At 43.8% G+C, this 144,179-nt stretch overlaps 1 protein-coding gene across 6 annotated transcripts; it reads right to left on the bottom strand.

The window, feature by feature from the left end:
* Positions 1-28,088: 28,088 nt before the first annotated feature.
* On the bottom strand, positions 28,089-120,362 carry PDE9A (phosphodiesterase 9A). 6 transcript variants are annotated; one of them, XM_054004963.1, is made up of 19 exons: positions 120,111-120,362; positions 105,188-105,258; positions 103,313-103,390; positions 99,385-99,428; positions 81,072-81,126; positions 80,146-80,216; positions 68,548-68,632; positions 59,645-59,726; positions 57,255-57,329; positions 50,098-50,184; positions 46,194-46,298; positions 42,945-43,027; positions 41,766-41,922; positions 40,594-40,707; positions 39,368-39,472; positions 36,522-36,650; positions 36,258-36,353; positions 32,427-32,513; positions 28,089-31,992 (listed from the first exon to the last, which is right to left on the bottom strand). In XM_054004963.1, exons 1-18 carry the CDS (start codon positions 120,177-120,179, stop codon positions 32,463-32,465), a joined length of 1,557 nt encoding a protein of 518 aa, XP_053860938.1. In that variant the 5' UTR covers positions 120,180-120,362; the 3' UTR covers positions 28,089-31,992; positions 32,427-32,462. The 6 variants fall into 6 exon arrangements, with proteins under 6 accessions (XP_053860938.1, XP_053860947.1, XP_053860965.1 ...); XM_054004972.1 differs by having other exon boundaries at positions 28,089-31,987; XM_054004990.1 differs by lacking the exons at positions 99,385-99,428; positions 103,313-103,390; positions 105,188-105,258; positions 120,111-120,362 and adding an exon at positions 88,731-89,192.
* Positions 120,363-144,179: the final 23,817 nt, after the last annotated feature.

Genomic DNA, 144,179 nt, shown 5'->3' with positions numbered 1-144,179 from the left:
GAGCTTTTGAAAGTTTTACTCATCAAATCCATCTCTTAGTGTTAAAATCTGAGCTACGTTTTAAAGTTTTCCTGCTTCAAAGAATACAATTGGGCAGAAACAGATAGGACATTAATACACATGAATCATGGAGTAACTGGCCCGGTATTGTTAATATTGATAGTAAGTCTAAGATTTCCCAGGAAAAGACAAACTTATAAGGTTGACAGAGATTTGTCAGGAGATATACTTCAGCAAATAGGAGCTGCTGCCTATGTATATCAAATAGGTGTGTAATGAAGTCCTGCCCTATGCTATTTTATATTTTTCTCAATGATATGGAAGAAAACATAATTGTCACTGTTAAAGTTTGCAGATGACACAAAATTAGAGGACTGGTAAATAATGAAGGGGACAAGTCACTGATACAGAGCAATCTGGATCGCTTGGTAAGGTGGTTTCAGGCAGACAATAGGCATTTTAATGTGGCTAAGTGTAAATGTATACCTCTGGGGCCAAAGAAAGTAGGCCATACTCACAGGATGGGAGACTATCCTGGGAAGCAGTGGCTGTGAAAGACTGGGGGTGAATAATCAGCTGAACATGAGCTCCCAGTGCAACACTGTGGCCAAAAAGCCTAATGCGATCCTTGGCTGATTGAACAGGGGAATCTTGAGTAGGAGTAGAGAGGTTATTTTACCTCTGTATTTGGCATTGGTGTGCCTGGAATACGGTGTCCAGTCCTGGTGTCCAGAATTCAAAAAAGGGTGTTGATAAATTGGAGAGGGTTCAGAGAGCCACGAGAATGATTAAAGGATTAGAAACCTGCCTTATAATGACAGACTCAAGAAGCTCAATCTATTTAGCTTAACCAAAAGAGAAGGTTAAGGGGTGAGTTGATTACAGTCTATAAGTACCAACGTGGAGAACAAATGGACTCTTCACTCTAGCAGAGAAAGAATCCAATGGCTGGAAGTTGAAGCTAGACAAATTCAGATCGGAACTAAGATGTAAATTCTTAACAGTGAGAGTAATTAATAATTCAGAGTATCAGAGGGGTAGTCTGGATCTGTAAAAAGCGACAAAGAGTCCTGTGGCACCTTATAGACTAACAGACGTATTGGAGCATAAGCTTTTGTGGGTGAATACCCACTTCATCAGACGCGGAAAGCTCATGCTCCAATACGTCTGTTAGTCTATAAGGTGCCACAGGACTCTTTGTCGCTTTTAATCATTCGGACAAATTACCAACAGTCATGGTGGATTTTTCATCACTGACAATTTTTAAATCAAGATTGGAGGTTTTGCTGAAAGCTGTGCTCTAGAAATAATTTTGGGGAAATTCTATGGCCTATGTTACACAAGAGGTCAGACTAGATGATCAGAATGGTCCCTTCTGGGCTTGGAATCTATTAATCATATTATCATTAGAGACAGAGATGCACAGGGAATGTGGTTGTCCCTAGTGGCTGCTATTTCTTTGAAGTCAGGTAGGTTCAGACATAATGGGCTTGTTTCGAGAAGATGATGTAAATTTTGCATGTGTAGAAACTAAGAACTTTGTGCTAATGTGTATAGTGAAGGGATGTCTCCAAGGGTCTGACGATTACGGTACCTTGTATTTCTGCTGTCTGTTGTATGTGTGTATTGTCTCTACGTTAGCTTGTAACCCATTATAACCCAGCTCTTTGCTCTACAGTGCCCAGCACCACGGGGACCTGGCTTTTAGGTGCTACCACAGGATTAGCAATAATAATGAATACACAGGCTACCACAAATGGAACTATATACATACAACACTTTCCCAATCACACATACACATGGGTTCATACACTTGAATCATTGTCTTACCCACTCAAAAATGGGAGGAGTGTGCTGGAGTTACAAAGACAAATCGCAGGCAATGTTCCTTTAGTCAGATAATGTTAAATAAAAGCCTTAAATACATAAGTAAGCTTGGACTGAAATATGAAAATAAGCTCATTTTCCTCTATTGAGAGAATGAAAAGGATGGTTGAAAAGGAATTCCAGGTCCCATAACAGAAATGTGGCCCTATCTTGTTCCCATTGACCCCATTGGAAGGAGGATGGGGGACAGGGAACATAGCTCATTGACTGTATGTGGTTGGAGAGTGATTTCATGGCACTGAGTTGTTCAAAACCAGGCCTCTTCATTGGCAGCCATCAAAATAGTTTATAGAAGTGTGAATTTGTTGACAGTCTTATGTAGTCACTGATGTGCCCCTAATGTTACTGAACTTTTAGCACTGAATCACTCTTAACCCTGCAGAAGAAATTGGTCCCACATACCATAGCATTTCAGGGGCACTACTGTAATCATTATCTGGGCACAGATCTATAGTTCAGGTTAAGTGAAAAACAAACTAGAAATTTAGGCCCAGATCCTCAAAGGTATTTAGGAATCTTTGAGGAGCTGGACCTCCGCCTCTTGGTTATGTATGAAAAAAGCCGCATATCTTCCCTGCAAAATCACAGCAAGTACTCTGACTATAGAATTAATTTTCTGAGACTCCAAAATGGCTCCTTTAAGAAAGTCAGACCTTTTTTGTTGTTGTTATTCCATATGATCTTAACAGAATAATGCAAACTCTTCAAACTTTGCATTTAGGTAAAGGTCACTGAACACTTGTGTGTGTTGGCTGCATATAAAGAAGCTTTTTTTCAGGATTAATGGTCACTTTTTGCCATTATTTTTTCTAAATGAAAGTGTTTTCTTCAGCCACTGCTGAATAACATTCTACTTCAAGGGTGAATGGTTACATCATGAGGAGAAAAAGAGAAAAAAAATCTAATGTGTCTTTTAAAAAAAAATCAATCTAATCTGGCACCACAAATACTAATATGCCTTAATAAACATAAATCTAGATATTGTATGTTGTCACAACAGGGAGCTTTAACAACATTGGTTTTCCTGAGTTTGTTCCCAGGCTTATGTATTGGATAATCTCACCAGCTGTGTAATGTATTTTACCCTAAATTCCTATTACTTATTTTCAACCATAATTCCATTTTAATGTTCCCAGACCAAAATTACATCAACAATTTTCAAAACAGCATTGGCCTAGGAGATATATAGAAAGAGCTGTACGCTAGTTGGTTGAAAGATATCCAATATACATTTTCATTGCCAGAGATTTCTTGTGTCTTCGATTAAAAAGGCCAAAGGGGGGCTGTTATGTAAGAAATTCATAATTGCTAATAGTCTCTTCCAAAGTAGCACACTAAGCATATGCCTACATTGCAATTAGACAGCCAGAGTTGGCCTGTGCCAGCTGACCTGGGCTCGTTGGGCTAGGGCTGTGGGACTGTTTAATTGCAGTGTAGTTCTCCAGGCTCATGCTGCAGCCTGAGCTCTAGGATATGCCCACCTCACAGGGTCCTACAGCCCATGCTCCAGTCCAAGCTCAAATGTCTACACTGCAAATAAACAGCCCCTTAGCCCAAGCTCAGTGAGCCTGAGTCGGCTGGCACAGGCCAGCTGTGAGTTTTTAATTGCAGTGTAGACATACCCTAAGGGAAGGCAGGCATGAAACAGCAAAGCATCTAATCTGAGGTGTGCTTATTAATCCGTCCATTTCAGCATTACATTTCTGCAGATTTATTAGGAGCAGAGTATATGTTAAACTAACTCTTAGCATCAATGCTGAAACCCACTTGTTTTGTCAATGCATTGGAAACCTAATTTTTTGTCCTGCATTTAAATAGGAATTGCAGTCCCAGAATCTTACATCAGCACGTTATCAAGATAGCATCTCCCTATTTGAGGTTTAGATAATTTTTTTGTAATGTTTAGAGTCTCTATCTTCAGTACCCTAACTCTCCTTTATGACTCAAATCTTTTACATTAATGGGGAAAGGCTTTGTAATGGTCCACAACAGAAGAAAATTAAGACAAGGCATATGGACTTGCATATGGACTTCTTACATTTAAAAAATGTTGGACTGCTTTTAAAATGTCGTAATCTAGCCAGCAGTTCATGGTGTCTCCTGTGTATTATTTAGATTTACCTGCAACAATGATCCATACTGTGTCCAGGAACTACAAATCATTAAAAAAAATTTTTTAATTTTAAAAAGTAACCAAATATCCTTTAAAATATATCCTTTATTTTCTACAGTCCAGGAACAACATTCACACAATCAGTTTTCTGAATACTTTGCCAAGGAAATCCACTTCACTAAGCTAAGCCAAAAATGCTTTTGTTTGGTGCGACTTCTAACAGGAACAGTAGAAATTTCAGAGAGTTCTCTTGTCTCTCCCCAAATCTGTCAAGTTTCTAGAGACAGAGAAGGTATCTTTGTTTTAAATGCTACATTCTTATCCTAACACCAGATAAGCTTTAGTTGTTCGGCCACAAGATGAAATTATGAGACATTGTTTCTGTTCTGTCCTTTGCAACTGATTTCCTATGTTAAAGACTACACCATGGCCCTTCTCACTTAATTTAAAACCAGCCCTGCAAGATTTGTTGTTGCTGATCAAAAATTGTCTCCAATCATGCAAGGCACTCCGGTGCTCCATGAACCCCCAAACCTTCCTCCATTGGCTGGTTTCCAGGATCAGCCTTCTCCTTTTTGAATGATGTGTGCTAACACTGGAGGTTCTACAGTGCAAAGATGGAGATTAACCTGGGCCCTTCGGCTTTGGGATGATGAGGGAAAGTCATTTAGGTGAAAGGGTAACAGGTCAGAAACCTTAAGGAGCATGTTAGTCAGACTGTGCAGCTTTGGCAAACAGTTTGGGGTGGTAATTATAAGTGTACTTTCCTCAAGTGGCAGACTGATTTAGGAATGCAGTGAAAATGGATTTAGTGAATCAAAAACAAAGCTTTTTGCACCTACACTTCTTCCATATTTGAGAGGACAGCTACAATATGGCTTTATGTAGAAAATAAGAGGAAAAATACTTTTGAATAAAAACCTTGTTTCTTAATAAAGGATAAGTGGGGGGTAGGGCGGTGTGTGTGTGTGTGTGAAAGTGTAAAATGCAGGAGTGGCCCCAGGGATAGACGAGATTGGAGAAAATAGAGAGGAGATGGGGAAGATCCATTAGAGGTTCCTACCCCTTCAAAATGATCAGATGATCGTCTATCCCTAATGCTGAGATTTGAGGTCCCCTAGGTGGAAAATGTGCCTCCTTTGGATTACAAGTGTTCATGGGGAGAGTATGGGAGTTTGGGGACTGATTTATATGCTATGTTGGTATTTTATTTCTGGAGTTAAATAAGGGGAATGCCAGAAAGGGGAGAGACGCATGAGGGTTGGGGGAAATGACTACAAGATATGGATATGGAAGCTTATAAACAGAAACTAAACCATATTCAGGAACACAACGTAATTAGAAATAAGGTAGATATTGACCACTATGGGGTTCATGCCTTCACACAGCTAAAGAATCACAATAATTTTGAGTTTTTCAATAAGATAAGTAGTTATTCTCAGTGGCGCGTCCTTTTAAATAGGGTTGGAAGGATTCGATTTTTATCCGTAAATGTTGGTAAACACCAATTTCATACTCCTCTCCAAACCCATGAAAAATTATTTCCATTGTGATCATTGAAATTTACAGATAGGCAAAGTAAATATCTTTAAAATCAAACTCTAAGTTCTCAAGCAGCATTTGCTTACTTTGCCTATTTTAACATGTGATGTTGATAATTTGTGTTTTAGAGGTTATAAAACTTTAACGTTTTGAATCACAATGTCTATAATTAAATAATTATTGGCTGAGGCCCCCCCCCCAATTTCCTGTAACCATGAAAATTTAAATAGCTAAAAATTAAAAATGCCTAAAAATAATCAGTATCCACCAAAATTAGAAAAAAGTTGAATTCTGCCAAGTCTACTTCTAAAATGCCATCTTTGAATGTCAAAGGGCTAAATAATGTCATCCAAAGGGAAAAAAAGCCCTAGAAGAATTTATAAAACCCACTCTCAGTCTATTCCACTCTAAGAAACTGAGAAGCGTCAAATGATGGGCATGAAAATGATTGCTTTCAGTAGACTTTCACTGCTGAATCATGACAAAGATTTTAGCAAAAATACTAGGTAGCCAATTGCAGTTCATGCTCTCAGTTTATATAAATCTAGCTCAAACGAAAATTAATTAAGGATAGACAAATGTCAGACAGTCTTTGGGGAGTACTTGGTATCATCCATAATGCCAGATCAAAAAAACTATTTCTTTTATCACCATTTGACAAAGAGAAAGCTTTTGATACAATAGAGTTTGCTTGTGTCAAGTCCTGTACCGTATGAACTATGGTCCCCAGTTCCTTAAATGGATAACTGTTCTTTACACCAGCCTAAGAGCATTAATGGGGTTAAATCTCCTTTTGAATTACTCAGAGGGACTAAGAAGGGATGTCCATGGTCTCCTTTACAGTTTGCACTGGCCCTGGAGCCGTTCACGCAGGGTAAGAAACCATGAATCTTTCACAGAAATAAAACTTGAAGGAACACATCAGAAAATAGTATTATAAAGCAGATGTAATATTTTTATCTAAACCAAATATTTTCTTAAAATTAGTATCTAAAGACTTTGGAAAAGCATATGGATTTAGAGTAAATTATGCCAAAGCTGAAATGCTAGCTATACATTTGCCAGACTCTGAGAAGTCATCCCTCCAGAAAACACTGGGTACAGATGGCAACAAATTTTATAAGATACCCGGGCATTCAAATCTCAAACAACCTAGAAGAGCTCTAGGATTTAAATGTCAAACTATTACTTCAGCAAATGAAAAAAAAAAAGATCTTGAGTGCTGGAGGAAGTATGCAATTTCTTGGTTGGGAAGAATAGCTACAGTAAAAATGAACATGTTGCCAAGGATATTTTTCTTGTTACAAAATCTTTCCATGAATGTAGCAGGAATACAGAGGATGTTAGAATTTATATAGAAGAAGAAAAGAAAACCAAGAGTGAATATAGATACTATGGACACCCATTAAACAGGCAGACTGGCTGTTCCAAATATTCTATGGCGAGGGTGGGCAAACTTTTTGGCCTGAGGACCAAATCGGGGAATAGAAATTGTATGGCGGGTCATGAATGCTCACAAAATTGGGGTTGGGGTGCAGGAGAGGGTGAAGGCTCTGGTTGGGGGTGCAGGCTCTGGGGTGTAGGAGGGTGCTTTGGGCTGGGACCAAGGGGTTTGGAGGGTGGGAGGGGGGATCAGGGCTAGGGCAGGGGTGCAGGTTCTGGCTGGGGGTGCAGGCTCTGGGGTAGTGCTGAGGATGAGAGGTCCGGGCTGGGATTGAGGGGTTTGGAGAGCAGGAGGGGGATCAGGACTGGGGCAGAGGGTTGGGGAATGGGGAGAGGCTCAGGGGTGCAGGCTCTGAGCAGTGCTTATCTCAAGCATCTCCCAGAAGCAGTAGTATGTCCCTTCTCCAGTTCCTACGCGGAGGCGCAGCCAGGTGGCTCTGCACGCTGTCCCATCCATAGGCAACGCCCCTGCAGCTCCCATTGGAGCCCTGGAGGGGGACATTGGAGCACATAGGAGCCAGAGCGGAGCCATGCTACGGTTTCTGGGAGCAGTGTGGCGCGACCCCCGCCCCAGTGCCCCAGCTGGAGTGCCGGAGCAGCCCCCTGACCCAGCGCCCCGGCTGGAGCGCCAAAGTGGGGCAAGCTCCAGCCCCCGCTCTCAAGTGGGAACTCGGGGCTGCCTTAAAATGGCTTGTGGGCTGGATCTGGCCCGTGGGCTGTAGTTTGCCCACCCCTGTTTTATGGTATTATCAAGACAGCCAGCTCAAAGCAGTAGTGGACTGGGCGGTGCTCTAACCCAATCAAAATGGATTAGTAACAAAATTCACACCCTCCATAAACATTGTTTAGCAAAGGCTACTCTGTGGGATAGAACTAGATGCCTTATCTACACACACAGTTTAATCGACAAAACAGTGGAGGAGTACACACCGAAATGCTCCTCTTGCTGATGTAACTCCCCTGCTATGCAGACATAATAAAACCACTTCGATGAGCAGCATAGAGCTTTTTGCGACATAGTTAGAGTGATACAACAACAGTATAGACACCTCGTTTGGTTATATCACCCTAACTGGCCTCCAGGAGGTGTCCCACAATGCCCAACATGACCACTCTGGTCAGCAGTTTGAACTCTGCTGCCCTGAAGGGACACAGGTATGTGGCCCCTCCTGCCTTCAAAGGCCCAGGAATGTTTGAAATTCCTTTTCCTGTTAGCTGGGCCTACACGGTTCACATAGCACCTTCCCAGCTGACTGTGCCAGCTTTATGCAGCAGACGTGCTCACGTGTAGAGCACACTGGAGGTGTTGATCGCATGAGTATATGGGGAGAGGAGGCTGTGCAGTTGCAGCTTTGCACCAGCCATAGGAATTTTGGTATCTATAGGCTGATTGCTAGTGGCTTGCAGGAAAAGGGGCACGACAGGGACGCGCAGCAGTGTAGTGCTAAAATCAAGGAGGCGAGGCAGGTGTGCCAGAAGGCAAGGGAGGCCAACCATAGCTCTGGTGCAGCGCTGAAGACATGCCGCTTCTATAAAGAGCTGCACGCTATGATCGGAGGCAACCCCACCTCCACTGCCAAGAGCCACATGGATACTTTGGGGGGACTGGAGGCAGCGGCCAGTGGACTCAACCCCGATGAGGAAGTGGTGGCCATCAATTATTTCCTGCACATTACCGAGAGTCAGTCCTTTGTAGCAGGAAGTGATTAATGGCCCTGCACACTTACATCACCGAAACCCCCCTGGTGGACTTTCCAACTCTAAACTGATTTGCGACTGATTGGTAGCAGTCTGGAGTTGCCAGCTTCCACACAGCAATTGCCATTTGCTTTTCCACAATGAGGGCAGCTCTCACTCTGGTATCCTTGCAGAGCAGGGCTAGGGTGAGCTCCACACACAGTTCCAGGAAGGTGGATTTGCACATCTGAAAGTTCTACAGCCACTGCTCGTCATCTCATACGTGCATCACGATGTGATCCCACCCCTCAGTGCTTGTTTCCCAAGTCCAGTACCGACAGTCCACCCTGGCAAGTTGGTCTGTGAACACCAGCTCACTCACTCACTCACGCCCGTCACTCCAGTCGGGGTATGGGCCGCCAACCACAGATCTCCAGAGTCCTTTATCCTGGGCCATTTGCTCTAGCTGGTTCCAGGTATAGCCCATTTTTTTGACTCGTACATGGTCCTCACGTTCCATGTACCAATGGTAATCCTCCTGGTTGCAAGAAGGGTAATCAGCTTAGTGGCTTCCTCACGACTTTCACCACCCAGTGTCATGCGTCTTCGAGTCGAAGACCCTTCTTTTTCCAGGCTAAAAGTCTCTGTTATCTCTATTGTTGGCGTTTCTATAGCAGGTTGATTTTTTTACGGGGTGGAGTTGCTAGCCCCACGCCCAACCCTCCTCCTTTATCCTGACTTGGGACAGGCAGATGGCCTCAAAGGACCTCTCTGGTGGAGTTGTGAACACCAGCAGCAATCTTCAATTATTTGTTTCCATGGCAGACACCACGGCAGGCACCACCAATTCACTTTCTGTTTCGCAGCTCATGAAATACTGCAAGACCAGCTGTGTTGCGTTCATAACGCTCATCACCAGAATGGTCAGCAGCTCAGGATCCATGCTGTCAGGCAGAGATGGTGGGTGCACAGTTTACAAGGGCTGTTGAAAAACTGCACAAAACGAAGTAGGAAGCCCATGGAATGATGGGATGGAAAGAACTGCATCAGTCCCCATGATGCGCCACTATCAGTTCCCAGAGCTCTCAGAGGCACAGCATGACAAATTGCATAGTGGGATAGCTACCCACGATGCAACGCTCTGTCAATGCAAGCGCAACGACTGTGGACATGCTCAGCGGACACAAGGAGCATTATGTGGATGTGCTCCACTGATGTTATTAAAGAAACTTATGATCGTCGGCATAATTGAAATCGACTTAGTCTGTAGTGTAGACACGGCCTAAGAGGAGTTCTCTTCCCTTGCCAATGATACCCATTGCAAATAATCCAGATCTTAACTCAGATCACTAACGAAAGAGCTTTAAAGACTGGGAGTGCTATGGAATATACATGATTGGCCAGCTATTCAGTAAAGAAAGTTTCTAACTTATTTAGAGATCAAAACTGACTTTAACTAGTCCTATTTCCCATAGTATCCATACCTTCAAATTAGGCATTTCTCAGCTTTCTAGAAAAGCTGTTTTATACAGAATGCTAATTTTAATAGAAGTGATGGTATTTGCTCAGTTAAGAAACAAAGTAATTATAACTAATTTATATAAATCTTTTCAGACAACTATCCAAAAACAAAAAGCAAACACCCAAAACAAAAAAATCCATATATTAAAAAATAACCTCCATTATAAAACCCCCAATCATTTCTATTTGTAATTTAACCAATATTTTCTTTACTATTCCTTTACATCAAAACAATTATAAATTTACTTTCACTTTTCAAACACCAACTATGTTTTACAAAAATACCAATAAACCTAATACCGCTATTATTTATCACACCCAAAAAACAAAATATAAAATAAAATACCTAAAACAATATAATCTCCTACATAAACATTTTAATTTATACCCAAACCAAGCAAATTTAAAAGTTCTAAACAAAATTACAAAAAAATCCAAAAAAAAACCAAAAATTCAACAGCTCTTGTAAATTTAAAAACTTAAGCCCCTCAAAAAACCAATTATGGTCACAACAAATGATCTAATTTAAAATTAAAAAAAAAAAAAAAGATTTCCCTAACTCCCAGCTCCCACAAATATAACCACTCTCAAATCATTTCTAAAAATAATCTTTTCAAAATGTTATTAAAAACTTTTCAAAACCTCCTCAACCCCACTACACACACTTAAAAATAAATAAAACAACAAAGAGCCATAAGCCAATTAAAACAAGTTTTAGCTCAAGCCCCAGCCTTAACCTATCCAAAAATAAAACTGCCATTTATAAGAACATAAGAATGGCCACACTGGGTCAGACCAAAGGTCCATCTAGCCCAGTATCCTGTCTACTGACAGTGGCCAATGCCAGGTGCCCCAGAGGGAGTGAACCTAGCAGGTAATGATCAAGTGATCTCTCTCCTGCCATCCATCTCCATCCTCTGACAGACAGAGGGTAGGGACACCATTCCTTACCCGTCCTGGCTAATAGCCATTAATGGACTTAACCACCATGAATTTATCCAGTTCTTTTTAAACTCTGTTATAGTCCTAGCCTTCACAACCACCTCAGGTAAGGAGTTCCACAAGTTGACTGTGCAATTTATACTGCAATTAACTACAAAAAAACAAAACAAAGCTAAATCAAAACCATAATACAGAGCTCCAGTCCATAACTTATGCCTCTAAACTTTAAAATAAAAAGAAATAATTCCCTATTAAAAAAATCTTAGTGCTAATATAAACTCTGCAATGTTAAAAATATCTAATAAAATCATAATCAATATTGCTAAAACCCACCCCCACACCTATAAAATATATACTCACTAGCAAAATCAACAACAATAAATTTTTTTATATCATGACCAACCCCTCCCACCCAAATCCTCATTTCACAGAAAATGTCACTGATGAGACAGGTATATCATTTAGCTGGCAGTCATTCAAAACATGAATCAGCCCTCATAGCTGCCCTCCACTTTGAAAGGTCTGCATTGAGAGTCTTGAGATTATCTAAGTGAAGCTTTAAGCTATTTTAAATCATGCATCTGTGTTGTTTTCTAAGGGTACGTCTTCACTATCCGCCGTATTGGTGGGTAGCAATCGATTTATCCGGAATCGATATATCGCATCTCGTTAAGACGTGATATATCGATCCCCGAACGCGCTCACCGTCGACTCCGGAACTCCACCAAAGCGAGCGGCAGTAGCGCAGTCGACGGGGGAGCCACGGCCATCGATCCCACGCCGTGTGGACCCCAGGTAATTCGATCCAAGATACTTCGACTTCAGCTACACTATTCGCGTAGCTGAAGTTGCATATCTTAGATCGATCTCCCCCTCCCCCAGTGTAGACCAGCCCTAAGAAGAATATGGAGCAGCACTTCAGAGTATGCCAGGGTCTCACTCCAGAGATGATATTATTATATGACATAAGTAATTAGAAGCAAATTATGGAGCACATAGACAAGACAATGACTCGATGAAAGATGAGAAATGAAGAAATCCCCCATTTGTTGCAAGGAAAGAGGAATCAGCTCTACATGCCTCATTGATGAGTTTGTTCCTTCTCCACTGCAGGTGAAGTCAATAGGATTTACTTAAGTAAATATTACTTGCATGAGTAAAGGTTGTTGGCTTCAGCTCTAAATTTGTCACAGTGGAGCTCTCTGTTAAAAAGTTGTGCTCAGGAAAGCTGTGGGATATGAAATGGAAGCAGTAAATGAAGTTCTCTGCCTATAAGACAAACAGAATGCAATCAGCAACAGTGTAAGCGCCCACCTGCTCTCTCTCACTCCTGAGCTAGAGGGACCAGCCCTGAGCTGAGAAGGTATTTAATTCTCCATACCCATTCAATCCTTGAGCCTTCTCCAGAGACTGTCAGCCAGCCTGCCAATTACTCTGGGATATTTTTGTGACACAGCCACCTGTCTTATTCACTCTATATAACAGGATACTGATTGGAGAGTTAAAGTAACAAAGGCAAAAGGGAAGATTGCAGCCAGCCCCTGAGAAGGATTCAAAGTGATGGCTGTTACTGCAATTCTTGTGCTCTCCTGAGCAGAAAGGCTTGTGCTAGCTACTCAAAAGAGACAGGGAGAAGTCAGTGCTATGGCTGGATGAGGATGGGAGCATACACTACACCCCCTTAAGGGATGTTGTGATCACACAGTCATAGGCACCGACTTCCCCTCTTTTCCCTGGGTGCTCGACCCCACTCTCTGCCCCTGGCCCTGCCCCCAGTCCACCCCTTCCATGATGCCCCGCCACCACCCCACCTCTTCCCATCCCTTCCCCGCCCCCATTCCAACCCCTTCCCCAAAGTCCCTGCCCCAACTCCACTCCCTCCCCAAATCCCCGCCCTGGCCCCACCTCCTCCCCTGAGTGTGCCACATTCCCACTCCTCCCCCCTGCCTCCTGGAGCTTGCTACAGCTGTTTGGCAGGAAACACTGGGAGGTAGGGTGGAGGAGCAGGGATGTGGCGAGCTCAGGGGAGAGGAGGAGGTGGGGCAGAGGGGGAGGGGAGCTTGGCTGCCAATGGGTGCAGAGCACCCACTAATTTTTCCCGGGGTGCTGCAGCCCCGAAGCACACACGGAGTCAGCGTCTATGCACACAGTCTCTCTTGTGAGTCAGTGAGACACAGTGGGAAGTATGCGTCTCTGCACTGCAGCCTCTTTGTGCTAGCTAGAAAATCCCCCTGGGAAGATATTCCTGACAGTAGGATTCCTCATCTCTGCACCCTAGCTCCCAACCCTACCCTGAAGCCCTCAGTGCAGAACACATTCTAAGGCAGGTGGAAATGGGAATGATTTGTGTCTATGGCTGTTAACCAGCTGCAGAAGGCTCTTAAGGGCCATGGGCAGGGGGTGCTGGAACAATCTGTATAATTGAGAGCTGAGAGCCATTGACCGAACTGTAAACCCTGTATATAATGGAAACCACTTCCAGCCAGAGGGTGCTGCTGCATCCCCCGCACCCCTAGTTCTAGCACCTCTAGTCTTGGGCAGCCCCAGGCACAATTTCTAACCTGTGCTGGTGGCTAGTTTTGTCCCAGAACTGAGTAGGTATCAGCCATTTCCCATCAATCCCAGGACCAGTGCAGGGAAGGGAAGAATATGCCCCCAGCCTTCCTGGAACTCCTGCTGGAGCAGTGAATATCTACATCACCCACAACTGAGGGCTGTACATTAACGAGCCCTTAACTTCCAATTGAAGAGACCTGACAAAGAGCAAAGGTATGGCCCTGTTATAATACTGTTCTGTCTCTCGCCTCCTCCTCATTGCTATTTGTATAGTAACCACTGATTTCTAGGTCATCTGCTCATTGTCTAGTTAGTTACACCCACACTTACAGGCAAGCTACAGGAGGATCCTTTGTTGGGTGGAATAAAGGAACCACATTTTCACTTCACTGCACTTTGTTCTGTTTCATTATTAGTTCAGTGTTCTCTGTGCTGCTAATTGAACTGATCATGGCAATAAAAAGCTTAGAGGTTGCACTTGTAATGATCCTATAAAATTCAGTACAAAACATTATTAAAAGTGTTCTTGAAAATAGGTAAGTTCAAGGCACAAAATTGGTGGTGGATCCAGTGGGGATATTTGGATTAGAGTTTTGCTCCTTTGAGCAGCAAACAACCAATATATACCAAGATGTCTGCTAAATTATCTAGCAGAGCTCTACCAACCAGAAAACAGCTCTATCAGTTAGTTAATCCGATCAGTGCTGCAGACTGCCATGTTAGGCAGGCAACCCTCCTCCAGCCGCTGGAGATGGAACATGCTGTGACCATCGTTGCCAAAAAGTGAGCCAAACCCTAGTGGAAATTCCAGGTGAAAAATTTCAGTTGGTTCTAACTGGCAACTAAGTTTTGGAGCAATGCAATAGGTTCTGTAGTCTAGGGTTCGTTAAATGATCAGTTCCTATAACTATCACCACCTCTCTCCTTCATGTCAGTCACCAAATAAACAAAGACCACACAACCCCTTCTCTCCACATTCAAATGTAAATAGGCATAATTTGTAGTAAGAATGGACGAAGAAAAAAACAAATTTACTAATTCAGCATCAAGATGCTTGCCTTGTCAGGAAACCACATAATCTTTTACTGTAGCTCTTGTCCTCTCTCTCCTCCTATTGTTTGTTGAACTTATTTGCATGCCATGTCCAGCGAAGCTGCGAGCTCTTTGGGGTGGAGTCTGTTTTTCTTTATGTTTTCAGAGTGCCTAACAAAACAACCCCTCTCCCACTCATCTTTAGTCCTCATTGAGGACCTTAGGTGTTACCATAAATACATATAATAAGACTGTTCCTCCACTAGAAAGGTACAGAAACAAGTAGAAATCAAGATATCCGCTGAGGGTTTCTAATGAAGTCTATTGGAATTTTTGCTTGGAGTCCAAGACAAATCCATTTAGTATATACAGTCTAAGACAGTAACTTTTACTTTTACCTTCAGAGCCTCTGCCTTCCAGCTGAAGTGTAATTGTTCCTGGGCAAGGCTAGCTATATTCCAAAATACTGTAATAGGCTTCTAGTGAAATGCTACCATTCTATATGTTTATGTAGGTAAATACTGTAGGAGAGTTCGTATTAGAGATAGGCCAAAGAGACAGTGTTTAGCCTAAAATTATTCTAGATCCAGAGTTTGAGCCTGTGACATTTGAGTTCAAGATGGTTGTAATCTGCTACAATCAGCCATTTTAGTGAAATTGTCGCCATCTGCATCTGAATCTGAGTTGGATTCAGAAAATAGGCCTCATCTAGTTTGGGATTCATCCCATAACCAAAATGAATGTCAGGCTTGGATCCAAGGATTTAAAAACTGGGCCCACATGCAGTAGTTATGATTGTAATAGTGTTTAAATCTTGCATGTTTCTGAGGGGAGTTGTGACTGGAAAACCACTAATAATTGAATTCTAATGACTGATGACATGCATTATCTCTGAGAAAATATTCTTGGCAGAGGAGTATATGAGGTGATAAATAGCTTTTGTGATTGTCAAATGCCTGGAAAAGCTTTTTATGGTAAACATAATCCAGTCCCATGAAGGTCATTCCTATTTGGTGACAAAAAATTAAAAAACCCATAACTCAAGATATTTTGAACCAGGGACTATGAAAGTTTTGTGCTGCTTCTTTCTCTTGCTGTTCACTGAGAATTGTTGAACACAGTAGCTGTGTAGTAAGGGGAGTGAGGTAATTGGATGTAGATGATAGCCATTACGGATTTCAATGTCCTTTGTTAGATAATATAATAACCTAGTTAATGCACTGGACTTCTTATATAAGTCCCTTGTATTCATGAGAAGTAAGATACCTAAATATCACTTTTCCATGACATTTTAAACAGTGAGTAACAGACATAAAAAGAATTGCAGGGTCCTGTATTTTGCTTGCTAATAGGTGCTGCTTTTACATAAAATTGAATGCATTTATTCATGCCATTTAGTAAAAAGGATCCTCTGGTGTTATGTAACAGAGAATAAAAGAACCTTGAAAAGACAAAAAATTGTAGAAGATGAGAGGCTTTCAGATTTGTTGCAGTATTGCGGCTTCCTTTGGGAATGGATGGGGCCTACACAAGTAGGATGATCTATATATGAACAGAAAGGGATATTACCACCTCTGAAGATAGAAAAATTGCCTAAAACAGCATGTATTTCTATCAGGACTAAATATCTGCTGCCTTGTATACACTGAATATTTAATTGGAATCCTTTTGTAGCAAGCAACACTGGCAGAGGGAACAAGCAAGTTTGCCAGTTATATGTTTTCTTTTCCTTCTCTTCTGTTCCATGCTAATTGGCACATCTAATGTTCTTTAGACTTGGAGAATGAATTTTTAAAGGCAAAAAGTTTGGATACAAATTTAACAGCTAAGAGTATTTCTCAGATGCTATATTGTGACTTCAAAATAGCATTTAGCCAAGAGTTAGAGTGACCAAGTGTTCCTGGTTTTCTGAATTGTTTCCTTTCTATTAGCATCTGTTCCTTAATTAGGTGCAATATGTTCCTTACTTTTACTTGCTAGGTTTAAGATGCAATGCTCAGTGACTGACACCAATTTCCTTTCACTCCCTGTCTGCCATGGACTCAACTAATTCTGAACAGGGAGGGGCATGTATGGATGTACAAACTTCCCTTTGGATACACAGTAACACTTCACAAAGCTGATATCTGTTGCCACATTACTGCAAGCTACAGAGTGCATGGGCACTCATTCACACCGCCCTTTCCTGGGGCACAGCTGTGGAAAACAGTCCTCCACCATCTCCATGGCAGCTTGTAGAGGATGTAGGCTCTTTTGACCTTGCCCAGCAGGTCACCCTACTGTAACATGGTTATTCTAGAATTCCTAGAGCTTGGTTGTGACTGAGAGAACTTGGTTTAGTTCTGTAGGGCCTTTAGTATCCTAGGTGTGACAAATTGTAGGGCAGGGGCATCAGACACATTCTATGGGAGGTCCATATTTCATTTTGAAGAGGGGGCTGGCACCATGGCTATAAGTGTAGCATAAGATATGGGTCCTAGCACAGCAGAACTCACTGATGTCAATGGGAACTTTGCACAAGGACTGAGGTTAGAATGGGGCCTTTATATAGTTACTATAGTTGTTATACAATGGGATCTGAGTGGTGCTCAAGTGAGAGGGCGCAAGAAGCTTCTGGGTATAATCCCTCTGGGTACACCAGCATTACACTCTTCTATCACCCTGTGGGTGCTAACTACCCAAAAGGGGCCAAGGAAGAGTTCTCCTCCCCAATCTCACCTCAGTGCAGACTCCAATAGGAAATCTTCCACAGAGAGCTGCCCAGACTCTGTGGTGGCTCTACCATAATGAATACTGTTCTCCTCCACCACCTCTCTTAGAGCACTGGCAGGTGGAGCATTTAAAAGGGAGGTGATTCAGAGACAGCTGCTCCTCACCAGCTGCACCAGCAGACTTCAGTGATTCATAGATTCCAAGGCCAGAAGGGATAATCCAGTCTGACCTCCTGTGTAACACAAGCACAGAACTCCCCCAAAGTAATTAATTGAGAATAGCTTTTAGAAAAACAGCCAATCTTGATTTAAAAATGGCCAGTGATGAAGAAACACCCACAGCCCTTGGTAAAGTGTTCCAGTGGTTAATTATCCTCATTGTCAAAAATGTATGCCTTATATCCAGGCTGAATTTGTCTAGCTTCAACTTCTAGTCATTGGATCATGTTATACCTTTCTCGGCTAGATTGAAGAGCCCATTATTAAATATTTGTGTTCCATGTAGATATTTATCGAATGTGATCAAGTCTCCAGAGATTGGTTACAGATGACAGATCACCCGAGCTTAACCTACTCTTTGTTAAGCTAAATAGAGTGAGCTTCTTGAATCTATCACTGTAAGGCATGTTTCTAATCCTTTAACCATTCTCATGGCTCTTCTCTGAACCCTCTCCAATTTATCAATCTCCTTCTTGAATTGTGGGCTCCAGAACTGGACACAATATTCCAGCAGTGGTTGCACCAGTGCCAAATACAGAAGTAAAATAACCTCTCTATTCCTACTTGAGATTCCCCTGTTTATTCATCCCAGGATTGCATTAGCCCTTTTAGCCACAGAGTCACTGGGAACTCATGTTCAGCTGATTATCCACCAAAACCCCAAAATCTTTTTCAGAGTCACTGCTTCTCAGGATAGTGTCCCCGATTCTGTAAGTATGGCCTACAGTCCTTGTTCCTAGATGTATACATTTACATTTAGCAGTATTAAAGTGCATACTGTTTTCTTGTGCCCAGTTTACCAAGCAATCCAGATCGCTTTGTCTCAGTAACCTCTCATTTTCATTATTTACCACTACCCAATTTTTTGAGTCATCTGCAAACTTTATCAGTGATGATATTATGTTTCTTCCAGGTCACTGATAAGCATGTTAAAGAGCATAGGGCCAAGAACCAATCCTTGTGGACCCTACTGAAAATGCAGCCACTCAATGACAATTTCTCATTTACAATTACAATTTGACACTTGTGAGTGAACAAGTTTATAATCCATTTAACGTGTGCCATGGTAATTCTATATCATTATAATTTTTTAATCAAAGTATCAGGCAGTACCAAGTCAAATGCCATATAGAAGTCCAAGTATATTAACGCAATGCTATTAGCTTTATCAACCAAATTTGTAATCTCATCAAAAATATATCAAGTTAGTTTGACAGGAACTATTTTCTGTAAACCCATGTTGATTTGCATTAATTAAATTATCTTCCTTTAATTCTTTAGGAATTGAGTCCCATATCAGCTGCTCCGTGATCTTGCCTGGGAGCGATATCTGGCAGACAGGCCAATAATTACATGGATCATCCCATTTACCCCTTTTAAAAATTGGCATAACATTAGCTTTCTTCCAGTCTTCTGGAACTTTCCCAATGTTCCAATACTTATTGAACATCAACATTCATGGTCCAGCGAGCTCCTCAGCCAGCTGTTTTAAAGCTCTTAGATGCAAGTTATCTGGACCTTCTGATTTTAAAAAGTTCAACTTTAGTAGCTATTGTTTAACATCCACTAGTGATACTAATGGCAAGGAAAAAGCATTATCATCATCATATCATGCAACTATATCATCTGTTTCCCCCCCAAATACACAACACAAATATTTATTGAACTCTTCTGCCTTTTCTGCATTATTACTGATAATTCTATCATTTCCAACTAGTTATGGACCAATATCATTGTCAGGATTCTTTTTGTTCTATTTAAAAAAAACAAAAAACAAAAAAAAACCCCTTCTTATTGTCCTTAACTCTGCCAGCCATAGATTTGTCCTGATGTTCCTTTGCTTCCTTTGTCAATTTTCTACAATTTCTAACTTCTGATTTATATTCATTACTCTCAACTTCCCCTTTCTTCCATTTATTATATATTATTTTGTTATTTTTTAATAGCTGCCTTCACTTTCCTTCTAAACCAAGTTGTGTTTTTAACCAGCACAGCCTTCTTCCTCAGTTGTGGGATTGTGGATTTTTGGGCATCTAGTAAGGTGTTATTAAATGATTTCTAATTATGATTCACATTTTTCTAATTCAATTCTTCCTCTCAGCTGACTCGGCCCATAATTGTTTGCAGCTTTGTGAAACTGATCCTTTTAAAGTACCAAGTATAGGAATCAGTCATCCTGTTCCCTAGTGTTAGTTGGTGGTCTGTACCCCATCTTATGCTTTATCTGTCAGGACACTGATCTGTAAAAATTCAAGATCAATTTATTCTGAGTTATCAGTGACTCAGAAACAGATAACGACATTTCTGATGGGGCTGGGGTGGGGGCGCAGAAGTACAGGAAAAAAATGTTGTTATTTTTATTCTTCCCCTTCTTCTGAACAGGGAGTGGGGAAGTCCAGCAGTAGTTGATTTAGCTCTTGATGAGGACTGAGTCAGAAGGAAGGCGCAGGCACTAAGGATCAGATCCTCAATGTTTTTTAGGTGCTGAACTTCAGTGGGAGTTAGGTGCCTAAATACCTTTGAGGATCTTGGCCCGAGAGCCTGGGACAGAAAAGATGGTGCCACGGAGCTAAGCACATTAGCTGGGTGTTTCTGTTAAAATAATCACCAGTTAAACAGTTATCATTGTTGATGTTTATAACATTACCATTAGGCTTCAGAGCTAATGTAATGAACTGAAATGAATGGGGCCAAGTCATCCACTCTTTAGGGTGATCGGTTCAAGATGTCTGTCTGTTGTCTCAGGAAGTCTACATTGCATCACTTCATACTGCAAAGTCTGTCTCTGCAACCAAGTGGGCTAATTTCTATGTTGTTTTTATTGGTGATAGTTTACATTTTACAGGACCCTAAAATGACACAGGGATCAAATTAATACAGCAAGCAAGCTTCTTCCAACTCACAGGCTTAGAACTTGACCTCCACAACATGGAGAGTGAATCATCTCCTGTAACACTATGAAGAATTCTCCCTCTTTTGTAACAATGGGCAGTCGGTTGTTATTCGCTTTACAGTCTGTAAATACCATTCTTACTCTGCAAACACTGAATTCCTCTTGCAAGTCATGCCACAGAATCCCCCTCCCTGTGCAATATGTCTTCAAAGATAACTATTATCTCTCCAGTTAAACTTTAACAACTAGGGATGAGAAGAGACCTTTGTCCCAGAGGTAAGTTCGGAGGTGTTATAAGCTTATTACATTGTGAATAATATATTTAACCTCATTTATAAAAGAAGAAGAAGGAATAAAGTAAGCTCATTGAGGACTCCTCTGCTGTTGATGATTGTTGTTATGGAAAAATAAGAACCTTCTCCCCCAAACTCTTTGATACAAAGGGAAAGGAATAAAACAGAATTTATTTTAATCAAGTTTAATACATTTTTAATGTGTGTGTAGCATTTACTTTATTTGCATGTATTTAGGTCTAGGGCATACACTGGGCCTGACTGCTGTAAAGGGACTCAGTGCAGATATACAAATGCCTGCAATTCATTGCAGGTGCAAAATGGAGGGGGCCATTATTTGAGGGTGCAACATTTCTCCCACAAAATGAAAGGATGAATTAAGAAATAAAATGACTGGTGTCATAAAGTTCAAAAGAATAAACAAGGGGGATGCCTGAACTTTTCAACTTACTAAAATGTGTGCTGCAAATGGAGGTTCCCCCTCAATCCATTCCCACTTTCAGATTCTTTCCTTGACAAAAGCTGTGAAGGCAAACCATAACTTATCTGAAACTCTGCTACATTTGTTCAGAACAACTCGGCAGTGTATATGTTAAACTGAGCTGGTGAACTTGGTTCAAATCCTAAAGTGAACACAGATCCGTAGCACAAAAAATATCTCACCACACAGTTGTCACCTTGTTTGACAGTCTCAGCAGAGAGGACCAGACTGAATCGGCGTGGTGAATGAAATAGCCTTTCACACCCAGTAGAGCTGCTTATGTGTCAGTTATGGCAGAATGAAGGGGCAGCGTGTGGGAACAGCGTGTGGGCTGCTTACCTGTTATTTTCATTCTGAAAATTTTAAAAAAGATCAACTCTTTTTGTTTGTTTCCTACATTTTTCATGATTTTTTTTTAACCAACAATTTTTTGTCCCCCCTTTGTCCTTTTTCCATTTTGCCACTGAAAAAGGAGGAGACGGGGGGCAATGGGGAGAGAAATATTTAAAAAAAGGAAAACTTTTCATTTAATCAAATGAATTATCTTGAAAAAAAAATCAATGGGGCTGATCATCAGCAAATGTAAATCCGTTTATATCCATTGAAGACAACAGAGCTAGGCCTATACCCGCTGAGGATCTGCCCCTTTCTGTATACAGAATGGTAACTATGACTAGGAAGAACAAAGTCCTTAAAAACAGCCTGGAAGAAGTAACATTTTAATTTACAACATGTGCATATAAACCTAATGACCCTCCTGCAGGTACTTAGTGTTTTAGACTTTTTGTCTTATATGCTCTAGAAACTTATTTCTCTAGCTCTGGATGGGTTACATTGGCCTCTCATTGCCTCATGGGACAGGTACAAAACATTTATGCTCATAAAGGTGCTCTTATCTAGCACTGTTTCTCCACCTTAGTTAAGCTTATACACTACTGTGATATTTGCTCTAGCAACCTGAGAGGGGGAACTAACAACTGAAGCTATCCACATGGGAGAGATCTGAGCAAAAGCTTGCAGAGTCGCCAGGGTCCTCTTAGTTCTGGTGGCTAGTTAAGGCCCTGCATGAGTAGAATCAAAAGGAAACCATGGGTCCAGGGAGAGAGGAGGATTAAGACGAGAGAAGATTGATGAGGATTGTCAGGGTCAAGTATTCTCTATCGTGGCTAGAGCGAGGAGCAGAGAGCTAAGGCTCCTGGCTTCTATTCCAGGCTCTGCATTTGAATGGATCTGCAGCCTTGGGGAAGTCCCTTAATTTTTCTGTCAGTTTACCGGTCTGTAAAAGAGCGGTGATAAGCTTTCCCCACCTCACAGGGTATTGTGAGTTTTACGTAATGTTTGTGGAGCTCTCTGAGATTCGGAGATGGAAAGGACTGTATAAGGGCAAAGTATGCGTGTGAAGGATGACACAATAAACAGAATTGTAAATCATTGGGAGAAAATTAAATCAGAGATTAGTTTTACGTGGTCAGTCTTAACTGGAACATACTGTATAAATACCTGTCATCTCACAGCAATACACACTTCATCACAGAGCGGTCTTAACTGCTCAACAGTCAAATCACCCATGAAAATACAAAGTAGTTATCGCCTTGGCTTCGTGAAAAGACTGTTGCAACTTCAGCTGAGCCTGGATGCTGATCGTGGTCCACAAAGCCTCCTTCAGGAAGTGAAAAATGAGCCATTTCTTCCCACTGACCTGAACAAATGGCTCAGAGATCAAAGGCCAGGTCTTGCCAGTCTTCTGTGAGCCGAACTCCTATTGAAAGCAATGGGAGTTCTGAACATGGAGGGTTGGCGGGATCAGGACCCAATTTAGCCATCCTGAGCAAAACGTAGTCGGCAATGATATAGACACAATTTTCAGAGGTGCTAAGTATCCTCAGCTCCTACTGACTTCAACTCAGCTCCTCTGTAAATCAGGCCCTTAGAGCCAGATCAGGTGGCAGCCCCAGTGCAGAGCACTTGGAGGAGAATAGATGGAGCTAGTTCTCATAGGACCGATGCTGATTTTTTCCCATTAATTTATAAAAGTCTTAACTCTGTTGCCCTCCCCCTTATTAGTCTAGCCATCCTGTCGTTGGGCTTCCTGAGCTTGTCAACAATCCAGTAGAGGCAGCCGCAGCGACATCTGTTGTGAGCCAGCACAAGAAAACGTTGGTAGTGTAAGAATCACAACTCTAAAGGTGGTACGGTGGACGAGCTCTTCAAGGCAGAATCCCTGGACAGCTGCCCTAGAAAGTTGCTCGTGTCCTTGGAAGTTAGAAGGACCCATTCACATGGGAATTAAATTGGTAGGTGTAGGACTTGAGTAGCAGGGAGGTGTTGGGTGGGATTAAGGAACATAGGCAGAGCTGTGTGGGGAAGCTTGCACATCAGCTGATCATGCTATGCCCTGTTCAAACCAAAGCTGTTAGTCACCACTTCCCTGGCTACTAGATTTTTATTTGTTAGTTCAGTAGCACTATACGGCAAGTGTACATGCCAGTTTACAGTAATTGAACTGTGCTAAACAAATAATAATATCCCTTGAGGACTGTCACCTTATAATTGTTAAATCTTGTTCCTCAGTGGCTTGATCCTACACTCTGGAAGCTAATGGGAGTTTTGCCGTTGACTTCAGTGAGGGCAGGACCAAGCTCTAAAGCCCAGATTTTCAAAGGCATTTTGGCACTGAGATGCTCAGCGTGGCAGCGATTTTGAAGTCTCAATCTTATTTTCAAAAGAGATTTAGGTCCTGACTGTCCAGGACATATTGGCTCATAAGTGCCTAAATCCCCTTTGAAAATGTGATTTAGGCGCGTACATCAGTTAGATGTTACAATGTTGAGTGCTGCAACATCTAAACACCTTTACAAATCTGGGCCTCAGTCATCAGATGTTTCTTGTGCATCCAGAGGCCCACAGCTCTGCCTACAATAGCCCTGGTCGGAGACAACCCTTTAGTCCATGCCCTTTTCACCACGCATCCTTATTGGGCCACCCACTGACCTTTCTTTCCTTACCTCTTCTTCAGTGTCAAAGGTTTCTTTCACTTCGCAAGGACACTTTGGTGAAATTTCCAAGCATCAGTCTAGAACCACAGCATCTAGTAGAACAAGCCTGATTAGCAATAAGCAGCCAAAAAGCAGATAACCAATATGGGAAGCAGAATGTATCAGCTGGTCAGGGTCAGATGACACAGAAATAAAAATGCCTGAGTCTTGCTGACACAACAGCTTCCACCATTCCTAATGCCGGCAGAGGTGCAATGGTGAAGAATTGCAGCTATGGAGACAGCAAAGCCTAGGTGTGTGAGACAGGCTGAAAGACCATAGGGACTGTGGAGTGGGAAAGGGTGCACCAGGAGTGAGCAGGAGAAGCAAATGGATGGGAAGTAAGGAGTGAGGGGGGCTGTGGGAGAGAAATTTTATTTTTTTTTAAAGCGATTACGCAAAGGGTTTCAGGTTAATTGCATTCAAAATTTCATTTTAAGAAAGAATTGCAATCCTACATGATCCTTTCCACAGCCTGAGTTATAAAGTCCCACTACAAGGCTTTTTACAATGGAAAGGCAGACAGACCCGCCAGCACTAATGTTAGCAGGATCCAAACACTGCCACTAGACTAGGTTGTCAGCCTGATGATTTGAAAAGCAGATTGAACTCTTTCTATAGCCAGCTGGAAGTTTGTTTAAAACACAACAAAAGAATTGGAAACATTGGAATGAGCAAAACAAGTTTCAGAACCAAGCTGGGAAAGGGAAATGTTAGCGGCTTTCATGCTGCATTGACTTGGCAATTTATTTGCATGTGCTTAGAACCCTTCCTACTGCCTGCTATTCAGCTTAGTGATATCTGCTGAGCACTCCAGCCACAGTGACCTGAACTTGGTCCATCAGGCATTTATTATGTATCCCCATGTCACTTTTCATCATGTGGGACTTTTTAACTGCTCTCTAGCTAATGTTAGTTAAGTCCAAACAGGAAATGTTAGGCAGGCTAACAGCAGATAAACTGTTGGCCAGTGTCCCTGGCTATGAACTATCCAGAGCCCCAAAACTGTGGTTTGCAGTGGATCAGCCTGTCAGATGGAGGATGTGTGTCTAACAGCGCTCCGTAGCTCAGCATTAGTTAAGGGCACTTTGAAAGCACCCCTCACTCTGCTGCTGTGGCTGGCAGGCTTTGCAGGTCTCTGCTGGAATGAGTGTGGAGCAATATGGCTGGAGCAGCTGACCCCATATGGCCTGGTTGCCTGGGAAAGTTTTCTGTTGTTAGCAGCTGTGCTCTGAGCACACAGACTAGGGTACATATATTTTACTTTGATTTTATTTTTGCATTTTTCTGACTGCAGAAATGCCCCAGCTATCTTAATAGCAGAATTACCACTGATGGTCTGACAGCCAGGGGTGGCTCTATGTATTTTGGCACCCCAAGCACGGCAATCAGGAGGTTTTCGGCGGAATGCCTGAAGGAGGTCCGCCGGTCCCGCGGCTTCGGCGTACCGGCCGCAGAATTGCCGCCGAAGCCGCGGGACCGGTGGACCTCCCGCAGGCATGCCGCCGAAGGCTCCCTCACTGCTACCCCCACAGCAACCGGCAGGCTGCCCCCCGCGTCTTGCCGCCCCAGGCATGCGCTTGGTGCGCTGGTGCCTGGAGCTGGCCCTGCTGACAGCAAATTGATTTACACAAGAAAGAAATATAGCTATTCCAAATTCCTTCTATTGAGCAGCTCCCCTTCGGGGAAGATCTGCTGTCTCTATCAGACAGGGCAGGGAGCATGGAGCAACAACATTTGGAAGGGGAAGATTTTTCCTCAAAAGAAGAATTATAGTGAGTTTTGGCTGAGACAGAATCAGTTCATATTTGCCAAACCCTCCCAATTCTAAGTTTCCCTTGTAACAGAGAAAGTCCAGCATTATAAAAACATCTACAGATAGCAAGAGTGTGTATGAGGCCTGTACACCCGCCAGTACAAGCATCACAGGTCCAGGTCCAGCTGGGAATATAACCTGGAGACCCTGATATCTAGCCCCCAACTAGAACCACAAGCCTCCCATCTAGGGATTATGCTTTTTCACTCAAACTTTATATATTTTTTTCAGATATGTAATAGGATTATTAGGCTATTCTTAATTATAAATAGGATACATGATATATACATACAGTAATATATTATTAATATTAATGTGAGTGTATATAATTAGAAAGAACATAAATAAAACAAGGCATGACATAGGTTATACAAAATAACAACGGGCATAAAAATGGTAAACCAGGCATTATTGTTTACCCTCCACAAGAATGAGGGGCCAATCAATGAAACTGAAAGGCGGCAAAGATGCTAAAAGGTAATATATTTTCACAGAACATATAACTCACCTGGGGTACTCAACGAGGACAAGGTGCTAGGGAAGTACAGGGACTGACCCTGGAGTCACAAGACATCCCAGAAATGCCAGGGAGGAAATGGGAGCATGGTCTCCTCCCCTCACTCCCAGTGTACTGGCCAGCTGAGCTGACAGGTCAAGGTGACTCGAGCATGCTGACAGGAGGGTGCATCATCCACTGTCCCTGTGTGGCTGGGTGCTCCATCCCACAGCTCCCCTGGGGCAGCGGATCAGGACTTGGACTTAACAAAACAATTGAGCCCTAAGAACATGACACTTATTGGATACTAGTTGGGAATAATTTCACTCCCATGCCACCCCATGCAAAGAAAACCACTGGGAAAGGCAGTGAGGTGGGAACGTAAGTCAGACTCCTGTGCATAACTGCACCACATGCCAACCCCCGCTTCTTGCATTCAGTTTAGTCGGGGCAGAATGCAATGGGACAGGAAGCTATACTGACACTATTGCAGCTCTGATTTTTGAAGGTTTTTAGTAAACTTTTAATTTTTGCTAAATGAGGGGTGCAGAGGAACATTATAAATGTAACTATATTTTAAGGAAGGGGAGGGCACATTTTGGGCCCGCCATATTTATGGCTGTTGGCCTTTCTCCTGTGATAGGTGCACTTATTGCCCGCTTTCTAGTGCAGTTCTTCAGAGCCCAGTCACTAACTTTTACTTTGTGCTTACCTGGGGAATTGAGAAGAACAGACCTTCCCACTCACTTCTTTGTTGTCTGGGAAAACATTAACAATGTTTTAAACACAGCAGGCCTTGATTCGGCAGTATGTGGAAAAGATTGCATCACTTTGGCAGCAAAAAACAGCCCTACCCAGCGGATCTAGACACTGGAGTATTCCCCATGCACAGCGGAATCTTTAGGTGATATAGAGCCTTGTATGCCACCCTTTCTGGATTTGGCCAGATAACAGGTGAGGGGAGGGACACACCATGTGGCCAAGGTTACCTTATTCCTGCCCGATTCCCAGCTGCGTGAACAGCCCCTGGGGGCCTCTAGAAACCAGTGTTTATTTTGAGGACCAGTCAGCCCACAAGGGCCCCAGGATCAGAGGTGTAAAATTCTTGCAGTCTCCCTCCAGCCTTGCATTAAGTGCCTCTAATGTTATACCAGGGAATCAGTGGCAGCTAGCTTCATTCTGCCCAATCTTACCCCCCCATCCAACCCCAATGAAGTCAATGAAATGACACGGGGTATAAGCAAGCTAGGGAAGATTTTGCCCAACTCTATGAAAAATTTGTTCCAGAATTAGGGTATTTCTCCTGAAACCTTTAATTATTTTTATTATTTATTAATTATTGTTATTATTGTAACAAAACAATGAGATTAGGAGAGTAATAAAAAGTGTATGAATTTTTAATATTACAACTCAGGCACAAAGACTTTCTCTAGCTTCCAATGTTTCTGGAGCAGAGAGGCAGGTTGGAACAATAGCCCATGATTTAAATGGGAAAATTAAATACTGTCTGACATTTCTTTTCACGATGGGTTCATCCTCAGTACCCAGTATTGTGTTTCACTGCCATAGGGAACAGATGCTATTATTATTACACCGCAGAGGCAGCTCTGATATTAGCAATTTCCATGTACAGATATTTATTTGGCATTACATAGTCCATGTATTTAACATGCACTAAACTTTCCTTTAAAATTGACTGCTGTGGAGTATTCAAGTTTTTAAAGCTGTCTCTTTCCCAGCTATGTAGTTATGATATATGACCTTACTTTGATCTGATTAGAAATATTCTGCCCAAGAGTGAAGTGTGTACAGGACTCGGGGGAAATCTCTCTATTTAAAAACAAAACAGAGCCCTAGCTTGGTTTTCCAAGCCAAAAATGTGGAACAGATATAAATTCTTTTGTATTTGCCTATGCTCTAAGGATAATGGTAAAAATGCATTCAGGATAATAATGATGCTCAAAGGATATGAGCAGAAGACAGTGTAACATTTTGTAAGGCACATATCACAGAGTCAAAAATAATATTACAATATAACATTCATAGATATATACTTGACTGGGTTAGAAAAAAAAAAAGACTAAATCACACTTCAGATGCCTGTTTGGATGTCTCCAAAAGCTCCATTTTTATGCTAAGTATAGATTTCAAATGTCAGACTGAAAATGCATGACAATTGAAAGGGCTGATTGCCAGGATTTATCAAATCCATTCATTTACATATGAATCACAATATCAAATATTATGGAAAGACAGGTGAAAACTAGAATTAAGAGAGGATGCCTTCCAATCCCCATGTTTAAACATAAATTGGACAGGGACTGCTTGGAAAACACTACAAATGCCGAGGGGGCAAAATAAGTGATGGGGCCTTCCAGTTTATATCAGTAGCTGGTTAATAAAACAAGGGGTTTTGTTTTCATTTTGTCTAAACAGCTGCCTGCACTTTGTATGTTCCTTTAGTTAACTGCAGTATATGTTACAATATAGAGAGAGTTGGATACTCTCTTCACCATCATACCCAAAGGGAAAAATGACTCTGTCAACAGAAAGATCACCTAAATGAGAGTGCATGGAAGAGGAAAAAGAATTTGAGCTCACACAACACACATACACACACACACACATATATTATAGGTATTAGCATATGCTTGAGTAAGTAAGAGCCAAATTCTCCTCTCAGTAATACTGATGCACCTACATTAAAGCCAGAAGCGTTGCACCAGTGTCCTTTATAGTGATCTCCCTTCAGAAGTAAATCCGAGATTTCAGGCTACCCTTAAACGCGATGGGGAATTAGCTTGGTCCCACTTAAGTCAATTACAAAACTCTCATTGATTTCAATGGGAGAAGGCTCAAGCTCATGATGACCCCTGATCCTTATGCACACGCTTAACTTTATGCATGTGTGGAGTTACATTCATGTCTATGAGACTATCATGTGTGTAAAATTAAGCAAATGCTTGGAGAGTCAGAGCTTTGGTTTGCTGAAGAGCCTTTCAGTTGAAATGAGATCTCGGAGGTAACACAACATAATAATAAACAGTTAAAAATCTTTATTATGAGTTGGGTGAGGTGGTCTTATTACAAGAGATTTTCGCATTTAATGTTCTGGTTGAATGCAGGACTTGGTATATCCTAAAGCAATTGTTTGTAATTACTACACAGCACATCTGCTTTGGGGGCTGATTTGTGGAGGAAATCCACTTAGCTGGAGATGGTAAATTTGATTCTCTTGTGAAAAGAAACCAGGAACTCCACAGCAAAATGAATCTGGTTCATCATGAACTCTGGAGTATAATATTTAGTAAAGACAGGTAGCTGGAAAATTCAGATTCAGTTCTCAAACATCACAGAGTTCAGGGGTATTTGGATCATTGTATTATGAAGGTATTTGTATAACTTGCATCTGAATCTGGGTTTAGAACCTTTCCTTGTTGGGGTGTTCAAATCCAGGCTTGCTTCTGGCTATCATCCAATTTGCAACAGAAAAAGTCAGCACCACCCACTGTGGTTCTGCCAGTGGCGCAGCCAAGCAGGAAGATGGGAAAGAATTGGAAATTTCAAGGAGGTGTCCAGACTGTGGAGGACTGGAGAGCAGATCACAATACTGGGATATCCATCCCGGGAGAAACAATGTTAAGCTGAGAATTAACACACACAAACTAGAGAAGAATAAAGGCTTTGAAATGCCAGAGCACTGTACAAAAAGGAGGTAAGGATTATTATTCAAGGCTGAAAAGAGCAAGTGTTAGTCACTTGGTACTCCTAGAAAGGAAAGCCTGAGATTCCCCAAGTGTTGCCTGTGTCATGAGGAAGAAGGACTAGCCACCCACCTTCTTCTTTCTTTTTAAAATGAGCTAAGACTTCACATGCAGCTTTGGAGCTTGCAGACATATGGCTTCAGTGTGTGTGCCCTTCAAAGAGAAACACGAGCATTCGCGGGCACCATGCCTTCCTTATGTGCTACTCTGCATATTTATAGCACAACCACAGAATATCCTAGGAGACAAAGCACAGAAATGGCAGCCTGTTTTCTTCCACCAAAAGAGTCTGATTAAAAGCATACCTATGTGAAAGCTACAGTGCAATACTTCTTACACTTCTGTCATGTGAAGATTTAAAAAGCTAGGGCCAAATTCTGCCCTCGGTAATACATGTGGAACCCCGTTCCAGGCTCTATTGAGGCTTCTAGCCATGAACTTCATTGGGAGTGGAATGGAGGAGCACCACTCCAGCACTGGCACTATTGTGCATGCTGCTTGGAATTCCCTTGTGTGCAGATGTAACCCTGGGTGAACATGTGCTACATCTGCCCCTCTGTGTCGATACACAGAGGATAGGAGTTGTTGCAGTCCCTAACTACAGAGCTTTGGCTATTTAGCTCAAGCTGTAGCAGCTCATGTTTTTAGTTTGGACATCTCCTGTTCAGTTCCCCATGTGTCAGCCAAGAGGGCCGTTTGTCACACAGACAGAGCACACCTATGGATACACCCCAGCAGGGGGACTCCATTGTGCAGCTGGCCAACTCTGGCAGCTAGTGTCCCAGCCAGTGCTAGCAGGGACCAGTTCCTGCACTCAGGATTGCTCCAGGACTACGATTGTGGCTAACGCCTGCAGCAGGGGCACAAGAAACAATGGTTCCTTACCCCTCCTCCTCCTCTCTTGTACTCCTCCACAGGGATCAGTCACAATCTGGCCCTCAGTAGGGTGGCAGGGGCGGGAGGGACTAGGCCTTGTAAATAAACCTGCCTCTCCCACATGTCAGTGCGTATCAACACTACTAGACCACCAGAGTTAAACTTTTTCTCCCTTTCCTTTAGTAACCATGTGAGGGGTAGTGTCCTGTGGGTATACACCAGGGCAGGATTTGCCTCCGAATATTTACATAACCATACATGAATAATAAAGCATTTTTCTGTTCTTACTGTTATGACACACACTATACTACACACAAATGTTTACAAAATGGCTCCTTTAAAAAGTCCGACACCCAACCTCTTCCTCCATATACATATTATGAAAACATTTTTCTTTGGGAACAGGAGCAGTTCTTTATAGACACATCTATGAAAGGAAATAATTACAGCACCCAAGTTTGTATAAGAATATATTATTTAGAAGAGCAGTTGAAAAATAAAAAAATCTATACATCAAAGTTTCCTTTTTTTGCATCCATGAGGATAGCAACAGTTCTTAGAAAATATGTTCTTGCCATGGTCTCAGCGGCTTTCTACCATCTTTCCTCCGGGCTGAAGGATCCCATGATACTTAGCTGCATCAATCCACTCCGTGAACAAACACAACAGACCTTTAAGGTCTCATCAGTTCTGTTCTGGTACAGAAGGAAAATTCAGATCAAATATATTAAATGTCAACTAAACATAATACAATTCAGATGATTATATAGATAAATACACTGTTAGGTCATAATTTCTGGAATATTGATAGGTAAACAAAGCATATGCTGCTACACCCACTGACCCATAAATATTAGGATACAAAGATTAGTTAGATTATGCTGTAATTGTCATATGGCTGCCTACAGGTATTTAGTGCATTAATCAGAATTACTTTTTTTGGGGGGGACTTCTGTGAATCATTTTCCAGAAAAGGGTGGTTGTTAAAACTTCATCATATGTCTATGGACTTCCAGCCAAATTCTCTATGGGCACAAGAAGGGAAAAGTTTGCTGAAGTCAGTTGAGCTGCACCATCTTCTGTCCATGTGTGTCTTCTTTTAAAATATTTAAAAAACAAACAAACTCACCTTGTGACTTTTGTGTAGCTCAGAGTGTTTTTCTTTTCACTTCTCTGTGCTGTCAGTTGTCAGACTCGTGGTTTTCTTCTTTTGCAACTAGAATAAAGAGCAAAGCAGAACAAATATCACCACTGGCACATCACAGACAGACTGCCACCGCTAGCTGATCACTAATCCTCAATAAAGGATCAGCTGAATCGCTAATGCAATTGGATACACCAATTTGGTCATCAAAGGCCCCATTCCATCCAAAATAACTATGGTACTTGTCTGGAGAAGGTGCACCTCAGTATTTCTCATTATCTGTTGAGTTAATATCTGAGATCATTCGCTACCTGCTATTATTTGATGGGATTTCTGAGTTTACACAGTTCTCATTATACCAGCACTCCTGTGCCGATATACCGTAATTAAGGCTCTATTTGTTTCCATGGAAACTCTGTTTTTGACAGCTTTACATTTCAGGTATAAAAATTCACTTCACCTTGAAACTTCTCAAAGTGTCAACAAGCCCCCACTATCATCTTGAACTTATTTTTGGTGTCGTTAAGGAATGTTCCATGTTTCTGTCATAGACTTGAGAATTTCCACAAGATTTTCTTTGCCCTTCTATAACTCCCCCTACAAGGCCCATCTTCTCTTCCTGTCCACTCTCAATCAGAATTAGAAATGAGCTCCTTGGAGAAGGAATTGTCCTTCCTATGTGTTTGGAAAGTGCCTATCTCTAGTGGTGCGATGGCAAATAATCACCACCACCACCCAGGGAGTGAGGGACTAGGCCTGGTAAATAAATCTGCATCTCTCACATGTCAGTGCATATCAACACTACTAGACCACCAGAGGCAAACTTTCTTTCACTTTCCTTTAGTAACCATGTGAGGGTTAGTGTCTTGTCTGTGTGATATAAACTGTATGTGCTACATAAACCCTGGGGAGTGGAATACTGTGCTCTGTATGTTTTGCTATGTAGAAATTAGCCTGCTTGGAAACTAATTTTCATTTGCATGACAATGAAACATTCTCTCAAAGAGCTATTAAAGGGACTCAATAAGCTAACAAGATGTTATGGGAATGGCCTGCTGGTCACGTTTCCTTATAAGGCTGGTCTACACTGGGGTATTCTGTACTAATATAACTACAGAGATGATACTGCACACACACCACACTAGGGTAAACAAGCGATGTGCACTCGTGCAATATACCTTGTTGTCAAAGCCAGGAAAGCTACACTGATGCAATCCTCTTTCTACCCCAGTGCAAGGTGTGCACAGAACATGTTTTCACTAGTGCAACACCAGTGCAATTTTATGTTAGTGTAAAACTCCCCAGTGTAGATAAGCCCTTAGATCCAATGTCTTTGGAGGAAATCAGAAAATGTTTGTATTAAATACAGATCAGTTTCTTATAAACTTTGAAACAGGAAAAGACAAAACCAAACAGAAAAGCTAGCATCTAACCATATAGGAAGCACATTGGTGTTATATGAAAAAGTAACTTGGGTTGTGCAACAGGAAGAATTACACTGTATTACTGACAGGTTTCTGAGTAGCAGCCGTGTTAGTCTGTATCCGCAAAAAGAACAGGAGTACTTGTGGCACCTTAGAGACTAACAAATTTATTAGAGCATAAGCTTCCGTGGGCTACAGCCCACTTCTTCGGATGCATATAGAATGGAACATATATTGAGGAGATATATATATACACATACAGAGAGCATAAACAGGTGGGAGTTGTCCTACCAACTCTGAGAGGCCAATTAAGTAAGTGAAAAAAACCTTTTGAAGTGATAATCAAGATAGCCCAGTACAGACAGTTTGATAAGAAGTGTGAGAATACTTACAAGGGGAGATAGATTCAATGTTTGTAATGGCTCAGCTATTCCCAGTCCTTATTCAATCCTAAATTGATTGTATCTAGTTTGCATATCAATTCCAGCTCAGCAGTCTCTCGTTGGAGTCTGTTTTTGAAGTTTTTCTGTTGTAATATAGCCACCCGCAGGTCTGTCACTGAATGACCAGACAGGTTAAAGTGTCCTCCCACTGATTTTTGAGTATTTTGATTCCTGATGTCAGATTTGTGTCCATTAATTCTTTTGCGCAGAGACAGTCCGGTTTGGCCAATGTACATGGCAGAGGGGCATTGCTGGCACATGGTGGCATATATCACAATGTTCCCCTCTGCTCTAATATAAATTTGTTAGTCTCTAAGGTGCCACAGGTACTCCTGTTCTTTTTACTGTATTACTGGATACTGACTCAGATAATGGTGTTGAGAGTTGGATACTCTCTTCACCATCATACCCAAAGGGAAAAATGACTCTGTCAACAGAAAGATCACTTAAATTAGAGTGAATGGAAGAGGAAAAAGAATTTGAGATCACACCACACACACACACATACATATACATACATACAGACTTCCTAAAACAGGGTGACATTAATCTAACACAGTAGGAAAAGAATCTTAAGGCAGACCAAAAAAAGTTTTTCTAACTATACGGTAAGTAACATTTCCATATTTTGTACCACCAGCTTTGTGCCCCTCAATCAGTGCTTTTATCAGAGCATCCACCTAGATGAGCTTAATTTATTTTCGGATTTTTCTGTTTTCTCTCTTGAGCCCATAAACTCTGCTTTTATGTAAGGTAACTGGATTTGGATGTAGTGCATTTGAGCTTACCTGCTGTTGGGCATCATTGACGAGACGAAAAGAAACCTAAACTCTGACCTCAGAGGGAGATGACTCAGGAGTAGAGGTCACAGTCTGAGCACTAAGAGCATCATTCTGTATCACTGAAGTCAATGGGAGCTATGTCATTGACTTCAACGGGAGCAGGACCAAGCACAACACTGTGATTCTCTTGCTTGCACAGTGCTGAAAAGGATTTGGCAAAGGTTAGAGAGAGCTGAAAGACCTGACGCCTGGTTACAGATATCATCGAAGCTCTCAGAGGTCTTACATGCCAAAGGGGGAGACATTTGGTAAATACCATTGATAGATAGTTTAACCTGGGCCATAAAATGAATTAATGTGGTCGTTTGTTTAATCGTATTGTATGGTATGCGTGTGTGTGCAGTATAAGAGAGAGAGCGAGAGCAATTCCTGGTGTAATGCCAATGACATCTGGTAATATCTCTGCAGGCTCTTTTTAATTACTCATTCTGTGCACCCAGAATTTTTTTTGCCATTTTCTTTTCTGTGGTTAGGTATGACTGCTTCTCTTGCTCTTTCTATTTATTATTATTCTTACTTATCCATAGGTATGTCTGGGGCTTTACAAATATATAGGAAGAAAAAGTGACCATAGATATAATCAAAAGCAATAAATATCATCAACATGAAGAAGAACTTGAATTGTCTGTTTCACTTCTTAGTACCACCCAGAGCATATGTATAGAGCAGAGAGAATAATTGATTTTTCAGTTCAAATCCACAAAATCAGTTTGTTTTGAACTGAAACTGATTATTTTTTCTTGATGAAACAAAAAGGCTGAAAAAAATAATTTTGGCTTGAACAAAATATGTAATTTGAGTGAAACAATTATTTTCCTTTTGTTACGTTTTTGGTGTTTTACCCTTTTAAATAAAAATGTGAACACATGGAGCTAGATTTCAAAAAGAAATGTTTTGACATGAAAAGTCAAAACATTTTGCCTTTAAAAAGCCAAAATAAACCCTTTAGACTTTTTCAACTTTTTAAAGAAAATTTTATTCAGCCAAAACTATTTGCTGAATTCAACCCATATTCACGAATAGTTTTGGTCACTCCTCACTGAATTTTTGAGCAAATTTAATATTTGACTGAAATATGTCACTCAGTTCTGGGTATGTATAACTTGCCTCTTTCATAGCATCATCTAGTTGTTTTAATTCCTCGTAGCGGTCTCTGGATTCCCAAAGAGGTTGGAGCATCACTTCGTCAACTTCTGGAAAAAGCTAAACAAAAGTGAGAAAAGTCAAACGACCATTTCTTTAAATATTTATTTATCTGTAAATGATAGAAATGGAGCGAGAGCAGGTGTCACTGGCTGACTAAACGTTTATCAAAATCAAAGCTGAAATGTTCTCAGCTCCAGGAGGCATCTTAGAACTGTAAAAACTTACCTTTGTTACTGTTTCAAACATTGGGATCAGGACAAACTTAAGGAACCCGATCTGTGCTGTTGGTTTGGTCACTTTATCTCGGTCCATGAAAGGTGCCACTGGAAGTCCCTCAGACTTTTCTCGGTCACTCTGGGACAGATTCAACAGTTAACAAAGATTATTATCAACAGGGAGACTGTGAGGGCAGCAAAACACAAACTGTTTGCAGGCCAGCAACTAGATCACTGATATTCTGTACACATGCCTCAATGGTATATGTGACAACAGCAAATGAAAGGGAAACTGTGTGTTATACATTTTAGAAGCTGACTCTTATTGTTTTAATAACCTTTGTATTGTTGTTTCTTTTGGTTTTTCACAAATGCTGCATGTACAGAAAAGTATCATATTGTAACAAGACCACGAGAGTATGTATGCAATCAGGAGCGAGCCTCACAGCCCATGTAGACTGACTCACACTAGTGGGACTCGAGCTAGAGTGCTAAAATAGCTGTGGGGATGTTTCGGCACTGGAGGAGACCAGCCACCCCACCTCGAACCCAGGGTGGGCTTTTGCTCAAGTGGCTAGCTCAAGCCTCTGGTAGTGCAATGTCCACATAGCTATATTTAGCGTAAGCCAGGGGTGAAAGTGAGCTGGTACGGGCTGGTACTCCGTACCGGTAAGAACCCGCATCGGCAGCACTTTAATGTCCCTGCCCCTTTTGCCTCCCCTGTCAGCAGCGCAGGGCCGCCGCTGCCAGAGGGTGGGGGATGGGCAGCGAGGTTAAAGCTCTGCCGCGGCAAAGGGCCCTGCAGTGATTTAATGTCCCTGCCCCTTTGGCCCTCCCCTCCCCCGCAGCCTCCGACGGGTGGGGAGGGGGCAAAGGGAGCAGTTGCCCTGGGGCCAGCGATTTAAAAGGGCCCAGGGCTCCGGATGCCGCTGCCACTAGTGCAGCAGCGGTGTCTGGAGACCCGGGCCCTTTAAATCAACATGGGATCCACGGGTGGTGCGGGCCAGGTGCCCTGAAAGGGCTGGTTGGGGGATGCTGACCCCCAGCCCCACCCCTTCCGCCTGAGGCCCTGCCCCTTCCGGGGGCCGGAGCCCCCCTCCCGGCCCGTACCAGTAAGTGGCCTAACTTACTTTCACCCCTTGTGTAAGCCCACTAGCACAAGTCTGTCTGCCTGGCTTAAGAGGCTTGAGTAATGCCAATAGACCTGGTCGTTGTCAGCCAGGATCAAACCTGGGACCTCTGGAGCTTAATGCATGAGCCAAAAGACATGTCTCTTAGCCCAGGCTGTAGCAGACTCATCAATCTTTAGCTGCCACTAGAGGGGGACAGAGTGCCACATCAACTAGGCATGGGTTGCACTTGCTCCCTGCTATAGTGTAGACATACCGTAGGAGGGAGATACTCAGAGACGTACAAGGCAGTTAGGCAGCCACCCCAAATCCATTGGACTTCTTGTGGAGTAAAGCACTACTCAGTGTGAGACAAAGTAGCAGAATCTAGCCCTTAGCCATTCTACCTAGGAGGGAAAGGGTCCTTGACTATCTTCTCCTCTGGAGAATTATTCTTTTAGGTATTAATCTAGGACTAGCCAACCATGGTCAAAAATGGTTTTTTTTTCTAGTCTATCAAGTGGCTCCTAGTACATACAGATTCAAGGACGGATGTATCTCTGCGTTCCAAACTTTGGAAAGATCTTTACAAATAATGGGCCGGATTCTCAGCTAGTATAAGTCAGCTTAGCTCCATTGACTTAAATGGGTCTACAGAGATTGGAATCAGCTGACCGTCTGAACCATTATTCCTGTAAGTGCATAGTTAGTAAGAAGGGCACAGAATATGCCAAAAATTTACACCCCTTTAACTTCATTGCCAGCATTTACTCTCATCTGTCAGACTTGCTTTAATAATGTGTGCACCGTAGTACCTTGTGTCAGATATTAGGGTGAGGAACACAATGAAGTGCAGAGACAGATCATTTTATTTTGCATAAAAATATTGCAGAGACAATGAGCTAAAGGTGCCTTTAACATTTTGTTATTAAGATTCTCTGTTGTCAAGTCTTCCTCGTTAGATACGTCTAATGTAATTTCTTTGTTAAACTGATTCCTTCAGCACAGGGAAAATGTTAAAAAAAAAAAAAAAATAGAAAGAAGAAAACTCTGGCATCTTGTTCCTCCAATCACAATAAAGCTTTGCATGCTGCCAGCTGCTGTACAGACAGCTTGGCTTAGGTGGGAGAGAGCAGAGGATTGCTGATAGTTTTAATGTTGCTTTATATTTCAAGAAACCACACTAGAGAGAGATGGGGGAATCCAGAAAGAAGCAACTGTTTTGGGAGCATAAGCTGACTTTTCAGGACTAATGAAGTTGATGGTGTCCTTTGGAAATAATCAGAATGTTTTCATTTTTAAAGCAAATGTTCATCCTATGCAGACTCGGTCATTTCAAATCATCACAGATATAATTTAAACTTGGCCCATTTAATACTGCCCATTTAATTGACTTTTTCTATACTCACGCTTCTTGCCCTTTTGGCTTGACAAGGGTTTAACATGCCATATAAACTCACTAGGCAGCCCTATTAGTAAGAACAAGCTGCAGCCAAATGACATTACCATTTCTACGTTATTGTCATTTATCTTACAAATTGCAGTCAATTACAGTCACTTTTATTCTGAACATATTGTCTTATGCCACACTTCTGTCACCTTATGCAAAAGAAACCTCCTCATCCTTATGGCCCTGGAATGTCATACAGTATTGCCAGTCAGCTGTCAGCTATAGTTAAAATAGGAATTACTACTACTATTATTATGATGATGATTGTGTATCTGTGTCTCTGTTTCTCATTCTTACCTGCATAAAATATTCCTCTAATAAGCAGTCTACCCATGGTTCCGCTACTTCCATTGGGCGGACTTCATTCGAGATATCACAACATTTTATAAGTACCATCTTCAACTGAAGGAGGAAAAATATTTTAACACTCTGGTAATATAGAAGCCTGTCTCTTTGTCTTTATAGAAGACATAAAAGCCATGAGTCCTTCATTTTTAGAGAGGCAGAGGGGAATGATTTCAGACAAGAAGGATAGTCTTATAGCTAAGGCATAAGACTGATCTACTTTCTCTTCCTCCTATAATAGTTACCTACTCCATGGGAGGATTATGAGGCTTAATCCATGAATGATTGTAAAGGGCTTTGATGTTCTTGGAGGGAAGGCACTATAGGGACACAATCCCATCCTCATTAATGTCAATGGAAAGATTCCCACTGAGTTCAATGGGGATTGGTTTAGGTCTAGAACAAAGTATTGTTATGATGGACGTAATGGAGACTAGAATGAAACTAAGAATTTATATCCTGACAGATACAGTAATTATTTCTTGCTCAGATGACTCTAGGATTTCAAAATCTGAAAGAGGGATCTAGACTTTGTTTATATCAAGTGCTCCCAGACTTATCATTGTTTTTTTGGGGGAAAGCTTTTATAAAAATCTACAAGAAATACTTTGACGTTTCTGTTAACGTTACAGTGCAAACCGTTGTTTTTAGGCACACAATTCCCTGCAGTATTTGGTACCCACTCACAGTGCCACCCAAAAAGGGGAGGAAGGTTGGTTCCATAGTTAGGTAGCTAGGCTGGGACTAGGGAGAGCTGGGCTCAATACCCTGCTCCACCAAGGATCTCCTGTGAGACCTGGAGCAAGTCACTTAGTCTCTCTGGGTCTCACTTCTCCAGCTGTAAAAGAAGTACTTCTCTACCTCACAGGAGTGTTGGAGGCACTTATATACTACACTTTGGGGAGCTATCCAAGTATTCAATTCAAATTGATCCAACCCAAAACAAACTATTTGGATTTTTTTCTTGTCAAAATCAAAATTTTCCCCACACAAAATTTCAAGTTTGCACAAACTGCACTTTCTATTTAAAAAAAAAAAAAAATGATTTTGACAGAAAAATTCTGACCACTTCTGCTCAACACCTTGCATGATCAGGCCAAAACCAAAGTTTAGAATGTAGCAGTATCACTATGAACCATGCTAGACACTGAAAAATGATAAACACATAGTCTTCTTACACAGGTCACATGTTCCTCATTTGAGTAATCAAAATTATCCATTTTTTCCTTGAAAGAGTCCAGTATTTCTGCATGTCTTGCCATGTCTGTTGCCAGGATTAATGTAATTATCCCCTATTAAAACAAACATAATAATACATTGATTTAACATGTCTCACAAGGCATAGCTATTGCCGTGTAAACACATGTGCTTAAATTAACACAAATACCTTATAACACAGACAAGAAGAACAGCTGCATCATCACATCAGCACCAGTGAAAGAGGAACTTTCAAACTTGAGGCCACTTGACAAACTAGACCATTAATTTAAAGAATTCACAGTGACATAAGAGAATGACTAACTATGTAAATGGTTTGTGTATAATTATATGCTGGAGAAACTGCTGCTTCTGGTTCTGAGCTTTGTTTGATTTTTAGTATGAATGCAAAGTGCAAAAAGAAATAAACTAAAAGCTCAGTTCTACGTGCTGAGGCCCAAGATTGGTTCCACAGAAGTCAATGGCAGTTTTGCATTTCTGCATTTTCATTTAATATGGATGGGAGTTGCATCCATGAATCTGAGAGCAGAATTTGGCCCATAATGCTATGCGAATTACATTTTAGTTTGTTGTCATGGAAAATATTGTGATGTCACAGAATTTATTCTTATGACTTCATTGCCTCACACAACAGAAAAAGAGATGGGCTCCACAGGTTGAAGCTTTTGTATAAACACAAATATTTTTAATAATGATGAAAAATGCGGGGGAAAAAGATGATAATATGTGTAGAAGGTGAATATTTGTTTATGTCTTTACAAATTTTCTCCAGTTTGAACTAAGTTCAGCATAATGTTCTTCTAATGGTTAAGTTGTTACCATATGAGCATGTTGGCCTAGTTACAGTCACATCCCAACAACTCCTTTCATAATGTAAGTTTCTACACAGAAGAGTATAAGTTTAATAGTCAAACTTCGCTCATTGGTACCCAAGGAAGGTCAGCTCAACAGTTCAACAAGAGTTGCTAAAGAAATAGCCCAGGAATCTCTCTGTGTTACTTCAAGTTTGAGATTATTTGAGATCAGTTCTAACCTCTTGATGGAATTATTCTGTACAGAAGGTAGATTTGTGCACACAATCTTCAAGAGCCGTTTGCATGCCATAGCCTCCCTTCTGGATCAACGTTCATACCTGTCTTATTCGTTTGAATTGTTCCTGGGTGACATTGGAGAAAATGTTGCATTCTGGCTGGGCAATGATCTGGAAAGCCACAGCACAGTGATGGTTCTCCAGTGGCGAGATGTCATTGTAGCGCACTGCAAGCTCTGTTCGGGCATTAATCTGGTAGCTGATGTGAAGGAAAATAGTGAGGTCTCACATGTTGCCTACACCCAACACTTAAAAACATACATTACACATTAGACATTGGTTATTTTTATGTATATTGTTGTAAATACCTAATTAATTAATTATGGCAACAGTTAATATTAAATCCAAATATTTGTTTTTGATAAAATGATCATACTTCCACATAGTTTCAAAGACTCTTATTATTTACTTGTTATTACTGAATTTCTATAACTTAAGAACATATGTGGGAAGGATAGAAGGGACTTTTCTTTTTAGCTCACAGGCTTGACTCCCACTAACTCCCAGTAAAGTCAATGGAAAGATGCTCACGGAGCTCAACGCAAATTGGATCAGGCCCTTATTTAATAGCTGAATACAAGTAAATTAGAGTTTATATATAGTTCACACAAGCGCACAGAAGTAATAATGCTTAGCACTTCTAGAGGCCCTTCCATCCGAGGCTCATACCGTGCTTTACAGACATTTATGAAGTAACCTTCAGATCACCCCTGCCAGCTAGCTGCTGTTATCTCCATTGTATAGATGGGCAAATGGAGATAGACAGTGGTTAAATGCTTTGTTTAAGGTTTTTGGCAGAGTTGGGAAAAGAACCAAAAACTCTTCCCATGTTATTGAGCCTCAACCATATGACCATTCTTCTGCTACATAGGTTCATTAACAAAAGAATATGACCTGAGAATGTTTTCTAGCTGCCAATGTCCTTTAATGGAAAATACGTAAGTTTTATGAGAAAATTGAAGAGGGAGCCATTTTCCTTTCAGAGTTTAGTACAATTAGCAGCCTCAGCTCAGGACTGAGTAAGCTAATGGCTAGCGTTGCATATAGCCTAACCAGTGGGGTGGCTCTGTCCTTGTCGGTATTTGACCATGATAGTAGAGCATTGTGGGTAGATTCCTACTCAGCTGCCCTACTCTCTGCTCTGGGCATGAGAAGAAAATGCTGATCTGCATTGTTTTCCCAATATATTTGAAAGGAACAAAAAATAAAGGGCACACATACGTGTTGTTGTATCCTGGATGATCCAAATCATGGCATACTGCGGCAGTCATTAGAATTAAGATATCAACTTGGGGAAATTTCTCCTGCAATAGAAAAAAATAATAATATAGTGTCTCACAATTTCTATACTTTTTTTCCCCTAACACATTCACATTTCAGAAAAACAAATCATCTGGGTAAAATTAACCATTATTCATTAATTAAATGTACTGCAGATAAGAAAGAAGATTCCACTGTTCACTACAGCAACAAATGACTCAGATTTGGCTTTGACGCAGGAAATAGAAGCAGTTTGGAGGAGGTCAGTGGAATTTTGTCTGAGAGTTATTCATATTCATATTATGTTTTAAAGCACAAAGATGTTAATACTCAGGCCTTTAGAAATCATTCCAGTGTCTACACTAGCTGAGGGAGGGTTGAAAGACAATTTACATACCATTATCTTTCACACTAACTAGAGATGGGAAGAGGATGAGGAAAATTTTTCATAAATATGAAACTTCCAAACAGGATGAATGTTTGTGGAAGCAGTTTTGCTCATATGTATATCCACAAGAACACAAATTCTTGCCAGTACCTGGGATTCATTTTACCATGGAACAAAATGTGGTTCATGATGAAATTAAATTTGTTTTGTGTGGAAGTGAAAGCAGTTTAGAAATGTTAGGTCATCCAGTGAGGGAAAAATACTCCAGGCTAAGGTGACCATACAGAATAAATCTGAATCGTGAACATAGAATATGCAAAGCAATATTTTCAGTGAGCGGTTCATGAGGAACCCATAGGCTGAATCTAGTTTGCAAAAAACATTTGTTGAAATATTTTATATAGTGAATTAAGTCCCAATTCATAGACCATGAAAGTCACTTCACTGGGATTTTGACCAGGCCCCAAATTCATACAAATGTCAGACTACCTGCATCCAGGGAAAGGGTTACAATTAATACATTGTGAATGGTTCTTCCAGATTTAATAAGCGCTCTTTCTTTGAGCCGCAGTCTGATTTGGGGGTCTTCTGGGGAAGTAGTGACATGGAAGAGACAACTTTAGCTTGATGGCTCTTTCTACTTCTTGGTCAATTTAAATGGGGAGACCTAAATTTGAGATTAAAATCAAAGAGGCCAGCCCTTGGGCTGTTGAAGGTCAGATATACTTCAGTCTCTCTAGTAACTCAATGACAGACCTAAAAGTGGCAATTCTTCAACAAAAAAACTTCAAAAACAGACTCCAACGTGAAGCTGCAGAACTGGAATTAATTTGCAAACTGGATACCATCAGATTAGGCCTGAATAAAGACTGGGAGTGGTTGGGTCATGACAAAACCTAAACTTAATTTCCCCAATACTAATTTCCCCCTACTGTTACTCACACCTTCTTGTCAACTGTTTGTAACGGGCCACTCTCTTACCACTTCAAAAGTTATTTTTTCTCCCTTGGTATCCTGCTGTTAATTGATTTATCTCGTTAGACTGACCTCACACTTGGTAAAGCAACCCCCATCCTTTCATGGAATTATATCTGCTCCTGTATTTTTCACTTCATGCATCCAATGGGTTCTAGCCCACGAAAGCTTATGCCCAAATAAATTTCTTAGTCTCTAAGGTGCCACAACGACTCCTCGTTGTTTTTGCTGATACAGACTAACATGGCTACCCCTCTGAAAGATATACTTCAGTCATAACTCCCGTCTGGAAATCTGGCATATTACTACATCCCTGGATCACTGATATCTTTGACAGGATGAGAGAAGGAGATGTTTTCTAGTCTTCCTATTTGTAGGATTCTATTATATTAGAACTAAAGCTGAATTCATTCCATGGGCAATGCCAGTCAGCCAGCTGTCTTGTTGATTTTCAGAGGTGTTGAGTGCTCACAAATTCCAAAGTAGTAGAGCTCTAGGGTGCAGCACCTTGGACTATCCCTTGTCTCCATGGGATTACTCTGTCACTTTCCTAATGTTAAGCATGTGCTTAAGTGCTTTGCTGATTCAGGCCTAGATGACTAAATAAAAGTCTCTGAAATGACTGAGCATTTTATTCAGTGATTTAAATAATGACTTTTCATATAATCTAGGGCTATAGGTTCTCATTATAATTAGACATAGATGAACCAATCAGGGTGAAATAAGAACTCATTGGAAACATTTTTTATTTCAGAACAAAACACAACCTCCTTTTCATGGCTCGATCTGTTCGGTAAGTCTCTTCACCATGTCCTGTGAACAGCCCAACCACTTATCTACAGTGGCAGATCCTCTTTTGAGGAAGACTGTAAAACTCCTTCCTTCCTTGGGTGGCAGCTTAGTCTCTGTACTGGCCACTGCTGCTGCAGCTCTTGTCAAGCTTCCAGCGAGTCTAGAGTTTCCCTGGTACATGCTCCCCAGAATGCCCTGTTGGAGCACAGGCAGGCACAAGGTTTAATTGGCTCAGGGGTTCAGAAGGTGATGGTGTAGTCTGGGACACAAGTACTGGGGAAGAGCCAGAATGAATGGAGTGTGAAGGAGCACTCAGTGGAGACACTACTAGGTCCTGTCCTCAGCTGCTGCTTCTGGTGAAAGGGAGAGAGAGAGGGGAGGGCTGCTGCATGGCTTTCCACTGAAAAGAGTACCACACAGGAGGAGTGGAGAAGTCCTCTTCCCTTGAAGAGCAGCAAAGAGGAAGGAGCATTGATCAGCAAAGATAGAGGAGCCGAGACTTGTTTCATGGGGAGGGAGCCAGCAGGGGACTATCCAAGGCTGAGAGTTTCCAGAAGTTTAGGTCATTTTTGGTAAAGCTCTTATGCTTATGGATACTTATCTAAACTTTTGAGACCCATCCTAGGTACTTACATGGCCCCCATTACTGTCATCTCACTATCTTAATGTATTTATCTTCACAACACCCCTGTGAGGTATGGCAGTGCTATTATCTCCATTTTACAGGCGGAGAACTGAGGCACAGAGAGGGTAAGGGACTTGCTCAAGGTCACACAGGAAATCTGCGTCAGAACAGGGACTTGAACCCAGGTCTCCCAAGCCGTAGGCTAGTTCCCCAACCATTGACCAGCCTTTCTTTCCACTATACCTAATTGTAGTTAGGTTTCCTAAAGTTTCTTGCTTGCTTTCAATAAATTAATGAGTCACGTACAAACAAAATCATAGTCCTTTTTGGAAGGAAAATGTCCTGGGTTTTATGACCCTTAGTGGATGAATATTTATCTGGCGATAGAAGCAGAAATACAGATAGCTATGTGGACAAACTAGAGACACACCTGGAGATTGCAGAGTGAGATCATACTGTACATCATCTGAGTCACACAGAAGCAGTGCCGGAAATTATGGAACGGGTTGTTTCTGTAATTGTCATGAATACACAGCTACAAAAAGAGGGAGTAAAACAGTTAATGACCGTAGAATTGTTTCTGAATGGAAAGATCTGAGTTCATGCTCTTCTCGCTTTCCCTCAAGGCACTGCATGTCGCTATGTGAGACATATGGAGCCCCACATCATTCTCCACTTTTGCCCCTTCAAAATCACAACCCACAGCCCTGCAACAGCACCCTCCTCCTTTTGGCTGAGGAGAACTAGATATGGTTCCCTATGAAGATTTCATTAACAGAATCCCTGAACCATCTAATGAAGTCACTGAAAAGCACCAGGGGGCATTCCTTCCCCAGCCACATGAGCAATATGAGGCCAGAGATTGTCAGTAGTCCCTCTCTTTGTTATCTGCCTCACCCAGTAGAATAGGCAGGCAACAGCAAGCTTTCCCAGTCCTGATGCACAACACGTGCTCTGGTCTTGCATCTCTCCTGAGCAGACACCACCAAGTCTGCCAAACTGTGCTGGGGACAAAGGCCCACTTAGGAATATACAGAGTCACATAACTCATTTCTGACATAATTTGAATGTTAACCCTGAGGTCTTCAAAGGCAAGAATGTCATATTTATTTAATTTACAAATATATACTGAAGACATCTTATCAGACAGCCAATCGTCCCCAGTTCTACTGAGCTCCACACACTTAGGGCTTGATTTTGCAAGGTACTCAGCACTCTGGTCTCCAGCATGTGCTTAACTTTAAGCACGGGACTAGCCCCATTGCGCCACATGTGGGATTACATACATTCTTAAAGTTCAACTGAGTCTAAGTGCATTGCTGGATCAGGACCAGAGTCCTCAGCACCCTGCAGGATCAAGCCGCTTGTTCTTGGGCTTGATTTTCAGATTTCTAAGCATCCAAACCTTCAGCCTGAGTCAATGGGAGCTGGGAAGGCTCAGCACTTCTGAAAAACCAGGCCTGTGTTGTTTGGCTTCTTTTTCAGTAGAGAAGGACTTTTGAAAATAACTTTAAAAATTATACGTTGACGATCTCCTCAAATGTTATAAACATCATCTCATACAACTTCAGCACTGAAATGTGGGTCATACACATTCGTTATGCAAGGTAACATGATTGCAATGCATGCATTGATCAGTGGAAGTCAGAACATTAAATGTGATTCCTGATTCAGAAGTTGTATCAGCCCTTTATGTTGAGCTATTAAAAATATTTGGTTGCAACAGTCATCTTGTTCCTCAGTTTCTCGGTGGTATTTTTAAGGCAGGTGAATGTGGGACTGAGAAAGGAAATGTTCAAGTAAAGTGAGGTAGCTCTTTCTTGTCCACCTGAGTTCAACCCTAAGCACACTGTAGGCTTTGGGAAAATATCAGCACCTGGAAGTAAGGACTGTGGGTCTCTTTTTATCATCCCTTTTGGAAAAGCCAATATTTGCAAAGGAATTTTTGTAACACTCCGATTTTTATAGAATAAATAAGGAGCCACACACATAGTTCAGAATGAGATTGTATTAACTATTAATGGTAGCACTTTGAATTACTCAGGGAAATTTGAACTGATGTGAATGCATCTCTACACATATTGTAGGTGGCACAGATTCATAGTTTTTAATGTTAAAAGGGACCACTGTGATCATCTAATCTGACCTCCTGTATAACACAGGCCATAGAATATCACCCCGTAATTCCTGAATTTTGCTCGACAATTTGTGGTTGAACAAGAGTGTATCTTAAAAAGACAGCCAATCCTGTCTTAAAGATTTCAAGTGATGGAGAATCCACCACATTGCTAGGTAAGTTGTTCCAACGATTAAATACCCTCACTCTTAAAAATCTGCACTTTATTCCCAGTTTGAATTTCTAGCTTCACCTTTCAGCCGCTGACTCTTGCTATGTTTTTCTCTAATAGTTTAAAGACCTACCTACTACCACAAATCTTCCCCCTGTTTAGATTCTTATAGATCACACTCAAGTCACCTCTTGAATTTTTTTTCAGTAAGATAACTAAATTCATCTCCTTAAGTCTCTCACAGTAAAGCATGTTTTCCAGTCCTTGAATCATTCTTGCAGCAAGTGCCATTTTACCGACATTTACTACTTTTGGCCAGAGAAAGAGCAATCCAATAGTTTTCATTGCATCCTCCAGACAAAAATGATATAATCCTGCAGAGCAACGTGCTACATGACATACACTTAAAAGACAGTACATTTTCCGCTGTGCGTAGAAGTGCAGGGGAATGCCGTGTTTGTGAAAAACAGTCAAACAGCCTACACACAGAGGTATCGTGAGTCACATCACTTCCAGTACTAGTAATTTCAGGCTAAACCAATGTATAATATAGGAACACAGAAAATGCCATACTTGACATAGGCGTAGGAAGTAGGGATGTGGGAGGTGCTGCCAGTCCCAGGCTCCTGGCCACCGGCCCCACATGCAGGGTTCTGGCTGCCAGCCCCACGCCTGGGGCTTCACCCCCGCCCCTATCTGTGGCCCTAGCCTCTGCCGCCTTACCTCTGTCCGCGTCCTCCCCCTCCCAGAGCCATGGCCCTGCTCTCGGCCCCAGCTCTGGGGGCCGTGAGGGGCGCAGACGGGAAAGAGGGGTGCAGCTCAGCACCCCCACTCCAAAAACTGTTCCAGCGCCACTGATACTGGATCAAACCCAACGTCCATCTAGTACCAGATGCTTCAGAGGAAAATGTAAGAACCCCACAGGAAAATGTGGGATAATCTGCCCCTCCCCAATTAGGTCTACCTCATCTATAATGTTACAGATTGGCTTAAGCCCTGAAACATGAGATTTAATGTCTCTTCCAAAAAAAATGTATTAGCATTTATCATGATAACTCTGGGTATTCTTGATATCTATATAAGTGTCTAATCTCTTTCTGAATCTTGTTAAATTCTTGGTCTCAACAACTTCCTGTGGCAATGAGTTCCAGAGTCTAATTATGCATTGCATTTTCTATTTTGAATTTACCACCTTTTAATTTAATAGAATGTATTCTAATCATTCCGGTGACCCTTCTCTGAAACCTCTCTAATTCTGCAATATCCTTTTTGAGATATAGTGACCAGTACTACACAAGGTATTCCAAATAAGGTCACATCATTGATTCACATAATGGCACCATACTATTTTCTGTGTTATTCTCCATCCCAATCCTTAGGAATTCTTATATCTTGTTAACTTTTTTGACCACAGCAGCACATTTTGCAGAGGTCTTCATTGAACTGTCTGCAATAACGCCCAGGATGTTTTCCTAAGGTGACAATCTAATTTAGAACCTTTTGAAGTGTACAGTAGCTTAATTTTTTCCTTCCAATGTGTATTACTTTGAATTTATTGACACTGAATTTCATTTGCCAATTCATTTATTTAGGTCTCTCTGAAGTTCTTCAGTGTACCCAGTCTTGACTAATTTATATAACTTTGTCTCATCTGTAAATTTTGTCATCTCACTACTCACTTCCCTTTTCGGATCATTAATATTAAACACTGTACCTAGTATCTAGCCTTGAAGCATCCTGTGTTAATCCATTTTTTCCATGTTAACAATTGAGTTACTCCAGGAATAAATTTGGCCACAGTGAGTCCAGAGAAAGCTCAGAATCAAGAATTAAGAAAACAAATACAGAGCTATTCTAAAACATGTCATCTGTGACCCTGATCATGCAAACACTGGGACAAGTGCTTAACTTTAAACATGTGAGTAGTTCCACTGCCTTTAGTGGGATTACTCATCTGAATAAAGTAATGCCATGAGGAAGTGTTTGCAGGATTCGAGGCTGTATTTTAAAAATTACAAATACTGGGAACTTTAAAGAAATACTTACCAACCATCTCTTCAGCGTGATGGGGTTGATATTAAAGTCTTTCACCAATCCGAGATCATGGTACATATGTTCCAAACAACTCAGCATCTGTAATGATGAATAGACGGGATATTGTTTTAATCACTGTTGTTTATAAAGCACAAAGTACAATGTAATGTAAATCTTCACATTACAAACACTGATGTCTAATGGAGCCCTATTGTTAATCATGAAACAAAGCTGTTCAAAGATTGCAAGATCAAAACCAGTTCACTAAGGACCAGATCCAAAGCCCACTGAAGACAAAATAAAACCTTCTATTGACTTCAATATGATTTGGATTGGGCTCTAATTCATCCCAGAGCTCCTTAGTAATCATTGCTCATAAAAATCAAAACTATATCACCTCATGAAGAAGTAATTTGATTTTGCTAATGGAACTGATTTATGGGCCTGATTCAAAGCCCATTGAAGTCAATGATGGCCTTTCCATTGACTTCAACGGACTTTGTATTAGGACCCAAGTGCACAGAAATATGACAACAGAAGATAAGAGTGGCTGGAGGTAGAGTGCATTCTAGATAAGTGGGCACATCTAATTCATGTGTGACTTCCTGGAATTTTTAAAAAATCAAGTAGCCTCAATAGACTAAACAGATAAAAAAACCCTTAGACTGTAAAATTACAAAATTAGAGCAGGTTTGTGCATATTCCCTCCCACAACTGTGTATCTATGATTCTATGAATCCCAAAACACAAAGGCAAAATATTGTTTAAGACAACAGCATATGACATTCATTCATGTTTTCGGAACAGAACACAACTAGATCAGCTATGCTATTCCAAGTCTAGATTTTGTTGTGTCTGGAAATATTATAGAAAATAACTTATTTATATGCTACTTAGGTCTTGGTTTAAGACTACCTGACCCAGTTTTTGCATCTCAATTATAGTGACATTGGAATAATGTTATAAATATGTCCTAGGAGATATTTGAATTTTAAAGCCCTATTTTTTAGGCACACGTAGCTTCCTGGAAAAATTGCTTCCTTTAGTGAAATTTCCTATGTTTGTCAGCTCATATTTAATTTAATAACATGTTTAGTAAAATTCCATTATGGCTGGCTTTGGGTCATTCCAATGTGAATTAAAAAGGTTTCCTCGCAAAACTGCAAGAAAAATCTCAGAAGACTGATGGGTGCTCAGATAATACCGTCACAATTTTGCTTTACAGCATTATGCTTCGTTCCCTGGTACCCAAGGCCAGAACATAGTGTTGATACATTAAAAAACAAACAAACAAAACAAAGCCTGTTACTGAAACAAAGATTTAGGCCTGGTCTACACTGAAAAGTTATACTGGTATAATTTTGTCAGTTAGGGTTGTGATTTATTACCAAAATAGTTATACCTGTACAGCTGCTAGTGTAGATGCAGTTATAATGGTATAAAGTGCAGCTTATTTCCCTTCCCATACTGGTATAGCTATACCAGCATAAATCATCAATATGACTGCACTCATGCTAGGATTTAATTAACAAGGTAGAACATTTTATGAGAAGTCGAGAGGATGTTGTGAAGGCCAAGACTAGAACAGGGTTAAAAAAAGAACTAGATAAATTCATGGAGGATAGGTCCATCAATGGCTATTAGCCAGGATGGGCAGGGATGGTGTCCCTACCCTCTGTTTGCCAGAAGCTGGGAACGGGCGACAGGGGATTGATCATTTGATGATTACCTGTTCTGTCCATTCACTGTGGGGCAACTGGCACTGGCCACTGTCAGAAGACAGGATACTGGGCTAGATGGACCTTTGGTCTGACCCAGTATGGCTGTTCTTATGTTCTTAAGAAATTGAAAGCAGGGCATCATTATCAGTAAAACTGGAGTCAGAGGTCCCATGTTCCCTGGAGGGACTGTTATAGATGAGACACCAGTAGAACAGACAATGCAGGGAGGTTGGCTGGAAGCTGCTCAGCCACATGGACAGAGCAGGGCACAAGGTTTAATAAAGTTCAATTTATTCAACTTGACCTGCATTCCACTTCACTCTTTGCTAATGAAACAAGCAGCATACTTCACATTTGCTGAGCTTCATTTTCCTTAATGATTTAACTGCATCTTGTGCAACTATTTAGCAGGCGTATATTTGGATCTTGGCAAATTAAATCTTATGGTTCAGTATAGGATCCCCATCATTTTTTCTTATATTTCCTTTTCTATTTTGTCTGAATAATAATAAAATAAGGGAAATATAATGCAAAATGACAACATTATGGTTGAAATTCTGCAGGTACAAAATTCAGAACATTCAAACTTTTAGTACCAACAAAAACATTTTAATTTATAAATACTGCACATCTATTATATATTTTATGTCTGCCTGTCACAGTTTGGGCCTGGATGATGACATTATGGAGATGCTGCACAGCCTGTCCCCAGGGCCGGCTCTAGCTTTTTTGCTGCCCCAAGCAGCAAAAAAAAGCGCTGCCCCCCGAGGCCCCCCGCCGAGCTCCGCGCCACCCCCGCCGAGCACCGCCGGAACCCCCCCCCCCAAAGCACCGCCCTCCCGCACTACCCCCCTGCTGAGCGCCGGAACCCCCCCCCGCCAAAGCGCCGAGCCACGTGCTGCCCCCCCCCCGCGCTGAGCTCCACACCGCCGGAACCCCCCCCAGCGCCGAGCCCCGTGCTGCCCCCCCCGCCGAGCTCCGCGCCGCCGGAGCCCGCCCCCCCCAGAGTGCCGCCCCCCCGCACCGCCCCCCCGCTGAGCGCCAACCCCCCCCCCCAGCGCCGAGCCCCGTGCTGCCCCCCCTGCCGAGCTCTGCGCCGCCGGAACCCCCCCCGAGCGCCGAGCCCCGTGTTGCCCCCCCCCGCCGAGCTCCGCGCTGCCAGAGCCCGCCGAGCGCCGCCGGAACCACCCCCCCAGAGCGCTGCCCTCCCCGCCATCCCCCCGCCGTCCCCCCGCCAAGCGCCGGGCCCCCGGAGCCCGCCCCCCCCGCCGAGCGCCGGGCCATGCCATCGGAGCGCCCCCCCCTCCCCGTGGAATGCCGCGCCGCGCTCCCCCCCCCGCCGCCCCTTACCAGGTGCCGCCCCAAGCATGTGCTTGGGTGCCTGGTGCCTGGAGCCGGCCCTGCCTGTCCCCACCCCTGCCTAAACAATTTGCCAATTTACAGGTTATTATAATTGGGCCAGATTTTCAAGTGCTCAGCTTCAATTGAGGCACCTAAATGAAGTGGCCAGATCTGCAAATATATACCCAGTAGCTCCATTAAGGTTAATGACAAGCTCCCTTGAGGAGCTGCTAGATGCGGAGTACTTTTGAAAAGCTGGCACATTATTTAGGTTCAATTACTCATTATGATAGCACCTGGAGGCCAAATACGGATCAGAGTTCCACTGTACAAGGGACTGTCCAAACACAGATATAGACACACACTTTGTCCTGCAGAGTTTACAGGCTAAGGCCCTGATTCTGCTAGCTGGTAAACAGGGGTGGGGTGGCGGAAGGGACACAGTGATGCTGGCACAGAGCCCCATTGAAGTCATTGGTCACAGGAGTTTGACAGCATGGAATAGCTTGAAGCACTGGGATCAAAGAAGACAAGTGGCAAACAAAATGTGGGGGAGAAGGAAATACTAAAATACAATGTTGACTACTCTTTGTGATTTTATTGTGAGTCTCACAATATTTGGAGTTTTTCTTAAAGCCCCAGCTCCTGGAATCAGGTGAAACCATGAGAATCTCAGGGAGGGGAGTTAATCCAGAAGGAAAATAACATCCCTCCTCCCCCATTTACTAATTTAAAAATCTTATGATTTGGGAGAGCCTTATGGTTTTTGAACATTTGGGGTTGGCAACACTGAAAATATATACAATTTTCACATATGATATGTTAATGTACAGGTATATGGTAAGCTTCTTTCCTTCCTTTCTTTCCCTTCAGGGCTGAGCTTAGGCATCATCTGTTGGCAGATACATTGTAAGCACTGTGGAAGCGGTGGCTTTTGAGGAGGGATTTGAAAAAGATACTGACCTTTATGGACCAGTTCAAGGATGTAAGGAGTAACATGGGTTTAAAAATATATATGCAGCATGGTACCCCTCTCCAAAGACATGGACCATTAAAGGCTTGGAGTGAGGAGCCATTCTGGTTCCTCTCAATCTCCATGGGGAAGCTCCTTGTGAGGTATTTGCAGCCCTATGGCTGCAGTAACTTCTGATAGTCTGCTAGCCCTGTCTGGGGAGAGATGGGACAACAGATTCACAGAGATACTCAATATGAGGAGAAAGTGGGGCAGGAAGTCAATTTATGAGTGTGCCCTATCTCCTGAGCAGCTCCATAAATCCAAATAGAAAGTGGTCACCTTGTTTCTTTGTCCTCCTTCTGCACGTAGCTCGACTGTACTCAGGACTGATCAGATAAGCTGCTTTAGAAGGGAACAAGGGACTAACACCCCACTTACTACTGTATAAGAGAAGGTTAGGTTTTAGCCCCAGTGGACAAAATAGGATTATATTGTCATATATTCCTCAGGGAGCAAGAGATTCTCCAGGTGGGTTGATGAAATACTGTAGAGCAAACCATTACGTTATTGCCTTATGCACTGGTTACACTCTAGCATGGTGATTTATAACCCACTTGCTCAAAATCAGCCACATAAACCACCACTTACTGTTAAGTAAGTGTTAACATAATTGAAATGGTTCATGTAAACATAAAACAGAGTCAAAAGGGTGAAAATGTCAACAGACATTACCATATGGTATTGTGCTCACAATGGTTTGTGTGATTGTTTCTGAGCCTAAAGTCCCACATATGGTATGTTCCTAATCTCCATATCCTCATGCTATCAGTGTGCATGCCACAATGTAATGGTTCCCATTACGATGAATGAGTTAGGCTGTTAAAATACTGTGCTTCAGTGTACAAAAATCCATGGATAATGCTTTTTTCCCTAGTCCTACTCTTTATTAATGGTCTGCTAAACAATCTGCCAACATTTTTATGATCCGCCTGGCATGTTGTATTTCTTAGGGCAGTAAAGACATCACCGGCTAGATATTTGAAAGATGGTGGGTAAGTCGTTTTGCCTGACTAGTAAATGACTTTGATGCTTAACTATGGGTGCCTGGAAAAAAAATAACCATAAAGAATCTCCCTCAAACTGGCAAGAAGCGTGCAGTGAAAATTCTGTTACCTTCTATGTGAATGTGCATGGCCATATATTCTAACAACCAACAGGAGACTGAACTCTGAACCACATAAAAGTCCTCCAGTTAGTCCTACCAATTGGAAGTATGTTAACAAATAAACTGAATGAAGAGCATTATTCATGTTGGGGTTTTTTAATCTTTGGAAATTTGCTTCGTCATGGAATATGTTCATCTAGCGATTTTGAAGCAGAATGGCTCCTGTTCGCATAACACTTCTCTGAAGATGTAATTTGTACTGCTGGTTTGCAACTCCTCTTTCTCCTTTTTTTGTTGCTATTGTACTGATCTAGTTACATCCTTCTTCTCCCTTTCTGTGCTATCATTTGTTACATCCATTTGTTGAATCATGTTTCACATTATAACTTTCCACAAAAGGGGCATCCTCTTCCTTTGTGTTTCTACAGCAGCTGGCACAATGGGGCCCCTGGGAGCTTCCATAACATAGATGATGATTATTAATAATTAAATAATAATAATAATAATATGCTGTGCACATAGATTTGCATCTCCTCTGAATGTATTGCACACCAACATCCCTGTACAGGAACATACAAATCAATGTCTGCACCCAGGCCCTGATTCAGCAAAGCACCTGAATACTTGTTTAATATTGAGCAGGTAAATAGTGCCATTGATTTCAGTGGGATTGATCACTTGCTTAAAGTTAAGCATGTGCTTAAGCGCTTTGCTGAATAGGCATAGACTCACTCATATTAGATGGCATGAAAAAACACAGGCTGGCATTCACTTTGTTGCACTTGTCCTTGAATGACATTACCAATATTTGGACTATGAAGAAATAAACAAGGAGTTCTATAATAAGGACAATCTATTTGGCACCTTTAGGGAACACAAATTATTGCACTCCAGAATGCTTCACTGAGTAAAGAATTACATTTCAGGCATATTACCTGGCTCCACCAATTCTGTGTTTAAAACAGCAAGTTTCAATTTAAAAGCTGAGGAATCATGAAAATATATATTAGATAAGAGGATCTGAAAAGGAAAAAACAAAACTTTCTTGAATGGATATTTTTGGCCTCATCTACCTTTGGGAATAGCATCGATCCAGCAATTGGTGTAGCCAGCCAGGTGCTGACCTCTAAGGATATGTCTACACTGCAATTAGATGCTCATGCCTGGCCAGTGCCAGCTGACTCGGGCTCAGAGGGCTCCGGCTAAGGGGCTGTTTAATTGCGATGTAGACATTTGGGCTCAGGCTGGAGCTTGAGCTCTGGGACCCTTCAACCTCGCTGAGTCCTAGAGCCTGGGCTCATGCCCGAGCCTGAATGTCTACACTGCAATTAAACAGTCCCTAAGCCCTGTGAGCCTGAGTCAGCTGGCATGGGCCAACCTTGGGTTTTTAATTGCAGTGTAGACATACTCAAAGGCTATATCTTCATTGCAAAAAAAGGTATGTTTATCTTGCTGTAAAATCCTAGTGGAGTGAAGGCACAGGCAGTGTTTACCTCTGTCTAGCTAGATGAGGTCATCCCTATGCCCTCCACCTGGGGTTTAGCTTCACTAACTGCATCAAGGTAAGAACTATGGTGCCTTGTCTCCACTAGGATTATAGCTAGCTCGAGTTAGCTATCGCCATGTAAAAACACCCCCTTTTAAGCAGTGAAGACAGTGTAGAGAAGGGCATGCAGGGGTTTGTACCGACTGAGCAAATGAGGCGCACCCCTACTTGTAAGTGGGGTAAAGCATGATTTGCTCAGACAGTGCAATCCCTTGCATGTTCATTTCTATACTTTGGGGTCAGCACCCAGGTGGCCTCATTGACTTCTGGCTGCCAGTCGATGAACGGAGGGTATTCCTGAGTGTAGGCCAGGTCTTTGTTCTCCATTGCCTTCGTTAGGCTTCCATTGCTAGATACTGAAGACGGCTTTCCTGACCGTCTCAGTGCTGTCATGGGATAAGCCACAAGTACCAACAACTTGTTTACTCATTGCCTCTTTACCTCATTGGGCTCCCACAGCCAGACGTCAAACGTTGGTTTCCGAAGTGCTTCTATGGTCTCCTGAGACAGCATGTACTGTAGACAAAAAGACAGTGTCTATTATTAACCACTACTGAGTTCCCCTCATGTCTTTGTGGGAGCTGCATTCTGCCCTCATTAGAAGTTCTCCGGCATGCCATTAATTAATTTTCCAAAATGTAGTGCCTCAGCCATGATTGGGTAAAATGCATTGTCTTTTGTTGGTTTTAATCTTAAATTCTTCATATTTTGGGGATGAAATAGTTAACTGCAGGTGATTTATATTGTTATTTTGAACAGCTGTTTTTCTCAAGGGTTCCCACATTTCAATCAGGTGCCAGGCAGCAAAGTGATTGTTTATTGTTTACTCAGAGCTCCAAAACAAAATCCAACTCAACCTCCAGCAGGACTTAAAGTGTGCTGGGCTGGCACAGGACACAGACCCTGGAAATAACATTTCTAAAAAGCAAGGTGGGTCACCAAGGGTGCACATTTTTAGTACCCCTGGGTGTAAAGCCCCTCTGATTACTTGCTTTCCCTGCTTGCCTGCATCCTGCGGAAGTGCAGCCAATCAGAGCTGCTGCAGGAAGCAGGCAAGGCTCTTTCCCTCTCCCCTCAGGAGCTGACACTGTTCTCAGAGAAGGGGAAGGGGAGGAGGGAGTAGAAAGAGACCAGCAGCTCAGGGCTGGTGGTCGTGGTGGTGGGGCTGGGGAGACAGGATTGATTTGGAAGTTGGGGGCAGGGGATGGGCAGATGTGGAGGGGATCACAGACCTCTCCCCCCCACACACATTTTTTTCACAGCACTTTAAACATTTGACCCCCAGTGTTCTGGGTTGTTACTGGGTTGGTAACAATCGCTGGCAATTTGTAAAAAATTCTAGAGTATTAGAAGATGTGTAAGGTATCTAACCACTATTGAACTGTGTTTTTGAGACCAGCTGATCAAAATATTCTTGGAATACGTAAACCTAGTAGCTTAATTGGTCCACTTACCAAAGTTGGCTGTAATTAGTTTTCGTATTCTATACTGAGAATATAAATGAAATTATCTGAGCCACTACATTGTTATTTAATTCAAGCAAGAATTACATTTGAGGATTAATTCTCCATCTCCGGAAGGCAGTAATCTTGTGTTTGCATGATACTTTATTTGTAGTATAGAGTTTTGCTAGACAGCTTTAAATTAGCAATATTGATGTATTAATTAATAACAGCACTGTAATGACCAAATCTGTTTCAAGTGAACTGCCACCTCCTAACACGCCTGAGGTCACACAAATCCAGTATTTAAAGCCATAACAAATGTCACACACAGAGCAAACAAAACCGAAACTTCTCCTAAAACCAAGCAATTAAAAGCCTTTGGCCCTAGCAGAAAGGAACAACATCTTACCACTGTGTTCAGTTAGTGCAGCTCTCAACAGTAATAGTTAATCTCAGAAGCCAAGCATTCTAGCAGTGGGTAAAAGGTTAAGGCATAGTTGCTGTCTACATATCAAAGGAACAAAGGAATGTAGACCAGTTTGAAAAAGCATGTGTTAGTAGTGTCAACAACACATATAAATTTAAGCAAAGCCAAAATGGAAATGACATTTTATAGCTCATTAAATCCATTTTCAAGAGACAGATGCCAGGACTATATAAATTACTTTAACTGAAAAATACTTCACTGAGAGGAAAAAAAGTAGAAGCGCCATTACAGAATAGAGAATAAAGTTATAGACTATAATAAATCTTGCTCTGAGACGGCAGACTAAGTATCATTAAATAAAACAGAACACTAAACGTTCGACAAATTTCAGGAATTCAGTAACATTTTCAGCATTAATGAGATTCCGAATATTAAAGGTTATTGAGGGTTGGATTTCAAACCCATTGAAATCAATGGGAGTCTTTCTATTGGCTTCCAGGGTCTTTGGATTAGGCCCTCCATCTACACCAGTGGTTCCCAAAGTGGTGTCCCTGGACTCTGGGGGATTTGCTGTGGGTCATGTGGGGGTCCGTCCCTTGAGCCAGGGTCGGAACATGCTGGAACAGCATTCTGGTATTTTTGCTGCATGGAGGATGCTATTTTGTATTCAACATGACATCCTCAGCACAGCGTGACCATTCGCACACTGTGCGTGAGTGGTCATGATGGCAGGGGTATTCCCACGTTGGTGGGGTTGTTCCAATAGTACAGGAAATGAAAGGGGTCGCAGACAGTCAGTCAGATGCCAAAGGAGTCCTTGGTGGGAAAAAGTTTGGGAATCCATGATATAAATGATTAAGCTAAAGAGTGATGGGAAGTCATGCATTGTATTCCAGCTCCTCATGGGAAGGCATGCTCTATAAATTAATATCCTGATAACAAAGTGCATCTTATGGTACCTTTGGATAGGATGGTACGTCTCTTCGGGGTGTCAACTTCTTGTTTTCATCTATGAAGCTGTACTTACAGGGACAGCTGGTCCTGCAAATGAAAAATTCAGCCCTCAACATTGGGACAACAGCAGGTGCATTCTCTTGAGTAGCATTGACTATATTAAAATATCTTGGTATGAGATCACATAGAGGTTATGTCTACACTGCATCTTAAGCCTGAGTTCTAACTCAGGTTGAGCCCAAGCCCCACTTCCATTCACACACAAATCAGTCTATCTCGAGTTAGCAAGCACTTGGTGCCTGGGTTTTAGGACCCACTAGGGCAGGGGTTCTCAAACTGGGGGTCGGGACCCCTCAGGGGGGTCACGAGGTTATTACATGAGGGGTCACAAGCTGTCAGCCTCCACCCCAAACCCCGCTTTGCCTCCAGCATTTATAATGGTGTTAAATCTATTAAAAAGTGTTTTTCATTTATAACGGGGGTCGCACTCAGAGGCTTGCTATGTGAAAGGGGTCACTGTAGACGTCCGGGGTGGGGCTCGTCCCTCGCAGGGGCGAGTGGGAGCCAGGCCGCCTCTCTGCACGAGGCTGGGGAACAGATCAGTCTCGCAGGTCCAAGCCCTAAGTCGGGGAGGGGTTGCGAGCAACCAGTAGTCCCGGGCTCAGGCAGGGGCTGAGCAAACGAACAAACAGACGTTCAGGGGCTCAGGCCCTCAGGCAGGGGCTGAGCAAACAAACAGTCATTCAGGGGCTCAGGCCCTTGACTTCCAGGGGGCGGGGACAGGCGGCGGTGACTCTGTCCACTATGGCAGCTGTTCTGGCTCGTCCCTCGCAGGGGTGACTGGGAGCCAGGCTGCCTCACTACAGTCACCAATACAAAAGTTAGAGAACCACTGCACTAGGGGGTGGCTCCGAGCCCAAGTCCTGCTGTGACTGAGGTCCAAGCCCTGTGATTTTGCAGTGTGGATGAAGCTCAAGCTGCAGACTCAAGTCAGAAGGTCTGTGTGGTGCCGTATGGATGCGTTAGAATGTCTGTGAGATCTGGGTCCAGCAATGTAAACCCAGGTTTACAATGCGGTGTGGAAGCTGAAGTGTAGGCTTGGAAACACCAAACCCACAAGCCAAGGTCCCAAAGACCTGGGTTTACAATGCAGTGAGACATACCCTTAGAATTACACTGCTTCTCAATCTCTCCTAACAATCTCATTTTCTCTAATCATAAGAAACAATAAGAAACAATCAGGGCCAAGTCATTCTTACCCCTGTATGAGGCAATATATAATTGAGGCCACCATAATATCCAAGAAACTCTCTGGAAATAAATGTAGTAAATAAATGTACTCTTTAATTTAATCATCTTTCCATTCAACTGATTTGATACGTTTATTATCTTTTGTGTAAAATAGTTCTGCTTGAGTTTAGCATTCATTCCTAGAGTCCTAATGTTTAGATTATCCCCCTTTATTTTAAAAACACCCAATAGTCAAACAAAAAGCCCAAAACAAAGAAAACTAAGAAACCCAAACCCAACAAAATCAAAACAACCTATCAACTTTATTTCCTCCTTTCATAATTTTGGAAATTTCTATTATGTCACAATATTTCCTCTATTCCAGTGTGAATATCCCAACCCTCTAATTTCTTCCTTGTAACTTTGATGTTTGCTATCATCTCTGTTGCTGTATTTTGTATTCTTTGCAAAGCAATTTTGGCTTTTGGTTGAAGGTGATCAGTACTGAACACCATCTAACAAGGGCTTTATGCATTAGCAGTATCACTGGTGAGGTCAGAGATTGTCCAAAACAGTCCTAAGAAATCAATCAGTTCATGAACAGTAATAGTATTACTCTTTGTATTGCAGTAGCTCCTAGAGGTCCCAGCTGAGACTGGGACTCCATGGTGATGGCATTGTACGGATATTGAATAAGACAGTCTTTGCTCCAAAGAGTTTACAATCTAAATATACAAGACGGACAAAGTACGGAAAAAAGGAACTATTATCCCAGTTTAAAAGGCAGGGTGCTGAGGCACAGAGAAACCAATGGCTAGATCCACGAAGGATTTAGGCTTAGCATTGCATTTCCTAAGTTCAGGTGCTCTGCCTCCTACTGGAACCCACAGCTCCGAGTCAGGCGCTCAGGTCCCCTATACAATACATGAGGAGAGTTAGGTGCCCAGAAATGGGATCTACAAAAGCCAGCACATTGAATAGGGAGCTGCCTAAGCTAGCCAATAGGAAATACCAAGGAGAGGGGTGTGGCCTCAACCCTACCCTAGGGATTTAGGTGCCTAACTCTGGCCCAGAGGTGGTACCTATCTCCACTTGGAACTCACAGCTGTGATCCTGCTCCCACAGGCGCTGGCTTCCTCTGGGCCCCAGGGGTGCTCAACCCCCAGCTCCGCCCCCATCCACCCCTTCCCTCAAGCCCCACCCCTTCCTCACCCCCACTCCGGCCCAGGCTCCACCCCACCCCTTCCCCCAAGGGCCTACCTCCACCCTACCTCTTCCCACTCCTGCTCCACCCCCCTTCCCGCCCAGTTCCACCTCCTCATCTGTGCACACCCCATCCCTGCTCCTCCCCCACCCCCCAATGCCTCCTGCATGCCACGAAACAGCTGATCATAGCAGGCAGAAGGCGCTGGGAGGGAGGGGGAAGAGTTGATAGGTGGGGTCGCTGGTGGGCGGGAGGCACTGGGAGGATCTTGGCTGCCGGTGGGTGCTAAGCACCCACTAATTTTTTTCCATGGGTGCTCCAGCCCTGGAGCACCCATGGAGTCGGCACCTATGCCTGCTCCTGGAGTTAGGTACCTAAACCAGGTCAGCCCTTCCTTGCAAAAAATTGAGGAGGAAGTTCTGCCAGCCCCCTTCTACCCAATTGCCCAGTCATTAGAACTGTAGGCTGGTGGCCCTAGTCACCAGCTGGGGATAGACAACCAGCCACACCCAGGTTAGGTTTCTGTCCTTATCTTCAGGGCTCTGTTTATTGTCTTTCCAAACAAAGCAAGAAAAGTATACAGAAAGCAACAGCAATAACAGTCTGCTTAAGGGTTCTGACTGGGGTCCTCTGGCCTCCAGTGGCTATAGGGTAGGGCCCTTTCTGACCCCAGCAGAGTTCCAAAGGGCCAGCTGGCCCACCTGCTCTGTTTGCCGGACAATATCCTCTCTCACCCCCCCACCCTGTTCATGGCTTGAGCTCTCCTTTATATTCCAGACGAGAGTATGGGCTAATCCTAAGGTGCTGATCGGCTGTGTCAGCTTGACCCCACCACATGTCTGCTGGGCTTCTCTCTGGGGTAGGGATGGCTGCTCCCTCTTCCCCCCACCACCCTGGGCTATTAAATAGGCAGATCACCTGTTACATGAGCACTCGCCCCAGATGTAGGAAACCCGAGTTCAAATCCTCCATCTGCCTGAGAAGAGCAAGAAATTGAACCCAGGCCCTCAATTCTCCCAGGTGTGTGCCTGTGCCACTGGGCTATGAGGTATTTCTGAAAGGGGGGGGGGCGAGTGTGTGTGTCTATCAGTCATCTTTGCTGGGCCAGAGAGAGCCCAGTGGCTAGGGCACTCAGCGGGGATGTGGGCGAGTCAGGTGCTAGTTCCGGCTTCAATGGATATTAAGTATTTTTTATAAAGTGGAACAGCTTCAATGACAGAGACTGAGAAAGTCCAATCCCAGAATGCCTCATAACCCAGTGGTTAGGGCACTGAAGTGGGAGACCTGGGCTCACGTCCCTGCTCTTCTGAGGTAGAATGGGGATTGAAACCCAAGTCTCCTACTCCCAGGTGATCCAACCATTGGGCTATTGTCTATAAATTGTGTTTTGTGCAGGGCCTGACCTGTAGGAGCATTGCCAGCAGATCGAGGGAAGTAATTATTCTCCTCTATTCGGCACTGGTGAGGCCACATCTGGAGTATTGCGTCCAGTTTTGGGCTCCCCACTACAGAACGAAAATGATCAGGGGGCTGGGGCAGATGACTTACGAGGTGAGGCTGAGGGAACTGGGTTTGTTTAGTCTGCAGAAGAGAAGAGCGGGGGGGATTTGATAGCAGCCTACAACTACCTGAAATGAGGTTCCAAAGAGGATGGAGTCGGCTGTTCTCAGTGGTGGCAGATGACAGAACAAGGAGCAATGGTCTCAAGTTGCAGTGGGGGAGGTTTAGGTTGGATATTAGGAAACACTATTTCACTAGGAGAGTGGTGAAGCACTGGAATGGGTTACCTAGTGAGGTGCTGGAATCTCCTTCCTTAGAGGTTTTTAAGGCCCGGCTTGACAAAGCCCTGGTTGGGATGATTTAATTGGTGTTGGTCCTGCTTTGAGCAGCAGGTTGGACTAGGTGACCTCCTGAGGTCCCTTCCAAACCTAATCTTCTATGATTCTATGGTAGGCCAGCTCCAAGGCACCATCTGAGCACACCTACAGGGTTGGGCTCCATAGGCAAGATAGTGGGGGGACACCTGGTTTGAGGATCCCATCAGGGTTTAAGTGTGAGTGAGGTGTCAGAACTTCAGCAGCTGTGCACATGCCCGCTGCCAGATTTTTAGGCACTTTGGAAATTGAGGTACCTACAGGGTTAAGCAGTAGCTAAGTGCGGGTTTTGAGACTCTAAATTTTGGACTTAAGCACCTGAAGTAGCAGTTAGGTGCCTAAATCCCTTTGTGGCTCTAACCTTACATGACTTGCCAAAGGTCACAGAGAAAGCCTGTGGCAGAACGTGGAACTGACCCCACATCTCTTGAGATGCAGTCCAATGCATTAACCACAAGAACAGCCTTCCTCATTATCAGAGCCTGCTAGAGAAAAGGGAATCTCTGGGCCAGATTCATCACTAGCCCACAGCTGATTTATGCTGCTTTGAGTGGGAGGGATACCAAACTCTGTACACTCAGCTTAACCAGTCAGTTTCTCCTGTCTAGTGTAGGGGGAATCCCCAGGTGGAGGGCAGGCACATTAATGGCTCATAAGCCACACTCCTCCAAGCCTCCCTGTGCCAGGGGTGGTATGATAGGAGAAAAGGTGGTGTGGCCAGGTCATCCCTGCACTTGGCTGAAACTAGCTACTGTGGGCGGAGGGCAGAGCAGCATGGAGCAGTCTTCATGTTGCTGTAACTTGCACCAGTGTCAGGACGTAATCAGGCACTTACATATGTGCATTACCTAAATTATATCCCACAAGCACCCTCATGTTATTAGCCTCTACAAGCTGCAGGTGCAAAAAATAGAGGCGAGCATTAACAATCTGACCCTTAATGTGTGGGTAAGGGGAAGGAAGCTTTGCTCCTCTTCTTTGAAGAAGCTGATGTGCTTCTAACTGTATGTGATGACACTCCAAAAGGGGCATTTTAAAAACATATACTTTGAGCATTACTATTCTATTCCATTCAAATATTACAGTATGTCTATATACTTTTTAATAAGCTGTGTAGTGAATGAAATACTGTGGTACGAAGGCTGGATGAAGTGCAAAGAAAACCACTACGTTGCTCTTGGATGTCTTTTTTAGACCCCTCGTGCAGTGGGGAGGGCTTATTTGCTTAGCAACTCAAGGATGAAGCTCCTCTTGCATTGAGTCAACACTCCTTCCTGCCATTGCTCAAGCTGAGCCATGGTTTCTAGGGAAACCGGTAGCTACTTGTAATTACTCAACAACTTCAATGGGGGTCCTTCTTAAGGACAATGCCACACAAGGAGCAGACTTTCCTGGCTTTAGAAAACCAAAGCAATTCACTGGGATCACTGATTATATTCTGCATGGCTCAGCTCCAGCTGCTGATTCAAGAGCCATCTGTTTAGGCTGACTACAGTGGGTGGCTTCTTATGAAGGCTTTTAGGTCATTCGGCTTGGACTTCAGTCTTCACTTTAAAAATAAGAATGAATAAGCGGATACTTTTCTTTTACCTTGATAATGTGGGAGAGGGAGTATGTGTGTTTGTGGGATTCCTGGCTGCAGCCGTAAGTTTAATGGAGAATCTGAGATGGGAGCGGTCTCAATTAAAGTAAAATCAATGAATAAATACAAAGAATTAATTTTCCACGTTTACAGTGTTTTTCTCCTGAAGATGTCAAAGTGGTCAACTCCACTCATCAAGTCTCATAATACTCATGTAAGGTAAGTAAGTATTATGATAGGAAGGATGATCTTGTGATTAAAGTACAAGATGGAGAATCAGGAGACCTGGATTCTAATCCTGGCCCTGCCACTGCGCATATGTCTACACTCCAAAGAAAAACCTGTGGCTGGCCTGTACCAGCCAATTCAGGCTTGCAGGGCTCAAGCTGTGGGGCTGTTTCATTGCTGCATAGGCTTCCAGGCTCGGGTTGTGGTCTGGCTCTAGAACACTGACAGGTGGAAGGGTCCTAGAGCACGGGCTCCAGCCAGAGCCTGGCAGTCTATACAGCAATGAAACAGCCCTGCAGCCCTAGCCCTGCATGCCTGAGTTGACTGGCATGGGCAAGCCATGGGTTTTTCTTTGCTGTGTAGACATACCCAGATTAACTACATGATCCTGGCAGATCTTCCTCATCTGTAAAATGGTGATAACAGTGCAGTGAATTGGCTAGGAGCCCAGGCTTTTGAAGCAGAGGGCTTCAAGTTTAAATATAACTGGAATTTGTCAATAACCAGGTAATTAAAGCTGCTGCCTACACCTCGCTGGGAATAAAGACTCCTCTACCCATGTGGGAGAAAAAAGAATCAGCTGGGATTAGCCCAAGATCAACCAAAAAGAACTCAAGAAGAGCAACAGTCGCTGACTATAGTTACCACTATTTCTGAATAATGGCTTCTGTGGCACAGGTCCCTCTGACCTTAGGGGAACCAGGGTGGCTTGACCAACCACAATCAATCAGCAATTTTTTTTTTTCACCTTTCACACTCTTTAACACATTGATTTCAACGGCATCACATCAACATAAAACTGGAATTTTGCAGTGGTGAGGCAGGTCCCAAGTTTCTATCTTTTTCCACTGCAAAGATGCCGCTATTACAGTGTAAACAGATCCGCAGCCTTGTAGAACAACCGCAGCAGCAAAGATGGGATCTCACTTCTCCAGTGCACCACTGACCTCGAGGAGGTGTGAACTCCACATTTTAACTGGATGCATTTAAATGGTCACATTATTAAGCACAGGCAAGTTCGTTCTCTCTTATAAAGCCTAGTTACTTAAATGCAAAAAACCTGTGTTAAATCAACCTGATGACTGCCCAGGTAAAACCACAAAAATACAACATTTCGGTCCCACAGCAATGTTAACGTGACTATATTGAATGTATGTAGTATTTTCTATTTCTGATTTTCTGGTTAAATGGATAGCTTACTACATTGCTGCTCATATTACAAAATATAGACCACAAATCAACAGGATGTGCAGCACGAACGAGTCAAGGCTGGGGTTAGAACAATGCGTTTTGCATTTCCTAATTTTGGTGTGATATTAACTGTGCAATCTTAATGTAGCATTAACATAATTTTTTGTTCTGTCTCTCTCTGTTTCTCTATGTATGCCTGCATGCACACACTCACATATTCTACAAAAAGTCAAGAATCAAACCACCTCTGCCCCCCCACGCCCAGTATGCAAATTGAATCTAACATATATTAGAATACAATTTTTTTTATTTTGCTGTCAAATTCATTCCTAGCCATGCTAATGAAATTCCCTCAGCTGCCTTAACAAGTCACTATGTAACCGGCAGGGCAGATTTGTGTCTGTCACGCTGCTGTAAATCTGGAGTAGTTCCACTGAGGTTAATGGGTTACTCCAGATTTATACCAGAATGACAGGGCAGAATTTGGCCCTAAGACTGTATCAATACAAATGTGTTTTTTGAATTCTTGCATCCCATTCATCTGGATAATCAAAACATTATAAAACCAAATTATTATATAGCCAGGTTCCATGGTGTTTAAACAAATCTCCCATCTACTTCAATGAAAGATTTGTCTGCTTAAGGACCAAAAAGTGTGACCCTATAGAACAAACCCTATAGAAAGATTTTCAAGACAACACACATAGTTAACTTCGCTTAGGAGCAGGGCTTTGGAGCGGAGCCTGGAGCTGGAGCGCGGACCAGTAGGTTTTTGCCCGGAGCTGGAGTGGAGCCGGAGCGGAGCAATTCAAATTTTGAATTGCTCCAAAATCCCTGCTTAGGAGATACCTTTTTTAGCACAAGTCTGAATTGTCTGATGTATTTCTCTTTAATAACTCTACCAGCAGTGTTAATAATCTCTTAGTTGCCGATATGTTTATCTTAATGATGTATTTCGGAGACATAAAGGTCCAACTCTAAAGTTGATTCAGTGTACCACAACAAGATACAATTCCCTCTGCTGTTGTTTTAATTACAGCAAGTCTAAACTTTGTAATAGCTGATCAGTAGGGTGACTCCTTGAATTTAGAAGGAAATCCCTCGTTGCTAGTTGAAATTGGAAGTCAACATTTTGCAGAAGTGTGAGATCATAATTAGAAGAACTGTTATGTATTTATTGTGATATTTTCCCAACTTACATTTTAAAACTTAGTGGAGCTAATTAGAACACTAGCCTCTTGCAAAATAAATGTTTTCTTTGACAGAAGTTTCTCTTGCTGCATAAAACTTGTTGCAAAATTCCTATGACTGGATGGCTGAACACAGAAAAAACAAGACATTAATCTCTGTCTGCAAGAAGATTTTTCTTTCAGTCATCTGGAACCAGCTTTTTTAACTACTGAATTTCCATAAATTCTTAAATGAAACCACAGTCTTTGCAAATTAAGCCAATGCCTTGCGCAGCACTGAGCTGCTGCTTTGCTTCTGTGTTTAAAAAACCAGAATGACTAAATTCAACGGAATTACTTCACCGGAGTTTGAATCCAGAAATCCGGCTGGATTTTTCTTTTCCCCAATGGTAACTGAAGCAGAACTTACCTGGTGCTTCTTGCTGCCATTTCCTCCCTCATCTTTTTAATGTCACTCTTGCATTTCTCGATCTCTACTACTTTCAGTCCTTCCACTGTCAACAAAGCAAAAACAACAGGGGTGTTACCATGGAGAAACATGAAGGATCTTATTTCATTAATTGTGCAGAATTTCAAAAGGCTTGTAACAGTGGGGTTATCCAGTGAGTCAACAGGTTCTTACATGCTGCACCAGTTCCCATACGTGCAGGAGCTACTGACACCATGTAGCTTTAAAATCCGTAGGAATTTTCTGTTGCCAATTTTTGAAGTGAGCTCAAGTGTTTTAATTCACAAAATGGCCATAGCATCTGATCTTTTCAGAATAGTTAGCAACAGTCTACAGCTCTGTTACCTTTTTCACCCCCTCTTCCTTAGACCACTAATCAAAGGAACTAGTTGGCAAAGAAATGCTCCAGTGATATAAGATTGCCGGACAGCACAGTCACAAAAGTGTCCTGCTAGAATTCAAATTCCCATTAAGATAAAAGGTTTTAATTTAAAAAGTTCCCCAAGGAGCAATAGGAGACTTTGAGAGGCATGCCTGGATACAGAGAAACCAAAAATAGACATTTAAAAAATGTCTTGGCACTTAGAAATAATTTTATTTCAGTTAAGTACCTAAAATATGTCATAATTCCTTGCAGATAAATTGTTGTGCAATCCAGGGTTATTGTTGCATACAGCACAGGAAATACTATACTCTCATCTGTATGTATTATAAGTGCCACAAGGCAGAAAGTTTGTCCTTATGTCGCAGCTTGTTTCATTCCATGCAGCCTTGAGAGCCTCACACAGGTCCAATATGTGGATCTTCCTCCCTTCTCACTCTCAGGCCACCAACATACTCAAGGACATAATATCAAACCATTTATTAAGTGTATATCATTCACAGTGTGATCATGCCACAGCTCATTTATTTACTGTACTCACTGCTTACGTAGACGAGCTGATGTGCAGGAAACTCAAGGGAACTTTTAACTGTAGGATCAGTATTCATTCACTCTCTCTTAAAATAGTCATCATGCTACCCACCCATAGCATAACATGCAAGTGATGAAAAATTGCTTGGGAGAGACATAACCCTATAGATCAGCAGAGAACTCAGATTTCATCTAATTGCTAGTAACTACAGTTATTGCTTTTGGGTGTGGGAAGGGGAAAAACACAAGGGATACACAAACTCAATCTAGACTATTACATAAGAGAAGAGGAAAAGGAGAGGGTTCTGAAAATAATTCAGGTTTGATGAAAGGGACCTGAAAATCACATTTCCATCTGAACATTTTGTACTTAATATTGTTAGGAGTAACTCTTAAGACGATTAGAGCTGATAGGGGTGAGAGAAAAAGGTTTATTTATTCAGTGTTTTTTTTTATGTGCTTTTGACAACACTTGGTGTATGCTCAATTTTACTGCTTTGTTGGTAGTCAGTTGCACTTCCTGTCTCATACACTGGTATGATGACCTCTGTGATGCATGACTGGAAAGGGTTAAGCATCCTGCAGGATAAATGACTCAAATTCAACCCTTAACAACATATGGAGAGATAGTGTTTGTGTTTTTACATATATATTGGTAGAGGTCAACAATGTAATCAAACAGTTCCTGCCTATGCTGTATTCTGTTAATTCAGAGATCAAAAGGACATCTTAACATTTAAATGAACTGTAAACATAGGATATCACTGTATTCATCTTTCTTTGAAATGTATAGCAACTTATTTGCGAATGGTGGAAAATCAGGAAATTGCCTTATGTTAATCTGTGTGGATAATTCCAGTGATGCGTAGGAACTGGGTCCACTTCAAAGTCCCCATGAGTGCCTATTTCAGGTTTCAGAGTAGCAGCCGTGTTAGTCTGTATCCGCAAAAAGAAGAACAGGAGTACTTGTGGCACCTTAGAGACTAACAAATTTATTAGAGCATAAGCTTTCGTGGACTACAGCCCACTTCTTCGGATGCATATAGAATGGAACATACATTGAGGATATATATATACACACATACAGAGAGCATAAACAGGTGGGAGTTGTCTTACCAACTCTGAGAGGCCAATTAATTAAGAGAAAAAAAACTTTTGAAGTGATAATCAAGATAGCCCAGTACAGGTGCCACAAGTACTCCTGTTCTTCTTTATGAGTGCCTATTGTTCGCCTAAGGATTCTGAGCTGTCACAAGAAGGCCTGAAACTATATAAAGATATCTGGGTCCCAATCCTTTTTATCTCAGATCTGCTTGAGGCTTCATGCAGGAGAAGCCTAAGCCATAAGGACTGAAATCCCAGTTCTGACTGGACAGCCCTGAATATAAACACTGGATTATAACCCGTGAACTAATTCTGAAAGAACTCTTTGCAACTACAAAGCTCACCATCTCTGCTATGAATCTGAATCTCAAGAATTGTACTCATGTCTGTTTGTATACTGATCTTTTAACCAATACTCTCTCTGTTTTCTTTTTTAATAATTTTAGTTTAGTTAATAAGAATTGGCTGGAAGTGTGTATTTGGGTAAGATCTGGAATATTCATTAACCTGGGAGGTAATGTGTCTGATCCTTTGGGATTGGTAGAACTTTTTTATATGATGAATAAGATTTTCAGTAACCCTCATCATACTTGACTTGGGTATCTGGGTGTAGCCTGAGGCTGGGTTACTATAAGGGAACTGCGTTGTTGGCTTCTGGGTAACCAGTGAGGTATTATAGGAGCTATTTTGTGCTGGCTGGGTAAATCTAAGTATTGAATTATCCACCAGCTTTGCGGATTGTCTGCCCCATTCTTTGCAGTTCACCCTAATTGACTGACCTCAGTTGGCTTCCCTGGGACCCCAATCACAGTTGCTCTTCAGCTTTCCTCAAACCTGCTCACCATCAACACTGGAGCAGAAAACTAATAGAATTATTTTTTAAAAGAGTGTTTTTAAAATTAAAAAAAAAATTAAGTGTTCTTCTCCTTCCTTACAGAGGTTTAGGAAGAACATTTGGACAGGCCTGAAACGGTCATGAAATTAATTTGTGGTCATGAAATTAATGTTGTTAGCATTGTACAATCACATGTAACAATGGGTTAAGTTGAGAGGCAGGGCCAGATTCTGCCCTCACTTTACATTTGTGAAATACTTTGTGGTCCTTAAATGTAATGCCATCAACCATGCACCAATGAAAGATAGATAGGTAAAGTGGTTTGAGCTCACTCATGGCCTCAGATGTCATTCCTTTAGGTGTCCTTTTCAGATAATGAATTTCAGCTATGGTTGCCGACCTGTCTAATAACTACTGTGACATGATAGACTTTTGAGCAGGGGAGGAGGACATTGACAAAAGGGTCATTTTTCTTCCTCCTGGCAAGATGTGGTTGTGTATTTTGTTCAGGTGCACCCTGGGTCATACTCCTTTGGGATTCACCCTTGTTACACCCCTCGTTTAAGGCCATTTATTCTACTGCAGGATGCTTTGCTGTCTTAACTAAGCACTTATCTACACGGGGAAGTTTTACAGGTATAATTTTAGAGATATTACTCCCCACTTTTATTTCAGCATAAAAATGGTTTGGGGGTAGGGAGTGGGGGTTAGCTGTAAACCCTTCCCAAGCAATGTAAGAAAAGGAAAAGTCATTCTTATACCAGAATAAGAGTGTCCCAGTGAGGGTTGCCCAAGTATAAATACATTGGATTATACTGAGAAAATTTTCCTGTGTAGACAAGGCCTTACACACTTCAGTCAGTTTCACCCTGTAGGTGTCCACTTGGCACTCATTGATACGTTTCACATCCCTTGTATGCCAGCACCTGGTCTCCATTGCAGAAGTCAAGATCAAAGGAAACAGCTGAAAAAAAGTGTAATACACTACTTGTATATGATAAACTGCCTTGTTTATGCACATAGATCAAGGCCCTTAACATTAATTTGCAGCAACAAATACATTTTTAAAAGACCCGGTAGTTTAAAAAGGCATTGGGCCAAATCCTGAATTCTGCACTGGATCATAACTCTTATTGAACTCAGTGGGAGTTTGCCTAAGTAAGGAGTTCAGGATCCAGCTCATTGCACTTATACACTTAAAACACGAAGACCTGGAATTATTTCAAAATGTTGCATACTTGGCACAGTTGCAAGATCTTGCGGTCAAATTCTGAGCAGATGTATGCACTCGTAGACAGGAAAAAATGAGCACCTCGTCACCAACACTGGCTGTTGGAGATGCGATCTGATCCATTCAGGCAGAAATAGCCCTGGATAGCCACATCTGTTGTTATTTCTATCAGTAGCGAGACCCAGTTTAAGGAGGAGCCTTGTTTGGGGAAAATTTGTCAGCTCTGTGAATGCTGGCTTCCCAAATCCAACTACCAAGCTGCATGTACTGCAGATATGGAACTTATTTCACCATGTAGCTGAAATAATACAGTTTGCAACTGTGACTCTAAAAGCATCCCAGTGTCAGAGGAAAAGGGACTCGCTGGTATCAGGTAATGAGTTTCAGCTGACACAACCAATTCAGTGTGCCCCAACTCACTATGGTTATAATCTGTATCTAAAAGGTATCATGCAATACGTCATTGGAAAACTAATAACTCACTGCTCATTAATATTCTGTCATGGTGTATGCAAAGGGTGTGGACAAAAAGTTATGAGTATGTTCTAGAATTATATTCTTAACATGTGTTTGGTGCGTGTTGGCATCCTTTCGTCTGTGAGAGATGGTGGGAATTGTAGCCTACGTTGAAGACGGTTTGCAATATCTCATGTGACTGAACAGTCCGATCCGAGATTTGCATGATCTTTGGCAGTTATTGCAAATGTATGTATCTGGGTTGGGAGCTGCTTGCTTCCTACAGGCTCTTTTCTCTTCAAGCTGTAGGAGCCAGCTTCTGTCACGGACTTTGATACCCCGATGGAGACAATGCCGCCACTTGTTACGATCACTTGCCAAGATTTCCCATTGGTCAATACCATGTGTTTGGTAAAAAATGCATAAGCACAGGCTGCCTCAGACAAAGGAATGTGTATTTGATTCTCTGACCAGACAGGTCTTCAGGCAAAGACCGTGAAAGTCCATAGTTACATATTAGGTATGCAGGGCTCTTGAGCCGAGTAATAGGGGAGGAGATAGGATGGTGTCTATGCCCCAGCAGGAGAGAGAAGCTTGGTCCAGGTTTTACTTTTCAAAGAACACATTGTAAAGTTTTACTTGTCTATAAAGACAGGGGAGCTGAACCTCAAGTCATAAGCAATTGAATCAACTGATTATATAGAATATTACTGTATTATAAAAGTGTATAGAGTAAAGTCTTTTCTGAAAGCTAATGACACTGGTGATTAATATCATTGTGAAATGTACATATTTACAATATATGAGGAAATTTGGATATTTAATGATATTATGCTTTACAGTCTGTGGCCAAACAGGGAGAAACAGGTACTCCCGCCCCTTCCCTCCCCTCCACCCCTCCCGGACAGGAGAGAAGACAGCTATTTACCTGTGTCCTATGTAAATTAAGCATGGTGGAAGCAAAACAACGGAAGCCCCATTTACATACAGAGGGATGGGAAGCCCACAGGAAGGGAAGAACAGCATGAAGCCATCCTTCCTCTTGAAACAAATTCATTGAACTTGGCAAGATATAAGCAAAGACAGAAGCCATCTTTGGCACCCATCACTAGACAGACACAAGAAGCCAGAGCTCTTGCAAGCTGAGAAAGATGGGTCCTTCAACCAAGATGGTGGGGTTTGAAGTCTCTGGAAACTGAATACAGGTTAGAAACCTGCTTAGGCAAAGATGTTTTACCTAGGAAGAAAAGGGAAGCCAGCATCTTATACTTTTGTGGAAGGTCCTGACTGAGGGAAAATCAGTCATGAATGGGGAGAAGAATGTCTGGTGAGAGAAATGTGCTAAATTAAGTTTTAGACTTCTAGATGCGTGTTTTCACCTTTATTTGCTTGTAACCCTTTTTAACTTTGTTCCTTTTACTTGGCATCACTTAACCTATGTCCTGTTGTTAATAAAGTTGATTTATTTTTGAAGGGCCAAAATCCATTTGTTGTGCATGTAAAATCTTAACTACAGTTTCTTCTAAGAACTTTTCATATAGGCCCGGATGAGGACCAGCTAACAAAGAACAATACATGGCTAAGAGAAAGCTGGGGTAAACAGATAACCTTGTGTGTTTCAAGTCTATGAGCGAAGTCAGCATAACTCCGAATGTAATTGGGCATCCTTATCATGAGTTATAGACACATGAAGCGCTGAGAAAGGTCTCACGGTTACTCCCTAATGCAGGGAGGAGATAGTGGTACAATACCCCTCAGATCCCAGACAGAGTTCAGGGAGAGGCCTAATATAATTGACACCTTCGCCTCACCAGTTTATGCCAATTCTAGCCCACAGAAATGCAAGGGTAAACTTATAAACAATTGTTATTGTTAAATACTAATTTCTGCTTTTTTTGCTTTAAATCTCCAGGAATGTACCTGTTGGTCAACGAGGAGAGCTGCTACCTCATTCCCCTGGGCCCCAAAATTAGGATTTAACCTATACACTTTAATAGACATAGTTTGGGGGTAATTACCAGTGTGTCAGCAATATGTTAATTTCAGCCTTGGGCAGAGCCATTATGTAATCTTTTAGACCATTGGCTTATTGGGCTTATCTTGTCTTGCTGCTAGAACCTATCCAGGGCTTGGGGAAACCCATTGCCGTCACTTCTCTCCGCCCAATGAGCACCCTATATAATCTATTGTAATTGATTGTTCTGCAGTGTCTCTGAGCCTAATAAGCAAAGTAACACTTCGCCAGCATTGTGCGTAATAAACTCCTGTGCTTGACTCTACATAGTGTGGATTACTGTTACTTCAATTTTTAACTATAAACCAACTCAGATCTGTGTTTAAATGGAAGAGTGCATTTACCCTCGTTAAATTAATAAGTTGTGATGTGCTTTTGTGTCTTCAGAAGAACACAGAAACCTTATCATTTCTCTGAACTATCCAGGAAAGGATAGATGTTGCAGAGCGCACAGTTTTGTGGAAACAAGGCTGAAGGAAGCTAGAGTGGGGCTGTAGACAGGGTGTGGGGGTCAGAGCTGCTGAATCAGGGCTATCTAGCACATAAACTCTTTATGGTGTGACCTGCTTGCTTGTAAGCTGCTTGTGAGCATCCCAGGCTGGGAGCTACAGCAGCAAAGCATCGTAAGGCACCCAGTGTGGCAGGGCAAGTGGTGACATAACCCCTCACTGGTCTGGATTGAACCCTGAACCATGTGGTACAGCAACCTTTTGTTATCTCCTCCCATTCCAGCTGGCCTGCCAGTGCTGAAAGGCAGTGCATGCAGAGTGTACACAAAGTAGCTGGGGTTTAGTAAGTGCATCTGTAGCTGGGGTTTAGTAAGCCACTTGGGAGAGAGCCAGTGGAAGAAGGAAGCATTTGGCTGGCTGGGATAGTTCAACAGAGCACTCACTCTGGAGCCTGCTCTGTACTCCAGTTTGATGGGGAGACCCACCTGCTCTGGTCCATGGATTCTGGCAAGCTGCTGGTACTAGCCTAGAGTGAAGAGGCATTGCTGCAGCCATGGTGTGACAGAAGGCTCAGTCAATTTCTGTCTTAAATGTGCCTATGCCTGTGGAGCATATAAATGAGAACTTGACCCTGTCAAAACTGTGCTGTATGATAGTGCTTTGTGTGTCCTATTGCCCTCTCTTCCGTAGGTCTATTTTATGCACTACACAGGGTGAAAAAATAAAAATCGGATTATATACAGAAAAATGCTGCTTTGAACTTTACTTTCTTGCTGCAGAGTAACTAAGAACAATAATTTTACTGTTAAAACAATAAGGAAGAATAGAAACAATAATAGAGCCTTGCAGTGTTTTAATCTGCAACCAGGAAACAGGGGATGAAAGGCGTGGGTGTTCTGTGTTTACAATTCCAGTTTCGGCTGAGATAATTTAAAGCCTCTGCCTCTTTAATAAAAAACACACGTAGCCTTTGTTGTCTAAACTATGTAGTCTCTTTTATATATGCAGTATAATTATTGGTATGGACAATATAGTATTTTACATTTTACTTACATTACATATTCAGAATCAGTGTGTGTGTTGCAGCTAGAATACGAACCACAGTAGATGAAAACCTGCATTGATATTAATGGGGCTTTTTCCTTTGACTTCAGTGAGACCCAGATTTCATCCAGTGTGAGAGTACAGAAAGGGAAGAAGAAAGTGAGATACTTTCACATATATTGGAAATACCTTAAAAACCTAATGCTAATAATGGGGAGTTTAGAGTATTCAATGGTATTCTCTTTAATATATGGTAAATGTATTAATGAAAGAGGTTGACTATAAGGGGAGGGAGTGTAAATGAATACCAAGGGTTCTGATCTGTGCAGAGATCCAGCATAACCACATAAGAGGGAAGAAGTTAACAACATTATCCTCATTTAATTATTTTTTTAAAAGTACTAAAAAAATTCAAGGAATGAGACTCTATTTTCCAGGACTATCCTCTCTTTATTGAGTAAAAAGAACAGGAGTACTTGTGGCACCTTAGAGACTAACAAATTTATTAGAGCATAAGCTTTCGTGGGCTACTGCCCACTTCTTCGGATGCATATAGAAGTGGGCAGTAGCCCACAAAAGCTTATGCTCTAATAAATTTGTTAGTCTCTAAGGTGCCACAAGTACTCCTGTTCTTTTTGCGGATACAGACTAACACGGCTGCTACTCTGAAACCTGTCTTTATTGAGTGTAGGCACTTATCCTTTGGAATTGTACATCACATAAAAGTGAAAACAGCACTATAAAAATATATCTATCACAACCATATTCACACAGCCAACATATTTTAAAAGTACAGTATTAAGGTTGAACAGTCAAGCATTAAAAGATAGGAAATTCCAGAATTAATTCTGCTCCCTTGTGTGTATGCATTATGATACAGTCTTCAATTACATGATCACATACTATTTTTTCCACAGGTGCTCTTCCTCGTTTAGTGCACAGGATGGGCAGTGCTCATTTAATGAGCAGCTATTCGATATTTTGTTTTCTTTTCATTGTTCAATATGTGGCCCCAGGCCTGATTTACTGCACATTATTTAAACCCTGCTCTGAATATACAATTATTAATTTCCTCATTGGTTTTCACACTCATCACTAGGTTATCTGAGTGCTTCACAAACATTACTTTATCTTCCCAATCGCCTGTAAGGTGAGAGAGTGGGATATTATTATCTCCATTTTACAGATGGAGAACGGAAGCACAGCAAGATTAAGGTAAAAAGTTTCATTAAGGTCCACTACGTTTCGGTGCCCAGTTTGAGATGCCCAGGACCTCATTTTTCAGAGTGCTTAGCATTCTATACCACTTTATATGTTCACCTCACACCTCCCATTGACTGCTGTTGCAGCTCTGAATTCTCAGCACTTCTGTAAATCAGATCCCAAGGTCTCAAGTCCGGAATCCAGAAAAGGAGGGACACACTATTGGTGACCACCTTTGAAAAGTGTGGTTTAAGGGACTTGCTCAGCATCTCATAGGAGCTCTGTGGCAGAGGCAGGGACAGAATCTAATTCTCCAAGCCAGCATTCAACTACTGTAACCACGAAACCATCCTTCCTCTTCCTGCAGTCCCCTGCCTCATTCACTACAAACCTTCCAACTACTGTAACAAATAAAGCAGACGTCCAACGGACAACATTTTCTTTTACTACACAGCCCTGATTCCTCTCCAGAGCAGGTTTATCCCATGTACTAAATGAGGCAGGGGTCCTGCAGAAAAAAAATAAAATGTGATCATGTAATTAAGGACTGTATCATAACGCATACACATAAGGGGGCTGAATTAAGGTAGCACAAGCCACCTTAATTCTGGCATTTCCTAACTTTTGAGTGCTTGATTTTGCAACCTTATATTGTTCTGCTAACGCAGTTTTGTGTGTGTGTAATTTCCTAGGTTTTTAAAAAAGCCAACAGAAAAAACAGAAATTCCATCATGTGGCATCTTATTGACACCAACATGGGTCATTAGCAGGATTGGAACCTTTAGATCCACCTCACAGAACTCTGCCACTTGAGTTGATAGACTAACCAATAGTAGTAGGTTGTCATCTTCCATGTGGACCAGCAGAAGAGGGGAACAGGACACTTTGCCAGTGGGTTTCACAGATATTTGCTGACAGAAGAGGAAAGGTGAGACTCAGGAATCCTTGGTTCCATGTCAGGCTCTGGACGGGAGTGTGCTGTGGTGAGCACAGACTTATGTCCGTCCCCCCATAAACATGACCCTTCTACCCCATCCCCTCCAACATGTCCCTGTCCCAGCCCTCTCTTCCCCATCCCTTGCTCCTCATTCCCATCCCAGCCTCCACCCCTCCAGCTTCTCCTCCCAGGCCCAGTCTCCTTGCCTAGCGACTCCAAGTCTCAACTCTTTGGACTCCCTGTACCAGTCTCTCCCCCACTCCCGGGGCCACTCCCAGTTCTCCTCCATAGCCCAGTTCATTGTCAGATCTGTCTCCCCTCCTCCCACATCTCCTTAGCCTGGTTCCATTGGTTCTCAGGCCCAGTCTCCTTGTCCATCCAGTCCCCCCGCCCCAGCTTCTCTTCCAATCTCAGCAGCCCCTAAATCTGCTGGCTCCCAGTACCCTCCTGTTTCCCTCCCTAGCCATCAGTCCCCCTCTCAACTTCCAGTCTCCGTTTCCCTCTTCCCCCTGCCAGTCAACAGCCCCAGTCTTCCCACAGGCTCCTTGTCAACATCTGCTCCCTCTGCCTCCCCTGCAGGTGAGGCTCTTGTCCCCTCTGCATTCAAATTAGGCAGCTTCTTCCTACACGCTACCTTGTCATCAGCAGCAGAAGGGCGTGGAGAGACAAGCTGTCTGCCCTCAGTTTCAATGTCTGGCTGTGCTCTGGCCCATGGCAGCTCAGAACTACAATTGTACAGAAAATCCTGCTAATTACTGGACTGGAGCGTGCTCAGTACAGATGGGATATTTGGGGAATTTAGCAGCTAAAATTGAAGCAGTCTCTACTGAGCATGTGCAAACTTTGATTTTTCAAAGGCTTATTACTTGTCCAAATTTGGGCAAATATTCATAGGGACAGAAAAAGGCACATCCTGCCATACATTTAAATAAAATTGTATTAAATAATTTTTTTAAATATATATCTATATATATATTTATAAATGTTAAAGACCACCTCCCTTGCCAACTTTCAAGTCCCTTCTCCAAAGCATAGGGGCGCCAGAGTTTGTCAAAGAAAAGGTCATCAGAATTTTTTAACGTGGACAAAACACCATATTTTCCCCTAGCCTTCTTCTTGGAAATGAATGAACTTTTTTGGCTAAAATTTTCCAGAACAATTCAGCCTCAGGCAAAGACCCAGCATGGAAAATTTCAGCCCAAATATCTGAAGTCTTGTCAAGTTGTAGGTAATTGAAAACAGGGTGATATAATGAGAAGTGTCAGGAGACTTGAATAATGGGCAATGCTACCAGTCCCTTGTATTATAATTAAACAGATGTTGATTTTATATATAGTAATTCCTAATTTTGTTAAAAAATAAAGGACACTTACGTTCAACTTTTTTCTCCAGCATTGCCAAGTGATTTGCTACTTCAGTTTTCAGTTCATTGATTTTAAACACCCTGGGGAAAAAATCAGATATGAAATATACATTTGTATCTATATGTATACAATAAAGAAAAGATTTTGTACTAGAAACCGCACACCAGTTTCAAAGGACCAAGGAATGACATTTAATATCAAGTAAAGAACAGCAAAATCTGTGCTGAATGTACAACCTTGAAGAAAGATGTGCACATTCAAAGGCTATAGAGAGTCCATGAAAATTAAAAGAGAATGCTATTGTTTTGGCTCTGAGAGAATGAAGTCATCACCCCATCTTTCAGCAGATACTTGTTATCATGCCCTTTAGGGAAGCAAAACTAAATTGATGGTGCTTCAAGGCCAGCATACAGGTATTTGTACACCTTTGAAGCTCTTTTTTCTTTCAATCATATTGGTGGCTTACAGAGATATAACAGAATTGATCCTTCTTACTGAAGCCAGTGAGGATAAAATAAGCATCCGTAAAAACATTCAGAATTGTTATCTGAGGGAAGAAAAATGTGCACATTAAAATTGATAAACAAATGCTGAGCCTACAAACCTAAACAAAGATGCACTTTTTTTGCTGCCAATACGATGATGGAAGCACAATTAAATCAAGTAACCTTTCTTTTCTTGTGCAAATACTGTCCAAATTCCATCTTGGCATAAGCCTTGTGCATCTCCTCGTTGCAGTCAATGGGAGTTGTATGGGCTGAGTCCGGCAGTAAGGCTGGAATTGTCAAGAGTTCGAAGGGCGTGAAGTGCCCAACTCACTTTGAATTCCTGTGGAAGTTGGGTGCCTCACTTCTTTAGCTCCCTTTGAAAGCCTCAGCCGGTCTCAATAAAAGAAATAGAACTTTGCATTCATAACAATGATGTAAAGTTTTTACCTTGAGAATTGTTCAGCAACCTGCGTCAGTACACTCTGGAACAATTCCTCTTTCTCTAAAAAACAAAATAATGGGAAAACATAGTACACGACACAGAAAGAGAAAGCGGTGAAGTCTGACACTGTATGCATTACTTCAACTTTAGGGCTTGGCAAATGCCACCCACCTGCTGCAACATGTGGGGGAACTTGATGGAGCCATCAGTGAAGGGGGACAGTCCCAGCAGGGAGGTAAGGAGCTACTCACTGAAGGACCTCTCCCTTGGGAGTCTCTAGCACATATTGGCCAGTTGGAGGGGGAAAGGGTGCTGATTGGCTAGCATTCCCCAGCTCCCAGGATTTAACCTGGAATGGGGAGCCATGGGACTTCATTCCTGCAGCCCCACGCTATCCACCCAGAACTAGGAATGGGAACCTGGCCTGTGAGCTGATCATCTGTTTAGAGGGGTCAGGAAAGATTTTTTTTTTCTCCCAGGGGCCAACTAGCAGAGGACCAGAGAATTTTTTGCCTTCTTTGCAGCACCTTCAAGCCACAGTGGATTAAGTAGGAATGCATTTGGTACCTAACAGGGGTACTTTGATTGAGTTGTTGATTCGTCACAATTTGCAGCTGGTTTCCAGCATGGTTACAAGGATAAAACGAACAGTTCCCAGAGATAAGAGACCTAGGATTTTGGCGATGGGTTTTTGGGACAAAGTGAGACCTTGGGGCCATTGCGGGCAGAGTCCCCACCCTGCTGCACCCTGTGTTCCCCTTGTGGGGGTACATTGTGCTGGGACTCAGAATGAGCTGAGTCCCGGGGGGTAGGCTGAGGAGTGCCTATGCTGAGTTATGAGTGATGTGGTAGGAGCCCTGGAAATCTTGCACTGGAATCAACTAAATGCCTGGTATAGGCAAGCAGGGGTGATGGTGGGTAGCATCCCTCCCCTGTGTTAAAGTTTAATAAGATTTGTAGCCTTCAGCTTAAAATCCAGCCACGTGTCTGTCCTGTTTTCGCTGTGGGTCTGCATCAAAGAAACATATAGCAAAGCAGCTATTCTGGTGCCTTGAATGTAACCATTCATTTTGGAACGTAGATATGCCAGTGATGGTACCTTTCACTGTACTTGCTACTTCCTTGGTTCTACCAGTCTCATGTCCCCTGGCTACAGATTACAGCCAAGGTTTTCAAGAAAGGCTGGTCATTTTGGACACCCAACTTGAGATATCTGAAAAATATCTGATTTCCAGAAAGAATTCTGCACCTATCCTCTGATGATTAGGCCCCTTTCAGGTGTCTCAGAGTGGACACCCAAAACTGGAGGCACCCAAAATCACTAATCGCTTTTGAAAATCGTGGCCCACTTTCCTCCTTCTGGTTCACACAGGTTGCATTTACACTATAAACACACCATCTGAAGAACCCAGTAACAACATGTTAATGCCCCAACGTGGCTAAAGCACAGCTTGGGATCACGCTGTAGTCCTATCTTTGGCACTGACTGTAAAAAGCAGAAAAGTTCAGTACTTCTTAAATCTAGGAACTGTCATTCCATAACCGTGTTGTATTCTAGGGTAGGTAATAGTATCAGAAGTGTCTTCTTTACAAGGGCATAACACACCATTGCTAAATAAGGTGATTTTGCAGAGTCGGAGCTGGCTGGTTGACTGTGGAGTCTGTAGTTCATTTCACCCACTGCCTGCAAAAACACTCCCCAGATATTGGCCTACTCCCTGTCCTCCATTGTGCTTAACTACAATGTGGAAATAAACTGCATTACAGGAAATATAAAATCTTGACCTTTCTGGAGACCTAGGAAACCACTAGATCCTCTAGTTTGTTTGTTTTTTCTTTAAAAATTTTCAGGTAAATTTAGTGCTCATGAAAGTTAGAGACTAGTAGTATGATCTTAAATCAGGTAGAGTGCAAACAGCTGTTGTGAAAATTTCTCCCACACAGCACATAAATGTACCTCATGCCTAACCTGCAAATCTCTTTTACTTACTTCCCCAGAGACTGCCAGTTCTGCAGTGGTTTTGTTTTTAAACTTGTCTGCAGGAGGAGAGGAGACCACCATATTCATTTGCCTTTGTAATCCAAACTAGGATTAAAATTCAGGTCCCCAAACAAGAAAGGCCAGTCAGTATATTAACTTACTCTATTAGCTTTACTCCAAGAATCCCATTTTAATTTTCTAGCGGGCCCAACACATGACATTGAAAAGGAAGTCAAGCTATAAATGATAGGATAGCACTAGGGTTGCCAGGCATCCGGATTTCGACCAGAATGCCCGATCGAAAAGGGACCCTGGTGGCTCTGGTCAGCACCGCCGACCGGGCCATTAAAAGTCCAATTGATGGTGCTGCGGGGCTAAGGCAGGCTAGTCCCTACCTGTCCTGGCTCAGTGTTGCACCCCGCAAACGGCCAGCAGGTCCGGCTCCTAGGCTGGTCGGCCAGGGGGCTCAGCGTGCTGCCCCCGCCCTGAACACTAACTCCGCACTCCCATTGGCTGGGAACCATGGCCAATAGAACGGAGGGGTGGTGCCTGCAGGCGAGAGCAGTGTGTGGCGCCTCCTGGCCCTCCCACCTAGGACCCGGACCTCCTGGCTGCTTCTGGGGTGCAGCGCAGCATGAAGCCAGGACAGGCAGGGAGCCTGCCTTAGCCCCGCTGCGCCACTGACTTGGAGCCACCTGAGGTAAGCCCGTGCCCCAACCCCGAACCCTAAGCCCCTACCCCAGCCCTAAGCCCCCCCAAACCCACAGCTCCCTCAACCTTCTGCCCCAACACAGAGCCCCGCCACACCCTGAACCCCAACCCCATGCCCCAGCCCAGAGCCCCCTCCCACAACCTGAACCCCTCATCCACAGCCCCACCCCAGAGCCTGCACCCCCAGCCAGAGCCCTCACCCCCTCCTGCACCCCAACCCCTTGCCTCAACCGACAGCCCCCTCCCACACTCCAAATCCCTCGGCCCCAGCCTGGAGCCCCCTCCTGCACCCCAAGCCCCTCATCCCCAGCCCCACCCAGAGCTCTCACCCCCCAGCCAGAGCCTTCACCCCCTCCCACAAACCAACCTCCTGCCCCAGCCCAGTGAAAGTGAGTGAGGGTGGAGGAGAGTGAGCCACTGAGAGAGGGGGAATGTAGTGAGCGGGGCCGGGGCCTGGGAAAGGGGTGGGGCTAGGGTGTTTGGTTTTGTGCGAGTAAAAAGTTGGCAACCCTAGACAGCACTGAGTGATTTTATCAGGTAGCTAGAAAACAGCAAGTAAAATTCCTTGATTTTGTACATATTAAAAAACAGCCTAAAACCTACAGAAGTGGTGTCCATGTTCACAAGTAAACCACATTGCTGGCAGGAAAACAATACAGGAGAGAATTCTAGCCCTTTACTGTTCTTTATGACAAGACAACTACAGCAAGTACACTTTAGACACATAGGAAAGGTTCACACTATACCTTGGCTTTACAATGCTTAGTACTGCGGTGGTTGACATGATAGCAAACCTTAAGACAGATAAGTAAGGAGCAACTTTCCAGGACGCTGATGTTTGACAGAATGAAAGACATTCAGGATATACTTGCCTTTGACAGTTTCCAGTAAATAATCCTTGCAATAACAACTAAGAACTACCATACTGGGGAAGACCCTTGATCCAACTTGTCTAGTATCCTTTTTATTTCTGACAGTGGGTAACTGCTCTAGTTATGAAATGCCATACTATAGGGACATTATTTTTTATTTATACTTATGCCCTGAAGCCTGAAAAGTGACAGCCAAATTATATCCTCCCCAGTATAGCTGCAGAAGCTATATCCATCACCTATATCTACACACATAGATCTATCATTTATCTCTATCATCTATATGTACACCCACACATGCACATATACATACACAGACATTATATAAATGTCTAAGGGTAGATCCTCAGCTGATATAAAGTGTCATAGCTCCATAGAAATCAATGGACCTATGACAGTTTACACCAATTGAGGATCTGTCCCAAACTCTTAGTTTTGCGCTATTTAGCCAAATGTAATGTAACCAATAGAGAAGGAATCAGCAATAGACATTTTAAAGTAGAACAGGCCTATAATTCTAAAAGGAAATCTTGGGTAAACATTTTTAAAGCATTTAAATGACTTATGCGTCTAAGCATCATTTTCAAAAGTAACTTAGGTACTATTGTCAGAGGGGTAGCGGTGTTAGTCTGGATCTGTAAAAAGCAACAGAGAGTCCTGTGGCACCTTTAAGACTAACAGATGTATTGGAGCATAAGCTTTCGTGGGTGAATGCCCACTTCGTCGGATGCATGTAATGTGTACTATTAAAAATGGTACCCCTTAACTCTTTTGTCAGAAATGTTATGATCCTCACTAGCCCTGATATCCTTTGCCGGCATTTGGTTTGGTTTTTAGGCTGTATTTACTGACATTCAGTAAAACTATAAATATATATGAAAAAGAAAGAACTTTGACTGGATAAGAGTCTGTGGTGCAAATGCAAATTAAAGTAAGATGGAGCATTTGAAATAATATTAAACACAAATGTGTCCAAAGTTTTGGATTAAGTGAGATAAATCTAAAAAGTAAACAAGGAAGATGTATTTGTTGTTGACATTGCTTGGGAGATAACCTACTTCTACATTAGATTTTTCTACTCATGCTTTAATTTTTACCTCTGTGCACATGGCTTATGCCTTCTTCCCAATTCAAGCATGGACTTAAGTAAGAATCATTAACATTTATGCATCCCACCTGCAGTAGAGACCACCTCACTAGTCCATACATTCTGCTTTACCAATATGCTACAGGCAATAATTTATTCCTTGTATTATCATAGGGCCCAGCAGCCCCAGTCAAGGACCAATCATAGTATCAGTATTTTCAAGTAAAATCCCAGTCACAGAGCTGTGCTCTAAATCATTGATAATGCAGCAGGACAGCAAAGTTGCAGTGAGCAACTTGCCTTGTACTGCACAAGCATCCTTAGGATAAAGCAGATAAGTGCATAATCCTGAAGTCTTACTCCTGGGTGCATTCTCTGCCAAAAAAATTAAAAATTCTGCACACAATATTTTAAAATTCTGCATATTTTATTTGTCAAAATAACACGATATAATCATGCCAGTTTCAATTATTTTGGTAATTTATTTCAGAATGCCTGTCAGCAAATATGTCTGTAACAATACAGATAACAAAAATTATTCAGGAAATGCTTTCTGACAAATAGATTCATTACTAGGCAAATTAATACAGAACTCTGAGTAATAATTAATTTAAACTACAATACAGAAACGTATTTCCCACACTCCTCAGAAGCAGTGCAAAGGTTTGGGGGAGCTGAGGGAGAGGGAAGTAAGTGCTGGAGAAGGAGGAGGCTGGGTGTGAACTTGGAGGGTTGTTGGGTGTGGGTGGGAGAAGTATGGAACAGGTTTTTTTTGTGCGGGAGGGATTGTTAGGGAGCGTTCCCCATGCAGACCCTGGCTGACTCCTATCTTCTCTTATTCATTCAGGCACATCTGCCCCTGTCTGCATGTGTCCCTGCACCCGCACTCAGCCAGCTCCCCCCGCCATGTCTCTGCAGCTCTCTCCCTCTGCCCCATATGTTCCTGTACCCCCATCCTTATTCAGCCCCCACCCCAGTCTATGCCCCCCACTAGCCCTTCTGAACCCCAATCTGTGACACCCCAGCAGCTCCATGTGCCACACCCTATCCATTCCTCCATACCCCTTGCCTCCTGACCTGCCCCCCTGGACAGCACACTGTGAGGAACGCAGCCTCTTCTTTTCCCTATCCGCAGTTGGGGCTGCTCCCACCTCAGAGTGGCTGCTCTCTGTTCTGGCACACAGTGGCCCCTAGCGGGTGAAAGGCATAACTGCAGCACTTCTTGGCAGAATGTTTTCTGCTGAGAAAAAAATATTCTGCACCACACACGAATTCTGTGTGTACGCAGTGGTGCAGAATTCACCCAGGAGTAGTCTCTACACAGGAAAAGCTCCTAATGGAGTGATGGGAATCTTGCCTACATAAGGATGGCAGGATCAGGCCACTAAATTTATATTATATGGTAATATATTAATTGATTTATTTAAAAAAAAACAGTCTTTCTTTAAAAAATCCTTAGTATACTTTAAAAAGTGCTAACCTTTAAAAAATGTAAGTGCATGAAGTGCTAATATGAAGTGCCAGGTTCACAGCTCTGGAGAACGGAGTCCTCTGAGTATCCATAGGACAGGGAGAGCATTGGCATTTGCAGTACAAACTTCCCAAGTACTTTCCCCTGAAAAATCAAACCTAACCCATCTCCGCAGCCTTGTCTACAGTAGGGAATTAAAATGTAAAAATCCCACCATTGCCAGCACTGGTTCAGCTGCACTGTTAGCAACTTTGGAAGTCCTAGTGTAGACAGCTCTCTGTCTCCAGCAGCTGTGTCAATTAAACTTGCTCAGCAGAGTAGTTCAGGTCTCCTTTATCTAGTAAATTCCCAGACTCTTTGCTGAGATTAACCACAAGACCATGCAATTAGTGTTTGAAACAGCAAGTGCTTCTTAAACAAGAAGCTAGATTTTAAGAAATAGGTTCTTTTAGTTAGTTTTAAAAAAGTAAAATGACAAAATGGTGCTAATATAATCCCGTCTTCCACAAATGAAGTCCAGTAGCAATATGCTATATCAGGGGTCGGCAGCCTCTGGCACGCGGCTCACCAGGGTAAGCACCCTGGCGGGCTGGGCCAGTTTGTTTACCTGCCGCGTCGGCAGGTTTGTCCGATCGCGGCTCCCACTGGCCACGGTTCGCCGTCCCAGGCCAATGGGGGCTGTGGGAAGTGGTGCGGCTGAGGGATGTGCTGGCTGCGGCTTTCCGCCGCCCCCATTGGCCTAGGATGGCGAACCACGGCCAGTGGGAGCCGCGATCGGACGAACCTGCCAACTCGGCAGGTTAACAAACTGGCCCAGCCCGCCAGTGTGCTTACCCTGGTGAGTCATGTGCCAGAGGTTGCCGACCCCTGTGCTATATTTCTCTCAATCTCTCCTGGAAATGCAAGATAAACATTTTATATTCTCTCATATGTTTTAAATATATTTTTTAATATATTGGCACACACACATTTATACCTTAAGCATAAACAACATATTGGCATTTCTAACAGCTGCCTCTTGTACTTTTCTGATATATCAAAATGTATCATGAATATAACATACACAATGCAAAATACGTTTTGGAAAAGAATCAGTTGTGTACACATGTAAGAAATAGATACCAAACATTTAAAATATTTCTTTACAACAGCTTCTGTTTCCTTTGAGAGCACCCATTATTATTACGCTACTCTTCAAAATATTACAGTTAATTATGAGAGAGATCAGTAATACTTGTCAGGAACATTTGCTTTTATTTTCCAAATGATTTGATTATTACATGATTGTGACTCTAAAATGGGACAAGCACATAGTATTCTGAAAGTCTAGGATCTAATTCATGCTCTATTGTGTTTTTATTTTATTCGATTCCCAGATTCAGTGACAGTGACCCGAAGAGCAAATAAAAAGATTTGTTCCATTACAGGGAATAGTTTTCAGTTATCTTAGAAAGGGTTTTAAACTGCTTTTGAAAATCAAAGAGCTGAAACAAAACAAATAATACTTATTTAAAATACCAGGAAAGCTTAATCTCTGCTTACCGTATACAATGCCTGGAATGCTACAAGTCCAGCAGTAAGAATAAACACAGAAACCCGTGTACCCTGAATTCAACGCCTCTCAGATCGGTCTCAATGGCTGTAGCATACAAGAGAGTGACAAGTTGCTTTTAAAGACCAACTCAGTAACAAAACTAGATGTTCTACTTTCACTCCTTCCGCCTGTCAAAACTCACTAAAAGTACCAGGGCATTCTAATCCAGGGAACAGTCAACTACAATGTTATGTTTATAGATGTAATAAATGACTTTCAAAATAAAAATGTATGTTTTTATAACCCTAGAGTGCAGTAAAGATATATGACTAACAACGGCACTTCCTCTCATCTTAAAGAGACAAAGCACCTTTTCTTTTCAACATTTTAATCAAGAATGCTATAACTGCTTGTGGCAAAAATATTTGAGATTTATGCAGACACCATTTATAATCCTCAAAGGCATTTAAGACTCTAGCTCCCATTGAAATCAATGGGCATTAGATGCCTAAAAACCTTTGAGGATCTGCACTTCTGTGCCTCAGTTTCCCATCTGTAAAATGAGGATAATAATAATCCTCCCATTCTCCTATCCTCTGTTTGTTGTGTCTATTGAGCTCTTTGGGGCAGGGCATGGCTCTTACTATGGGCCAGATTGCAATCTCTCTGCTCATGCTGAGTACTGCTTTATGCCATCAGTAATCTCATTGATTTCATTGCAACTCCTGGTGTAACTCAATGTGCATCAGGATATCACAATCTGACCTTACATGCATGCACACTGCATAGCACAATGGTGTCCCAGGCTTCATTAGGGCCTCTAGCTCCTACTGGAACACAAACATGAAATGTAATTGTCATCTTCGTTCTGAAATTCACATTTACAAAAGTGGAGATGGTTTTGCAAGACAAAATAATTTACAAAGGACTTCAGTTTTGCTCCCCAGCATTTTGCAAGTGAAAATCAGAAGGTTTACACCCACCCAATGATACTGCAGTAAACTAGTGCTGCACAGTTTACAGGCAAAATTCAGCTCTTCCTGCAGCTATCTGTTGCCTATTCTTCACTTGCTCTGTGTAGAACTCTTGGCAAGGTTTCTTGTAGGACGACAATGGGAATTCATCCCTAAATGAGGGCATGATACTCAGCAGTGCTTCCACAGCACAGATATGAGATCTGCAATATAAGATCAGAGAGGAGGATTTTGCTCTTTTTCTTTAAAGGCCAAATTCCAGCAGTCTTCAGGTTTGGCCAGAAAACAGGTGCATACCAATGCTGTAAAAGCACTTTCTTTGTCATGTGTACTGTGCCAGATGGCTGCCATGCACAGATTTTTCCTGCCAGAATCAGGAGAAATTAGAGTGGGACAGGTATATGCTGGGCTGATTAGGTTACACACACACTAAAATAGGTGGGCTCATATCCCAATAACCCCTCGGGGCCTTCCTTTGAATGTCGAGTTACAATCCCTCCCCTGCTTCACCCCTTGCTCTGGTGAAGGAGGAGTAAGTTACTTTGCTCTATGGTTATGTCTACACTACCGCAGTAAATTGACCTAAATTACGCTACTCCAGTTACATGAATAACGTAGCTGGAGTCGACGTAGCTTAAGTTGACTTACTGGGGTGTCTACACCGCACTCGGTCACTCTGCCATCGATTTAGCAGGTCTTCTCTAGACCCGCTAAATCGCCCCCCGGTGCATCGATCACAGCAGCATCAATCCTGCGGTAGTTAGACATAGCCTATTTGTGGAGGGCCTTATTCCTCCCTCTGGCCCCAGACAGCTATTACAGCCTACAGGTATGGGGAGGCAGAAGCAGGGATTTTACCACTTCCCACCCCTTCCCACTGACTTGCTCATGGGGTGGGAGGAGCAGCAGGCAATTCGGTCCTGTTCCCCTGAAAAACAGTCAGAATTGCAATCTGAGCAGGTCACAGCAGGGGGTGGGGGGGCAGACTGGCTGGCTTACCGCACCACACTTCCCTAGGTGGCCAAGCAAGGCCTGTGATAATCTCGCCCTAAGGAGCAGAATCAGGCTGGATAATTTCTGTCCCATGGTCCCATCCTCAACACACCTACCCGAGCTTGTGCCTCTGCCCAGCTCACAGTCAGGATTTATCTCTAAGCATTTTGTTTTGATAAGGAGGCTAGTCCTTCCAAATGTAAAAGATCCGAAGAACAAAAGCCTTAGAAATGGGCACAATGAGAGCTGGTTGGGAAATTTTTGACAAAATGTTTTTTCATTGGAAAATGCCAATTCATCAAAACCAAAACTTTCCATGGAAGTGTATTGGTTTTGCAAACCTTTGGATGGGAATGTTGCTGAGGTCTAAGCTGGAATTTCTGGGAACAAAAGAGACCTCTGCATAATAGTCAATTGATTAGGGCCCTCACTTGGGATGTGGAAGACCCAGGTTCAAGTGCCTGTTCTGAGGTAGAGATGCCTCCCACATTCCAGCTAAGTCCCCCAACCTCTGGACTATAGAGTCTCAATTTCTTCTATTGGACTTTGCAGAAATAATTAATAATCACAGGACCAGAGAACTCAGGCAGAACACAGGCTTAAACCTGCATCTCCCACATCCCAGGAGAGGACCCTAACCACTAGGCTATTCTCTTGCTCTTGCTAAGGGTCTCTTGCGCTGCCTCTCTGAAAATTATTAAAAGGTCATAATTTTGTTCCACTGCAGAACAAAAACAAATTCCGAAACCTTGAAATTTGTCACAAAACGAAATTCTGACCCCAAATCCATTGCAGTTAATCATCTAAGATTGCTCTACAAGTTCATTAGGGCTGAAACTTGCAAACCCTTACTCGGGTGAGTAATCTCTTTGCAAGTTACAGTAGCTGCTGTTGGATTTACACTGGCATACCCGAGATCAGAGTCCAGCCCACAAGCTACTTGTGTGAGTAAGTTATGTAGGAAAAAGCTTTGCAGGATGGGGATCTTTTTCCTGAAGACATTGTTTAGAACGAGCATGTCACGCTCTTGCATAAGTTTTAAGAGTTATCTTGGCTCCTAAATGAAAATAGATCATCATATATGTAGATTCAGGCATTGTGACAAGTTTCTGTCATTTCACAAATAACAAATAGGTACAAGGAAGATAGTGTCTATATAACCATTCAAAAAAATCTGTGGGTCTCACTTATATATCATCAATGGGCTCATCAATCAGCAAGGCAGGTATATAAATAGATTTGCACACAAGTCTCCTACCAGGCAGCTACATTAATTTATGTAGATCCAACTCTTCCGATTCATACTGGTATCTCAGGGGAGAGATCATGGGCTTTCTTCCATATGAGTGGTTGATAACAAGCTAATTGAAAAGGCAAATAAAGGGCAACTGAAGTTGGAGGCAAAGATGCATTCTTCGCCCTTTGTCTGGTCAACAGACTATGAAATGCACTGGTAACTGTTCCTAATGCTGAGGCTCTGTAGAAAGAAGTGGTAAAAGGCACTGATTGCCCTGTGTGTTGGTCTAGATCTCATCTCAGTTGATAAGACAAAGAGGCTACTAACCTCTTTTCATTTCAATATGCAGTCCAAATTTGGCATGTGGTTACTTTGTTACCCTTTTCCCAAGGACCTGTCTGACTGAGCTAGTGACAGTGGCACTACGAAAAGCTCAGAGGTGAATTCGGTGCAGCTAAGCAATGACAGAGCAGAGGCCTCAAAAATAAAATGCTAGAGGAATTTAGTTTTATTGTTTTCCTCAAGGGTCAAAATTCTGTAGGATTTGCTCTTCAGCATAATTTAACAGGCATCTATCATATTACGAAGTGCTTGAACTTTAGTTGTTGCACAACACTACGGTCATGAAACTGTGAGTCCTAAGACCATTTTAACTTCAGGAATGAGACTGCTGTCTTCACATTGCAGAAATCTAAGCCACTTGTGATAGAACAGTACCTACTGGAGTTAATGGAGGATGCCCCTATCATGTGACTGGGGTAATCTTCTGCAGTCCTGACCCATGTGACTATGGCCAGGACAAAGACTGACCTCTTACCAGTACTCCTGTGCATCACACGTTTACACCATGTCTACACTACAAACTTTGGCTGATGCAAGTTATGTCAGAATAAAGCTGATGCTGTTAGTATACACTTGTGCATGCATACTTGTCACCATGCATTGGCACTGTGTGGTAATCACCAGGAGTGCTTGTACTGATGCACAACTACTGGCTCAGCAGGTGCAGAATGACAGTTGAATGTGCTTTTGGTAGATTCAGGGGTTGTTGGGGTTGTTTACTCACAAGTTTGGATTTCAGTGAGAAAAACATCCCAACCGTTATAGCTGCCTACTGTGCCCTGCATAATAGCTGTGAAGCAAAGGGGGAAAATGCTGCTGGAGTGGAGGGTGAAACAGCTGTCTGCTGAGTTTAAACAGCCAGACACAAGGGCTATTAGAAGATCTCAAGGTGGAGCTATATGGCTCAGGGAGGCTTTGAAAGAGCACTTTTTTATCAGTGAGCCACAGTAACATGGTGTGGTGAGCTGTGCTCTACCTGGCCCTATTGTGTGGGGGCCTGTTAGGAATTGTGTGACGCTTGGTGTACATCTATACATATAACACTGTCAATGTACCTATTCATTTTGTGCTGCTTGCTGTACATTTATGATTATTACACTGTGCATGTTTGTCACTGATCCTGTGAGTTGTGTCACACTATGCAGAAACAAGTAATAAGTGGGTGCTTTCAGAACTGCTAGGCATTCTGCAGCGTATGTTATGAACTGATGAAGATGTTCCAAATAACTGAATTTTATTCAGTAACAAAACTAGTGCAGAGAAAAATCTGTGCAATTTAAAAGCAAATACACTCAAAACTTTAATAAATTAATAGAACAGAATGTATCAAGGGGAAAGAACATTCATATCCATTTATGCTACACATACAGCTACCGTGGCTTTCACAGGTCAGTGCATGTGAAGCAATGGTTGTCCTTAACATCCCCCGGGGTGGTAGAGCTGTAGTCCCCGGTGCCATGTGGAATGTTGGCGGGGGGGGGTGGGGGGGTGGGGCTGCAGGGAAGTGCTGTAACGGAGTTCGCCATGGACTGCAAAGGGACATAGCCCCAGAATTGTTGAACCCGTAGATCCACAAGAGTCTGCAGCATCTGTGTTTGCTGCCAGAAAAGCCCCATTATGTCCTGATGCATCTCCCTTTCCTTTTCCTGCCGGGAATCCTGGGCCTTTCTCCTGTCCACACTTTCTTTCTCCAGGCTGTCTGCAATGTTCACCTTCCAGGCCGTCTGCTCCCAACTTTATGCAGCACTGGCTTGTAGGATCTCACTGAACATGTCATCCCAAGTCCTCTTCTTTTTCCTCCTTATCTGGTTGAGGCATTCCATGGGTGTGAAGGGGGAACCCCTCAAGGCTGCAAGAGCAGCAGCTACAGATAAAACACAAAGGTACCCTTGTCAGTATAATCACAACAGAAAGCAAAAGTTAAGGTTCAGAACTCAGAACCCTTGCTCCCCCAAAGTTTTAAACAAGCCATGCCTATTGATACTTCTGCTTTGGAGTGCTTGTGTACGTAGGGTGACCAGATGTCCCGATAAAATCGGGACCATCCCGATATTTAAGTGTTTGTCCCGTGTCCTGACCGATCTTTGGTCGGGACGCACTTTGTCCCGATATTTGCTTTGCCGGCAGCACTCGGCTTTTTTTTTTTTTTCCTCTCTCTCCTGCTCAGCCGGCATGAGCCAGCCTCCCCCGCCGGATCTGGAAGGGGTTATTACTGGCCACTCGGTCGGAAGTGACACCGTGGCTGGAGGGGAGCCGCCGGTTCCCCCACCCCGCTCGTAGGACTTTGCCAAGAGCATTGCGTGCCATGGGGGGGGGGGGGGGCGTGGGGCAGGGCCGGCTGGGCTCCGGTGGCTCCCGGGCGCAGCGCGGGGCCATAGCAGAGCCCCGCAGTAACGTCACTGGCTCCCCAGGGCGTGAGGCCGCGGCAGAGCCCCGGGGCGGTGAATCGCGGAGAGCTCTGGGGGGCGGACCCCGGAGAAGCCCTGTGGGAACCACATGTCCGCTTCGCGTCAGGGATGGGTCCGGCCAGGCTGCCTGAGGGCCAGGCGCTGGGCTGAGCCGGCGAAAGCAGAACGAAGAGAGGCCTCGGGTCAAGCTGCTAGGACACGTGCGGGGGAGGCCGAAAGAAACTGGGCATCCAGACAGTGTCTGTGGCCCCGAACAACCCCCAGCTGTGCAGCCCCAGGGGGGGAGTTGCTACTCCTGGGCTGGGACATTTGGCAGGGGAAGCAGCAGGCTCTGCTTGAGGGTGCTCAGAAGAGACGTTTGAGTTTTTTTCTCTCCTGCTCTGCCGGCAGCACTTGGCTTTTTTTTTTTTTTTTGCGAGTCCCGCCCCTCCCAGTCCCGATATTTTCTTCCTCTCATCTGGTCACCCTATGTGTACACACCACTAAGCACCAGCCGTGGTGAATAAGGCTTGAGAAATGAGGCGGGAAATTGCTCAGTTGCATGAAACTAGGGCAGTGGCACTGAATACTGGCACCATTTTCCACAGACTGTGGTGATTTTAGCCGGTATCTCACTAGTGAGGGTAACAAAGACACAGAGATCACAGCTGCTACTGGTGACCCAAAGTCGCTTAGGCCTGTATGCTGCTAGTCTGTGTACTACAATGGCCTGCTGAAGTTACTGCTGGCTGGCATGGGAAAGTGTCCTACCGCAGAGGAAGAAATAAGTTTGCCATCCCTAGAAACCTTCAGGAAGGGACTGCAAAGTACCTCCATGAAACTTTCATCGAGATCTCTCAGAAGGATATATATAAACAAATTTCTCCTCATGGCTCCCATCTTGCCTGACTCTACAGGGGAATGAAAAGCAGATAACATTATTTCTCTTTTTTGTACTGCTACCTCTTCTAGTACAAGTAAAATAATGCAAAATCCATAAATGTGTCCTGTTAAGTCGGGGGTGCCATCACTGTAATGGGAAATAAATTTACACACTTACCAGAAGATCCTTCCGTCCACTGGGCTCACTCGTTCTTGATTGCCAGGACTGACTAGATGCATTGGAGTTTCAAACAGGTCCTGGCTAATGGTCGCTTGTCTCCCATCCTCATCCTCCTTGCTGTTCCGGTCAGGGATCTGTGGCTCAGGTTCTCTGGAGGTATCCATGGTGGTGGGTTCTCCTCTAAGTATGTCATGCAGCTCTTTGTAAAATCAGAAGGCCTGTGGATTGACTGTTGGCCTCCCTGGCCTTCTGGTATGCCTGACACATTTCCTTTGCTTTCACATGGCCCTGCTGCTGGTCCCTGTCGGTCGTATACCTTCTCCTGCAACCCTCCCTGCAATCTGCTCATAGATGGCCACATTTCTATGGCAGATCCATAGCTGTGCTTGCACAGCCTTTTCTCGCCACAGGCCTAGGAGATCCAGTATCTCCTGTCTATGCCAAGCTGGAGCTCATCTGGAGCATGTAGCCAGCATGGTCTGCTGGGCAGTTGTGCACAACAGTGGAGAGCTTCCAAGTGTGCTCACCAGGCTGGACAATCAGGAAAAGGCATTTTAAATATTCATGGAGCATTAAAAGGAAGGAGGGGCCTTCTGGTCTCTGTGACTCCTGGGCAGTGGAGTTCACAACTGAGATACCAGAGCAGTCAATGTTGGGATTGTGGGACAGCTGCTGGAGGACTGCTAGGGTCAACACAGGTAACTCAGTGTCTTTGCTTGCACAGCATTGACCTCTGTACATCAACCATAGCTCAATGCCACTTGGGGAGGCAGTGTAACAGCATTGCTGTAACGGGGCGCTTACATTGGGGGGACACAAATTTAAATGTAGACACATGCGCAACTAGGTCAATGCAAAATGGTTTACGTCGACTTAACTTTGTAGTGTAGACCAGGCGTCACTGTAGTGAAGCTGCTGCTTGTATAGTCCTTTCTTAGGGTCAAACTTTCCAATCTCATCTTTCATGCTCTTCTTTGCTCCATTTACCCATACTTGACCGTTTTCCAGCTATGTCAGAGAGCAGTGAAAAGAGTAGTGCTAGCTACACCCCTTGTGGAAATTGCTGTGACCCTTTTTTGGCATCTATTTGACTACCAGCTAGTTGCTCTTGAAAGCAGAATGTGGTTGCATCCTCCTTTCATGCAGTCCGGTTTGTTTAAAAAGAAAGAACTAGAACTGAACTTTTTTACAAAAAAGAACAATTTCCCACTCTCAATTCTTTTTATGCCCTGCAAAAGGTCAGGAATGTTTAAAATTAATGGCAACCAATGTAAATGAGAAACAGAAACGAAAGAAACATTAATTCCCTTGCATACAGTCCAACTTGCTTCCTTTTTCCAAAACAGAAACTGTTTGCCTGCTTTGGCTACTAAACCACCAGGAATTTCCAGCCCTTTTCAGCTTAGATCTTTGGGAATCCCTACTTCATAAAATGAATCAAGAAGCCACAGACAGTATTAAAGTGATGAGCAGTACTCTAAACAAAGCATTCTCCCCTCCTCCCGTCCCCCCGCCCACCGCAGCTGGCCAAAAAAACATGACTATCAGAAAGTGTGAAAAGGCAAATTGGAAAATACAAAGTGAGCTTCATGTAAATAAAGCCAAGCTACCCAGAGCCATTGGGTCAGATTCTCAGCCAGTGTAAATCAGTGTAGCTTGACTGCAGAGCCATACTTATGCACACCAAATGAGGATCTGTCCCTTTTTGTAGATAAGGCAAGCAAACAATGATACTAGTCAGTATGTAAGGAAGGTCACACCTCCTAAAACCCCTTTCCTTCTCACTTAATAATGCAAGTATTTAGCTCCTAAACCAAAAGTTCTGACACTTTTTCAGTGTGGAGCACATTTTAATAAGAAGAGTGTCTCACAGGCTTGCTCCCTTCCCATTTGCTATCACATGGACCCCTCTCCTCTCATTTGGATAGCCTTCCTCAGTCTTCAGCAGTCACTGCTATGTGAAGTCTTTTAAGTCTCTTTACTGTCATAAAATCCTGTCCCCCTTCCAATCTATTCTATTCCTTTCCCTTGTCCTGCTCCCTTGCACATGCTTCTCCGTCACCTGTTCCCTCCCTCTGGACATGCTTCTCAATTGCCTGGCCCTCCCATCTCCCCTGGACATACTGCCAGGCTGCCTCATTTCCTTTTCCTCTGGACATTCCTCTCCCAATGGAAGCTAGCAGATGCAGCTAGGGCCAGAATATTCTTCCTTGTTTCCAGCTGCTTTTACAGGCCTCTGCACACTTCTTTGCAGTGCAAAGCCAGCATCCCTCTAGAGCAGGGGTTCTCACACTTAATTGCACCACGATCCCCTTCGGACAACAAAAATTACTACATGACTCCAGGAGGGGGGACTGAAGCCTGAGCCCACCTGAGCCCCACCGCCTCGGGCAGGAGGACCAAAGCTGAAGCCCAAGGGCTTCAGCCCCAGGCGTGGGGCCTGTAACCTAAGCCCTGCCACCTGGGGCTGAAGCTCTTGTGCTTTGGCCCTGGGTGGAGGGGGTTGGGCTTTAGCCAGCAAGTCTAACGCCAGCCCTGGCGATCCCATTACAATGGGATTCCGACCCACAGCTTGAGAACCACTGCTTGAGAACCAGCTAGACAGAAGCAACCAGTATCACATGACTAGCCGGCTCCCTGCTGAACACAAGCAAGTGCTCTGTGGACCTCCTGTGCACCCCACACCAAAATCTGGGAGCTGCTGACCTAAGCATGTTGCTCAAAAGCAGAGAGAAAATGTGAAGCAGATCAGATTGAAGTGAAAGTGCCAATTCTGTTCCCTTTGGAGAGGGAACAACTTAGCTGCTTTGGAGAACAGGCCCCTGAAAGCACACATGGTATATGCAATGTTGTTGTCCACCCAGAGCTTCTTCAGTCATGTCGCATTTATTTAGAGTTACTGAACCTGCACCCAGTAAATGTTTGAAGAACAACACCCTTTCCTCAGCCTGTTAGTGCTACCTAGGGTACAAATGTTGTGCCCAACTTTGATGACATGTTTGCAGAGGTAAAAAAACATAAAAAATTAAAAATCTGACAAAATACTACACATGGGATTTTCAAAAGTGATCAGCAATGGCCTTACCCTTATTGACCTCAGTGGGAACGGTACGTCTACACAGCAACCTGACACCTGTGGCTGGCCCGTGCCAGCTGAGTCGGGCTCACAGGGCTTGGGTTGCAGGCCTGTTTCATTGCTCTGTACACTTCTGATTTTCCTACCTTGCAGGATCCTAGATCCCGGGCTCTAGCCTGAGCCCAGACATCTACACAGCAATGAAACAGCCCCACATCCTGAACCTGAGTGGCTGGCACAGGCCAGCCATGGGTGTCTAGTTGCTGTATAGACATACCCTGATACCTTTAGCTTTGACCTCAGTGGGAGCAGAGTTAGACCAATGGTGAGTACTTTTGAAAATTCCATGCTACATGTTCACAGATGTGTCTCCAACTTGAATACCAGCTGATTTTAACCACTTTTTACTTGGGAGTTAAATATTTTGCACAGTTCCTGATTATGGCATAGCTACAGCCATGTCAGATCAATTTTTTTGCATTATAGCTAGAGAACATACAAGTTATACATTTTCCAGATTTTTTTAATCCCAAACTACCAGCTCAGTCAAAGGTGTTTTAGTAAATATGGCTAAAATAAAGGTGTTTTACCTGATAACTGTCCAGTGGCCACAGGTCTCACTTTATATGGTGTACTGAAAAAAATATCAAAGAGGGCTGGTTACAATGACACTGACAAAATGCTGTGTTTTCTGTATAGGACTGGTGTACATGCCATGAAGAGCGGGAGGAAGTATATGAATGCATTCTGAGCTGGCTTGAAATTTGTGGGTTGAAAATTTACCCATGGAAATAAAGAACATGGACTTTCTATGAATTTATTGCCTTCAAATTTGCCACTGCATTGGTGGTAAAGGACTTGGTCACGTTGCTTTAGTGCCACCAGAATATACCATTGTCACACTGCAAGCACAGCAGAAATCTTCCCCTTTGAGGAGAGTCAGGTTAGCTTGGAAATAGGGGTGTCAAGGAAATGGTCACTGGGAAGAAGAAAGTTCCTTGGCAGGGCCGCCCAGAGGATTCGGGGGCCTGGGACACAGCAATTTTGGGGGCCCCTTCCATAAAAAAAAGTTGCAATACTATAGAATACTGTATTCTCCTGGGAGCCACTGTAGGGCTCGGGGAAAATTGCCTCACTTGCCCCCCCTCCCTCCCCAGGCAGCCCTGGGAAAAATAAACATTTAAAAACCTTCCGCATCTCAGCACAAACCCAGTTTTGAGAAAATTTCTTTTCAAGTCACCTTTACAAGGTATCACTGGTTCTCAGCATCAGCTAGTGCTAAAAGACATTAAAGCTCATTAAAAGGGTTGGACAAATATTTTCCGTCAAAACTTTTTTTGGATTGAAAACTAGGGGTTTTTAAAAAGCAGAAAAAAATCACTGACAATGTCTGCTTTCCTTCAAAATTTGTTGTGGTTTTTTTAATTGAAAAGCTGAAATAAGTCTGCCAAAACCTGAACATGATTTGGGGTTTCAGAAGTGTGTGGCCAAATATTTGCTGCTTGCTGTGTTTGATAGTTTAAAGAAACAATAAAAAAATTCTGCTTAAAAAAAATCCAAAACTTTTGAATTTTAATGGAGTTAGATGGCTTGCCTCCTTGATCTTCTCCGGCAAAAGCACACACAACAACAGACAGACAAAGACTTTCCTCCCTCCCAGATTTGAAAGTATTTAGTCTCCTTATTAGTCCTGTTGGTCAGGTGTCAGCTAGGTTATGTGAGCTTCTTAACCCTTTACAGATAAAAAAGGAATTAACCCTTAACTGTACATTTATGACACACTCTAAAAGCTTATCAGATGTCACCGCTCAATCTGATGGGGGCCCTAGTAAGCCAAAGTCCTTCCAGCCCTTCTGGAAGGGTTGCCTCTTTGGTCAGAAGGACTTGTCTGCTTGCTGCATCAAAAGAAGGCCCTGAGTCAGTTTAAATGCAGACTTTTTATGCCAAACATACTTTCTTAGTCCGTTGGTCTCTGGAAAACCTAGTTTGAACCGGTTTATGCAAGCGTCCCCAGGCATGGTACCTCTCTGGAGGTCTTTACAACCTGAGTGATTCACCTTAAATCACCATCCACTGCTTTTAATTCCTGGAGGAGCTGTGGTATCATTCCCCCTCACTCTCCTCCACTGCCCCAAGTTGCATACAGTCCCTGGCCCACAGTGATACATAAACCATTCATAAGCTTAATACAATATGTATCCCCAGAGATACTGCGCAAGGTTGCAACGTATGTCATAACAACCTAGTATGATATTAGTTTCTTTTGTAGCTGCATCATATTGTTGACACATTCACTTTGTGATTCACTATAATCCCCAGATCCTTTCCAGCAGTACTATTGCCTAGCTAGTTATTCCCCATTTTGTAGTTATGCATTTGATTTTTCATTCCTAAGTGTAGTACTTTGCATTTGTTTTTATTGATTTTCATCTGCTGATTTCAGACCAATCCTCCAATTTATCAAGGGCATTTCAAATTCTAATCCTGTCCTCCAAAGTCCTTTCAACCCCTCCCAGCCTGGTGTCATCTGCAAATTGCATAAGTGAACTTTCGACTCCATTATCCAACTGATTTATGAAAATATTGAATAGTACCGGACCCCTGTGGGACCTGCTGGACACATTTCCCCAGTTTGAAAGTGTATCATTGATAACCATTCCTTGATTGCTGTCCTTCAACCAGTTTTTCACCCACTAATTCACCTACCTGCACATGACTGAGCCATAGAAGGCAGGCCAAGCACATACTTGGCTAAAATAATGTAGAAATATCTTGTGGTTAATCTGAAGAGCAGAAATACACTATTTTTCTTCTTTGCCCAAGGAGTGACTCAGTGATAGGTCAGAAGGGGGAATGTGCTCATGCCATCCAGCAAAAGTAACAGTTTCAGCCAGATATCTAGGCACTGGGACTGAGGCTGGGTGAGAAGCTGAGAGTTAAGGTAAGCAAGCTATATTGAGCAGGTGCCCCCTATGAGACTGAACTCAGGCCAGTGGGCCATTCAGGCTAGGCATAAGGAGCATACAGAAGCCTGTGCAGTGATTTTTTTGTTCAATCAAAACAACATTTAAGAAAAAAATGTGTAGAAAAATGTTGTTTCATTCAACTTTTGTTTTCCACTTAAATTAAAGTCTTTAAAAATGGTTTTCATTGAGCTTTTCCTCTCTTGGGCTTTCCTTCTCCTTGCCTCCTTTTCCCTCTCGGGCGGGGAGACAAAAAGGTAAAGAGGGAGAGAAAGGAGGCGGGGTAGAGGGGTAACAACAAATTGAAAACCTTGGAGGCTTTTTTGGTTCTTGTTTCACCAAGAAGCAGAAAAACAAACAAACAAACAAACAAACAAACAAATAAAAACCCTGCTAAACATTTCAAATGAAATGAGAATTTTTTAGAATCCCTGACCCATCCTGCTCCTTGTCCCCCGACTACCCCCTCCGAGACCTCCCAAATCCAATCCCCCCTTCCCTGTCCCCTGACTGCCCCCCCAGAACCTCTGCCCCATCCAACCCCCCCTCCCTGTCCCCGGGACTCCCTGCCCCTTATCCAACCCCCCTGGCTCCGGCCGCTTACCCCCGCCTCCCGGCGTCTCAGCGCGCGCGTCCAGGAGTGGCCCTGGACAGCGCTGCAGCCACGTGGCTCCGGAAGGCCTGAGCTCCTCCCCGCTCAGAACCGTGTGGTAAGGGGAGGAGCCGCTCGGCCCGGAGCTTGCAGCCCCGCCCCCTTACCACGCGGCTCTGAGTGGGGAGGAGCTCAGGCCTGCCGGAGCCACACAGCTGCAGCGCTGTCCAGGATGCGCTGAGACGCTGGGGGGATGGCGGAAGCGAGCCTCAGCCATTCTCGTGGGGGCCCCTGCGGGGCCCGGGGCAAATTGTCCCACTTGCCCCTCTGGGCAGCCCTGTTCCTTGGGGCAGGGATAGTCTTTTTGTTCTGTTTGTACAGTGCCTAGCACAGTGAGGTCCTGGCCCATGACTGGGATGGGGGCTAGGCACTACGGTAATACAAGTAAATACATAAATAAATAAAGAATAATGAGAGTGGCCACGGTAAAAAAAATAGCAAGGCAGAGCAAGCTATGAGATGCCAGGGAACAAAAGTAAATGGGGTTTAGAGCCGTGTTGGGCTTGGAGCAGCATGTATATGAATCCATACCTCATAAAAGCTGGGACCCCCAGTTTCTAAATAATGGCATACCTATGTTCTAATAGAGAAATAAAGAAGGCTGTGAATTAAGGGAGCTGGGAGCCTTTGGAGTAAACACAGTGGGTTGTAAAAAGATGTTCTATACTAAATACTTATGTGCAGCAGTTTTTCCTCAGATAGCTCCGCCTACTTTAATAACAGGTAAAATTAAAAACCGAAGAGGCATTTGTGTTATCATCTTGTGCCCAACTTCTGCTGACAGCTATCTCCCACTGCACAGGCTCTGCTACCACATCGCACAGGAAAGGTGTTTATGGCTAAGCAAACCCTTTCCCCTTGGCTTGGTGCTATTTTACAGGATTGAGCCCGCCTCAGGCTTACCTCTCTGAGTTTGCTGGCATTGTTGGATCGATGGATACCATGCAATTATCAACCGTCAAAAGTGAGATAGTTGTGTTCCTGAAAGACACGAATCAAAGAGGTTTATTTAACCTAGAAAGTGATGGTTCTGATTCTGCGCTGCCTCAGACCTTGCATTGCACAGGTATAACTGGCTAAGTGGGCTTAGAACACTCCCATTCTGAGTAGCTACTGTATTGCACCCATTTTGCACTGGTGTAGATGATGACTACACAAGGGGCAAGGCCGTGGAGAATTAGGTCCTTAATGGCTATGTTCTGTACAGTGCAACCACAAGAGACATTTGTGATTAAAATGCAACTATGGTCTTGTCTGTCCCCAGAGGGAACTTTGCTCCCTATAAAATCACATATGCTGTGCTATTGAATAATCAGATACTGACTTCCACTGAGGAGGTATCATGATTTATTGACTTGGCAGATATATATTGACTGAGTTAAAAATCAATAAAAATACTTACCTTGAGATAATACATACAAAATCCAACCCCCTTCATTCTACACAAGTGATTATCAGTGTTGTTATTCACTTCTTTTACAAAAGGGAATTCTGAAATTGTTAAAGAAACTCCTTCACAACAAACAAAAACAAAACACCAACAGCAACTGAAAAGAGGGCAATGTTTTCTGAATATTATTTTGCTAGTTTTGGCACCACAGACTGAAATGGCTCACCAGAAGCTTGTTTGAAATTAGTGAAACTTCAGCAGCCCTTTGTATGGCCCTATTTAAAACAAACCATAACCCAGCCTGTTTAATTGAAACCCTCCTGTTATTGTCCATGAATGCCTTACGTTGTTAAACAAGGTTTTCTGAGTGACAGTGGAAGTGTTTGACATCACAGGCAAACGACAATTGTTGATCTCTCCAATATCGAAGGAGGGGTAATAGCAAGGGTAAACAGCAAAGCTTATTGGATTCCATCCCAGAGTTTTATGTAAATAATAGTCAGTAGGATTCTCCAGATGCCCACAGAGTTAACCACACTCAATAACCCTGTGACTTAATGATCTGTTGTGGTTTTTCTTGGGTTTTGTACTGTGGGCATGTACATCTAAGGGACATCACACTCCTCTCTGCATACCCGTTTTCAAGGGTTCTGTGATGTCCAGGGAGCAGTGGGAACTGGACTCCAGTGCACAGACAAAGGTTTCACCCAGATTCATGGGTGAAACCTCCAGCCAATTCCCTTTGTGGAGGATAGGAACACCAAACTCTATCCCAAATGAAACAATTAACAAGAAACTCCAGGAGTGGAGACTCATGGAATTTTTAGACCACACCCCTCCCACAGAAATAACCCAAATAAAGGAGAACATGGCCTGGACTCAGCGACATTTTTGTTTGTTTGTCCCACTTGTGCACAATTCTAGTGGGTACTCTGTTTGGATACCAGGAACCTTGAAGAAGATTGGTATAGTTCTATCTGACACTGCCCCAGATGTAAAACTGGTATCCTTGACTGGGTTTGTCTGTGCACAAGTTCTCAAAACACCCCTCGCTTCTATTCTATTCCTTATACCAGACCAATATTGTGATATCTGAGCACCTTCCAATAGTGCATTAAGCCCTCTTCTATTGATATTTATGCATGAATTACTGTTGCCCCAATTTCAGATTCCCACATACTGTAACTTGAGATATGCCTGAGATGCAAAATTCAAATCTGGGTTTAGGGTCTGGATTCTGAAATATCTTCTCCTCTTCCCAAAACTCAGGGATTGTTGAGTGAGGTGAGGGTGATTGTTTTGAGGCGACTTCTGAATTGTTCTGAAGAGGGAAGGAACCAAGGTGAAAGGTATATTAGCCCTTGTCAAATGTATCAAGTGATACCTACCTTGGTAACCCAGTTGCAATGCAGAAGAGGTCCACAATATCTCTGGAATTGCAGTATTTACTGAAGACCACCTTCCAAGCAAAACAGCAGCAGTGAAGAAAAACAAGACAAAGAGGATAAGGTACGGTTAAATTCCATCGGACAATAACCTCATGTACTGGCTTTATGTAAATGATCATCCTTGCTTTTGAAATATCTGATTTGCCCTGGATGTTGGAATTCTTTCCTCCCTTTCTTCTCTTCCCCCTTTTCTAATTCATTTATTTTCAATGAGAAAGCAGAGGAGGAAAGGGGATTTTGCAATCCTAACCCAACTATCTACAAATATAGCATACGATACCTGAAATGATAGCAAAGAAACTTTATCATACACTTAATCTAGCTAATGATCATGACCACACATTGTAAAAAGAAACAATTGTAAGTGCTGAAGGAGGTCTATATAATGGGTTAGATCCTTAGTGTCAGTAGGCATTGGTTAATTCAAGTCAACAGTGCTGCACTGATTTATATCGCTGAGGATCTGGTCCTATAATTTAGACAGAAGGTAATGTTTTCCAGTATGCCAAACCTCCCACTGTAATGTACGGCACTATTGCAGTACTGTTAAGTTAGCAGTTGAATCCACTTGAGACAAATTCTAATTTTTCCCACTGCTGTTGACCCCCAAAGAATGCCCTTTTCCCTTTTACACACAAAAAATGATGTTAAAAAAACACTATGAAGGTTGCAAAGACAATCCTAAAAGAGGTCAGTTTAAAAATCTCCAAAAGTCAGGAAATGCTGGAGTTAGGTTTTCCATGCCACCCCTTTGTGTATTTGCATTATGATACAGTCTTTAATTACATGATCACATACTATTTTTTCCACTGGACCCCTGCCTCTTTCAGTCCGCAGGATAGACCTGCTCTGGAGATGAATCATGATTGTGTAGTAAAGAAGGCTGTTGTCTGTCGGACCCTTGCTTCATTTGTTGCAGAAGTTGGCAGGTATGGGGAAGGGGACTGCAGGAAGAGAAAGGACACACTCATGGTCTTCCTGTAATCCCCTGTCTTGTTCCTTCTGCCACTCAGACCTCTGCCATTTGAGTTAACAGAATAACTGATAGCAGTAGTAGGTTGTCATCCTGTATGTGGCCCAGCACTAGAGGGGGGACAGGACACTTTGCCAGTGGGTTTCACACATATTTGCTGACAGCAGAGGAATGGTGAGACTCGAGGATCTTGCTTTCCATGCCAGGCTCTAATGGGGAGTGTGCTCTACTGGGCATGGATTCTTCTGTTTATTCCCCCCAAGCATGACCCCTTCTCCAGCCTGTTCCAATCCCGTTGCTTCCTCACTCCTGGCTCCTTCTTTCAATCTCATTCTCTTCACTTTGCAGCTCCCAGTCTCCATGCCTCAGGCTTCTCACCCCAGTCCCAACCTCCTTGCTCAGCCGGTCCCAGTTCTCCCCTCCTGGCTTCTCATCCAGTCTGCCTCTCTCCCCCACCCTGGCCTCCAGTTGTCCCCTCCACCCACATTCCCAGTCTCCTTCCCTAGTCTCCTCATCCAACTTCACTGTTCTCTGTTGCTTCCCAACTCTTTGAACCCCGCTCTTTGTCCAGTCAGTCCCACTTCTCCTCTGCACCAGCTCCTCATCAGATCTCTCTCCCTTCCCTGGTCACATCCTTTACCCTGCTCCCACTCAGTTCCAGTCTCCTCCCACCTACTGGCTTGCTCCCCATTACCTTCTCTGGCTCACAGTCTTAGTCTCCCTCCTGCCCCAACTCCTGATCTGAAACATGTCCCCCCACATGGCCTTCCCTAGCTCATAAACTCAGTATCTTTATTCAGCCAGTGCCAGTCTCCTTGACCAGCCTGCCCGAGCCTCCCTCTCCCCACCCCCCATCAGCATGCACCCCACTCAGGCTCCTTGTTCTATCTATTCTCCCTCAGGTCTGGCTCTTTCCTTGCAGCACCCTCCTCCTCACTGCCTGGACCCAACAGAGGGGCCATTAAGAGCCCAGTGTCTATTTTCAGTTCCAGTGCCTGGGCTCTCATTCAGCTTGGCCTGTAGCAGCCCAGAGCTGTAATTGCAGAAAAAGTCCTGCTCAGACCCAGGCTGTAATGTGCCCAGTGCTCATGGAATCTTCAGGGGATTTAGCCGCTAAAATCTAAGAAGTCTCTACTGAGCACATGCAAACTGAAATTTTTCAAAGGCTTAAACCTTTGGCCAAATTTGGACAGATTTTCACACTGATAGCAAAAGGCACATCCCTGACACAAAGACCAAATTTTAAGTTCCTGCTCCAAAGCAAGCTCCCTTTCCCCACCCCCCAGATCATTTCAAAGAAAAGGTCTCAGAAGTTGTTTAACCTGGGCAAAATTTATGTTTCCCTAGTCTTGTTCTCAGATATGGCTGAACAGTTTTGGTTGAAATGAAACTAAATAAATAAATTCAGCCTGACGCAGACATCCAACACGGACCATTTCTACCCATATAGTCAAAGTCTGGCAAAATTATAAGCAACTGAAAACAGGGTCTTATAATGCAAGGTGTCAGGCAACCTTAATAATGGGTGGTGCTACCAGCCCCACCTATAATATCAGGACTCAATCTTGTACTGGTGCTTGCAGCCCTAAGCATTCAAAAATCATAAATTAGGCCAAAAATGAGATTGGTTTCAAAATCACGAGATAAAAGTATCTATACAGATATTGCGTTCTTATTTGCCTTTTGGTTTTTGAGCCTTTAAGCATCATGTTAGCAAGCTTTTCTACACAACCCTGGGGCAGAAACTTAACATTTCCCTCCAGACAATGAAAGTTGAGAATTTTACATAATAAAAATATTCCAGGAGTTGGGGATTTAAGAAAACACCCCAAGTATCACAAAAGTCGTAATAGAATTTTAAGAGTTGGCAATGCACAGGATGTGTGAGACTAGGTAAGATATGCTATCTTTTAGAGGAGATATTTAACCAATGTTTCATTTCCCAGTCTCTGGGAGAAATTAAAAACCTCATTGTTGTGGGTGGCATGTGGTTTTTGTTGTTGGTGGGGTTTTTTAATAGTAAGAGAAGGGGATAAATGTTAGTGCATTTCCCCACTCATTCAGGTATCTAGATTAAATTTACAGGATTGAACAATTAGATCATTAAAAACCTGAGGCAGATCATTACCAGTTATTACATGTTATTCAGAAAGTAATTGGCATCAAGAGTCAATTTATCCTATATGGCTATTTTGATAATCACCACAGTGATGGACCTTAGTTTATTACAGTCCAGCTGCAATCAAAGCAATAAATCAAGGTTTTAAATATATTTTTAATCAGATTTAGATATGGCTGAAATCCTGCTCTTAGCAAAACACAGCATCTTTCGGAGGTGCTGGCTACTAAAACTGTCTGACACAATATCACAAGCCCATTATTGTACAAACAACTGACAAATGTGATAATTTAGGAGATGATGGCAATTGCAGCTGAACTCAGAATGAACTTTTGTGACATGCTGGGAGTGCTATTTCAGATGTCCGGGGTTCTCATTCTGGAAATCAATTATTAGTGACCAGAAACTGGGATAAGAGTGGGATAAGATAAAAAATATTCAGGAAGCACTAAAGGTCAGAAAGCCAGCCTGTTTCAGGAAGGAAAACACAGGGCTTTCAATGAAGCCAGGATGAATTTTTAAAAGTTCCAGATAATAACGAAAGAGTGCAAAGTTATATTTAAGTGGACTATGGGCTAGATTCCTAATTTTCTTGGTCTTTTAAAAGTTTGATAGAAACTGTGATTCATAAAACACTTGTTGCATTTTGATAAGGAGCTCAAAATTTAGTTGGGGATTGGTCCTGCTTTGAGCAGGGGGTTGGACTAGATGACCTCCTGAGGTCCCTTCCAACCTTGATATTCTATGATTCTGTGATTTGAATGATTGTCTTTAGGGTTTTTTTTTTAAACCAATGATTTTATGCTATAAAAGGTCTTTTCCTTTGTCAGCTGCTGAGCTCTTCTGATTGGCTTCCTTCTCTTTTCAAGCAAAGCAGTCAGCCAGCAAGCAATCATTTCCCAGCAAATATACAATTGTTTCTGTGATTGCCTGCACATTCTTACTCCCAGTGAAGTAAATGGGAGTTTTCCTGGTGACTTCTCAGTGGAAAAAGGGTTGGGCCCTTTGTTTTGAGACTGAGGTGGTGAGTTATTTTGCCCTAAGGTCTGATTAATGAGCTAGTAGTATCCTTTCTATTTTACATTATGTGTAACTTGTGCGGGGTGTGGGGGGATGGACTTTGGGCATTTGTGCACCATTTATAGCCCTAGCACAGTCTGAAAAGCCCATTCACTCAGAGCCCGCTTTTATTACACAGACATTAGCAATTTTCACTATCTAGGAGTGAACCACAGCAATATTAGCTTGCAAACATCCATTGCCACATAGGGTGACCAGATAGCAAGTGTGAAAAACCAGGACAGTGGATGGGGGGTAATTGGCAAAGCCCCGAATATTAGGACTTTCCCTATAAAATTGGGACATCTGGTCACCCTAGTTGCCAATGGCAAAATGATTAGCCACCGACCTGTCACAGTCTTGGTAACCTGCTTCCAGATGGCAATTGCAACTCACTTCTGGCCTCTCTCAACTGGGTGTCCTGGTACTTAAGGGCCAAGGGAAGCTCATCACACACTCCAGAAAGGCATCTTTCCTCATACAGAAGTTCTAGAACCACTGACTATCATCGTCCTAGGTCCGCATGATAATGCAGTCCCATCACTCTATGCTTGTGGTCCTGCTCCAGAATTGCCAATCAGCTTTACTGGGATTCCACAGCTATTAAAAGCTGCATCAGCTGTCTCCACTGCTCCATAGCTGCATGCAGCCTGCATGATCTCCTAAACAAGCCCTGCTGCCATCGTTTTCTCAGGATGACAAGCGGCTGCTGAAATGCCCTCTGTTGTGTCTGATGTCCTGTATCCGTTTTGAGTTGCGTTAATGCCAACATCTCAGAGTAGGAGCCATGGTTACCCACAGATTGGGACAGAGGTCCACCCTGGACAGAAATCTAGAGAGTGTCAAACAAGAAGTACTTCATTGAGTTGGTGGGCTAAGACCACTTCCACACAGGTGCCCAGGTCGTCCCAAAATACGCTTCCAAAAAAAAATAATAATTCATAGAGTGGCGCAGCTTAGAGCAGGACTAAGAACTATGGGATGTGCTCCCAGAAGTTCTACGGCCTTACAGGCATGAGAACAGTACCAGTGTGGATGCAGCAATTCCACTGTGGCTTTGCAGTGTGGACACTCACACTGCTGCTAGGCCAACCTGGGTATCAATCACTTGAGTTACCAAAATCATGTGATTGTAGTGAAGGGTGCTGGATTGGAACTCTGAATTCTTCTACTTATCCATAGAAGAGATATAGCACAGGCAGTGGCCATTCTGGTTGCCATACACTGCCCCAGCAACTCACTGGAGAACTGACATCTAGGGTTTAGTGGTGGGTTGAGGCAATATAGCCATTCAGTCCTTAGTTTCTTTGTTAACTCCATTGGCAAGGGTGACATGATTGTGTGGATTCTTATCTGTTGGGAACTAGACTGGCGCCACTAGGTTAATTTCAAATAGACCTCATGTTGTAGAAACTTTTGATAACTACAATTTTGGACTGGACTTGAACTCACCACCTTGAGATAGAAGGCTCTATATTTCACCAGCTATTTCCTTCCCTGTCCAGTTCCCTGCAGAAATGCTGTCACAAAGTTCTCTTTATTGAACTATCAAAGCCAGCTCAGTTTAGTCATTTTTATTTTGGTTCTCTTTTAACAACACTCTAAAGGTGGGGGAGAGGGTGCTAGAGGGTTTAGTCTGAATTTGCAGATTGCTAACTTCAAGATCCCCAACCATATATAAATCCAGTTAACCGCCTCTCCCTCGTGCATGTGCCAGACAGCAATGGAAGAAATATAATCCTCAAAAACATTATAGTAATTGCACATAGTTTGCTTCCCCAGTTTTAGGGTTAACGTTTGTTGCCCCCTTGTCTTTAGAGGAATTTCCAATAGGCTTAGAAAAAAGTGAAACTGGTCATCATTTAATATTTTGCACAATCATATTAATAAGCCTCCAACAAGGCTAACATGTAGCCATTTGATTTAAGTACAGAATATGCTCGACTTGCTTCTGAGGGTAACATGAAGCAAAGAAAGAAAGCAGAGTGACTAATGAGATGACTGAGACTTTCTGGAGTGGAAATAATAGTTGGATTAAATGTGCAAAGAGTATGAAATAGGCCACTGAGTCAGCGCTAATGCTTATTGACTGGATTTTGGGTCATATCCACAATGCTAATATTTCTGTAACATTTTTAGACAAACGTCCTTTCTATCTTAGTCCCTTCTGTACAGCTCTGGTGTGTGTCAAAGAACTCATGCTACTTTCCAGAGAGGGTAGAGATTAATAACCCGTGTCTTGCCCGATATTCCCACTCAATAAAACACATTTTAATATTCAAGGCTGAACAGGAGCTATTATTAAAGACACAATAACTGCTCTGATTACACATAGTTGTAAACTGGTAGAGTAGAGACTAATTACTTTGTATTTCACTTTGGGATATGGATATCATGAGTAGGAAACAGTGTATAAACCCAAATTCTGTTCTATATTTAGCTTCAGAGTATCTCATCCTCCGCATGTCCAGAATTCTATCCCTTATTAATTTTTGTTGATCATTGGATTTTGTTCCAATTTTTCAACAAGCATTTGAATTTTTTTTTTCCTGGTAAAATTCCTAATTCAGTAGTGCAAAAAATACTTTCGAAGCAAGCCTGTGCTTGGCTTCCAGCCCTTTGCATGGTAGTATCAACCTGTTGGATCTGACAACAGTAGCCCTTAGGTGATGTATTTTTTCAGTCAGTAAAATAGTCAGGATCACTGTGAAACAGTACAGGGTTTGCAACCTTTTAAAACTATGTAAAATGCTAGTGTCTGTAGAACAGTGATTCTCAAACTAGGGCCACCGCTTGCTCAGGGAAAGCCCCTGGTGGGCTGGGCCGGTTTGTTTACCTGCCGCGTCCGCAGGTTTGGCCGATCGCAGCTCCCAGTGGCTGTGGTTCACTGCTCCAGGCCAATGGGAGCTGCAGGAAGCAGCACGGGCCGAGGGACGTACTGGCCGCTGCTTCTAGCAGCTCCTATTGGCCTGGAGCGGCAAACCACAGCCACTGGGAGCTGTGATCAGCCAAACCTGCGGACGTGGCAGGTAAACAAACTGGCCCGGCCCACCAGGGGCTTTCCCTGAACAAGCGGCAGCCCTAGTTTGAGAACCACTGCTGTAGAATAACACTGCAGCATAGCTTGTGATGTACAACATACCATAATAAGCCAGCAGATGGTGCCTAAGAGCAAGCAGCCAAGTTTTGGTGGATCAGTCGCCAAGAGGGGCAAGAAGCCGGAGGATTCCAGAACAGTTGGGAGGAGTAGGTGGAGAGGCAGGGGTGAGAAGCGCCTCGGTGGAAAGGGAGAAGGACTGTGTTGCACTGGGTGTGGGTGTCTGTGACCCCAGGGAACAAGCCTGTGATGAACACTGCTAGACTGCAACTGGTGGTGAACACTTTGGATTCAGACTCACATGTCCCAAGGGCAGGTGAAGGCTGAGTAGCCAAGGAGCAAGGGTACCGCGACAGGTCAGAGGTCCAAACTGAGCAGCCACCGAGCAGCACACCCCACCAAGCTAGCGCATTTCTGCTTTATGTGCACCACTCCTGTGATTGGAGGCCTTAGGTGGGCTGTGCATGTGTGTGAAGGTTTTGGGTACCTTGGGAGGCGGGGGAGCAGAAAGGGGAGGGATGGTACTATTGTTTCACTGTCATTGTTTAATTCCCTTCAGTCCCCCATCCCCTTTCAGTCCATCAGTCTGTACCCATTCCCTTGCTTATATTTCTTTATATAAATGGTCTCAGAATTCCTGTGTGTGAAATTGGGTCTTTGCTTTAGGGGCCCCTGGATCCATGTAAGCAAAGGGGGTTGATGCCCAAACCAAAAAGAGAAATAGGTTCAGGTGCGTGCTACCTTAGGACATCTAACAGCACCTGTGTCCAGCTCAGAGAAGGGGTGCAGAGTTGGCACAATACGATTATGCCTTATTGTGTAATGTTTGTTGTCCAGGCTGTGAAAAGTGTTACTGAATTGCTTTAACGACAGTTTTCACAGAAGAATTTTGGACTGCTAAATAAGAAGTCTGATGTGACGTTTCTCTCATCATGATTATCCTTTCCTCTCCAATGGCCTTACATGGCTATATCAATGTGAAACAGGAGCACGCATCGCCTTCGTCCTGAGAGGATCCGCCGTGGCAGAGGTGCCCCTAAACAAGGCGGACAACACCATCCGGCAGTTGGTCAAGAAATGGCTGTCCCTGCCCCAGAGAGCCAGCAACGAGCTCGTCTACATCAAGCACAGGCACGGTGGTGCCGGCGTCCCCCATATGGGAGACCTCTGTGACATCGCGGTCATCACGCACGCCTTCCGCCTCCTGACGTGCCCAGACACCAAGGTGAAGAATGTTGCAACGACCGCTCTGCACACCGCCACTAAGAAACGAATCGGCAGACCTCCCTCCGACCGAGATATGGCCACCTTCCTGAGCGGCTCCCTGGACGGCGACTTCGCCCAGCACAGGGGCGATCTCACCTCACTGTGGTCCCGCGCCCGCAACGCCACGCGCCGGCTGAGGAAGCGACTGGGCTGCCGCTGGGAATGGAGCGAGGAACGGCAGGAGCTGGGAGTCCTGATACCGCGGATCGGAACAGAGGACATCATCATCGTCACCCCCGGAGCCAGAGGCGTGCTGGAGAGATCCCTGAAGGCCGCCGTCCACGTGCTCTACGTGGACACCCTGAAGAAAAAACCGGACCAGGGCAAGGCCTTCGAAGTAACCAGCAAGTGGGACTCCAGCAACTACTTCCTCCCCACGGGCAGCTTCACCCGGTTCGCCGACTGGCGGTTCATACACCGCGCCCGGCTGAATTGCGTCCCCCTCAACGGTGCCATCCGCCACACTACTGTGTTGAAATCACTGGGAAAGAAGAAACTTTCTTTTCTAATTTTGTAATCAAATGGTGTTCTTGACAAGCTGAGAAAGTACTGATAGGACTACCTATCTTATCAGTTATATTTTCCAAACATAGAGATAAGCCCCATCTAAAACCTCACTTCTAAATACCAAGAGTTTACTAGTGTTTGAAATTGAGATCCAAGTAGTGTAACTTGAGCCTATTCCTATCCAAAATATCAGGTTGTTTCTCCTTTATTTCCCAACTTAATTAATAGTTGGCCCAGTAACTTCACCGCTCAGTGCCTCAGTTTCCCCATCTATAAAATGGGGATAATGATACTTGCTTCTTTTGTAAAGTTCTTTGTGACCTACTGATTAAAAAAACCCAATAAGAGCAGGGTATAATTATAATCGGTAGTCTTGTCTAAACAATTTCAGTGCCTGTTGAGCGTGGTTAGGATACAACACAACACTGAGATAGGATGCTCATTTTGTGTTTGCTACTATCCTACTAAAGTTTTAAATGTTCTATTCAAAATGTTATGCCTGATTCTTGGTTTATGCAGGTGTAATTCTAGTTGGGGGTGGGGGAAGAGAGAGAAACATCAGTCCAAGAATTTAAACCCTCCACTAGCTTTTTACATTGCCTGTGTATCAGACAGAGAGGTGGATGTTAGATCAGTTGGGGCCAGAGATCTAACACCTATATGGGTCAGTCTCGTCTCAAGAACATTGGCAGATTCTAAGGATATTCACTTCAGCACAGTACACAGATGAAGAGTAAATGATTACTTTTCTAATGATAGCATGTGATTCTGAAATGAAGCACAGAAGCCAGAAAGAACCTGCATATTGTGATTTCAAGGCACACAACTGTATGATCAAACATACTTTTTATCCTCTGCTACTTCTTAATATCCACAAACTGAGAGGTTTGAAAGAAACATCTTCAGGTGGAACCCTCAGTAAAGAGAAATTATCTGGTGAGCACTTGGCGATGTGCACTGATCAGTGCTTAATTTGTTATGAGAGAGGTGCTGGGGCCAGGGCCGGCTCCAGGCACCAGCTAAGGAAGCAAGTGCCTGGGGCAGCCAATAGAAAGGGGCGGCATGCCGACCGGAATTGGGGCGGCACGTCTGGGTCTTCGGCGGCAGTTCAGCAGCTGCTCAAGTGCCCCACTTTAGTCTTTGGCAGCGGGTCCTTCACTCCGTCTCTTCCTCTTCGGCGGGAGCTCAATCGGGTTTTTCTTCTTTTTTTTTTTTTTTTGCCGCTTGGGGTGGCAAAAAAGCTGGAGCTGGCCCTGGCCCTGGCCCTGGTCGGGTCTCAAGCAATTAGGTGCTGGGGTTCAAGCAATTTTTTTACTTTCATAACTGACACAGCAAGTCCAACAGTGCCAGGGCTCTGAACTGCCAAGCTGAGAAGTGCCCCGCGGGGCTCAGCCCTGGAACAAATTAAGCACTGGCACATGAGAGCTCCAGACTAGATTCCTGGTCAGGAATGCCTTGGGAAGAAGGAGTACTGCAGAAGCTGTGTGCTTTTTAGAGATGTAGTGACTGGTACAGGAAGTGATAAGAACTCACAGCTGGTGGAGGGATAGCTCAGTGGTTTGAGCATTGGCCTGCTAAACCCAAGGTTGTGAGTTCAATCCTTGAGAGGGCCACTTCTTAGAGATCTAGGGCAAAATCAGTATTTGGTCCTGCTAGTGAAGGTGTAGAGCTGGACTCAATGACCTTTCAAGGTCATCCCTTCCAGCTCTATGAGACAGGTATATCTCCATATATTTATTTATCCTGTGCAGTCCTTCTGGACAGAAGGATGGTGGCCTTAAACTTCGAAGTGTTTGGAGGAATGCTTGGAGCTCTAAGAAATATGCTGAAGATACCCAACCATAAACAGAGATACCACCTTTTAAAAGGAATGCAGAGGGGAGCATTAACTATTGATATGATCCCCTCTTCCAAATTTCTAAATAGTCTGCTTTAAACCATTCTTTACTCTAAAAAATATTCACTAAACTGTACTGTACAAATAGTTTAACATGACAGGGTGTTTTAGAATGTGCATTGCTTAATTTGCTGCATTAATAACTAGACATCAAGAAACTATTTTATCAGCTCCCTTGAATTCACTGAAATTTGATGAGTCACAGGGAAAGTTGAAACAAATTACATGAATCATGATCTGCACTATTTTTCATAGGCTGTTGTCTTTAGGGGTCTACCATCAAGAAGTATGGCCCTGATCCTGCAGACAATTATTCCCATGCATAACTGCAGTGGTTCTCAACCAGGGGTATGTGTATCACTGGGGGTACACAGAGGTCTTCCAGGGGATACATCAGCTCTTCTAGAGATTTGCCTAGGTTTACAACAGGCTACATAAAAAGCACTAGCGACATCAGTACAAACTAAAAATTCATAAAGACAATGACTTGTTTATACATCTCTATATACTATACACTGAAATGCAAGTACAATATTTATATTCCAATTAATTTATTTTATAATTATATAGTAAAAATGTGAAATTAAGCAATTTTTCAGTAATAGTGTGCTGTGACACTTCTGTATTTTTCTGTCTGATTTTGTAAGCAAGTCGTTTTTAACTGAGGTGAAAGTTGGGGTATGCAAGACAAATCAGATTCCTGAGAGGGATACAATAGTCTGGAAAGGTTGAGAGAGACTGCATAACGGTAATCCTATGGGTACTCATATAGGACTACTCATATGAATAAAGAGTGTGTGAAAGTTGGCCAGAGTACTTCAGAAAGAGATCCGGGGGTCAGAGTGGATCACAAGCTAAATATGAGTCAACATAGTTGCAAAAAAACCAAACATCATTCTGGGATGTATTAGCAGGAGTATTGTAAGCAAGACATGAGGAGTAATTCTTCTGCTCTACTCCGTGCTGATTAGGCCTCAACTGGAGTATTGTGTTCATTTCTGGGCACCACATTTCAGGAAAGATGTGGACAAATTGGAGACAGTCCAGAGAAGAGCAACAAAGATGACTAATGGTGTAGAAAACATCACCTACGAGGGAAGATTGAAAAAATTGGGTTTGTTTAGTCTGGTGAAAAGAAGATGAGAGGGGACATGATAACAGTTTTCAAGTACGTAAAAGGTTGTTACAAGGTGGAGGGAGAAAAAAAGTTCTCCTTAACCTCTGAGGATAGGGCAAGAAACAATGGGCTTAAATTACAGCAATGGAGGTATAGGTGGAAATAAGGAAAACACTTCCTAATTGTCAGGGTGGTTAAGCACTGGAATAAATTGCCCAGAGAGGATGTGGACTCTCCATCACTGGAGATTTTTAAGAGTAGGTTAGACAAACACTTATCAGGGATGGTCTAGATAATACGTAGTCCTGCTATGAGTGCCAGGGACTGGACTAGATGACATCTTGAGGTTCCTTCCCAGCCTACGATTCTATGATTCTACTGCTGGGTTCTCAAACACTTTCATTCTGCAGATTACCAGGATCTCAATATACTGAGCACCCTGGTCTAGCCGTTAGACCGAGTCAGGTCACGTACCAGCTTTGTGCCTCAGTTTACCTAACAGTACACTTACCTGCTAGGATGTGATGCTTAATTAAATGTGAATGTTTTCATTAACAGCTCCTCAAGTGTAATGTGCTACATAACAGATCCTCAGGCATAATACTCAATGAGTCTGATTGTCCTCTGACAAACTCGTGTAAATGAGGAGTAGCTCCACAGAAGTCAATGGTGTACCCCAGTGCAAAACTGGTGTGAGGTCAGAATCAAGCCATTTAAATGCAAAAGTATTTATTGTTATCATTATCATCAGATGCCCTCCTCCATTACAATACTCTGAAATGTTCATCGGTACAGTCAGACTTTGGGGCTAAATCCTTTCAGACTCAAACAATTTTATAATGATCGTATTTCAGTACTGGGTCAAGTAAGGAGTAGTTCAGCATTAGATTAATGAGCTGCCTCTGGAAATCACAAATACTGCATTCCTTGGAAGATTATGGATTCCTTTCATCTAATTATGTCTTTACTTAGGAGGCATGAGGCTTTGCGAAATGCTCTGCTTACCCTGAATGAACCCCCATTTACTCTACATTTTTACTGCAGGAATCCTTCCAAACATTGCACAGATGGAATTTCACATCTGACAAAAGAAACAGATAATGTTCATTGAGCAAAATTTATATTGCTTGAGTTTGCGTTACTATTTCATGCAGTCATGCCTCTGGTGTGTTCTTCTGCGATACAATTACTCTCCAGAGACTAATCCTGGGAAATGCTCAATTTTTAGCAGGAGGAAGTGACAAGTATTATTAAGTAAATATGATGTAAATACTCTTGATCTTTTTAAAATAAAAATTAAAACCTTTGTTTTTCTATTTTTGAAGGTTTTAGGGAACTTGACACAGCAAGTGTCATTTCCTTGGATTATTAGGCAACTAGCTCTGCTACGCTGTGGCAAAACATAAATCCTCCCTCCTGTTTAACAGAGTTTGGATGCTTCTTTCTGCTAGTGACGAAGAGCTGACAGCAATAGAGATTTCACCTTCAACTCAAAGCCCCCAAACTGATGAGGTGATAATATTCTGCTCTGGGGAAACTTGTGCAGCTCTACATTATCCAAGGTCTTATTTTGACTACATTCCTGATTCTCTATTTGCATGCTTCTGTGAGCTTGCCTTATGCAGGAGAATTGGTTAAGTCTAATAGGTGATCAGAGCAGTCGGGGCAGGGGGAAGATGGGAGAACTTCAGGAAAAGGTGACACACTTTGATATGACTGTAGGCAGCTAATCCTAAATTACCTGTTTATAAGGTCATTTAAAACATGGGGGGAAATGCATAATGCTAGTTCTTTCCTAAGGAAAAGTTGAGGCTAGGTAAAATAATAATTTAGGCTTGAATCTTAAAAGCTGGCTATTTTGAATTTTGCAAGCCACAGTGAGATCACGCTTTAATAGCTTACTGTCTTCTATTTGCTGTATAAGATAAGGCACTAGATTTGTGGCTGAAAGATGATCTAGGATAAATTAGTAATAGAAACAATAGGATGTTTATATGTAAAATGCATGTCTAATATATTTCACATATTCTGAGCTGTATGTTTTTTAGTTACTAAACATTCCTCAGAGCAGGGAAAGCATCTTCCTCCATGTTCTGTGTAGCACTGAGCACACAATAAACAATATCTGAAGTTCTGATAAAAGTTTAATGATATGAAAGAAGAACTTTGCCAATGTTATTGGGGATCCCTACCTGCTGCTACAAATACATAAGGCACTATAATAACGAAATAGCTTCCTATACCATTTAAAATATATTTTAAAATGTCTTCCTACTGTTAATATCCATGTGCTAGACAATCTCAAAATAATGCAACATAGCTTCTTTTCCAGTTACTAGTGATCATGTGAAAACCAGGAAAGCACCTTTCCACATGCAAAACTTTGCAAACACGTAATGGGCTGCTCTTGTAGAGCAATCCTGGAAGACTATTAAATCAGGAATTCTCTCTCTCTCTCTCTCTCTCTCTCTCTCACACACACACACACACACACACATACACACACAAAGCCCTGCACCACAGAGAGTCCTAATTGCACTTAAAAAAAAAACAACCCCTATATTCATTTGCAAAACAGAAGTAACTCAAGAGCATTTTACAAAGAGTCAAGATCCATGCCAGAGCTGAATATAAACACCTTTTATATCTTATAGATCACATAATAAATACAAAAAGAACAGGAGTACTTGTGGCACCTTAGAGACTAACAAATTTATTAGAGCATACGGCTGCTACTCTGAAACCTGCCATAATAAATACAGCCTGACATCATTATTGCTGCTGCTTACTGAAAGAGACACCAGTTTGTGAAAAATAAGAAAAAGTACCTTTTGAATTCTTCCATCAATATCCAAATAAATACACTTGGGTCGGTAAGTTGAGGAGCCGGATCCCATCTTGTTACAATTGGACTTTTACTGTACTTTCTCAGTGTCAGCTATAGAGCAGGAAAAAAGGTTTAGCCAAACAACACTGAGCCACCACTGCCAGATCCTTTAGTGTCTTTGCTCTTCTATATACCACAGTCTCATGCTATGAAGATCCCTCCTCTAACATGCATGCATTTTGCTGTGGCTGTGTGCGCGCGTGCCCCCTCCTCTTAGTTTTTCTTTTCTCTGACTCCAGCTGCCTTGGACAGGGAAACACAAGCTTCAGATCCTGTCTTCAAGTGCCCTCCCGATTCCCATAGCAACCCCCTTTGACTTCAGAGCTGGGAGCCTGTGGGCAATCAATCTGTAATGCTGTACTGGAGAGCGGGGCTTGATTAGCTGCTTTCAAAACACAAGACAAAGTACCACTTATCACTGGGAGAATCCTCTACATTAGACTGCAGTCAGTGTCACTTAATTTTATGGTGAAATGGAAACGGAATAATCAATTAACATCTATCCTTTCAGTTGCCTTTCTATGCATTTTAAGAAGTGTGACAGACTCCCAGCTGCACTGGACGCTGACCCAACCCATTTTAAAAACACCATGTAGCCAGAGCTGGGACTGACCCAGCTAAAACTAAGCAGTTTCATTTATATACTGCCTTTGTTATCATTGCGTAGAACACAAGCCAGGCAAGAAAGAGTTACAGTAAAAAAGTTTGAAGAAAACAAAGCCTGCCTGTTGCCATTGACACCAATGTCCTAAATGCAATTCCTCTGTTTAAAAGAAATTTAGGTAAATGTTAAGTACTCTGGGAAACGTGTACCATATTTGAAAACACAGTCTAAAAACTGGAGGGAGCAATACATTTGCTGTTTGATTCTAAGAGAACTCCAAATGCCATCTGCTGAATGTCTGTCTTGTTTTGCATTGTCAGTGTCTATGGGGAACAAGAACAGTGGTTGGTAATTCTCCGTGGTAGTGTGAAGAGACTTTGAGACAGCGATTCCTCTGACTTCACAAGGCAGACATGATCAGGCAAGCTGTGAGCAGGCAGTGCTGCTGGAAATAGCACATTAGGTTACTTTTATTTCTAAGTGCTTTCTGCGGCTTTTAGTGCTTCTGCAGCTGAGTTAGTAAAATATTTCCCTGACTCTTTTGTGTGGCAGCCTGAGAGAAACTATGGAAGATGTGAAACAGTGGATGCACTGAGGGCCCAAATCTGCCTCTCTGACTCACATGACAGCCCTTATTGTATGAGCTGATGTTAATGGGACTACTTGTGTAGTGAGGTACTCCTCAGTATGAGTAAAGTGTAAGAATTGGGCCCTAAGTAACTGAGGAAGAGGACCATGGACAGAGTCAAAAGTGAGTCAGAACCTGCAGGCCTTATTCAAGCAGAACTCTCATGGATTTAAATGGGAGCTTTACCCGAGTAATAAGTCCAGATCAGATCCACAATTGTATCAATACCACCCTAACAGTGTCGGCAGACAATCTTTATAAATGATGACCTCGAGCTCTTTATAAGATCTCAGAGTTTAGTAAACCACTTTTATTAGAAGGTCTACTCTCTTATTTCATAATCTCATTGTAGATTTATAAAAGTTGGTTGAAGATAAGCAGATTTTTTAAATTCTCTTGTAACAAACTTCATGACAGGCCAGGAGTAGGATTTGAATCCTGGCCATTTAGCACCAAACCATACAACTCCAACACTTGAAATAAAGGAAAACCTCCATTACATAGCCGCAGTAGTAGGCTGTTGTTATTTATAGTGTAACTCCTAGAGGAAAGGGGCATGACACACACTTCAGCAACATGTTTCACTTTCCCTGCTGATTTGTTTAGCACATTATTCTGTTACTGAGGCTCACATGCATCTTCATATATTCAACCAATAATCTTGGGGTATTAGTTACATCACTCACCTGTTTTTGTGTTTGTCTAGTTTGATCAGTCCTCTGTTCTTTTCAAAACACTTAGCACTTTGAGCTGGAGAGACCCACTCCTTATCCCAAGCACCCAACCAAATGGAACATGCCTAGGTTAGCATTCAGAAAAATGCAAGAAGTTCCTCCAGTTCTCATTTCAGGTTCAATTCTGTCCATGCATGTGTAAGTGGGGGAATGATCCCGCTATTGTGGGGAACTTTCCTGGCTTATACACTACCCTGGTGAAATGGGATCCAGAGCTTGCCCCACTCCGCATGGCTCCTGGAAGCAGCAGCAGCATGTCCCCCTCTGGCTCCTACGCATAGGGGCAGCCAGGGGGCATCTGTTGCGGAGTGTGGGGGAGTCAGGGCCCTGCACCCCTCTTCCCGAGATTCACTGCGACTCTCAACCAGCCAGTAAAGCAGAAGGTTTATTTAAGGACAGGAACACAGTCTCAAGCAGAGCGTGTAGGTACGACCAGACCCCCTCAATTAGGTCCCTCTGGGAGGTTCAGGGAGCTTAGACCCCAGTTTGGGGTTCCCTGCGTTGCACCACCCAGCCCAAACCGAAACTAAACTCCCCACTCCTCCTGCTGCTCTTCTCCTTTGTCCAGTCTCCCGGGCAGAAGGTGTTAATTCTCCCCACCCCCGTTCCTGGCTCAGGTTACAGCTCAGGTAGCTTCCTTCAAGGGAAGTCCCCCCTCCTCACTGCAATCCCCCTGCAACATTCCCAGGTCAAATCTGCCCTGCTCCCTGCTCCGTCACATCCTGCTCCGTCACATCTCTCCCCCCTTCGAGACTGAACTGAGCGGGGTCACTCTGACCAGTGACCTGGGGAAGTTCAGGGCTCTCTCTCCGGGACAATGCATCCGCTAAAAGGTTGTCACGTCCCTTCACATGGACCACGTCCATGTCATAATCCTGCAGGAGCAGGCTCCATCTCAGGAGCTTGGCGTTGGCTCCTTTCATCTGGTGCAGCCAGGTCAGGGGAGAGTGGTCGGTGTGCACGGTGAAGTGACGCCCAAAGAGATATGGCTCTAGTTTCTTGAGGGCCCACACCATGGCCAGGCATTCCTTCTCGATGGCCGCGTAGTTCTGCTCCCGGGGTAGCAACTTCTTGCTCAGGTACACGATGGGGTGTCTCTCCCCCTTTTCATCCTCCTGCATTAACACCGCCCCCAGTCCTGTGTCTGAGGCATCGGTGAACACCATAAAGGGCTTGTCAAAGTCTGGGTTTGCCAGAACTGGGCCACGGACCAGAGCCTCCTTCAGCGCCCGGAGAGCCTCCTGGAACTCCTCGGTCCAGACCACTTTGTCTGGCTTCCCCTTCTTGCACAGCTCAGTGATGGGGGCGGCTATGGCGCTAAAGTGGGGCACGAACCTCCGATAGTACCCTGCCATCCCAATAAAGGCTTGGACCTGCTTTTTGGTTTGAGGAGCGGGCCAGTCTCTGATCACCTCCACTTTGGCTGGTTCCGGCTTTAGGCAACCGCTTCCCACTCGGTGGCCTAGGTAGGATACCTCAGCCATCCCCACCTTGCACTTCTCCGGTTTTACGGTCAGCCCAGCCTTCTGGAGTCGGTCCAGCACTTGTCTAACCTGGGTTATGTGGTCCTCCCAGGTCTGGCTAAAGACACAGATGTCATCGATATATGCCACGGCAAAACTCTCCATCCCCCTCAGTAGCTGATCCACCAGGCGCTGGAAGGTGGCCGGTGCTCCCTTGAGGCCGAAGGGCAGGGTCAGGAACTCATAGAGCCCCAGAGGGGTGACAAAGGCCGATTTCAGCCTGGCATCTGCATCCAGCGGCACTTGCCAATAGCCCTTTGGAAGATCCATGGTGGTAAGGTACCGAGCACCTCCCAGCTTGTCTAGGAGCTCGTCCGGCCTGGGCATGGGGTAGGCATCGGCTACAGTGATGGCATTGAGCTTCCGATAGTCCACACAGAACCGGATCGACCCGTCCTTTTTGGGGACCAGCACCACCGGCGAGGCCCAAGGGCTGGAAGACGGCTGGATCACCCCCAAAGCCAGCATGTCATTGACCTCTCTTTCCAGGTCCTGAGCAGTTTTCCCTGTGGCTCGGAAGGGGGAGCATTTTATAGGCGGGTGCGATCCTGTCTGCACCCGGTGGACAGTCAGATTAGTGCGTCCAGGCTGCTTGGAAAACAGCTGTTGGTACAGATGCAGCACCCCTCCGATCTCAGCTCGCTGGGCAGGGGTTAGCCGATCAGAGAGGGGAATTGCTTCCAGGGGGAAGCCAACTCTTGTCCCAGGGAATAGATCTACTAAAGGGTCATCTCCCTGCCCCTCCCAATGTCCACACACGGCCAACACCATATTCCCCCTGTCATAATATGGCTTCATCATATTCACATGGTACACCCGGTGGTGGTGTGCCCAGTTCGACAGCTCCACCACATAGTTTACCTCGTTTAGTTGCTTGACAACCTTGAAGGGCCCTTCCCAGGCGGCCTGGAGTTTGTTTTTCCTCACGGGGATGAGGACCATCACCTGATCCCCAGTGGCGAAGGCGCGGGCCCGTGCTGTGCGGTCATACCAGACCTTCTGCTTCCTCTGGGCTCTGGCCAGATTCTCCCTGGCCAGGCCCATGAGCTCAGCAAGTCGTTCCCGGAAGGTCAGGACATACTCCACCACCTACTCTCCGTCAGGAGTGGCCTTCCCCTCCCATTCGTCTCTCATCAGGTCCAGGGGCCCCCTTACCCGCCTTCCATATAGCAGTTCGAAAGGCGAAAACCCGGTAGACTCCTGGGGTACCTCCCTGTACGCAAACAGCAGGTGAGGTAAGTACTTGTCCCAGTCCTGTGGGTGCTGATTCATAAATGTTTTCAGCATCATTTTTAGTGTCCCATTGAACCTCTCCACCAGCCCGTTGGATTGGGGGTGATATGCTGAGGCACAGTTGTGCCGGACCCCACATCTCTCCCACAAGCACCGGAGTAGGGCCGACATGAAGTTGGACCCTTGGTCCGTCAAGACTTCCTTGGGGAACCCCACTCGGCTGAAAATGGTCAGCAGCGCATCCGCCACAGTGTCTGCTTCGATGGACGATAAGGGCACTGCCTCGGGGTAGCGGGTGGCGAAATCTACCACCACCAGGATGTATTTCTTCCCAGACCGGGTTGTCTTGCTGAGAGGTCCCACTATGTCCATGGCCACCTTCTGGAAAGGCTCCTCTATGATGGGCAAAGGTCTCAATGCTGCCTTCCCCTTGTCCCGGGCCTTCCCCACCCTCTGGCAGGGGTCACAGGATCGGCAGTACTGCCGGACGTTGGTGAAGACCCCGGGCCAGTAAAAGTTCTGTAGCAGCCTCTGCCTGGTGCGCCGGATCCCCTGGTGCCCTGCGAGAGGGATGTCATGGGCCAGGTACAGTAGCTTGTGGCGAAACTTCTGGGGAACCACCAGCTGCCTCCTGATCCCCCACGACTCCACTTCCCCTGGGGGAGCCCACTCTCAGTACAGGAACCCCTTCTCCCACAGGAACCTCTCTTTGCATCCTCTCCTCATGGTCTGTACCACACTGAGGTCAGCCAGGCCCCTTAGCTTCCGCAGGGAGGGGTCCTTCTGCAACTCGGCCTGGAACTCGGCGGCTGGGGAAGGGATGGGGACCTGCTCCCTCTCGTCGGCTGGGTCGGAAGCCCCAGCCACCCCGAGGCCTGTCCTTGGGTGTTCCCTCCCCACCCGGAAAGGGTTCGGTGCCTCCGGTGGGACATCCTTCCCAAGGTCAGGGCGTAGTGCCCCTCGCCGGCTCTGGCTACGGGTCACGACTAAGGCGGTCTGGGGGCTGCTTGGCCAGTCCTCTAGGTCCCCCCCCATCAACACCTCAGTGGGCAAATGGTGGTGCACTCCCACGTCCTTGGGGCCCTCCTTGGCCCCCCATTTCAGGTGTACCCTCGCTACGGGAACCTTGAATGGGGTCCCGCCCACCCTGGTCAGGGTCAGGAAGGTGTTGGGCACCACCCGATCTGGGGCCACCACCTCGGGCCGGGCCAGTGTCACCTCTGCGCCCGTGTCCCAGTATCCATAAACTTTCTTCCCATCCACCTCCAGGGGAACAAGGCACTCGCTCGGCAGGGACAGCCCCGCGCCAACCCTGTAAACGGAGAACTTTGAATCCGGAGCATCTGGCCCCCCAGAGAAGCTGGCCGGGGGCCCTTCTCTCTCTTGAGCAGTTGATAAGCTGCCAGCCCCTCTTGCGTGAGAAGCCTGCCCCTCGTCCGTCTGGGCCTCTACCAAGTTAACCCGGTGCGGGTTCGGCCTGCTCAGTCTGTCCTTGAGCTTGGGGCACTGGGCCCGAACGTGGCCTCTTCGGCCGCAGTAATAGCAGCTCATGTCCCGTGGGTCCCCTCGAGCCGGTCGGTTGTCCCTGATGCTGGGCATTCCCCGTGGGAGGGGATTCCCCATATTCCCCCTTTGGGAGGTCCCAGGGTGACTCTCTCTCTGCGTCGCGGCGGGCCTGTTCCTTTGGGGCTCCTCCCTGCCACCCCCTGACCGGCTCTTTACAAACTCATCGGCCAGCTGCCCTGCATGTCGCGGGTTCTCTGGCTTTCGGTCCACCAACCATAGCCTCAGGTCGGATGGGCACCGCTCATACAGTTGCTCCAGTACCAGCAGTTTAATCAGGTCCTCCTTCGTCTGGGCCCCATCTGCCCACTTGCTGGCGTATCTTTCCATGCGGACGGCTAGTTGCAGATATGAGATCTCAGGGGTTTTATCCTGACTCCGGAACCTTTCCCGGTACATCTCAGGAGTCAGCCCAAACTCACGTAGCAGGGCCTTTTGAATAGTTCGTAGTCCCCTTTCTCTGCCTCTCCCAGTTGGCGGTACAATGCCACGGCTTTGGGGTCCAGTAAGGGGGTAAGGACCCGGAGTCTGTCCGCGGGATCAACCCGGTGCAGCTCGCAGGCCGTCTCAAAGGCCTCCAGGAAGTCATCCATGTCCTCCCCCTCCTTGCGTGGGGCCAGGATGCACTTATCAAAGCTCCGTGCAGTCCTGGGTCCCCCCTCACTCACCGCAGCCGGGGGTTCGCTGCCCTTCAGTCTCGCCAGTTCCAGGTCATGCTGACGCTGTCTCTCATTCTCCTCCCGTTCATGCTGACGCTGTCTCTCATTCTCCTGTCTCTGTCTCTTTCTCCTCCCGTTCATGCTGTCTCTGTTGTTCACGATCCTCCAGCTCTCTCAGTTTTAGCTCTTTCTCCCATTCCAGCCAATTCCGCTCCACGGATGCCGAACGTCGCCGGGAGGATCCTCTGCTGGCCGGCGAGCTTCGCCGGGAGGGTCCCCTGCTGGCCGGGAGGGTCACGGCGCCTTCGGTATTTGCTGGGCTCCTCCCCACCCTTCCCTTAGGCATAGGAAGGAGGGGTCTCGGGAAGCCCTCAGCAGCCGGCTGACCACTCCCAGCTGGGACAGACACTGGTGCCTGCGCTGCATTTGCCAGGCTGCTTCCCTGAGACACAGGGATCAGTTCATTCGCGCGATCTTCCGCCTCCAGCCGGGCAACGAGCTGTTCTTTGGTGAGCCTCCCAATGCACAGCCCCCTCTGCTTGCACAGCTCCACCAGGTCGCTCTTAAGCCGCTTGGCATACATCTTCCTGCTGGCCACTCACCGGCCTGTGTGCTCACAGCTCCCCACAGTTCCCAGGGGGCCCCCTAGTGTGCCAGCCCTTCTCGAGGTCACCACCTCTCTGCCAGGGTCGAGCTGCAGACTCCTCCGCCCCTGGGACCACTCGCTGCGATCCCCCCGGGGGACCCTGTTACTGCAAAAGTCCTTCTCGCTGGTCACACACTCCCAGGGGTAATAACCGTCTCTCTCTCACTCTTCAGCACGCCTGGTCCCCGTCAATCCCCCTTCGTTTTACTGCTCCCCAGTCACTTACTGCAGGAAGCGCTGTCCACGGGGTGCAGTAGATCCCACCGCTACCACCAGTTGTTGCAGAGTGTGGGGGAGTCAGGGCCCTGCACCCCTCTTCCCGAGATTCACTGCGACTCTCAACCAGCCAGTAAAGCAGAAGGTTTATTTAAGGACAGGAACACAGTCTCAAGCAGAGCGTGTAGGTACGACCAGACCCCCTCAATTAGGTCCCTCTGGGAGGTTCAGGGAGCTTAGACCCCAGCTTGGGGTTCCCTGCGTGGCACCACCCAGCCCAAACCGAAACTAAACTCCCCACTCCTCCTGCTGCTCTTCTCCTTTGTCCAGTCTCCCGGGCAGAAGGTGTTAATTCTCCCCACCCCCGTTCCTGGCTCAGGTTACAGCTCAGGTAGCTTCCTTCAAGGGAAGTCCCCCCTCCTCACTGCAATCTCCCTGCAACATTCCCAGGTCAAATCTGCCCTGCTCCCTGCTCCGTCACATCCTGCTCCGTCACAGCATCACATGCTGCCCCTGCCCCAAGCGTCGCCCCTACAGCTCCCATTGGCCAGGAACCACGGCCAATGGGAGCTGCGGGGGCGTGCCTGTGGACGGGTCAGCATGCAGAGCCGCCTGGCCGCTGCTTTCGGGAGAGGTAAGCACCGCCCGGAGCCTGCCCCTTTGCTCCCCCATCCCAACTCCCTGCCCGAGCCCTGATTCCCCTCCTGCCCTCCAAACCCCTCGGTCCCACCCAGATCACCCTCCTGCACTCCAAACCCCTTATCCCCACCCCCAGCCAGACCCTTCACCCCCTCCCGCACCCCAACCCTCAATTTCGTGAGCATTCATGGCCTGTCATACAATTTCCATACCCAGATGTGGCTCTCGGGCCAAAACGTTTGCCCATCCTTGATCTGAGTCCTCGCTCCCACTTCCTTTACCCAGAGGCCTGCCTGACCTCAAGGGCTCCCCTTCCACTTTCCTGTGTGTTAGAGACCTCGTAACCCCGACAAGGCTGGTCCCAGGATTCCTGGGGGGCTCGACCCCCAACCCTGTCGTGGTCACTTAGGGTAGGGGCTAGGGTGTTTCCACTCCGGGGTGCTCTCTGAAATGTCTCTAGAATGTAAGGGAAGTTCAGTCTGTTCCTCACATGTCCCAGGCCTCCTTCTCAGGCTCTGGCTGTGCTGCAGAGACGCTGTGGGTTGGACACTTGCTCTGGCGGTGGCCACACGCCCTCAGCCTCTAGGTGGCAGGACCCTTTTTCCCAGCATTGCCCCCGCCCCGTCAGGGTTATGATCCCCCTCTGAGTCTGGCCTGCAGAGCCTCTTGGTTGGGGGCATCTCCCTGCATTGGGCCTGCTGCCCAGGGTCCCCCTCGCTCTCTCCAGCTGCTCACCGTACCCAGCTCCAGCCCCCTCCAGCCCCAGCTCCAGCTCCACCACTCTGCCTCAGCTCCCGCTCCACTCTGCCTCAGCACGGCTGCTGCTCTGCCTTCAGCTCCCTGGGCTGCTTCTCTGGCCCCTCTGGCTCCGGTTGCTGCAGCTCTGCTCCCAGCCCAGGTCTGCTCTGTGGGCTGCTCCCAGCTCTGACCTGCTTCCTGGGCTGCTTTTCTGGCCTGGCTCTGCTCTGCTCCCCAGCTCAGCTTGGGCCCCTGCTCTCTCCTTAGCTCTGCCCCACTCTGTCTGACCCAGGCAATTCCAGCTCACACGGAGGACAGAACCTGGGGCATTGGCCTCTCCCCATTGTCCCTGGGGACTGTCAGTCTCAGGGTCCTGATTTCCCATTGACCCTTCCCCTTACTTTTAGTACGGGGAGCTAGCCAATCAGAACACCCCCACTGAGTTTTAGTAAGAGGACAACAGTCCTCTTACACATGCAACTTCAGTCAACTTCAATAGTATTTCTATCTACCTTTGAGCCTAGTTTTTATAACCTGACTTCTATTTCTGTAGAGACACTAAGAATTATTGGTGAATTTCCTTAACATGCTGTTTACTCTCTCTTCATGATCATTAATGAAGATGTGAGGAGATCAGACTAGAGGACCACCGTGGTCCATCTTGGCCTTGGAATCTATGATAAGCATGACTGGACCCAACACCAATCCCTTTTGTACCCCCATAGATCTCTCTTCCAACTTGATGGATTGCCATGTACCATTGTCCTTTTCTTGTGGATCTAGAATTAAAGCACTGCTAAAGCCATCTAATCCAGCTCCCTGCCCATGCATATTATTCCCTACTCTACATTTACCAGTGTTTTGTCCTCCAGCCAGGGCCGGTGCAAGGAAGTTTCGCGCCCTAGGCTAAACTTTCACCTTGCACCCCCCCCCAGCCCTGCGGCAGCTCTCCGCCCTGAGGCGCTCTCCCCCCCACGCGGCAGCTCCCCCCCAGCGGAGCTGTGCGGCTGCTTCCCACCCCAGCTCACCTCTGCTCCACCTCCTCCCCGAGCACGCCGCCCCCCGCTCTAATTCTCCTCCCCTCCCAGGCTTGCAGCGCCAAACAGCTGATTGGTGCGGCAAGCCTGGGAGGCGGGAGAAGTGGAGCGGCAACCATGCGCTCAGGGAGGAACGCTGTAAAAAAAAATTGGTAGCACCACTTTGTGGTGCCCCCAAATCTTGGTGCCCTAGGCAACCACCTAGTTCACCTTAATGGTAGCACCGGCCCTGCCTCCAGCCAGTTTCAAATCCATGTGACTGCATTCCTATCCCAGACAATTAGAAGTAATTTTGAGAATAAGACTTTGGGCTTGTCTACATTTAAAATGCTACAGTGGCACCACTGCAGTGCTTGAGTGTAGATACTCCCCACGCTGACAGGAGGGGTTCTCCCATCAGCATAGGTAATTAATCTCCACGAGAGGTGGTAGCTAAATTGATGGAAGGATTCATCATCGCTTTAGTGCACAGTCTGCACTGGGTGTTAGGTCGGCTTAACTATGCTGCTCAGGGGTGTGGATTTTTTACATCCCTGAGCAACACAGTTAAGCCAACTTCATTTTCTAGTGTGGACCTCAGACCTTTGTGACATTGGGTTCAACCATCCAGCGCACTAGATCCTGCCAGGGGAGGCAAAGGAGGCTTTCATCAAGGGGAAACCCCTGTACTTACAGAAAGCACAGTTGGTTCTCTAGCATTTATACAGGAAAGACAGGATCACAGTTTTTAAAGCTTCATCTGAAAGAGAGACACAGAGAAGTGGAAATGGAAATGTAATTATCGGCCTCAGAAACATGAAGGGCCAGACGCTGGTGTTAGCATGATTTGAACCAACCGTTTCAGGAAGCTTAGATATTTCTTGGGATTAGGTTACCTAGCCATCCCTCTGGCAAAAGAACAGGGAGGTTATTAAAAATAAATCAAACATTTTTCTAGCCTATTTTGTATCTCTGCCTCCCATTTTGCTTCCTCTGCCTCACCTGTGTCCTTTTTCCAATTTCCAAACTGCTACTATAAGCCTCTCTCAGGTCTGACTTTCACAGGCTCCCCTGAGGGCCTTGTCTTACTGCTTTACTCTTCCATATTTTTTAACTCTTCCACTTATTCTAATGCATCATTTTCTCTGCCCCAAAGCTCAAAAATGTTCCTCTCACTGTCCTCCCCCGCCCCCAGTTCTCTCTCTCTAAATCTGTTTTTCTCACTCACCTCTCCTTTGGGGTTTTTTCCCCTCAGTTTCTCCACTCTCCTAGATTTCCACCCCCCCCCCCCCTTAATCTGTGTTTTAGGCCTTGTCTTCACAGGAAAGTTTTACACATTATACTGGGATAGTGATACTGGGCATAACACACACACCCCTGCCCCCTGTGTGGATACTCTTATTCTGGAATAAAAGAGGGTTTTTTGGTTTAGCTTAAACCCCTTTAAATTCACACCTTCACTTATACCAGTACAACTTTCCCATGTAGACTAGCCCTTATGCTTTCTCTCCTCCCATGTCTTTTATACCTTTGCCATTTCCCCCCTAGCCAGCACTGGAAACAATCACATTTGATGCTGATTACACCCTGCTGAATCAATAATCACAGAACATTTCTAAGATATCATTGCACCTGTCCGTCCAGGTTGCCAAGGCGTGTGTTCAAGCCTTCATTATCTAGCACCTCTACTATTGGCACCAGCCACATTTCTCCCTGTCTGCCAAAAATCCATTCAAAGGGCTGCTGCCAGGATCATCTTCCTGGCTCACTGCTTAGACCTCCTTGTCCTCCTCTTTGTACCCCCCTCCACTAGCTCTCCCTGCTCCATCCAAACTCCTCGTCTTTGCCTTGAAGGCGCTTCATCACTTAGTCCCCCACTATTGATCAGATCTACTCACTTACTGAGACATCCACCCTCTCCTTTGCTCCACCAATGATACCAGCCTCAATCCGCTTCCTCCTTATGCAACTTTGTGTGTTCCCTCTACCCAGCCCTCCTTGTGTGGAGAAAAAATACCCGAGAGAATCTATATGTCCTAGTGAGGATGGAAAATGATAAAATACAGGCAGGATCTGATCAGAAATAGTAAAATAAAAGAAGAGTCCCATTCAATTACATTGTGTAATGGCAGACAGCTAAAAGGAGACAAGATTTTAAACTGCTTTTATATCAATGCTAGGAGTCTAAATAATAAAATGGGTGAACTAGAGTGCCTCGTATTAAATGAGGATATTAATATAATAGGCATCACAGAAACTTGGTGGAATGAGGATAATCAATGGAATACAGTAATACCAGGGTACAAAATATATCAGAAGGACAGAACAGGTTGTGCTGGTGGGGGAGTGGCAGTATATGAGAAAGAAAGCATAGAATCAAATGAAGTAAAAATCGTAAATGAATCAAACTGTACCATAGAATCTCTATGGATAGAAATTCCATGCTCTAATAACAAGAATATAGCGGTAGGGTTATATTACCGGCCACCTGACCAGGATGGTGATCGTGACTGTGAAATGCTCAGGCAGATTAGAGAGGCTATTAAAATAAAAAACTCAATAATAAAAATGGGGGATTTCAATTATCCTCATATTGACTGCGTACATGTCACCTCAGGACAGGATGCAGAGATAACATTTCTGGACACCTTAAATGACTGCTTCTTGGAGACACTGGTCCTGGAACCCACCACAGGAGACGCAATTCTTGATTTAGTCTTAAGTGGAGCACAGGATCTGGTCCAAGAGGTGAATATAGCTGGACCACTTAGTAATAGTGACCATAATAGAATTAAATGTAATATCCGTGTGGCAGGAAAAACACCACAGCCGCCCAACACTGTAGCATTTAATTTCAGAAAGGAGAACGACACAAAAATGAGGAGGTTAGTTAAACAGAAATTAAAGGATACAGTGCCAAAAGTTAAATTTCTGCAAGCTGTGTGGAAACTTTTTAAAGACACCATAATAGAGGCTCAACTTAAATGTATAGCCCAAATTAAAAAAACCTAGTAAGAGAACCAAAAAAGAGCCACTGTGGCTAAACAAAGTAAAAGAAGCAGTGAGAGGCAAAAAGGCATCCTTCAAAAAAAGTGGAAGTTAAACCCTAGTGAGGAAAATAGAAAGGAGCATAAACACTGGCAAATGAAATGTAAAAATACAATTAGGAAGGCCAAAAAAAGAATTTGAGGAACAGTTAGCCAAAGACTCAAAAAGTAATAGCAATTTTTTTTTAGGTACATCAGAAGCATGAAGCCTGCTAAACAATTAGTGGGGCCACTGGATGATCCAGGTGCTAAAGGAGCACTCCAGGATGATAAGGCCATTACGGAAAAACTAAATGAATTCTTTGCATTGGTCTTCATGGCTGAGGATGTGAGGGAGATTCCCAAACCTGAGCCATTCTTTTTAGGGGATAGACATGAGGAATGGTCCCAGACTGAAGTATCATTAGAGGAGGTTTTGGAACAAATTGATAATTAAACAGCAATAAGTCACTAGGACCAGATGGTATTCACCCAAGAGTTCTGAAGGAACTCAAATGTGAAATTGCAGAACTACTAACTGTAGCCTATAACCGATCATTTAAATCAGCTTCTGTACCAGATGACTGGAGGATAGCTAATTTGACACCAATTTTTAAAAAGAGCTCCAGAGGTGATACCAGCAATTGCAGGCTTGTAAGCCTGACTTCAGTACCGGGGAAACCGGTTGAAACTATAATAAAGAACAATATTGTCAGACATATAGATGAACATAATTTGTTGAGGAAGAGTCAACATGGTCTTAGTAACGGGAAATCGTGCCTCACCAATCTACTAGAATTCTTTGAGGGGGTCAACAAGCATGTGGACCCAGGGGATCCAGTGGATATAATGTACTTAGATTTTCAGAAAGCCTTTGACAAGGTCCGTCGCCAAAGGCTCTTATGCAAAGTAAGCTGCCACGGGATAAGAGGGAAGGTGCTCTCATGGATTGGTAACTGGTTAAAAGATAGGAAACAAAGGGTAGGTATAAATGGTCAGTTTTCAGAATGGAGAGAGGTAAATAGTGGTGTCCCCCAGGGGTCTGTTCTGGGACCAGTCCTATTCAACATATTCATAAATGATCTGGAAAAAGGGGTAAACAGTGAGGTGGCAAAATTTGCAGATGATACAAAATTACTAAAGATAGTTAAGACCTAGGCAGACTGCAAAGAGCTACAAAAGGATCTCTCAAAACTGGATGACTGGGCAACAAAATGGTAGATGAAATTTAATGTTGATAAATGCAAAGTAATGCACATTGGAAAGCATAATCCCAACTATACATATAAAATGATGGGGTCTAAATTAGCTGTTACCACTCAAGAAAGAGATCTTGGAGTCATTGTGGATAGTTCTCTGAAAACATTCACTCAATGTGCAGCGGCAGTCAAAAAATGAACAAAATGCTGTGAATAATTAAGAAAGGGATAGATAATAGGACAGAAAATATCATGTTGCCTCTATATAAATCCATGGTTCTGCCACATTTTGAATACTGTGTGCAGATGTGGTGGCCCCATCTCAAAAAAGATATATTGGAATTGGAAAAGGTTCACAAAAGGGCAACAAAAATGATTAGGGGTATGGAACGGCTTCTGTATGAGGAGAAATTAATAAGACTGGGACTTTTCAGCTTGGAAAAGAGATGGCTAAGGGGAGAAATGATTGAGGTCTATAAAATCATAACTGGTGTAGAGAAAGTAGATAAGGAAGTGTTTACTACTTCTCATAACACAAGAGCTAGGGGTCACCAAATGAAATTAATAGGCAGCAGGTTTAAAACAAATAAAAGGAAGTATTTCTTCACACAATCCACAGTCAACCTGTGGAACTCCTTGCCAGAAGATGTTGTGAAGGCCAAGACCATAACAGGGTTCAAAAAAGAACTAGATAAATTCATGGAGAATAGGTCGATCAATGGCTATTACCCAAGATAGGCAGGGATGGTGTCCCTAGCCTCTGTTTACCAGAAGCTGGGAGTGAGCAACAGGGGATGGATCACTTGATGATTATCTATTCTGTTCATTCCCTCTGGGGCACCTGGCACTGGCCACTGTCGGAAGACAGGATACTGGGCTAGGTGGACCTTTGGTCTGACCCAGTAGGGCCATTCTTATGTGATAAGTCCCAGCAACATATATGGGCCCAATTTTGCAAATACTTGCTAAAGAGTGTAGTGCTGCAAATAGTCTCATCAACGACATTGACTTCAATGGGACTACTGCGGTAAGCGCTCTGCTCAGTAATAAGAGTTTGTAGGATTGGGGTCAAAGCTGAGGGTTTCAGATATGGTGTGTGGGTGGAAGATTTTATTGTAGAGCACGTCTTCTCTTGTACTATTTAGCAGAGTTTATGCTATTGCAGTTAGAGCTTATTATTACTAATATAAATGCATGTTATAATATACCATCTGTCATCCCAAAAGGATCCCAAAGCATTTGATAATTTTAAACTGAAATACATACCAAGACCAGTGAAGTGGAAAACAGCAGCTGTTTCACAGCACACAGGAGCTCTAGAGAACAGTTTAGGACAGGAAATTAATAATACTGTATCCAACTGTAAACGAAAGAGGGAATAGTGTAGTCGAAGCTGGGGTTGGCCAGGACATTGAGGTTAACTCCCCTATTCTGGTAGTCCAAGCCCCAGTGACATTTTAGCTGAAAACAGACTTAAAAAACATATATAATACATTAGTGATCAAGAAAAAATGCAGAGTTTTTGCAAAATGAACACAGTGATGAATTACTAAACAAAGTGTAGGTTTCCGTGGGTACGTTTACATGGCAAAACAAACAAACAGGCAGCAAGTCTCTCAGCCCGACACAGGCTTGAAAGGCTCACACTACGGGACTAAAAATAGCAGAATAGATGTTTCTGAGACCCAGTCCCCTCACCAGCCCTCATAGCCGGAGTGGGAATGTCTACACTGCTATTTTTAGCCCAGTAAAAGCATGAGCCTGAGTCAGTTGACCCGAGCTATGGAGATTTGCTGATGTGTCTTTTTTTGGGGGGTGGGGGGGAGGGGGCAGCAGTTTAGACGGAGCCTGAGATACAATATTTTATAAGACAGGCCAGTCCAGAATAGGGCTATAGATATGGAGTGATATATTAGGATGCAAATCATGCTTTTTTGTGAGACATTGTCCTTGATGTAAACCCATTTTCCTTTTAAAGAATACACCTAAGCAAGAGAGACAGACCTGTCCTCCAAATGCATTGGGCAATTTGAAACCCCCCTCCCCTACATTTCCTTTCACAACATTTTTTCTAAGAAACTTGAAATATTAATTAATGTTCGGTTTTTGAGGCAGTGCAGATTTTCCCAAGGTTTTAAGTGCCTGTCTTTACAAAATTCATAGTATTTCTCATTAGATCAATGAAATCCATATTGATTTAATGAAATTTCAGGGAATTTCTCAATTTTTAATTTATTTATGGCACACAAAAAATTTAAAGACTGTGCTTTACTTCTATTTTTTTAAAAGCCACATTCACCAGTAAAAGACAACTCTTTGGGCTGGTAATAGTTGAAGTACGCCGTTTGTTAAGCTGAAGGGCAGTTTTCATGAAAAATAAATAAATAAGTAAATAAAATCTCATACAAAACGAACACATTTGAAGTGTCAAAAATGTGATTTTAAATGAAAAATTACTCATTTGGGAGACCATTTGCATTCATGGCAGATATCTATTAGGCACAACTTCAGCCACAGACCACATGACACACAGCTAGAGAACCAGACTGCCAAAGTACTTTCCTGACTACGCACCATTAAAAGGGGATATGATTTTTCCTACTTAAATGTAAATTTTATTGCGAGGGCCCTACCAAATTCATGGCCATGAAAAACGTGTCACAGACCGTGAAATCTGATCGCCCCCCGTGAAATCTGTGTGCTTTTACTATACAGATTTCACAGGGGAGACCAGCGTTTCTCAAATTGGAAGTCCTGACCCAAAAGGGAGTTGCAGGAGGGTCATAAAGTTATTTTAGGGGGATTGCAGTATTGCCATCCTTTCTTCTGCACTGCCTTCAGATCTGAGGAGCAGAGGAACAGCAGCTGTTAGCCGGGCACCCAGCTCTGAAGGCAGCACCCCGCCAGCAACAGCACAGAAATAACAATACCATACCATCCTTACTTCTGTGCTGCTGTCTTCAGAGCTGGGTGGCTGGAGATTGACGGCTGCTGACTGAGTGCTCAGCTGTGCAGGCAGCAGTGCAGAAGTAAGGGCTGTGATCCTGGCCAGCAACTGCCACTCTCCAGCTGCCCAGCTCTGAAGGCAGTGATGCTGTCAGCAGCAGCACAGAAGTAAAGGTAGCAGTACCGCGACCCGCCCCCACAACTCCTTTATGGTCAGGCTCCCTAGAATTACAACATGGTGAAATTTCAGATTTAAAATTGCTGAAATCATGAAATTTATTATTTTTAAAATCCTATGGCTGTGAAATTGACCAAAATGGACCATGAATTTGTTAATTATTAATTATTTGCTAATTATTGCACAGTTAATCTGAACCTCCATTACTATTTATGTTTGCGACAGCCTCCCCAGGGTGCAGCCTGGGACTGAGAGACCACTGTGCCCTCTGAACTCTCTCCTGCCTGGACTGTCTATCACAGGGCCGCCCAGAGCGGGGGGAAAAGTGGGGCAATTTGCCCCAGGCCCTGCAGGGGCCCCGCAAGCCCTGGCAGAGAATCCCTTTCCTCACCTGGCAGCGGTCCGGGTCTTCGGCGGCATTTCAGCGGTGGGGGGCCCTTCAGTCGCTCCGGGTCTTCGGCGGCGGGTCCTTCAGTGCTGCCAAAGACGAGTAGTGACTGAAGGGCCCACCCGCCGCCGAAATGCTGCCACCGCCGCAGACTCATAGCGCTGCCCGGTGAGTATGTCTGCTCCCCTGCTTTGTCCCAGGCCCCCTAAATCCTCTGGGTGGCCCTGAGTGATCAGCAGCAAACCCCTCCAGGTTATCACTCAGCACAACCGCATGTGGAGACCCCACACCCAGCTAAATTGCATGAATGCTCCCAGAGCCACTCATGAAGCACACAAAGAAAGGCTCCCCCCAGCTCCCAGCACTGTACCTCAGGAATATACCGTCATGCACTGCTCAAGACGAGCAATGCAGATTTATTAATTGGTTCACCACTTCATCAATGGAAAGTGGATATACACCAGCCTTTGCAAAACCTGAGCAGATTTGCCACACATTTCATACAAACTCACTGCTAAAGATAAACAGTTAAACAAATTTATTGACTACAAAAGATAGATTTTAAGTGATATTAAGTGATAGGCAAAAAGTCAGAGTTAGTTACCAAAATAAAATATAAGCACACAGTCTAAACTCTCAACCCTATTAGACGGGCAACATTTCTTACCCCTCTGAATATTGCAGTTCTTGGTACATAGATTTCACGCTTGAAATCTGGGCCAGTCCCCTCAGTTGTAGTCTTCAGAGTGTCCTTGTTGCTTGCAGCATAGGTGGGTGAAGGAAAGGCCAAGCATAGGCCACCTGTGTTTGGTTTTATACCCTCAGTCCATGTGCTTGGAAAACACAAGTCCAGGCATGTCTGGGTGGGCATTGCTGAGTCTCCAGGCAAGACTGAGCAATTCCCCTGGTGTGGCCTCATCCAGGTGAGTCATTGCATTGTAGGTCCCTTGCTGGACAATGGTTGTTGATGGGTTGATTGACACCTCACCCGGGTGTTGGCTACTTTCCTTGCTGTTGCCTCTGGGAGCGAATATCTGGCTGATTCCCCAACTTACAGCATGTTTTAGTGACCACCATACAACACAATTCTCAGAACTTCATATGCATTAATAATATACACAGATGGATAGAGAAATGACTTTCAGCAGATCATAACCTTTCCCCTGATGCATATAAAGCATGGTTTGTAAGGTAAGATCACGATTATATAAAAATGAGGAATGTGGGGGTTCCAGGATGCTCCCCCAAGGTGTAGAATACCACAACATTATAAGCCAGATTCTCTGGAGAGCTCTCTATTGCAAACATTGGTTCAAACTCGTTGGCCTGTGCTTGCATCTTTGCTGCGTATCAGTTAAAACTGATAGAAGAACACAGCAATAAAACTCACATGTGCCTTGTGTGAGGGGAATTTTTCCTGTTTATGAAAGCAGATGTCTATCAGACTGTTCAGCATTTGCCACCTTTTGTGCCTAACTATACTCCAAGCAGAATCTTTTTTTTTTTTTTTTTTTAATCTTCCAGTTTCTGGTAGCTACTTTAGAATGGCTGACTTTAGGAAAGCTACTTTGACACATTGCAAAGCCCAACGTTTTTGCTATTTTCCATTACAAAAGGAAGTTCAAGTGGACAGGTGTTTATTGAAACTTTATAATCATCTGCTTGTAACACGGTGAGGAGACTTGGTAGAACAAACAAGTGCTGAGATGAAGAGTTCTGTTTCCTGGTGTAACCCTTCTGCCAGTCAAAGTTGGCAGAAACAAGGGCCAGATTCAGTATATAGGAGTTCCTTTTCAACAATACAACATGAAACCAGCTCAAGTCCCCAACCCAGTGACCTAAGACAATTACACACCACCCTGGGGCGCCTCTAAGAGGCAATACTTCTCCTCTCGCAAGCACAGAGTCTGAGTGTAGCAAAGAAACTTTTAATAAAAGGAGGGAAGTAACCCAGCATTCATTTGGGAAAACATCGCAAACAGGGTTCATAAACATAAACCATGAGCAAAAGACCCACCACGCACAAGTAAGTTAGACAGTGTCCTCCTCCTTCAGGTTCTTAAGTCCAGCAACCAAAAGTCCCTTAAGCGTGCCCGTACCTTCTCTGCACCCCACTCACTGTTGTTGTCCTTGGTCAGGACAGACTCAGAATTGAGAGGTGCATCTGCACAGTTCATCTCCCACCCTGGGTGGAGGGGGGTAAGAAGGCACCTTACTCGCTCTGCTGCCTGGGCATTCGCTCGCTGTTCCTCTTTGCCAGCAGCCCTGCCGGCCGATCGGCGCTCTGCTCTTGTTCACTGGCCGGCCTGCAACCCAATCACCACACCTCTCTGCAGGGCTCCACTCTGGTCCTCTCCACTGGCCACCCTATCACCAATCCGCCTGGATGTTTTCAGGTCTCACTGCTTAACACAGCTCTTGCTGATTTCAGCTGGCTGTTAGTGGGGGAGCCTCACTGCTGTTGCACATTGAGCAGCCTCTTGTATCAGAGACCCTGTCCCAAAGCAGGTCTAGTGCTTAGACCTAGATATCAGTGATTTCAGCTCTGCGGTGTGTAACAAGCCTCTCAATTGAGTCTTAACCAGCTCTGTTATTACACAGGGAAGAGAGGAAGGGTCAAACAGTGTCTAGGGCTCACACCACCAGGTACAAGTACCTGCTCCCACCCTCTCTCCACTCATTGGAAGTTGGAACCCATGTCCCCTGCCTAGTGAGTGTCCTTTTGTTGAGGGTGAGTCCCTCAATCAGGGTATGCTAAGCACAGTTTTTCTGCCCTTAATTCACACAACAAGGATAACAACCCTTTATTACTCCTGCCCCGATAACAAGGGGACTGGGGATCCAACACCAACCAAAAGCCATCATTTGGGCAAGCAATCCCATCATGCTGAGCACCTAAGCAGGGTGGGTGTGCCCATGCAAACGAGATCAGCTCCTGAAGTCTTCTTCCACAGCTCATCACTACATGTCAGCGGAGAGTTCATTCAGACCCTGCTTACACTGGTTATACTATATCATATCCACTCATTATACTCCACACCTGAACATAGCCACTTTATGAACGTCATACCCTCATATCTCAATGTCTGTACTTTGACCCATCAAACTTTTACTCCCAATCGGGGATATTGCAGATTATGTATTCCTCATGCTACTTTATCTTAAACCAAACTTTGCACCTTCGATAATCTGTATGTTATTCCCTGATAACCAGAAACTTCTATGCTCAAACTCTGTTCACAATTTTTTTTTTAAACATCATCTTAATAAAATTTTAAAAATAGAGGACCCTGAACAAACTGGCTATAGCTATTTCTCATCTCTAAGCAGTTTTCCTTCTGACTCTCTTTTGAGTGTTCCCATAGAAAGTTCTTTCTTAAATTTAATATGTACCCAAACCATGGCGCCATCTGCTGGCAGCCTCCAATATTGCAGAATGACAACCAACTTCCCACCCCATTTGTTGTGTTATTGTTTTTTTGTCCCCCTTCTCTCATTCCACCTCCCCTACCACTACAACCCGTCAACAGCACAGTCTCACCGTTCCTGCTTATCACACTCCTTTTTCCCTCCTTTCCCTTTTCTACCACTCTCCTTCATTTATCCTGTCCCCCTCTTACTTCAACAATCCATTCCTACTGATAGTAGGTACTTATATTGCCCTCTTTGCCACAGTATCTGAATGCCTCACAATCTTGCACATCAGCCATTCCGCACTCTTCTACAAGAAGTATAAATGTTCTAACAAACAGCTGGGGCCGTAGTCAGAATACTGGCTCCCACATCCAGAGTTTCTGGGAAAGCGCAACCTTAAAATCTGTCTGGACTTATTTTCTCAAGATTATAGAAGAATTTACAGAAATAGCTGGAAACTTCAATAACTGATGGGCAAATAATCAAATTAACTGAGTCTAGAGACGCCTGCCGGATCAGTCAAAGAGATGATAGCCAAGAAATGGAAAAGTAAAGTCCCTCCACTAGACTAAAACTGTCTGACCCTCTTGGCAAGGAAGCTGAGCTAGAGGCAACAGTATATGCCTCAAAATAGGAGACAGACAAGTATAAGGTTCTATTTAGGGGAGATCCTCCAGGAAAGTAAGATAATTCAGATACAGGGACCGGAAGGTAACATTTGAACAGGTTTATCCTGCTAAGTGAATCACAGCTTTATCTATAAATAGGTTACGTATCTGTACTTTCCATCTTTCTAAGTAGATCCTGGATATCACAATAAAAAGAGTCTGCAAATGTTTTGAAATACTTAGAGTGAAAAGAGGCACTGATATTTTCATAATATCAGCTCTGGAATACTGTGGGTAATGCATTATTTGAACTTGGGATGGAAGATTCAATGGACTTTTATATCAGGATGAAAGAATCCACAGACCTGATACAGTGTCAATTTTTTTTTCCAGACATGCTGGATGTATGAAGTCTTAAATGCTTTGGATAATATTGTTTTATTTTGATAATATTGTATATATTTTTCTCTCTCACATGCTCATTTTGCAGAACAATTATAAGGACAGTAGTTTTATATAATTGCTTCCCTCCCCAAAGGGAATTATGCACAGTTCCTTTTCCCCATCAGGGTTTACATTCATTTCAAAAGGGGACAAGAATTCAGAGGCAAAATTATTGCTGCAGCTATAAGTCACCCTTTTGTGTTTGTAAGATTATCCACTGCTTACAGACTTTTTTTTTTTTTGCTATGTCTAGACATATTGGAAAAAATAAAAATGGATGTGACATACAAAACTAAATTCTTTGTGTTACAGCAAGTTAGACACTTCCAGGGCCTGCCTGTGATCTCACTTTCAGCTGTCTCGCACCAGTACAATTCAACTAGCAAAGAGAAGTTACTTCTGATTTACACTCATGTACAATAAGTGAGATCAGAATCAGCTACCTGAAGTTTGCTACATCAGTACAGGTGAAGTTAGCTTACATAATTCACTGCATGATACAAAAACGGATTCCTTTATAATACATACCAATCACATTTTTGTTCTGTGAGCATATGATTCTGCACTGCTTCCACTAACATGCAGAGATACGTATGCTTTTTCAATATAAAGAGTCAGAGAATCAACATATCAGAGTGTATGGGGATATACTCGCTGATATGACAGTACAAGGAGGGGGAGAATATTTTAGCAAGTGAAGAAGATAAAATTAGATCCACAATGGGTCGGATCAGCACTGAGGGCTTCTCACTTGCTTCAGTGGAGTGCTGAAAAATGTCTGAAGCAGATGAAAATAGTGCTAAGTCAGGGACAGATGAGCCTCATGGAGTTCAATTTTTTGTAAAGCTCTCAAACTCTCTTTTGGGTTCCCCAAATTAACCTGAGTTCATTAACCATTTTTTCTTGTAATTTATAACTTACCAAAAAACAAACAAACAAACAAAAAAAAAAACAAAAAATCAGGACACAGGGACCAAAAAAAACCCCATGATTGGCTTAAAATCAAGAGAGTTTAAAAATAAATAAATTTGGGCAGTTTTTCTTTGAATTCTGGGTTCTTAGCCCTCAGGCCATATTGTCAAGCATTTCTTTGCAAGCATGAAGGATAGATTTTTTGTTTTATAAATGAAAGTAGAGAATCTCATGTAACAACCACATGACTTCTGTGATCAGGCTATGTCTACACTACTGCGGTAAGTCAACCTACGGTACACAACTCCAGCTACGTGAATAATGTAGCTGGAGTCGATGTACCTTAGGTCGAGTTACCAGGGGCTTTACACCATGCGGGGGAGGGAGGGCGCGACGGGAGAAAATCTCCCGTCGACTTACTTTACTTTTCTCATCGGGGGCAGAGTAGACGGGTCGATGGGAGAGCGATCTGCAGTCGATTTGGTTGGTCTTTACTAGACCTGCTAAATCTACAACTGGTGGATCAATCTCAGAGTATCAATCCCAGCTGTAGTGTAGACCTGCCCTGAGGCTTGAAGTCAAACAGTAAATATTGCAAGACAAGTGATACAATTGTAAGAGTCGGTAACAGAGCGAAGTTAGGTGAACAACATGTGGGTGGCCTGTATAAGACTTTTGCACTGTTTTCCCCCCCCC

Source organism: Malaclemys terrapin, chromosome 1, assembly GCF_027887155.1.
Source record: "Malaclemys terrapin pileata isolate rMalTer1 chromosome 1, rMalTer1.hap1, whole genome shotgun sequence".
NCBI classification, from domain to species: Eukaryota; Metazoa; Chordata; order Testudines; family Emydidae; genus Malaclemys; species Malaclemys terrapin.
Note: the sequence above shows the minus strand (reverse complement) of the source record. Positions and strands in the feature narration are given on the sequence as shown.

Bases quoted from the DNA above. Each gene is read 5' to 3' on its own strand.
- PDE9A (XM_054004963.1), bottom strand. From the start codon at position 120,179: ATGGGATCCGGCTCCTCAACTTACCGACCCAAGTGTATTTATTTGGAT. The intron at 41,923-42,944 runs GTATGTGTGCCC...CCTTCACATCAG, and splicing joins CATCCAGGATACAACAACAC to CTACCAGATTAATGCCCGAA. The intron at 40,708-41,765 runs GTATGAACGTTG...TTGTTTTAATAG, and splicing joins AATTCAAACGAATAAGACAG to GGGATAATTACATTAATCCT.